Consider the following 128,272-nt stretch of genomic DNA (forward strand, 5'->3'; position numbering starts at 1 on the left):
CAGGTTTTTGATATATTAGATATCAAAATATTCTGTAAAGTTAGAGTAATTAAAACATTTTGGCATTGGCACACCAGAATAGACAAATAGGTGGAGGGGAAAGGAGAAGTCTTGGAACAGACTTATGATTTTTCAGGAAAATTAGTAATGATAGAAGACCATCACCAACAGAAACTAGAATGTTCAATAATGAAAGTAGGATGACTAACTACAATTAAAAAATAATATACTTAGTTTCCTCAAACACCACCTTATACAAAAATAAAATCCAACTACATTATAGAATCAAATTCAGAAAAATAAAATTTTAATAGTATTAGAAAAAAATATATAGGAACATATCTTCATATTTGATATGTGGAAAGTCTTTTTGAGCAGAATACCAAATCGAATGGCTATAACAAAAACACTTAGTATATTTATCTATAATTTTTAAAACTTCTATATATTCATACATCATTTGCAAGGTTTAACGACTAGGGAGACTTAGAGAGAAACTGTTTGTAGTATGCATACAAGATAAATGGTTGGTAAACCATGACATTCTGTGCACGAAAATGCAAATTCAAACAATGAGATGACATTTCAGAATCTATCCGATTGGCAGAAATTTAAAAAGATTGATCATATCCAGGTGGATTAGAATGTGGGAAAAAGGAACTCATCTCACACTGTTGGTAGAGGTGTGGCATGGGGACCACGTTGGGCAGGGCACTGAGTGGTGCCCATCAATTGATCACACTCTGACTCAACAATCTCACAGTTGAAAACATAACTGACCCAAATCCTTGCACCATGCATGAGGCCACATGCTTAGGACCATTCCCTACAGCATTAATGGCAATAGCTAAAATTGGAGAAATTTAAATGTCTGTTGGGATAAGACTGTAAAAAGAAACAATAGTGTATTTCTACTGTGAACAGTCATGCAGTCCTTTACAAGAATGATGTGGTTCTCTATGTGCAGAAGAAAGGGACCAAAGTTCTATTCTTAAAAGCAAACAATATAGCCTCAAAACATTATTATGACCCATCTGTGCATATATATATATATATATATATATATACCCATCTGTATATATATACACACATATATGTGTTTTGCATATATATATCTCTCAAAGAACTAGAACCATCCTCACCATTCTATTCCTCTGAAAAGAGAAATGAAATTGGGGGTGTGAGATGGGGAGATTGGCTTTACAATGAAAAACTTTTAACAATCGATGGTTCTGTTGAATTTGACTTTTTAAAAGATTATATTTGAAAAACTGAATAATAGTAAATCCAGGTTTATTCAATTTTAGCTGTTAAAAGGCAAATAATACCTAAACACATATACAGGAGTCCTCATTTTGCATGATAGTGTGGGACCATAAAAACGTGTGATCTGAAATCAGGCAAAGGAATCTTAAGATTCGATAGAGAAGACACACTCCAAACTTTCTCTGGGGACTGCGACTGGGTCCTGAGGAAGGACTTACACGTTTTTCTCAATATACTTCTGGGTTATTGAATACTTGAAAATGATCCTTGGAATTTTAAAAAGAAGAAAAACACATGCAGAAAAATAAAAAGCCATCTGACAAAAATACCATTGTTTTTCTAAAAAGATATGGAAAGTGCATATAAATAGAAAGATTTCATTAGATTGTTTTTAAATTGCCTTATTAGATTTTTTTAAATTATGAAGTAATACATATCTTTAATAAGTGAAGCAAGCCAAAGACAATAAGGGAAATGTTAATATTTCTGGACTTTATTTTCTTTCATTTGTTTCTGATTTATGTCATTTTTATGCCAACTCTTAAAGCAGTTTTGAAGTAGATTATAATAATCTGGTGAGGCAAAACACTTGCCTCACACCGTTTTTTCTTTAAATAAAATGTTCTGAAGTATTCTTACACTTTATTCTGTCATATTACTTGTAAAATGTATTTTTCTATTCCAAGATATATCATTGAAATTCCATTTAGAACTGCATTTTATTTTTGTTCCTATACAATTTTGTGTTTATATATAGAAGCATGGTGAGTATCTGCAATGTTGTAATACTTTTTAATTCTTTTAACAAAATCATAAAATTTTCTTCAATAGGCATTATATCATTTTTGCTAGATTTCTTCCTATGAACTGTTGAATTTTTCTTACTAACGTGAATATGATTTTTCCATTTTAATTTCTAAGTTTATTACAGAGAAAGGCTATGGCTTTTTATAGATTTACTTTGTACCCAGGAAGCTCATTTAATATTCTTATCAATATTAATTTTTAATTAGTCTCTTGGGTTTTCAAAATAGCCAATCCATTACAACTGCATATAAAGATAATTTTATCTTTATTTCTGATATTCATGTTTTAAAATCAATTTTTATTTTTTATCATAGTGATAAAAGCACATGATTTAAAAAGTCAAATAATACCCTAGAAGACTTATCATTAAAAACAGCAGTTCCTTGCCACGCTCACTTTTGATTCTGAATTCTCAGATGCAATTGATTTTATTTCTTTTGGTTATTTCTTCTAACATTTTCATAATATTTATACTTCCAAATTCCATGCTTATATTAGTATCTTTTTATTTTTATTTTTTGGTTTAGATACTATCTATTGACTTCCTATAAAGGAAAATAAGAATTTAGCTGTCTTATACAACCTCTCACCCACATTCTCCTAAAATATTTTTATCACAATAAACTATTTTTTATGCTCATATAGCCATATTATCTATGGTACATATTATCTATAATATCCCTATCTAATAGTAAATATTAGAGCTGAGCTACACACATAGTGGCTGTGACCATCTTTCCTTTACTGTAAGTTTTTTCTTTTCCCTGAAGTTATTAATGGCTTCTGTTTTTATTTGTTTCTTTGTTTTGCATGTGTGTAAATGTGTGCTGTTACTAAATTGTTTTGTTTAGTTATTCACTAGCATTGCTCTGGATACATTCTGTCAATACATTTGAATACATCCCATCATCTATTGATTTTTTTTCTTTTTAAGAGATCTCTTTTCTGTAGCCTCTGCCCTCCTGCTTTGAATGAGACCAGCTGCTTTGCTAGCCAGCAACACAGCTATAATTCCAGACTTCCGTTCACATTAGCCTTTCGCAACAGCCCTTTGCCTCTCCACTGTGTTTTCTGTGCTTCATTTATTTCAGGTTTTTCATTGTCTTTCTCTTTCCTGCTGTACTCCCTACAGTACTCCAGATAGAAGATAGATTTTGATAAAGAGGTCATTCCCACATGCTGGAGAAGTATTCCAGCGAAGAGAGAAACATGAACCATTAACCAAAAAAGGGAAGAAGAGAAGAAGTAACCTGAAAAAGAGAAAAATTGTGTCACTGAGAGGACATAATATGTGAGAGGAAGTTCCCAGAGAGTACACGTGGGTGAGCTGAGTTGAGAGAGGGAAGTCTTCCCACAGCCATCAGCAGGAAGAATCAAAAGATGGACACCGTTTCTGGGAATTTGGCAGACTACACTATTTGGGCCAACTCTCCTGCTGAGAAAAATTTAAAATGCTGGATAAAATAAAAGAAGCATTTTTTTAAGCACCAAAAGCCTGACTAAATATTAGATTTATTATATTTGTTTTTTGATAGTCAAAAGAGGTCAGCTAATAATAATTTCATATGTTTCAAACCTAATAGTAAAGAATTAACTGGACAAAAATCTAAAGGAAAGAGGAAATCCCAGAGAGGTAAGAGCAATACTGGAGTTGCTTTCACTTTGAGAGCATTTGTTGATCCAGGCAAACTTGAACTCTGATTATTCTCTTGGCAGTAAGGAAGCAAACATCAAAAGTGAGCAGTATAATAGAAGAATCTCCTCACATTAAGCTATGAACCTGAAAAGCTAAACTTTCACAATAAAGATGAAACCAGGAACTAAATGAGAGTTGCTAAGACACTGAGCAGAGTGTGGAGGGACTTCTCCAAGAAGTTGTAATCTTAGGTGGGCCATTGTGGAGATTTGCATCCCAGGTTCACATTTCTAGGGCAGTCTCGAAGTAATCTCAATTGTGAGTTTAGTTTGAAGTGGTCTTGTTCTCCTTCTCTGATTTCTTCCAGAGAGGGGGACAAACCATGAGAGACTCTGGACACTGGGAAACAAACTGAAGTTTACAGAAGGGGAGGAGGTGAGGGGATGGGGTTACTGGGCAATGAGTTCTAAGGAGTGCACATGTTGTGATGAGCTCTGGGTGTTATATGCAAATAATGAATCATTGAACACTACATCAAAAACTAATGATGTATTATATGTTGGCTAATTGAACATAATACTTTTTTAAAGGGCTAAAAAAGTAAAAAAGTAAATAAAGTGGTTTTGGCTGATAAATGACACCAGGCAACTTGCAAAACCAAATGCAAATCCTAAAGAAAAGTACTTTATCCCACAAATACTTTTTCAAGAACAATGAGCAGGATACAATTAAAAAAAAAAAAAAAGCAAGTATATAAGGAAAAAGGCACACAAGTGAGATCCATTAGAAACAATGGGTAGCAGAAGCAGACCAGGGGAAAAAAGGCAGATATTAGTTTACGAGACACAGGTTACAAAATAACGACACCTAGGATAGTAAAAGGTATTTAAAGCTTAAAACATATCTGCAGAGAATAGGAAACTATAAAAAGTGACTTTGAATATTTGAAAGGGAACCAAAGAGAACCTATAAGAATAATTTAAAAGAAATAATCAACATTCAAAACACAAGATTTTTTTTTACTTCTATTTTTTATTGTGGTAAAACTACATAACATAGTATTTAAAATTTTAACAAACTTTAAGTATATAATTCAGTGGCATTACTATACATTCGTATTAATGTGTAACTGTCACCACCATTCATTTTTAGAACTTTTTCATCTTCCCAAACTAAAATTCTGTACACTTTAAACATTAACTCCCCCTTCCCTCCTCCTCCAGCCCTGGCAGCTATCTTTCTGTTCTTGGTCTCTAGAAACTTGGCAACTCTACCCACCTCATATGGAGGAAATCATACAGCATTTTTCATTTTGTGTATGGGTTATTTCACTTAGCATAATGCTTTCAAGTTTCATCCATGTTATGGTGGGTATCAGCATTTCTTTTCTTTTTTAAAAAAATTACTTTGGTAGATAACACATAGCATAAAATTTACCATCTTAACAGTTTTTTAAGTGTTCAGTTTAGAGGTATTAAATAGATTCATGTTCTTGTGGAGCCAAAACCCCTATCCATCCCAATATCTCTTTCTATATTGAAGAACTAAGGCTCTGTACCTATTAAACAACTCCCCATTCTCCTGTAACCCTGTCACTTAGTAACCTCCGTCCTGCCTCTGTCTCCATCAATTTAATTAAGTACATCATACAAGTGGAATCATATGGTATTTGAGGTGACTGGCTTATTTCACTTATAATACTATCCTCAAGATTCATCCATGTTGTGACATATTGCAAAATGTCCTCCTTTTCTAAGGCTGGATGGCATGTTGTTGGATGTATATACCGCATCTTGCTTACTCATCTGTCTACAGACACCTGGATTGCTTCAACATTTTAGCTATTGTGAACAATGCTGGGAACATGGATGCACAAATAGCTCTTTGAGACCTGCTTTCAACTCTTACAGGTATGTACCCAGTCATGGAATTGCCGAATCATATGGTAGTGCCATTTTTATTTTTTAAGGAACTGCTATACTCTTTGCTACAGGAACCGTACCATTTTATGGTCCTACTAAGTGTGCAGGAGGGGTTCCAACTTCATCACTTCACCAACACGTGTTGATTTCTGTTCTTTTACTAGTATCCATCCTAATGGGTGATATCTCATAATAGTTTCGATTTCGATATCCCTAATGATTGGTGGTATTGAGCATATTTTCATATGCTTATTGGCCAGTTGTGTATTTGTTTAAATTTTTATTTAAATTCCAGTTAGTTAGCATACAGTGTAATATTAATGTCAGATGTACATATAGTATAATATAGTATGATTCCAACACTTCTGTGCAACACCTGTTGCTCATCACAACTATACTCCTTAATTCCTATCCTCATTTTTAATTATTTAAGTTTTCATTAAATTCCAGTTAGTTAATATAAAGTACAATATTAGTCATAAATGGGGGCGCCTGGGTGGCTCAGTGGGTTAAGCCGCTGCCTTCGGCTCAGGTCATGATCTCAGGGTCCTGGGATCGAGTCCCACATCGGGCTCTCTGCTCAGCAGGGAGCCTGCTTCCTCCTCTCTCTCTCTGCCTGCCTCTCTGCCTACTTGTAATCTCTCTCTGTCAAATAAATAAATAAAATCTTTAAAAAAAAATATTAGTCATAAATGGCTAAAGAGGAAGTGATAAATACACACACACACACACACACACACACAATGGAATATTACCAGATCATAAAAAAGAACGAAATCTTGCCATTTGCGAAGATGTGGTTGGAGCTAGCAAGTATTATGCTAAGTGAAATAAGTCAGTCAGAGAAGGACAAATATCATATAATTTCACTCATATGTGGAATTTAAGAAACAAAAAATGAGCAAAGAGGGAAAAAGAGAGAGCGAGAGAGAGAGAGGCAAACCAAGAAACAGACTCTTTACTACAGAGAACATCCTCATGGTTACCAGAGGGGAGGTGGGGAGGGAATAGGTCAAATAGGTGAAGGGATTAAGGAGGGCCCTTGTTGTGATGATCACAGAGTGTTGTATGGAAATGTTGAATCACTATATTGTATATATCAGTGTCTTTGGTATCAGTGTATCCTGGGTGAATTGTCTATTTAACTCTTCTACCCATTTTAGAATCAGGTTGTTCTCTGTTTTGACTTTTTTTTTTTAAATTGTTACAATATATTTTATTTAACTCAGTATTTCCAAATATTACCATTTCTTTTTTTTCCAATTTATTTATTTTCAGAAAAACAGTATTCATTATTTTTTCACCACACCCAGTGCTCCATGCAAGCCGTGCCCTCTATAATACCCACCACCTGGTACCCCAACCTCCCACCCCCCCGCCACTTCAAACCCCTCAGACTGTTTTTCAGAGTCCATAGTCTCTCATGGTTCACCTCCCCTTCCAATTTACCCAAATTCCCTACTCCTCTCTAATGCCCCTTGTCCTCCATGCTATTTGTTATGCTCCACAAATAAGTGAAACCATATGATAATTGACTCTCTCTGCTTGACTTATCTGTTTTGACTTTTTAAAGTTCTATATATGGGTATCAATCACTAGATACACAGTTTGTATCATTTCTCCCAGTTGTATCATTTTCTCCCAGTTGGTGGGTGCCTTTTTGCTGTTGATAGGGTCTTTTGATGCACAAAATTTTAAAATTTTCTCTAAGTCCCATTTATCCCATTTTTGGGTTAACTATAACTTTATTGTCATATACAAGAAGTCATTGACAAATTCAATGCCATGAACCTTTTGTCCTATATTTTTTTCTAAGAGTTTTGTTGCTTTAGACCCTATGGTTAGGTCCTTCATCCATTTTGAGTTAATATTTGTATATGGTGTTATACCTAGGTATAGCTGCATTATTTTACATGTGGATATCCAGTTTTGCCACCACCATTTGTTAAAAAGACTACCGTTTTACCATTGAATAAGCTTGACAACCTTGTCAAAAATCATATTATGACTATATCAGAAAGGATGAATACCCAACTTCTGTAGCAACATGGACAGGACTGGAGGAGATTATGCTGAGTGAAATAAGTCAAGCAGCAAGAGTCAATTATCATACAGCTTCACTTACTTGCAGAGCATAAGGAATGACATGGAGGACATTAGGAGAAAGAAAGGATAAGTGAATTGGGGGAAATTGGAGGAGGAGGCAAAGCATGAAAGATTGTGGACTCTGAGAAACTAACTGAGGGTTTTGGAGAGGAGGGGCATGGAGGGTTTGGTGAGCCTGGTGGTGGGTATTAAGGAGGGCACGTATTGCATGGAGCACTGGGTGTGATACATAACCAATGAATCCTTGGACACTGAAAAAATAAAATAAAATCATTTGATCATATGTGCAAGGGATTCTTTCTGGGTTATCTATTTCATTCTATCAGTCTATGTTTGTCTTTATATCAACACCACACTGCTTTGATTACTAGAGATTTATAGTAATTTTTTAAAATAGAAAATGTGAACCCTTTGGTTTTGTTCTTCTTTTCAAAAGTTGTTTTGGCTATTCAGGGTCCCTTGAGAATCTACATGAATTTTAGGATGAAGGTTTCTGTTTTTGCAAAAAAATCATTGGGATTTTGATAAGGGTAACAGTGAATCTGTAGACTGTAGTATTGACATTTTAACAATATTATTTCTTCTCGTCCATGATGTGTTTCCATTCACTTATGTACTTTTGATTTCTTTCAGCAATGTTTTGTAGTTTTTGTCATGCATGTTTTTTAACTCCTGGTAAGTTCCTGAGTATTTTATTCTCTTTGCACAATTGTAAATGGAATTGTTTTTTATAATTTCCCTTTCAGATTGTTCACTGTTCATGTGTGGAACTAATTTTCGTGTATTATTTTGTATCCTTCTATTTTGTTGAATTCATTTGTTATTTCTAACAGTTTTTGTGTTGGTGACATCTTTAGTGTTTTCTACATATAAGATCACATGCAAACAGAGATAATTTTACTTTTACTTTTTCAATTTGGATGACTTTTTTTCTTTTTTCTTGCCTAATTGCTCCTTAAAACTTCCCGTACAATGCTGAACTGAAATAGTGACAGCAGGCATCCTTGCTTTGTTTCTGGTCTTGGAAAGAAAGTTTGCAGTCTTTCACATTGAGTATGATGTTTGCTGTGGATTTTTCATAAATGGCTTTTATAATGTAGAGGTAGTTTCCTTCTATTCCTAGTTTTGCTGAGTGGTCTTATAATGAAAGCATAGTGAAGTCTATCAAATGTTTCCTCTACATCAATTGATATAATTACATGGGTTTTCTCCTTCATTTTGTTGATGTCACACATTACATTTATCAATTTTTGTATGTCTAAACATTCTTATATTCTAGAAATATATCCCACTTGGCCATGGTGTATAAGTCTTTTAATATGCTGCTGAATTCTGTTTACTAGTATTTTTTTAAGATTTTATTTATTTTTAACAGTGAGAGGGGGAACGCAAGCAGAGGGAGTGGGAAAAGGAGAAGAAGGCTTCCTGCTGAACAAGGAGTCCGATGCGGGGCTCGATCACAAGACCCATGGATCATGCCCTGAACCTAAGTCAGATACTTAACAACTGAGCCTCCCAGGGTCCCTTTGTTTACTAGTGTTTTTGTTGTGGATTTTTGCATCATTGTTCATAAGGGAAGTTGGTCTGTAGTTTTCTTGCAATATCTTTGTCTGTCTTTGGTATAGGTAATGCTGGCCTCATAGAACGATTATGGAAGTATTCTTTTCTCTTAAATTTTTTTGGAAAGGTTTGGAAGGATTGATATTGATTTTCTTTGACTGTTTGCTGGAATCCACCAGTGAGGTCACCAGGTCCATGGATTTTCTTTGTTGGGAGACTTTTGATCACTGATTCAACATCCTTAATAGTTCTAAATCTATTCAGATTTTCTAGTTCTTCCTGATTGATTCTTGGAATGTTTTGTGTTTCTAGGAATGTGTCCATTGCATTTAGGTTATCCAATTTGTAGGCATACAGTTATTCTTAGTACTTTCTTGCAATTCTTTTTATTTCTGTGGAATCACTAGTAATGTCCCCATGTTCATTTCTGATTTTAGTAATTTGAGTCTTATCTCTTTTCTTTTTTTTTTAGATTTTTAAATTTATTTATTTGACAGACAGAGATCACAAGTAGGCAGAGAGGCAAGCAGAAAGAGGGGGGGAAGCAGGCTCCCCACTGAGCAGAGAGCCCGACACAGGGCTTGATCCCAGGACCCCGGGACCACAACCCAAACCGAAGGCAGAGGCCCTAACCCACTGAGCCACCCAAGCACTTCTTATCTCTCTTTTTAATTAGACCATCTAGCTAAAGCTTTGTCAGTTGGTTTTGTTGATCTCTTTTTAAGAACCAACTTTTGGTTTCATTGATTTTTCTCTATTGTTCTATTCTCTATTTCATTTATTTCTTCTCTAATTTTTATCATTTCCTTCCTTCCACTAGCTTTATCTTTAGTATGTTCTTTTTCTAGCTCCTTAAATTGTAAAGTGAAGTTGTTGATTTGAGATCGTTCTTGTGTTTAATGTGTTTATAGCTATAAACTTACCTCTTAGCACCATTTTTACATCATCCCATCGGTTTTGATGTGTTGGATTTTCCTTTTAATTTATCTTCAATCCAGTAGTTGCTTAATAGTGTGCTGTTAAATTTCCAAAACTTTGTGAGTTTTCCAGTTGTCATTTTGTTATTAATTTCTCATTCTTAAAGGACATCTTTAAGATAGTTGTTTCATCTCATCGTGATCGAAGAAGATACATTGTATAGTTAAAATTAATCTTTAAAAATGTTATTGAGACTTAATTTTTGACCTAACATATGCTCTATCCTGGAAAATGTCCCCTGTACACTTGAGAAAAAGGTCTGTACTGCTGTTATTGGGTAGAGTGTTCTCTCTATATCTCTCTCTATAGAGATACATTTATCAGATATAGTTGGGTTAATGTGTTGTTTCAGTTCTCTATTTCTTTACTTATCTTCTGCCCAGGTTTTCTAGTCATTATTGTGAATGCAGTAGTGAGGTCTACAACTACTATGGTAGAACAATCTATTTCTCTCTTTTGTTCTGACAATTTTTGTTTTACCTATTTTGATGATCTGTCATTAGGTGCATTGAAGTTTATAGTTATTATATCTACTTCTGTATTGAGCTTTTACTAACATTTAGTGTCCTCCTTTGCATCTTATTAACTTTTTTATTTAAACTCTACTTTTCCTCTTAATGTAGTAAACCCTGCTCTTTTTTGTTTATTATTTGTATGGAATACCTTTTTCTATCTTTTACTTTCAATCTGCTTGTATCTTTGGATCTCAAATGAGTCTCTTATAAATAAATAGAATATATTTGGATCATGTGTTCTTATCCATTTTGCAATTTCTGTCTTTTAAATGGAGAGTTTAATCCATCTACATTTAAAGTAATTTCAGATAAGGAGGAACTTACTTTCATCATTGTGTTATTTGGTTCCTGTATGTATTGTAGATTTTTATTTCTCATTTCCTGCTTTATTTTCTTTTTTTGTGTTTAGATTTTTTGTTTTGTTTTGTTTTGGGTTTTTGTTTTGTTTGTTTTTTGTAGTGAAATGTATAAATTCCTTTCTCATTTCCTTTTGTGTATAATCTATAGCTATTTTCTTTGTGGTTACCAAGGAGATTGCATTTAACATTCTAAAGTTATAACACTCCAGTTTTTTTTAAGATTTTATTTATTTATCTGACAGAGAGAGAGAGAGAGAGAGAGAGATCTCAAGTGGGCAGAGAGGCAGGAAGAGAGAGAGGAGGAAGCAGACTCCTCGCTGAACAGAGAGCCCGATGCAGAGCTCGATCCCAGGACCCTGAGATCATGACCTGAGCCGAAGGCAGAGGCTTAACCCAATGAGCCACCCAGGTGCCCCATTACACTCTAGTTTGAATTTATATCAGCTTAACTTCAATAACATAAAAGAAAAAAAAACATTTCTGTTCCTTTACAGCTCTGTCTGCACTTCTTTTGGTTGTTGATGTCACAAAACTACATCTTTACACATGTGTGTCCTAAAACATAAACTAATAATTTTAAATGTATTAGTCTTTTAAATTATGTAGAAAGTAAGACTTGAAATTACAAACAAAGGTTACAATAGGTTACGGAGGTTACTAACTTTTACACTAATAATTTTTTTCTTTAAATACATTAGACTCTTCAATCATGTAGAAAACAAGTACAGTTACAAACCAATGCTACAATAATATTTGCTTTTATATTTCCCAATATATTTTCCTTTATTGAGATCTTTATTTCTCCATACTGCTTAAGTTACTATCTAGTGCCCTTCCATTTTGCCTTGCAAGAATTCCTTGAGCATTTCTCGCAACTCAGCTCTAGTGATCACAAATGCACTTGGCTTTTGTGTATGCAGGAATGTCTTAATTTCTCCCTCACTTTTGAAAGACAGTTTTTCTGGATATAATATTCTTGGTTGACTTTTTTTTCTTTTGGCACTTTGAATGTATTAGCATGATGTGTTCTGTCCTTCAGCACTTCTGATGAGGAATCTGCTGACAATATTATTGAGGATCCCTCATGTATGACAATTCACTTTCTCTCACTACTTCACTTTTAAGATTTTCTGTGTCTTTGACTTTTGAAATACTGATTATAATGTGTCTCTCAGTGTCAGCATTCATTTTATTTAGAGTTTATTAAGTTTCTTGGACGTTTATATTCATGGCTTTGATCAAATTTGGGGAGTTTTCAGTCATCAGTTTTAAAAATATTCTCTCTCTTCTCCTTTGGGACTCCTACAATGTATATGTTAGTCCATCTTATAGTGTCCCACAGGTCCCTTAAGCTCTGTTAACCTTTCTTTTTTTTAAGATTTTCTTTATTTGTTATATATAGAGAGAGATTGCGAGTGCACAAGTGGGGAAGAGAGGGAGAAGCAGGGTCCCTGCATGAAGCTCAATCCCAGGACCCTGGGATCATGACCTAAACTGAAGGCAGATGCTTAACTGACTAAGCCACCCAGGCATCCCTGTTCACTTTTCTTCAATCTCTTTTCTTCCTATTCCTCAGATTCAATAATTTCCGTTATTCTGTGGTCAAGTTTGCAGATTCTTTCTTCTGCCTATTTAAATTTGCCTGTGAATATCTCTAGTGAATTTTTCATTTCAGTTACTGTACTTTTCAGCTCCAGAATTTCTTTTTGTTTTTGTTTTATTTTGGTTTTCTATTTCTTGAGCATTTGTATCTCCTTATTGATATTTCCATTTTGTTCACACATTCATTTCTTTGACTTTTCCCCCTACATCTTTCTTTAGCTCTCTCAGAATCATTAAGACATGTTTGTTCTAAAGCCTTTGTCTGGAAGCACGTGGCTGGCTCAATCAGTAGAGCAAGTGACTTTAGATCTCAGGGTTGTAAGTTCAAGCCCCATGCTGGGTGTAGAGATTACTTAAAAGTAAAATAATTTTTTTAAAGGTAAAAAAAATCTTAAAAGAAATAAAGTCTTTGTCTAGTATATCTGTCTTTAAGCCTTTTTTCAGGGACAGAGTCTGTTGAATTACATTTTTCCTTGAATGGGCCATATTTCTTGTTTCTTTGTATGTCTTGTAATTTTTTGTTGAACACTAGACATTTGAATCTAATAATAGAGTAACTTTGGAAAGCAGATTCTCCTCCTTCTACAGGGTTTGCTGGGTTGTTGGTGTTTTGTTTTGTTTGATATTACTGTTTTTGTTTATTGTTTATATTTTTGTTTTAGTAGTCGGGTGTCTCTGTGTAGAGGATCAGACTGAGTTATAAATTCAAGATCTTCTCCAATCATTTCTGAGTCTCTCCCTGGCCAAGTATGTTCATTTTCTAATTTTCTTCATATACGCAGTTGTTTTTGAATGTCTGGCTCCCAAAAGGGGAAAAAGCAAAAACTGATCGGGAGAAAAGAACAGCAGCTCTTTAAGTCCCTGGATGTCACTTTAGCCAAATGGGGAGGAGCTTCCAATAATGGGGAAAGGTATAACAACAATAGCTGCTTGCCTCCTTGACTACATATCTGTGAACAGAAGCAACAGTCAGTGATCACATATGGAGAGCAGATTCCTGGTATTTGGAGGACAGGAGGACAGAGTCTTTTTTGCCCCACCTGGTTCCTATAAGCTGTGTGCAATCTGCTCTAGGAACACATGTACAGCTGCCTGCCACATGGCTACGAATGGGAGACGGGTAGTTGCTACTGTTCTAAGAGCTGAAATTGACCAAAATTAACCACATTTTATCATCCAAGTCTTCCCCTAGAAGTTATAAGCCTTCAATAGACTCCAAAGTTCCAAAATAGCTACATCAAACACAGCCAGTACAATGTTTGTCTAGGTAGGGAGACAGATTCTTGGTGCCTCCTACTCTGCCATCCTCCCAGGATCCTCCTCTAAACTCAGACCTTTCAATACACAGTTAGAAAAAAGCTAAAGAGAGAATACAGGAACTGGAAGTTAAGTTAGTAAAAATCATTTAGAATGAAGCACGGAGATACATAAAAAATGGGAAATATGAAAGAAAGGCTAAGAGACATGAAACAGTGTTAGAAGATAAACATGCATTTAATCAATCAGAGGAAATTGCAGGAAGAATGAGGCAGAGTCAACATTTGTAGAGATAATGGCCAAACACTTTCAGAACTGATGAAAGTTTGGAATGCATTTCTGGGTGGTGTTCCTTGATAAATACATAACAAAATTTGCTCTGCTGTAATATTATTGTGGGTGTTTGAAGGACTTGGAAAATTTTTAAATTTTATTAAACCAGAATCACATCACCCCACCTCCTGAGCTAAAATCCAGTTTCAGTGGGACAACGCACTGCAAAATCAACCTTCACTCTGAATGGGAATGATTTCCAGCCCCCCTAAAATGGAACAGAGGAAGTTCTTCATAACACTGATCTCAGGTTAGGATCCCTTTGAAACCCCTCCAAAGAGCCATGACATTTCATTTTTAAAAATCAGTATTATTGGCAAAAAAGCATAACTTCCTCAGAGGAATGAAAAAGAAAATCCCACAAGGTTCTGCATCAACAACCTACGCTAAGGCGCCAGAAAAAATTCACATGCTGTCTTGTCATGAATTACAATCATTGTTCTGGGAATTTTCTCAGGGCTTGGCGTTTTTCCTTATAAACAAAACTACATATCACTCTTGAAACTGTCTGATAACTGGAATGCAAGCAATTGCAGCATCTTTTTCAGGCCAAAGAATGATACCCAGTGGCTCCCATAAACCAGAAGTTTATATCTCATTCTTCGTTCCCCAGCAGAGCTGCTCCCATTTGGGACACATGTAGAGAAACGCACCCCCCAGATATCTTCAATCTGGCCCCAGGCATCTCACACATGGACCTCAGAGGTCCTTCCTCCTTTACCGAACAGAGCCCATGCTTTTCTCTGCCTGGAGATAAGGGTTAGGTTTTCCAAGGACCTATTCATGTGGACCTGAGTTCTTTAAGATCTCTGGATCAAGTACTCATGATTGGCATGGCATGTCCCTTGTTTGTAAATTAATTCTGGGATAGAGTTTGATGACTTCTTGGATAAAGGGATGTAGGCTCAGAGAGCGTTGAAATAAATCAGGGCAAAACAGAAAAGAAATCATCATTAGCAAGCCTCCTAGTCATCTTTTTTCTAGTTTCATTCACTTTTAATATCAGGATAGTGTATCTCTTTATTATGTAGTTTTGATCCCTACATTCCCTGAACATAGAGCTCCCTGATTCTTCTGGAACTGGATAAAGGAGCACCCTCTGCTTCTGTCTTGTTATCACCTCTCCCCGTTGTGATGCTGGACCCTCTCCCATGGGCACACTAGACTGACCACAGTAGGATAGGCAAAGGATGACTCACAGGTATTCTTAGCTACCTTGACATTCTTCTCTCCTTTGAGTCTGGGATCTCCCCTTCCCCAACTTCTCCACTCCAGCTCACTTTACTTCCCCACATACTCTTTGCTCATAAACCTTCAGCAATTTCCCAATGTCTTATGGATTAAGACCAAATTTGTTCCTTTGCTTTTCAAGGCCTTCCTCAGTCTGACCCCAAGTCCCACCCTGATCGCCAACTCCTGTTTGCTCTAGTGGTTCTCAATACGAGGTGCCCTGGAGGGTGTTTGGAAATGCATGGAAATATCAAGATTGCCACAAGGATAGGGATGGTGACTGGCATTTAGTAGGCAGAGTCCATGCATGCAAACTGCCCTCTAATGGAACTCCAACAGTCCCACACAGCAAACAATTATCCCAACCTTATGTGAGTTGTGCCCCTGTTGAGAAATGCTGCTTGATTCTGGCCAAACTTGTTCATTCTTCATCCTTCAAACCAGTTATGTGTGTCTGTCCCTGCTATTTCATCCCACCTGGAATTTCCCTCCTTTCTTCTTGGCTTATCTGAGTTCTATCTGTTTGTAAGGACTGTCTTGCTTGGATATCCTCCTGAAGCCATCACACCTTCTGAACCCTCAAATTGACCACCAAATACCACTCAGAGGCTGACCGGGTCATGTGAGGGATGTAAACTTTGGAGTCACACAGACCTGAGTTTGGTCTCATTCTGCCACTCCACGCATGTGTCCTGGGGAGGGTCATTGGCCCTTGCCAAGTCTAGTTTCCTCATGTTCAGGTGATAACAGCATCTACCTTAAAAGGTTTTATGGGGATAAGATGCTACATGATAGGGTTGCCCAGTGCCACCTGGGATGCAGTCATAAATCCATTGATGCTACATGATTTTTATTTTTTTTTCCAACACAATCTATGAATTTGATAAACACATGTGGAGTTGACATTTACCTCTAGGACTGTCTGGGAGTTAGAGCACTAGGTCCCATCATTCTAGACAGAGACTCTCTAGGCAGAGACTCATTTTTCATCAGCTACATAAAGTGACTTAGAACATGAGCCACTGAGAAGTGACAAAGGAAGAAGGACCCCGAGGAGGCAGCACCCCCTAAATTCTGACTTTTCACCAATGCTGAGTACAGAGCCAAAACACAAGAGGCTGACTGCCTGAGGTATGTGCACAGCCCAAAGGAGACCTAAGAGTAGAAATAGGGGCCTGTGCATCTCTACGAGAGCAGTTCCTACTCATAAGTCATGGGCACCAGAAAGGTGCTCTCTTTCTGACATGGAAGGCAACTGCCGAGCCACCTCCCAGCTTCTCCTGACTCCTTCCTCCTTGCTCTAGGCACTATGAATACCCACAGTTACTTTGGAGTTTTTCTAGCTTGGCTTTGCTCATGGCCTGAGAAATGTCATGTCTCCTAGTCAAGGAATGATAGACATGGTGTCAGAGAACAGCTTCACCTGGTTATCCAATGACATGGGCATTGCAGATATCCAGGGGTGTGTGTGAGGATGGAGGTCAGGCTGGCCCAGGCTCTCTGGCCTGATTAGAAGCCCAAGTCCCCACAAGTGGTGCACTGCCTCTTAGCAAGGGTTTGAGGGGTAGCTGATGAAAGCTGAGAGTATGACTCCCTCAGTAACCCTTAAGAAATTTGATGGAATTCCTGGTAAGAGATGACCAAGACAGATAATATAAAGTTGACGGAATTCTTGAGAAGAGATGACCAAGACAGATATTATAAATCGGGGGCTCCTATCCCATTTCTCCTTATGATTTCCTCTTTTTAAAGTTAGCAACACCCCAAAAGTCTAAGAAGACCCATCAATAGTATTCCAGCCCCCCGCCCAGAGAAATAGTTCAGGTACAAGGCACTGAATTTGTTGTGATTTGAAGACAAAGAAGGTCAATGGACTGATGGAGAACACTTCACTCGTGTGTGTGGGGAAGGGAGTGAGGAGGACTGGAACCAAGGCCTGGCTTTGCCACCAAGTGGCCAGAAGGTTCTAGGCACCTCACACAGCTTCTCTGGGGGTCTATCTCCAAATCTATTCCATCAGAACCTTGGCCTATGAAGATGACTTATATGATGATGATGATTTAGTTAAACTGACCTTTTCGCCCAAGGGGATGGTAAGGAGTTGGAATGATCACGATGGTGTTGTTTATCTGGCTGCTGACTCTTCTCATAGAAGACTTCCCACCCACCATCCATAAAGGCACCTTGAGGATTCATCTTGAGGGGTCACCCAGATGCACCCAAGGGGCCTCCGTCAGACCAGGTTATATGTTCCTGGCTTCGAGTCCTGACACCTGTCACCCATCATTTAACTCCCCAGGCTGCCCTTTCTTTGTGTGTTCACTGCTTCTGCCCCCAGGCCAGGGACAGGGAAAGCTCCATCGGGGCTCCAGGCTGCAGGGGAGGGATCAGAGGGCACCTGGAATCCAAAGGCCAGACTCAAGAAGATGCAGTGACTTCCACTATCCACCAACCTCCAGCAGTGGGTGGTGTTCAGCCAGAACACTCAGTTGAGAAGTGACAAGCACCAAGTCGGGGTCTGAATCTCAGAGGGATGGTGTGATGAGCAAAGCTGGAACCATGATCATCCAACACACGCTTATAGACACCCTTTTCAAAATAGGGTCCCAGCAGAAGTTATGAATGGAGAACCACGATCATTTGCATTCCTGGGGAAATCTTCCAAAAGGGCAAGGCTGAGGAGTCTTCCCTGGCCAAGGGCAAGTGCAGCCTCCCTCTCTGGGAGCTGGAGAAGCTTCAGCTTCAAACCCACTTCCAGCAAGCCCATGTCAGGGACCTCCTGCCAGCCTTCATGCTTCATGCTCTTTAACTCAGAGATTTTTCTAGAGGACAAAAACCTTTAGGAACAAGAGCATCATCAGCACAGAATTCATCAGATAATTTTTGTAAGATTTTCCTATACCAGAAAGAGAAATCACATGGTAGAGAAAGAGCATGTCTCTGGGATCTCTTCCTCTTCTTATGGGGACTGTAGTACCATCTTGAGGGCCTCACCGGGAAGACCTCATCTAAACCTAATTACCTCCCAAAGGCCTGCTTCCTAATGCCCTCCCAACCGGGGGTTAGGGCTTCAACATCTGAATTTGGGGGTGAGGTTACAAGTGTTCAGACTATAGCATACATCCAGGTCCTATGACATGTTTTTCTGCTGTCCCAAATCTGTCCTGGCCACAGGATGGTTCCTTGGGCAAGAGCCCGGGAAGCAAGTCATGTGTAACTCCATTTTCCCATGGTTTCCTGAGAGGAGTCAGAAGGGTAGAGAGGCCATGAGGGGGTTGGTGAAGGAAGGCTAGACTTGATTTTGAGATTTGGTGTTTTTGAGATAGACCTTGAGCATCCAACCCAACACTTTGATATGGCTGGGTGGGGAGGTGTGTGCGGTGAGGCCTGTCCTCCATCTTCATACTCTGGACCAAAGAATGGAGCAGAGACTATTCCTGGTACAGTGCCCCTGCAGGGACACGTAACATGGCAGCATTGGAGGCCTGTGGCAATGGCGGAGCTAGGGCCCTGAGTGGGAGTCCTGCTGAGAGGCGTTAGGGGCTGTGTGTCTGCCCAGGCATGGGGCTAGCTGGCTCCCCCTTCTACCTGGCTCAGGGCATCGCTTGATTCATTCTTTGGGGGCCCTAATCCTCACCCAACCAGGGACTCTTGTCTATTCCCCTGATAGTCTCTCTCCTGGGCTCCCTCCCTTGCTGTCACCTGACATGGGCCCCTGGGAACCTGGCTGGCAGTATCCATCATTCCCGCCAACCGGCTGGCCTGGGGGAGGAGCTGGAAGCTTCTGTCAGTAATAGGCTACTTCTTCCCTTGCAACAGCATTAAGAGGCTGCACAAGCCACTTTTCCTGTAATTTGCTCTTCTGCTCTTGTAATCCTGGGCTGAGTGATGTAATGGGTGCCTCTCTGTCCACCAGTTCCTGTAATGATTTCTTTTACAGGCCACGTTGAAGCTGGAGGCCCACCAGAAGTTTCCACTCGGTTCCTTGCCTTTCTCCCTTTAGATCACCCTTACAGTCCATCCGGAGGCTTTCTGAATAAAGCCAGAACAGCAAATTCTTGTTTTTGGCTCACACTTTTCTCCAGTTGAAAGCTCACTGTGTTTCCTTACAAACTGAGAAACTTCGTGTTGAGTTTCTCTGAGAAAACTCTTACTCAGTTGATTACAACATTGCTGAACTTTTGGCAGAACATATGTTTATCCATTTAATTATCATTATTAAGTTTCTCTCCCACTCAAATTTTTGGCTTTACATATTATATCATTTTTGGCTGAGTGTCTGTGACTCGGGGGAGGGGGTCTATGAAAGGGTAAAAAGATACAATTACTTTTATCGACGATCACGCTGTGTACTCAAACCTTCATTTTATCCCAAGGATAAATAATTAAGAGTTATCCATGCCACGAAGCAAATATTCCTTTCTTTACACTGATTTTTCTTTTCATTCCTGTTTCCCTTCTATTGTTTCTGCCCTCATCAAGGCTTACTCATGCCTCAATCACTTCCTACTTGGGTTAGAGATAGTTTTTGTTTCACTGCTGGTCTAAGATGATGTCTTTTGAATACTCCAGCAGCCAGACAGACAGCGGAACGATTGATTCTGGACTCTGGGAGATAAAATTTTAGTCATCTGCTTTACTCACTTATGAGACACCCCAAAGGACTGACATCCGAATCATTCATTCAGATTTCCAAAGTGTTCATTGTCCCAGTAATTACCATAATTCAAACTTCACCTGTTACGTATGCCTCCCTTTCTTTTTGGAGTATTTGTGGGCGACCATTTCCAAGTCACCAGCAGACAATGAAGGAACTGCGGATGACTCCATTGTGGGAGCCCCAGGCCTGCCTGCTTTCCCACCCGGATTCAGGGCTCACTTGCCCACGAACCCACCTGTTTCCAGGGTAGGATCTGTGCTGTGGTTGCAAGCACTCTGACCCCTTGGGGTGCCCTGGCCTGAAAGGACCCCACATTTGGCTCTGCTCTAACTCTCATTCCCGAAGAACGAACTCTCTCTTTTGCTCACCGCCGTTCCCCACCAAGGTTCCCTGCTCTAAGCCTGCTTCCTAGGCTGTAGACCCCAGCCTGGAAGGCTGGAGCCAGAAATAGTCCACATTTCTTGGGGGGGGGGCAAGCTCTCCCTAAGCCTGGGCCTATAGCCATTGATACGTCTCCCCGGGACTGGGACCCTGAGAGTCTCTTCCCTCTCTTTCTCCTCCAGTAAGTGGTCCTCAGAGAGCAGCCTTTTCCCACCATTACTCATGTCATCCTGGACCTTGTCCCTGCTGTGGCAGAAGTGACTACACACGCTCTAGACCCGGATGCCCCCTGCCCAAGTGTGGGATGCTCACTAGGAGACAGGCCCACCGGGACTACAGACCCTACATCCCTGGCATCCAGGAGAGGCCACATGTCCAGTTCTTGCCAACAGAATAGAACCAGCCATTCAAAGAGTCACTTCTGGGTTGGGATCCTAAGAAACCCAACCTCTTCTCTCCGCTTGCTGACTACAGAAAGAGCAAGTCAGGGGACTGGAGACAAGGTGGGACGGTCCCACCCGGTGACCAAGAACATCTGCCTTGGACCATTACGTGATCCAAGCGACATGAAGGTCCCTGATGCTGAACCACTGAGAAATGGGGAGCGTTTGTTACAGCTATGGTGTAAACTTGTCTTCTCCCATGGCTATCTTCGGTTCCTTCTCCTCTGGAGCTGCCACCCACTTTCCCCACAATAGCTGAGAGACCAGCACGCTGCGGTGTCAACCTTCCACCCCCCACCCCCCACCCCCCATTCCCCACAGAGGAGATTCAGGCACAAAACTTCGTGTGGCTAAAAATCACCCAGAGAAGGGAAAACCCCCTAAGAACCCAAGATGGCCAAGCCAGATAGGGCAGGTCACTTCGGGCTGCACACTTCCCGCTGGGGAGTGAGCTCAGCATGCCTTGTAGCATTCCAGGGAAGTGAGCTGTCAGGGCCAGGGGTCCCAAAGGCCTGTGACTTGTTAGGAAGGCCATCCCGGGCCCATTGCAACAACTGTTCATCGAACACCACCCCCCACCCTGCACCACACAGGAGGAGGGAGGTGGGAGGCTGCAGGTGCGGGCACGAGAGCCCACGGGACCCCTTGCCTTCCACCCAGCCCAGCCTCCTGCCAAGAAGGAAGCTATTCAGAGGTCTCTTTAAAACAGCCCCACCACGAAGAAGGAATTCTCGTGTGCTGTTGGGGGGAACGCAGACTGGTGCGGGCCCCTCCGGGAAACAGCAGGGAGATTTTGCAAAGGGTTAACAATAGAACCGCCTTAGGATCCATCCAGCAATCCAGCCTCTGGCGCTGCTGTTGGAAACCCACCTCCGTGCTCTGCATCGGAAATGTGAAAGTCAGAAATGGAGTTTGGGGATAAAGAGGGAAGATAGTTTATTACTTTGCCAGACAAAGGAGGCTACTGCAGGTTCCTGCCCCCCAGACGGCAAGACCGCCCAGGATAAAAGGCAGAGGGGGGTTAGAAGAAAACACAGGATCTGGGCGGTTTCCACAGGAATCTGCTATGTGCCTCTGTTAGGTCTTCAAGGTGGTCTTCTGACGAGAGCTGGGTTGGGATCTCAGTCTCGTCACTAAGTATCAACGATGATACCCAGTTCCTGGAACAAAGGATTGTATAGACAAACGAGTGAAGGAAAGGCAGAGGCTTCAGGAATGAGGAAGAAATGTATTCCGTCTGAAGTCAAGACTTGCTGCAGGATTCGTGTGTCCATCTTAATTTCCTTCCATTTTACATTTCTCTAGCAAGTTCAGGACTACTGGGTAATCACCCCCAAAATACAAAGATACCATTCAAAGGGGTATCTGCACCTTGATGTTTCTAGCAGCATTATCTACTATAGCCAAATTATGAAAGCAGCCCAAGTGTCCAACAGCAGATGAATGGACAGAGAAGAAAGGGTCTGTAATGGAATATTACTCACCCATAAAAAAGAATGAGATCTTGACATTTACAACAACATGGATAGAGCTAGACCGGTATCAGGCTAAGTGAGGTAAGTCAATCAGAAAAACACAAATACCACATGATTTCACTCATACATGGAATTTAAGAAACAAACAAACAAAAAAAGTGAGCAAAGAGAAAAAGAGAGAGAGATAAAGCAAGAAACAGACCCTTAACTATGAACACACTGGTGATTACCAGTTGGGAGGGGAGTGGGGGATGCGTAAAATGGGGGATGGGGATGAAGGAGGGCACTTGTGATGAGCACTGAGTGTTGAGTCTAAAACTAATATAACACTGTATGTAAAGTATGCTAGAATAAAATTAAAAAAAAAAAAAAAACTTAATAATAAAAAAGCCCATCCAGGCCATGCAGCTACCTCTTACTTTACCCCGGATGCAGAATCAGTCCTGATCTTCTGTTGTTGTGGATGCCGTCCATGCCCTTGCCCTGGAAACAGCACATCTATATTGCCACCAACTGATGAGGAAGGAACACACTGGCTCTTTTCCTGGGTGGGCTCCAGCTTTCTCCAGCCCCCAGGCTTAGCCCTCCCCTTGCCCTGCCTTGCCTCCCATATCTCTTGGAGCACCTGGCCAGCCCATCTGGGGTGCCCAAGGAAGGACACCTCATGCCTTTCGCTGGGTAAGAGTGTCCACCGGAGCCCAGGCACCCACGCCTGCTTGTCATCTGTCATCGTTTCAAGCCTGTGGCCTTTGCGGAAATCCTTCTGCCCTGCATGCTGCTTTCTGTAAGTCTGCCCACTCCTCCAGAAGGGTCAGCCGTCCATGAGACACAGTCAAGGAACCAAAATCCACCGGATGTTCCTAGTGATCTTGAAGAGTGATTCAGGATCTCTCATTGAAAACGAAATCAGATAGATACCATGCAGTCACGTGGGACCTCCACCCTCCGCCAGACCCCGACAGCCTTGGAATGTCAGCTAAGGGAAGCTGCATTCAGGGGAAAAGCTGATTAACATTTCAAAACCCTGGAGCTCACAAGTAGAGTCACCATTTCTTTATATGCAGGGCCATGTGGGGAACTCAGGATGGCCATCACCCCTCCCTTCCTGGCAGGGGGGCCGGCCGGGTCGAAGAGTGAGGGGAGATATAAGGACCTCCATTCTAGCTCTATGAGGATGCTTCATTTTCCCCAAAAGACTGGCTGGGACTCCCTCTGGGGCCACGCCCTGAGATATCCCTGAGGCCAGCTTCTAGAATAAAAAGGGAAAAGCTAACTTCTGATGCCTCCCTTCTGGAACGATGAGCCCAGATTCTCTTTCAGATCCTCATAGCAAAGTCACGAGTACCTGTTATATATGGCTAGAGGAAATCCTTCCTGTTTCTTCTTCTCTGCAGAGGTAGGCACCGTCACTTGAGCCCTAATACCTCCAAAGCGGCCCACATCCTCGTCAGCCCACCCACCCCCCCGCCGCCCCTATTAAAGGGGTAGGTTGTATTTTAAGCAGGGGAAAGGGAGAGGAGAGCACATGGGAATTCTGCAGGATAAGCGTGGGGACAAAAGCGGGCCCCAGGAATGGAACCAGGAGGCCTGCTCCCCTGGGACCCCTTAGTAAAACAACAACTATAGCAGGGTGCACAGGAATCTGACCTAGCTTGCTCAGCTGGCCCCCCAAGTGAATTGTACCTTTGCGAAAGACTCTTATTGTATCCACAATAAAAGATTCTCCAAAGAAATAAGATTTGGGGTTTGAAGCTAGTGCTGTTCCTAGTCTGAAAATGTCAATTGCTTCTAAACCCAATCCTTCAATCCAATATCCTACCCCGCCTGAAAATAAAATGCAAATGGAAAGCACTCTTGATTTGCCCATGCTGCTAAAGCCAACAGACTTCAGAGTTTTTTGACAAAGGCAAAATCCTCAGGTGGTCCCTAGCTAATTCAAGGACACCAATGGCTTCATTATCAAACAGCAGTGAAAGAGAAAGGACTAAACTTGAGGGAGTGGCTTCATTGCTGGGGATTCCCCCAAGTCTCTGGGCTGCTCTTTCCCTGCAGGAGGTACAAGTCCATCCTTGAAGGCAAGACCTTTGACTGGAAAATGCCTTCAGTTCTAGGTAGGAGCTTACACCGCAGACAGTTCTGCGTCCCTGTGTGCAATGTCTGGCCTCGTTCCCCAACTTCCTCAGTTTGCAACTGATAGAGAGCTGACGTTAGGAGAGGAAAGGCTGGCACACGCTGTGGGAAAGGCAGGGGAAGGATCCCGTGGGCATTCATGCTGTACGAAGCTCAGCAGTGGGAAGGGAAGTAGGCACGATCGTTTGCTCCCGTGACACCATCCTCACCCCGACTTCCTGCGCAGCATCTCTGTCCCCCCCTCACCCCCGTAATCTGATGATGGTGTGCCAGGGCTTAAAGAGAATGGATCGCCTTGCTGCCAGCTGCCTTTGCAACATTTTAATCATTACGTACTCAACAAGTGTTGCAACACAGTGGTCGTTATTCATCCATTCTCTTAAGGACTGCTAGAAAAAGAAATCAACAAGCCCCAAATGGAGTCATTTGCCTCTCTACAACAGCAAAGGAGACTTAATTACAATTCGACTGATCCCAGGAATGCCACCTTTTAATAGTCAATCCGTTAAATTTCCTGATCAGCACTAGTGGGTCAAATGCATGATTAAAAAAAAAACAAAAACAAACTCCTGCTGTTGCCTTCTCCCCCAGAAGAAGATGATCTGGCTTGAAACAATCCTTTCTTATCTGTTGCTAATAACTCCTTGCCTCCCATTTTGCACGACTCCTGGGAGCATCTCCTTGGTTGCTAGACGGGTTGCGGCTGGATTCACGAATTCCTTAATAAAGCCAATTAGATCTTCTGATTTACTTGGTCGAATTTCTTCTTCTTCTTCTTTTTTTTTTTTAACAGAACTTGGTGATGAGCACCAGATGCTAGATGAACAGGACACACAAGGCTCATGACCATGAAGTCCACAGTCTGCAGGTGGTAGTCCCGTGAGCAGGGGACAAAAAGCTCCCACCACATCTGTGGGTCAGAGGAGGCTTCAGGCAGGCTGGGAGGTCTTCTCGGAGGCCTGCAGAATGTCCAGCATTGGATGGGGGCAGAGAGTGTGAAGTGGAATGGGCACCCAGGCCACCCTGTGCTGTGGCCACATGGGGCGGGGGGCGGGCACAAGCCAACACAGAGTTGAACTTGACCCCGGGGACAACATCAGGACACAAAGCTGGCATGGGACTGCCAGGTACGTCAACTCTGGGCATCGTGGACTCTCAGATTCTATCAATTTTAAACGACAAGCCATTTCAGAAATGTTAGAATATGGGGCACCTGGGTGGCTCAGTGGATTCAGCATCTGCCTTTGGCTCAGGTCATGATCCCGGGGTTTTGGGATCGAGCCCCTCGTCAGGCTCCTTGCTCAGTGGGCAGCCTGCTTCTCTCTGCCTCTTCTTCTCCCTGCTTCTCCCTCTGCCTCTTGCTCCCTCTCCTCCCTCCCTTTGCTTGCGTGTGCTCTCTCACTTTCTCTGTCAAATAAATAAAAATCTTTTAAAAATATTAAATTATGAAAAAATGTACATATTAGAAATAGGAGAAAAGGAAGTTCAGTCCATTGCATGAAGCAAGAGTAATGTCAGTTCAAAGCAACGCAAGTACCTGGGGTGTGGACAGCCCCAGGAAGGGAGCCCGGGGCGGGGGCTGGGGAAAGAAGGGCACATGTAGCAACACTTGGGGGAGGCGACCTTGGCCCCTTCATTCCCTTTCCTCAACCTTTTGTTGAGGCCAAACCAGATCAAAGTAAACCTCAAGAGCAGATTTAAAGTGGAAAAAAAAAAAAAAAGAAAAAAAATCCAGAGAAGGTTCTCTGAACGAGGTGTGGAAAAAAAGGGAAGTGTGTTTTCTCTAAGAGGGATATTTATGCCTATGAGGCTTCCGGACTCCCACCATAGAGGAACCTTTCTAACCCGCAACTCAATAGCACCCCCAAACCATCCCTGCCCTGTACCCATCCCCCCTTGTCCCCACAGAAGACAGCAGCTGTCCTGCGATCCCCTGGGACACTGTGCCTTCGCACACCCTATTTCCCTGCTGGCATTTTACCCAAATGTTAATGTCTTCTGAAACCACGATGTCTCCTACAATGGATGTGTATATACATTGTAGGTGATGGTATTTTCCCCCCAGAAAAGTCATTAAACTGATGGGTGCATCTCATAATCCTTTACGATCTAGAACCTTGGACTCTAGACTGTCCAATGATCCACAGGCCCGCAGATCATGCCATAGCAACTGTGTGGTTTATTAAAAAAAATAGACCACTTGTGCTTTTTGTTTTTAAATAACTGCTGTCTTCAACGGTCTCCCCTTTTTGCTGCCGTGTACAATGAACCGCTAATAAACAAGCTCCAACCTCTATTGGGTAATTCCTCTTAAGAAGAAAAACAAAATTGAGGCGTTATCTGGATGGTTACGGGAATTAGAGACACAGATATTTTCGGGAGAGCCTTTGCACCCACACTTCATGCTGCGGTTTTTGCCGTGCGGAGAACTGACCGCACAAAGCAAAGTTGGCCATCTGGCTGGTTACGGTTTGCTCACCCGCCAGTGCCTTTGACACACAGCATCTTCATCGTCTTCGTGGTAGTCCTGTGACCGCTGTCCAGATGTGGAAACTTGAGTCTTGGGGATGGAGGGGGCTACCTGGGGCCACACAGCATGGAGGTGTGTGGTTGGGACTGGAACACAGCTGCCTTTACCTCCGAGCGAAGCCGCAGAGACCACCCCCATCCTGCAAAGGGGGCACAGCGCTGGGGGCTTTAACCCATGATGCAAATCAGCTTTCCTCAGCCCCACCCCAGGAGACAATGGGATGCAAGTGTAGGGGATAAAGAGACTTCCGCCTTCCCTAAAAAATCCTTCCAGCTAGTTTGGGACTTAAATTGACATGAGACAGATTAACAGGAGAAAAAAACCCAAAGTCTTATTATGGGCACATGGAGGTTCAATAATAAAATTGAGACCCAAAATAGAGAACCAGTGCAGGTAGGTTTTATACATTTTAGTCAAAGACAGTATGTTGGTGAGGAATTGATAGGATAAAGAAAACAGATGTTGGGAGCTTTAATTAGTAAAACAAAACAAAACAAAAACATTTTAAAAAAACATAAAAACCAACAACAACAAAAAAGAAGGTTTTTGGTTTTTTTTTCCTCCAGCTTTCTTGGTTTTGAAGTCCTTGTGTCTGGTTGTAAGGATGTCTTTTTACTTCTTAGTACAAGAAGGGTACTTTTTATATGGGGATTTCTTGCTTGCTTTCAGGGGGACAGAGGAGGGTCTGAGTGTCCTCGGGCCGGCTGTTTTCCAAGTAGTTCGATTCAAAAGAATCAATACACCATTGTGGCACAGTTGGGGGCAGTCAGCTCTGGGTCCCCAAACATGATTCACTTCCCGGCTGCAGGGCACTTCTGTGTTAAGAGGGTTCCCTGGGTGGGTGGGGGTCGCATCATGAGACTTTTCTTTCTTTCCATCTCTGCCCTGAACCGTGTGCTGGGAATGGCCCTTTGGCCGTGCTCATTCTACTTTCTGGTGCCTTCTGGATGCTAAAAGGGTTGAGGGCCAGGCTGAAACATCAGCCTCCTGCCTGGCTTGCCTCAGTCCAGCCGGATTCACGCTCCTTCCCTTGGGGGTGGAGAGGGCAGGAGCCTTCTTTCCCTCACTCTGCCATCTGTCCCCCATCTCCAGCCACAGAGGCTGGGACTGGGACGATGATCAGGGAAGTGTCAGGACCACACTCTGATTTTCTCTGCTTTTGTCCCATTCAAAGAGCTGGAATGGGACAGGGGTGGGGTCCACAATCCTGCAAGTCCGTACAAATCTCAGGCAGGAACAGGTTCCCATATCTGGGTCAGGTGTTCCCCCAGCTGCTTATCGTGCTGTGTGGGCTGGCGGTCCTATAGTACAGCAAGCAGCCAGGTGATCAGACAGGTGCAGGCCCCCTCTCTCGAGCACCCTGGGCTCCAGGAGGAATACCCAGTAGCCATCTCCCTTACTTGGCTGGGGTGGGTGAAAGCACAAATGCTAACCCTCCCCAAAGCTGCCAATACAACCGTGACCTTTCCCTCCTTCCCTCCGGTCCAATCTTCTTACAGACGGTGTGGGGGAGGATGGTCGTAGTTCCAAGGAGCTGATGGTTCCCTGTGGTTCTGTTTTTAGGAATATTTTAGGAAGCATTCAGGGGTCCCCCTTTCTGGTATCTTCCATTTGTGGGTGTGGCATTGAGCCAGACCCAGACAGAGCCTATGGAGAAAGGCTTCCGACATGCTGCTAAAAAGGAGGGGATTTGGGGCCTCTGGGTGGCTCAGTAGGTTAAGCAACTGCCTCTAGCTCAAGTCATAATGCCAGGGTCCCGGGATCGAGTCCCACATTGGACTCCTTGCTCAGCGGGGAGTCTCTTTCTCCCTCTGCCTCTGATCCTTCTCCCCACTGTGCTCTCTCTCTATCTCAGATACACATTAAAAAAAAAAAAATTAAAAAAAAAAAAGAAGGAGGGGACTCAGTTGCTAGGAAGCAGAGCTCTCTTTTCTCGTGCAATGGCTTACTCGTCCCAACCCCAAGCCATAGCTAAGGCCCACTGCCAGTACTTTCTCACAGCCTCCTCCTTTGATGAGCAAATTTTGGAAGGTGAGCCCTCACCTTTCCACCTAAACCCAGTGACCAGAGACATTGTGGAACTGGACCATACCAGGGAGGTCACAGACAGGTGAGGTTAATAGGTCACTACAGTGGGCTGAACTGTGGCCCCTGATTCCTATGTTGAAGGACTAACCCCCAGAACCCCAGAATGTGATCTTATTTGGAAATAAGGCCTTTGCAGGTTTAACCAAGTCAAGATGAGGTCATCTGAGTGAGCCCTCTTCCAATATGACTGGAGTCCTTATAGGACAGGGAAATTTGGAGGCACTAACACACACACACACACACACTCACACACACACACACACTCTCACACACACTCTCTCACACACACACTCACACACACACACTCTCACACACTCACACTCACACACACTCACACACACACACTCTCACACACACACTCACACACACACTCACACACACTCTCTCACACACACACACACTCTCTCTCACACACACACACACACACACACACACGGAGAACAGCATGGAAGATGAAGGCAGAGACCAGGGTGATGCTTCACCAAAATAAGGAATGCCCAAGATGGCCAGCACACCACCAGAAGCTGGGAGAAAGGCCTGGAAAAGTTCTCTCCCTTTTGGGCCCCAGGAGGAACCAACCCTGCTGACCCTTCCATCCCAGACATCCAGCCTCCAGAGCAGAGAGACAATATGCCAGCTGGTTTGTGGTACTTTGTTATGACAGCTCTAGCAAATGAATATAGTGACCAACAGCCCGGATTCTCCAGAAAAGTTACAATTCCAAACATTCTAAACCTCAGGGCTCAAAAGTTGTCAAAATGTGCCAGAAATCTAAATTTTCGTTAGAAAATATTCTTTCCCAAGCTGCTTCCCAGACTCCCACACAGCGTAAATACCCATTAAGGGACCATAAGTCTTGATTTAAGGTTCAGAAAATATTTCACCACATGTGTAGTTCCATCCCTCCGAAGCCTGACTCATCAGGTCTCACTTTTACTCCAGCAGGGAAGCCACCCTGCTTTCCCTTGCTTTCCAAACTCACGTGATCGTATTGGGCCTGGGCGCAACCTGTGGGAAGGCCAGGCAAATCCCCGTGGCACCCCGAGATTCGGTAATCTCTTCTGGGACAGAAAGTTTGAGGCCCTGCTGGAGTGAGCCAACATGCCCGTGTGATCCTCCTGGCTTGGGGGGGCAATTCCCACTCTCAAACCTTGTCGTCCCCACCAGTGCCTAAGTGCCCACAGGAGGTCAGCCCTGTGGGGAGCTCTGGCCTTCACAGGCCTTCAGACCTGTGGATGGGTTCCTCCTTATCGAATGTCACCGCCTGTCTGTGCGTGAACATGTCTCAGCCTTACCAGTTGCAATTCGACCCACCAGAGTGGCACGACTAGGAAGGTTCTAATAAAACCAACAACTAGTTTCCTTTGGGTCGGGGAACATGTCCAGAAAACTGAAATGCTGCTCTGAAGCACCATGAAGTTTCTCAAGCCAGAAGACCATGGGCTTTTGGTTGGGTGGTGCTGTTTGGTTAAGGTGTGGAAACAGGGATCTCCCACCTGTGCCCGCCCTTCGCTGGACAGGCTGATGAGAAATCCAATATCCCCACGACGTCAACAATGCCAAAGAGCCCACTGGAAGCTTTCGCGGCTCTGGTCTGAGGGGAGAGAATGACTCACAGTGAAATGTGCCAAGATGGCATCCATCAAAACCAAACCCACAGTGGCCTGGCCTTGGAGGCACATCACCTGCGCTCTGGGTGAACTGTTTCGAAACACCACAGAAACTGCCGTCAAGGGCTTGGTTAGACCAAACGCAGTGCTATTTGGCCCAGAGAGGAGACTCTGAGAGTGTCTAAGACAGACAGACATGGGCAACGATCCCACCTTCACCACTTCCTCACCGTGTGACTTCGGGCAAGTCACTTACCCCCTCCATGCCTCAGTTTCTTCATCTTTACCCTGTGGTATTAGAGTACCCATCCAGGAGAGTCATGATGAAGGGTTAAATGAAATAAAAAATATACAGAGACACACATGCATGCACCTATGCATGCACACGGCAAACAGCTTTTGAGAACCACAGCTTTCGGGCCATTGGCAGCCCCGGGGAGTCATCTAGTGCTGGGGAGGAGATGACAGTCCGAGGGGCAGGCTGTACTTCCAGAGCTCAGGGCAAAGCAGTTGCCAGCACTCAGGCCTCCTCCCCCTTACCCAGGAAGCTCTGTGCCCTCAGAAGGAGCCAGGAACAGTATACACACCTTCATGCTTTCTCATTAGTAGACCCCAATCATTCCCAGTGTGCGGAAAGATGGTTTTCTTTAATACACGAGCTTCTTATTTTACAGGAAGGAAACGATTTAAAAATAGCATCTAGAAATGACCACTTGGGTTAGGTGGGAGCAGAGGCACAGAATGGTCCTCCAACTTCCACTTTCCCAGCCATATTTCTGAGAGAGAGAATGTGTGGGTGGGTGCGTGCGCGCGTGTGTAAACGCAAAAAAAGTCTGAGTCACAGGATTGAAAACCTAAGGAAGGGGGAATTTTCAGGAAAGCCTTCTTAGCTCCAACTCTGTGGGACCAGCCAATTTGGGCCATCTATTTACTTTGTTATTCAGCTCTTGGCCTGAGAGATGAAATATGGGATTAGAAGCAGAGAGGAAAAAAAAAAGAAAGGAAGAAAGGAAGAACCACCATGTTGTCAACATAAAGAACAAAATTCTCCATGCAAAAGCCAACAAACAGGGCTGGCCAGGCCTTGCCTTCCTTCAGGCAGGAAGGTGGCCTCACCTCACTTCGACTGACATAAACAGACAGGCAAAAAATTGTCACGTCGGTTAGAATGCCCTGCCTCACCAAGCATGGGCTAGTTCCTGGAAGGGACGCCAGCGTTTCCCAGCCTCTGCCGAGTGGCCAGATGTTTTCCTCATTAAGGCTTTCCTAGGGCAGAAAGGATTCTTGCCTGTTTAATGCTCAAGTAGATTAGCAGTCTTTCTGCAAGGCCTGGGAACTGTCTACTTTCAACTGCCTTCGCAGATGAAACTTTTTGAATGGATGTTAGTACACAGCATTGTCGATGCAACACATTTCCCAAGAATGTTTACCCTGGTTCCGGCCTCGTCAGGCTGGCTTTCAGCTTACAGGAAATTCCAAAAGTAGATGAACGAGAGAAATGACACCAGCAATAAACAGTCCCGCAAATCCAGATTATGGGATGTTCTCCCCGAAAACTCCTTTAGATTCTTTCATGTCACGAGATTAAAAATAAGTCAATAAGAAGGTAGGGGGCATGGTTCTAGACCCAAAGAGCCCATAGGGACACAACCAAAGGCAATGCATAAATCTCGATTAGATCCTGATTAAAAATAATACCGAAAAAGTTCTAACATTCTTCTGGCGATTGGGAAAATTTGAATACAGACTGGATATTACATTAGATTATGGAATTACCATCGGTTTCTGGGGAATAATACTGGCAGCATGTTTGTATGGAAGAATGTCTGTAATCTTGGATACAGGGCCAAGTATTTAGGGGTGAAATGTCATGACGTCTTCAACTTATTCTTAAACGGCATGAAAAGATATGCATGTGGGTATGTCCACAGAGAGACAAAGCAGTGGTGTTCGAATCGTCACAAGTGTTGACTCTATATGTATGACTCTACCTCTATATGGAGGCTTTTCATTATATCATTTCTCACTCTTGTTTGAAAATTTTATATTTAAAGGACAGGGAAAGAAACAAAGTAAGCAAAAGAAACATAAAGAGAAAATGGAGAAAATAAAAATAAAGGAAAAGAGAACTATTTTAAAAACTAGAAAAAAAAATTCTTTTTAAGGTCGGGGAAAAAATTCATTGTCCTGAGAAGCCATGCATTCCACTGTTTCATCTTCCGAAAAGCACAGTGGAAGACCATTGCCGGCACATACAGATGCACAATACGACTCCCACCAGCGAAGCAAGGAAACGGGAGCATCATAAAATCTCCCTGCAGGCTGGTGGCACCTGCTCTGAGGGATGGGGGAGCTCAGACGCCAGTGAACGTTCATGTCGCTATTCCAGTTCCGAGCTGTGTGGAAGCTTGATGAGTAACATGCTATTAATAAATGAATCAGGAGCAGACCCTGTACAGACTGATGATGACAGCTCAGGCATCAAACGAAACAAAATACTGCCTATTGTGTGGGAACAGTAAGAAAATGTTCCCGTGGTGGAGTCTCCGGTCCTCCCAACACTGAAGCAAAATAATTATACTCATTAAGTCATATTTCCATTCACTCGCTGATATATCCAGGTATATGGTGTGTATATATATATATATGTGTGTGTGTGTGTGTGTGTACACACACACATACACATATATGTATGTGTATGTGTGTGCATATATATACATACACATATATGTATGTGTGTGTGTGTATATATATATATATATATATATATACCATATACCTGGATATATCAGTAAGTGAATGGAAATATAACTTAATGAGTATAATTATTTTGCTTCAGTGTTGGGAGGACCGGAGACTCCACCATGGGAACATTTTGTACATACATATATATGTATGTGTGTGGGGGGTGTGTGTGTGTATATATGGATAAATAAATATACATAGAGAGAAAAATATATACATAAATATATATATCTGTATACAGATATCTATGTGTGTGTAAATATATGCATTGTATATTGTGTGCGTATATACACACACAATAAGACACAATGAGGATCTGCTATATTCCAGGAATATAGTATTCTGACCCCATGAGAGCTCTCACTCCATAAATGTGTGCATTTGTGATATATAAAATATAAAAATATATTTTATGTATTTATAAATATAAAAGTATATATATTTATCATTTATATTATATATAAATACAGTACTGTATATTATATATTTATATATAATTTATTGAGGATTTATTATATTCTGGTATATACGATGTGTGTGTATTTATGATACATAAAATATTTTCATGTATTTATAAATATATGTCTATATATTTATTTATATATGTGTATAGATATTTGTCAAATCTAATTTATATATAAACATAGTATTGCATATTATATATTTGTACATAATTTATTGAGGGTCTCCTATATTCTAAGTATATAGTGTAGTATGTACAGATATGATATACACAAATATATGATATATACTTACCACAGGTCTCCTAGCTCAAGGCATATATATGTAGGTCAAATGCTATGAAGTAAAACACAAGACATATAAAGGTACTTGGAACAAGAAGCTTGACCTTTTTTGGCCAAAGGGCTGGGGGCGAGCTCTCTGAGAAAGTCCTTTGGCCAGGACTAGAATGACTGAACTAGTTGCCCTGTGTTCTCAGAGGAGGAGTAATCCAGGCAGAGGAACAGTTAGGCGCAAAGGAAGGTTCTTGGGTGGGAGTATGCTCTGTGTGTCAGGGAACACAAGAAGTCAGAGCAGCTCCAGTGAAGTGATATGGGTCAGAGAAGGTTTGGAAGCCATGATACACTGGAAGCAATCAGTGGGTTTTGAGCAGGGAAGTGATCTCTCTGATATGTGTTTTTAAAGGTGAAAGGTGAGTGATTCCCTTGAACAAGTGAACCAAAACAATATCATGTCCATGAAGTCAGGGGTGATACTCAAAACCCTGAGCCACTTGCAACTGTGCTGACCAATCAGAATAGATTCTGGTCCTGGCACAAAAGCCAAGTGTCTGAGAGCCACTGCAGGCCAGGGGGCTAGTCTTGGAGCTCTGGATCTGGGTGAGGTCTCTGAGGTTGTGGAGGAGGGGATTGGAGGACTGAGAGAGTGCCTGTCTGTTCATCTGTATGGAAGTAGTCAATATTTTAACAGAAAAATGGGTAAATACACACTTTATAAAGTGTGTGTACCTTTATAAAGGTTCAAGGAATAGCTAGAATTAAGCTGGAAGTTTAAGGAAACCCAATCAAGATCAGCAATGAGCAGATCTACTTCCCTTGGTGTAAGGTAAATATAAGAATCATCCATCCAGGGCACCTGGGTGGCTCAGTGGGTTAAGCCGCTGCCTTCGGCTCAGGTCATGATCTCAGGGTCCTGGGATCGAGTCCCGCATCGGGCTCTCTGCTCAGCAGGGGGCCTGCTTCCCTTCCCCTCTCTCTGTCTGCCTCTCTGCCTACTGTGATCTCTCTCTGTCAAATAAATAAATAAAATCTTAAAAAAAAAAAAGAATCATCCATCCATGCAACCATGCATCCATCCATCCGTCCATCCATCCATGCATCCATCTATCCATGCATCCATCCATCCATGCATCCATCCATCCATGCATCCATCCATCCATCCATCCATCCATCCATCCATGCATCCATCCATCCATCCATGCATCCATCCATCTATCCATGCATCCATCCATCCATCCATTTATCCATGCATGCATGCATGCATGTATGCATCCATCCATCCATGCATCCATGCATCCATGCATCCATCCATCTATCCATGCATCCATCCATCTATCCATGCATGCATGCATGTATGCATCCATCCATCCATCCATCCATCCATCCGCCCATCCATCCATGCATGCATCCATGCATCCATCCATCCATCCATCCATCCGCCCATCCATCTGCCCATCCAGCTAGGCACAGAATCTGTAGTTTTTAAAGTCCTGGTTTATGTCAGATACTGTTTTCATGCTGGGATCTATCAACAAATAAGACAGGCAATGCCAGCAATCTCATGAAGTCTATATTCTAATGTAGACAGACAATAAACAAATACATGTCAAGCAAATTTCAGCCTGAGAAATAAAAGCTCTTAATGATATAGCGGTTGGGAAGCAGGTGGGGTATTTTAGAGTCAAGAAAGAAGTGAATAAAAAGAGACAATGTAAAAGAATTAGTTCCTGCTATTTCCCCAACTCCTAGGGAAGTACTCCATATGCAGAGGTTGCTTGATATTCATCAGTTGGAAGAAAAAAAAGGAATGTGGAATTTATTTAGCCATTAACAAGAATTAGGCATAACTACACATGGTAACATGAAAGGGTCTCTATTGTAGAGATGAGGAAGCTGCAAAGAGGTTACTTTGTAAAACTAAATGCACACATAGATGCAGAAAGACTTGGAAGAATCCACACAACAGGATCCACATTGAGAGATAAGAGAAGGGACTTTCACTTTTTACTTAATATGTTGGTTTATTGTTTGCATTTTAAGAGTACTCATTTGGAAATAACAAAGGCTCTTCAAAGCATACACACAATGATTTTGCATATCAGAGAGGTAACCTGCAATGAGGCTTGGATACTGGTGAATACTTGATCCAACAATGAAACTTACATCAGACGTAGCCCCTTTGCAGGTGACGATCCTTCTAATGTGTGGGCAAAGCAGGTTCACTCACCACTCGGTGCCATCAGCAAGACTCCCTGGTACTCCCCAAGGCCAAACTATGTCCAAGGAAATACAGGCATAGACTATGTTACAGTTTCTAGCACACCTGTGTGCTACTGCAGAAACAAGAGGCAGAATGAGTAAGAGGAGAAAACAAAAAAGAAAAGGTTTTGCAAGTTTCAAAGGACAGCATCCTGGTGGCATTGCTGCAATGGACGTCAGGAGATTCCTGGCATTTAAGCGATCCAGACCTTCACCTCGGAGGAAGTTCAGCAATGCTGACCCCACGATTGCTCTCACTCCAGGTGGATTCTGTCGCTGGTTTACAATGAAAAGAAGAACAATGAAGTGGAGGCTGTCCTTGCTGCTCAGCCTGGAGATACCTGCTGCGTGTTGGGGATATCAAAACCTTAGAAACGGAGGCACCTCGTGCAGATTTTTGTGGAAGGATTAGAGGACAAACAAGCATGCCCTCCCTCAATTCTCCTGAGCAGCGCCAGCCAGAGAGCCCCACCGCGGACAGCTGCACACAAAACGTGGGGGGGCGGGATGCCGGCAGGAGAGCGTCCAGGGGTGAGGGCTCCCTGACCCTAGAGGCTGAGCAGGCAATTCACGTGGCTCCTAAAAGACCCTGTAATTTTCAGTTGACTAATGGGGGGGAGGGGGAGAATCAACATGTGAATCACCTTTCAAGTACTTAATTTAATTAGACAAGGAAAATGAGGCTTCTTTAAAATTCTTACTTGGCATTAACTTCTGTCACAAAGCAGCCTAGCATAATTGGTAAAAGTGAAAAAGTGATTACTGAGGCTTAAGCTTATTTATCACAGCTGCTGCACTTTCACAAAGTGAGTTTTATGGTGCTAAACCCCTCGGTCAGAGCGGTACAGACCCCGGAGCATGGATTCCAGTCTTTTTATAAAGTACCTCTAATAAGCCGCGGTAATAGGATGGGAGGGTGGGGAGGGGAGAATATTAAACAAACAACCCGGCTGGGGCTCACAGCTTGGTCTGCTGCCCTAGGTGCCCACTCTTTCCCCTCCTGTCTTCTCCGTCGCTTTAGAATCGTACACAATGGCAGGTGAGGGAAACCTTAGCTCATCTCCTCTCTTCCTTGGCAAATGACTTGCCCCGAGTCACACTGCCTATTACCAGCAAAGCCAGATCCACCCAGGCCATGTGAGTCCCAAGGGATCTTTCTGCCTTTAGGAAGCTAATCAGAAAGAAGGGGGAGCTGGATCTCAGGAGAGCTCAAGTTAAGGGTGTTCTGCAGCAGCGGCTTATCCGTTGTTTTTCTGGGTCCTTCCGATTTTCCATCGTGTTAGTAATTTCCGTGCACCATGTCTTCTCTCCAGGGGTTAACATTAGGAGGGCAGGCTCCTGAGCCCATTCCTCTTGGTTTTACTTACTGGAGGGCTGACTACAGGGCACCGTGTTTAGGAGGTGCTGGATGGAACTGTGGCAAAGAAAGAAACCTCTCCCTGTTTTTAACCATGCTAATGGATGGAGTATAGGAGTGTTTCCTCAACTCCATGCACTAAATCACCAGTGGATGTTTGCCATGTGTCAAGGTCTTATGTCGGAATCCAAGATCTGAGGAAAAAACGGAGCCAGCCCACAAAGAACTGGCAAGCTGGCAAGATGACAATTTTCTTTCTGTTTTTTTGGGGGGGAAATATTAACGTGAAGACTCAGAGAAAAATAGCACAAACACCCATACACCTGCGACTCTAAATTTTGTGCTTCTAAATCTTGTTTTATTCCCTTGGTCTTTCACCCAAACCAGACAAATAAAACTGCTAGAACAGCAGGCCAGTATTGTCTGTGTTCCTGGACCATAGGCTAGGGATTCAGCTGTACGTTCCTTTAGAAAAATAGTTAGGCAAGCAGGAGATAGAGGAGCTGGAGAATAGATTGTTGCAATCCTTCCAAGGGTTCGAAGACCCTGAATGTTTTATTAAGTATCTCTGGGGGCTTCCAGACCCCACACATCTTACATTTACATGGGCTGCACCATTGGCAGGAGGAGACTACATAGCTGATGGACGAGTCAGGTCACCTGCAGCCACTGTCCCAAGACCCACTGTGGCCAGGCTTTGGGGCAAGGGGTGGGCTGAGGCTCCCTCAAGAAGCTCCCTCAGAACACCACTATTGTCCTTGCCACCTGTGTCCCAGCCTAATCCTCCATCCCCAAGGACATCTGCCCCTTGAGATTGGTCCCTTGAGAGAGACATCCATTACTTGTCCCAAGTCCTGGGTTGTGGGTAGCAGCCTAGTGTACCGTGAAGACCAACTTTGGACACTGCTTTTCCTTCAAGTGGTTTTTCTACTTTCCAAGGGGAATCATCAAACATTACCTATGTGCAGCTTTTTGTATAACAATTACAAATTCAACTGAACTGTTCCAAAAACATGGTGGGAAGGGGTAAGGAACAGCACGGATTCTTCACTTTAGCAGGTAAATGCCATACAAAGAGGACTATTTTCGTGGCCCTCAGAATGGCTCCTGGACCAGCAACATCCCACACAGACCTACAATCATCTGAAGATTTTTATTTATTTATTTATTTGGTCTTAAAGCAAGTACCACCATCTTAGTCCCCAAGAAACCCACATTGTCTCCCAGGGCTAAGAAAGGATTTGTGGCTATGGTTTCCCTGGGCTACCCCAGGGAGCGCAGTCAACACCAAGCCTCGATGTGGTGTCTGCCAGCAGCTCTTAGGGCCACCCTGCCCATGCTTCTTTCTGTCTTCAGGACATGACACTGGCCGGCCCCTTGCGGGTACACATGCCACAGTGCATGGTGGGTAGTGGCAAGGTGCATGGTGGGTAGTGCCGTGGTGAGTGATGGGTAGTACCAAGGTGCATGGTGGGTAACGTCAAGGTGCATGGTGGGTAGCGCCATGGTGCATGATGGGTAGTGCCAAGGTGCATGGTGGGTAATATCAAGGTGCATGGTGGATAGTGCCATGGGGTGCCACGGTACATGGTGGGTAATGCCTAGGTATATGGTGGGTAGTGCCACGGTGCATGGTGGGTAGTGCCAAGGGGCATTCTGGCAGAAGCAGCGAGAGTCACTGTCTCCCCCACCCCAGAGCAGGCTAGGACTGCCATTATCAATGTTTGGCAGACATATTATTCACGGGCTGCTGAACTAAGTTGAAGAGCAATAAAAGCAGGACCCCAGGAACTCCCAGCTACTGGTTTCGTCTGCACCCAACTTAAATTAAGTAGTTGCAAAAGATCGTTGGAGACATAAAGGCCCAGACGCGGAGTCAGCTTGTAATGCCGTGGGGGTGGGGCGGAGTGGGGTGGAGGTGGGATTTGTATTCTTTGTTAGCACAACACACAGAGAACTATTCAGGCTGGCCCATAAAATAAGGTGATTTGGTGTACACGTGGTTTCTGAGAATCGCTACAAGTACATCATTCACAACTCATGGACAAATAGGTAGGTGGTTTCTGCAGCAGCTCATGGCAACTGTTGGAGTTTTCTCTCATCTCTCTCTTGCCATGCAGAAAGCCTGAGTAGCCATCTGCAGGGGATCGCAGTGAGGTCTCTCGACCAGCAGCATCGGCATCCCCTGGGCTCTTGCTGGAAATGGAGATTCTGGGGCAGAAACTCTGGTACTGGGGCTTAGCGGTCTCTTTGTGAGCCCTCCAAGGGATTCTGAGTCTCACTCAAGTCTGAGACCCACTTGGACGAAGGTATACATACAGTGGAGTTCCATAATTCCTCACTCTGGGAATGGTGTACCAAGCTTGAATATAAAATATGAAAGTGTTTGGCCCGGCAGAACCCTACCTGATTTCCACACAGTGTGGCCTCCCCACACCAGCCCTGCTTCTTCCTCCCCGCATCCCTGTACCCTGTTATCTCTCATCCATCACCTGGGCTCCAACACGGCTGGGTCCTGAACGCTTGCACGAGGCTGGCGCCCCTAGCCCAGGCCCTCCAAAAAATATGTACTCGATGAGCAAGGGGTCCTCAGTTGGATCATTTTGAAACTTTCCCAGGACTTTGTGAACAGGCTCAGTAAAGACCACGGGGGCGGAGTCTGAACACTACAGAAGGGATCTCCAATGCAGAACTCGACTGGGTTCCACTCTTGGGAACACCAAGGAAGTTGCTCCTTCCTTTTCAAGGAAGAGCTTTTTCGTATGTTTTCCAGGGGTACGGTCAGGCTACAGGAATATCTCAACTTAGGTATCGTGAGAAGATGAGCTTCTACTAAGCAGACATTTTATTATTACCCACTAAAACGCAAGGTGATTAAAGCACTTTTTAATTTTAAAAATTGTTAAATGGGGAAGGAAGTAAGAGTATCAGTTAATCTCAGGTCAGTTTCTTTATTTCCTTTTTTTTTTTTTTTAAACCCTCTAATAAGTTCCTAAACATCAAGCATTTCCATGAAGCTAGCCGGTTACTTAATTACAGACTTGGTGAGTAAGTGCTTCTCCAGAAATCTCAAAGGGATTGCCAGGATCGTTGTATAATATAGGGTTTAGATGTTCCACACCAGAGCCTATATACTAGCCCTTTTATCTTAAGGCACAAAGGTGCCCAGGAGAGGATGCAACTCGGGGTTACACACCTTGGGGAGTCAGCCTGGCTTAAGGGCAAGGCAAGCCACTGAAGGCGGTGAACCGAGGTACCAGCACGCCTGCCCTGCTCGCCACAGGCCACAGCAGGGCCCCTTCTGGCCTCGTGGCCCTCCCAGGGCTTCATAGGGCAGGGGACCCTCTTCAGGGCCATGACCGCATGGCTCATTCAGGACAGTTAGCGGTGCTATTGTTTCCCTCCCAGTTCTGAGTTTCTCTCTGGGGTAACAGGAGCCTGTAGATGTCTGGTAGAGGAGGGAAGCACAGTGGGCGGCTGGCGTGAAGGGCCCGGCACCTGGCTGGCAGCATCACCGACTGGGAGGCCATGGGCAAGCCTCCAGGCCCTTCTAGTGGGGGCGTCCTCTCCTCTCCCCAAATTGCAGTGCGGGGATCCCCCAGCTCCCTTCCCACTCCAAAACTCCCTGCTCCCTAAGACCTTCTCATTGAAGACAGAGGTTCAGGACCTCAGTGGCAATAGTTAAGTGAGGAAATGAGAAGAAAGGTGGGGGAGGAAGGGGGATCGAGGCAGCCGACTCAGACCCCAGCCCGGTAGGGGCCAGGTGGGGCCTCTGGGCCCAGGAGGCTGCTGGAGGAGGGCTCACCTGGCTCGGGGGGGCACTCAGGACTCAGGAGGACTGTACGTGGGTGCGGCCCTGGAGGGTGTCCAGGAGCTGCCCTTGGTACTGGGCTGGCAGCGAGACACATTGTTAGTGACCACAGACTCTGTCAATGTGCTGCTTCTTGACACTAGGGGATGACAAAGCCCTTGGACGATCTGACAGCACTCCAAACCTCTTCCCTGGCAAAGTCATATGTGCACCCATACGATATTTTGCACACCTAGAGGGATTTCGTAGGTTCTGCATGAAGAACAAGATAGCGGGTGATACGGAGGCATAAAGATGTCTGCGGGAGCCCAGGGAAGGGTAGGGAAGGCTCATGTAGGGTTTGGCAAGCATCCCTGGTGAGGAGGCACTGAAAGGAAGCGTGGGCAGGTGGGCCAGGGCCAGGCAGAGCCTGACGGGCAAACTGGAAGGTAGGGGAAAGACCCAACCTCAGCTTCGTCATCTGAAAATAATCAGAGTACTACCTTGCAGGCCACTGGTGAGAAGTGAATGACCATCTGTGGCAGCTTAGAACGGAGACATGCAACCCAATGGAACGCATTGTTTGCGTTCCCTTCCGGTTTTCTTACCTGGTACCAGAGCTTTTAAGAGACTGCTACACCCATTCCCTCACTCACCAAACATCTACAAGGCCCGTAACTACAGGCAGGCACTGTTGCAGCTGTCAGGCCACAACACCTGAGGCCAGATCCCTGCCTTCCAGTGGCTTCCAACATGGCGGATGGAGACAAAGCTACTGACCAGTTTCCCCCTCAAGAAGAGGGATGATAGGACGATCCCTCCAATTAGGCCTTCCCAAAGGACATGGACACAGCTGAGGGTTGGGAGTGGAGGCCAAGGGCAGCCTCATTCCTGGAACAGGAATGCCTTGGAGAAGCCATCCCAAGAGGTGGCCCCAACTACTGCCCTGGGTTCGGGCCTAGCGCCCAGCAGGTCACCTGTGCCCTGCTCCCTCCACCGCCAGACTCCCAGCTACACTCACGCCTGAGTGCCAGCCCCTCTGCCACCTCCTTGCCTCAGTTTCTCATCCCCTTTCAGACCCGGGGAACCTGTTCCTCTAAGTCCTCGAGCCCCTTACACAAAAGCCCTGTTCACGACTCCCAGTCACAGCTGATCTCCCCAAGGCCACAAAGGCCCGCCCTTCTGCCCAGGAGAGGACAGCGTTTCCTGTCCAAGCCAGTCCTAAGAGCAAAACCTCGTCCCTGTTCATCTAAGGTTTTAATACTAACACACACACAGGCATGCCTCACTTCTGTGCCTCACTTCTGTGCCTAACGTCACAGGACAGACACACCTGAGGGCAGACTGAATACGAATCAGGAGTAAAGTCAAGCGTGAGCGGGGGCGGCCAAGTTGCTGCCTCCCAGAGGCAGAGCCCTTGGCCCGTGGCTTCTGCGGCCCTCGTGAGGCCCTCTTTCACTCTTGAAGGGGCTCCAAGGTAAGGGAGCTTCTGCTACAGGCTCTGCCTCAGTTCAGGGCTCCTGGTGCACCTTGAAGCTTGTCATCAGACTGTGGCCGTATAGTCAGGCCCATCCCTCCCAGGGCCCGCTCTCCCCTTGAGGAGAGTCGTAAGGGGAGGGAGGACGTGCTTCTTTCCACCATCAGTGTTATCTCAGCGCGCAAGGAGGCCTTAATGGCCCAGCACCTGAGGCCTTAGAAACATCTGCCAGCGGGTGGGGAGGTCGTGGGCTTGACTTTCAAATCTACCCTAAACTGGGATTGACAGGAAGCTGGAAGACAATGACCGCCTTATTGACATGTCCACTGTGGTTTTAACCGCGGGACCTCCAGATGGTCTATGGATAGTACCGGAGTCATCAGTACTTTCTGGAACGAAGCATCAGTCTCAAGGGTATGAATCTGGGTAAACTAACATGACACATTCCATGTCAGCAGCGACGTCTGGCCCACCCCATGGAAATCTGCAAGCTTTATTTTTTAATTGCTAGAGGTGATGACCCAAAGCTCGAAAAAAATTTATCAGCATCTTACATAAAGACATTTTTTATTATTTTATTTATATTTTTTATTTAAAAAACATTTATTTTAAAGTGTATACAATGAGTTGCTTTCTGATACAAGGACATTTATTTCAATTCAACCTCGATTCTAAGACAAAATATCCACGTTCCTCCCTCTGCTCCTCGGCAGGGCTCCTTAACTCTCAGTGGAAATGTAGAGGATGAACGTGAGGGATCATACCATGGGATGGAAGAATAGTGGCACAGCGTTCTCTGAACTGCCTGTATGAAAGCTCAAAGTGGGAGAAAGACCGAAGTGTGAAGGCCACGGGCGTCTCCGTGCAGAGTCACATACCCAGTTACGGAGCCCGTCTTGTCAACCCGCAGTGCTCAACAAACACGGTGGGCCCAGAATTCCCATTTGCCACCCCTATAAGGCTGGCGATGCACCTCCTCAGGGTGTCCCCAGAACCTTCGCTGTTTCTCTTCAGTTCAGAGCATCCAAAAGTCGTGGTGGAGGCCAAGATGGAGCTCTCAGAGAGAGCTCTCTGCTTTCAATCTAGGAAGTAGTTGTAGAAGATCCTGAGCCCCGCCAAGTTCTGCCAAAATGTATCTCACCCCGTTACTGCTCTGGGTCAGTTTCTGTCCATGGGAAAGAGCTGGAGCCAGTGAGAGCAGGGCCGGCCGGGCCGGGGAGAGGCAGGGAATGTCGGGGCTGAACAGAGAAGCCGGGCTTCCGTGCCCTGCCCACCAGCCACTCCATGCGGGGCCACAGCCACCGAACTGCTTCCATTCTCACTGCCCAGCTTTCCCACCTGCAAAAGGGTCTGGACAAGATTAAGTCCTTGGAAAAATACTGGTGATGTTGGACAAGGTAAGGCCTTATGCCAGGGAGGCGCTCAGAAGGGGGTTAAAGAACGGGATGGGCCAACTATGCCGGTGTTTTCCCGCTACAGAGAAAGTGATTTGATTTGTGCTGTACGAGGAAAAGTGGAGAAGAGCATGTGGGTGGGGGGGGGGTGATGGGCCAGGGGCTCTGCCTTGGTCCCCATCTAGCTGCCCTGAGAACGGAGGAGAACTCTGTCCAAGAACAGCTCTAGCCCACGGAGACTCATAGGGGGTCAGGGCTCCCTGTCCGCCCACGTGCTCTGAACTGGACACGCATGGAGGGTCTGCTGCCCCAACAGGGGCTGCAATCCTTTTGCTCCACGCCAGATCACAGGTAGGCAGTCTCCCGATAGGCAGAATTCCCTACAGAGTCTGGTGGTCTCTCTTTGGAAGCTTGCCATCATAGGGCCACGTAAGGTGGATCGTGTGGGTCCACTGCCCAGTGCTCATGGTGGAGGGGAGGGCCGGAGGGAGGAGGAGGAGAGGGTTAAGAGGAAGGAACGGCAAAAGGCAATGGTCGCAGGAATCAAGACTGCACTTACCTGAGATTTGGTGCTGAGAAATGCTGATGCTCTCACCCACTTGGCCCTGGTTTCCTTAGAGGCTTCCGGGAACTATCTGAGATTCAGGCAAGTTAAGACCTAAGGTTTGTCCTCCAGGACTTCACCGTACAGTGGGCTTACAGCAAGTGATTTTTTAAAAAGATATTACTTATTTGTCAGAGAGAGAGAGAGAGGTAACAATGGGAGAGCAGCAGGCACAGGGAGAAGCAGGCTCCCCACTGAGCAAGAAGCCTGACTCAGGACTTGATCCCAGATTGTGACCTGAGCCAAAGGCAGATGCTTAACTAACTGAACCACCCAGGTGCCCCATAGCAAATGATTTCTTAAGAGCATCGGTAATAAACCAGGAGGAAATGCAACCTATTCCTTTCTGGTGCTACCAAGATGGTAGATGGATGTAGCTCTGACTAGTTTGCTAGAACATTCTTCCTAAATGATATTCAGCTATCATTCTGCCCAGGTAAGGCAGGAAAAAACCAGCGCTCTGGGATCTCTAAAAATCAGCAAACAAATGCAACTCAGTGAGGCCAAGGCCAAACCCAGTGAACATGTATGTATCTCCCTAAAGGGTTAAGTGTTCAGAACTAGGAGAGAAAACCCGGAAGGCCTCTAGAGGAATACAAAGCGGTCATGTACAGTAAGCCTGTGCCCTGCAAATGTTCTTCTTCTTTTTCTTTTTGTTGTTAAGAAAAAGAAAACTGAGCAGTGACCTGACCCAAAACTATCAGAGGAAGAAAAGCAACATTAGCTCAAGCCTGAGCAGCAAGAAAAATATGACTCCGTTTGCCAGATAAAATAGGAACTATCTGCAGCTGGATTACCTCCGCGTCAGTCACAAAGGGTCAGTCTACTAACCACGTGACCAAGTCTCTCCACTTCAACTAAGTCCCATTGTCCAAACGAAGCCAGCTCTTTTCTGATTCATAAAATCCCATTTCACAGAAAAGTGAATCACTTCATTACTACTTGGTGTAACGTAAAAGAAGTTCCACTTAACTAACCTAAGAGCAATTTCCTCATTAAAAGGAAACATAAAACAATGTACTAAGTGTGATTTTTAAAATGCTGGAACAACCCAAGATTCAGAATGTATTTATAATAACCACAAGCATGATGATACGAATTTTTCTTATCTGCAACTGAAGAGAATCACCCCCTTGGATCCGATCCTTTGCCCTTAATGGGTCTTCAGAATTGCTAAATCATTTCTTGTGGATATAAAACAGTAACTCAGCACAAGGCACCGATCAAGGAATGAATGAAATGAAAAAGGCACATCTCACTACCGAGTGTGGCATTCCTTCAGGACAACAGGACAGCACTGCAGCCAACAGCACTAACTCAGGGTTCCAGGCCCACATCGATGAGCTCTCATGGGGCCTTTTGCAAATCATCTCAGTCTTTTTCAATGGTTTTCAGAATGTTAACTGTCACTCGGGCATCACAGCGTTCTTCTGGAACATAAAGAGATAACTATAAAACGCATCATGATCTTCAAGAAATAGAGCACAGAAGTTTAACCCCTGCTCACCGGCAGCATACAAGAAAAAAGTCATGAGATCCCGCCTGACGCTCCCTTTGGGTTCTCAAAGACTTGGGACACCTCACCGGTAATGACAATTCATGACAGCATAAAGACAAAAATGACTTCTCTAGCTTAGGAGTCTGCAGCAGCTCGGGCCTGCAGACCAGTGTCTAGCAGTGGACATTTAAAATCTTTTTATTGGTACTGAAGCTCATATAAATTCTAACATCAAAATCTGTAAGACATTAAGAGAACACAGTTGCATGATGTGACATAAATCCAGGCAGATGATATAAATCCATTTTTTTCTTCCCTGAAACCCAGCTACAGAGGATGTGGAAATATATTTATTTATATATATATATGTGTGTGTGTGTGTGTGTGTGTGTATATATGTATATGTATATATATATTTTATATATATATGTATTTTATATATTATATATGTATATGTACATATATATACACACATATGTGTGTATATATTATATAACTTTTTTATCAAGGAGATAATCTGTTTTATCTATAGCTAGAAAGCCATTTTTGTAAACTGTCAGCTGAAAAAACAATACGCTACTTACATCATATTGGAAAAGGAATGACCTCAAGATTTCCAAGCAACACAGCTATTTTTCACATCTGAACTCCCCTGCTGATCGTTAAGAATCGTTTCAAATGTCCCATTCCTGGCCTTCAATTGTGCCAAACCCTGGACGAGTCCGCAACAAAGCTGAACTGCAAAATACTGACTTTTCTGCCTGAGGTGCTCCACCTCCGTCGTCTGGCCTCCCTTTTCCTTAGAACCCCGTCACTTGCCGTCGCCTGAAGTCTCTCCTGAACCAAGCTGTGTTGAGACTACGTAAAGGGAAGGTGGAATCCGAGTTGTCTTGCTTCTATCTCCTGCCGGCTAATAAACCACCTCTGATTCGTTGTTCTCCTGTTCTGTGCTTAGGATCCTAACTGTGCTCAGTCGAGGTGTGGCAGGCATGAGGCAGAGCGGCCATCGGCCCCAAAAGGCTCAGGGCTCACTCAGCCCCACTGGAGGATGCCACGGGCTTCTGTTGTGGGTCCATGCGGGACGCAGCGGAAACTGCGATCTGGGGCGGGGGCATGAACTGTCTTCTTTGATCTACGGCGGTGCTGTTTTCTCTCTCCTGCTCTCAACACTATTCCCGGGGATCTAAAACGCCGATGAAGGAAAAGAGAGCTCTTCGCTTCTTTTCACCGAACAGCCTTAAGTATTAAAGAGCTAAGGCAGACTAGAAATAAGACACAATTCCGATACCGTCTTTTTTTAAACCAGATTTAAGTTTTTTTTTTTTTAATTCAAATTGACCCAAAGCAAAACTTACATTACAAAGGAAGAACAAAATACATTATGATATAACACACTAGGAGTTACATGAAAGCTAAATTTGTGGGCAAAGGGCCTCATCCCAATCACATTCTGGGCTAATGAGCAACTCTGCGGGAAAAGTTAGAATCTCCGTTTGCATCTGGTCCACTCTGGTAATGAAACTATACGTTCTTGTCTCTGAGGGTACGCATCTGACAAATCACTCTAGATTCCTCATGCTCCAGATGTGTACTCTTGCTACTGCCAGAACACTGAATTCTCTAGCGGAAATGCTGTTCCAAGCATGACGGATAATGAATTAAAAAAACAAAACAGTCAAGTCCTCCAAACTAACAAGCGTGGATTATTTTGTAGTAAATAGTTTAGAAATATGGGCATTAAATAATCTAAAAAACACTCTTAACTCTGCTGTACATTTATAAACACAAATATTTACACACACGAAAAAAAATCTTCTGTTTTCAAAAGATGAGGTTTGCAGTTCATTAATGATCATAATCTTTTATGAGTTGGTTTCTTTGGTGTACTTGCCAAATATATTTTTATAAAGGTTTAGGAATAGGCTTAAACAATAAATTTCAAAAGGAACATGGGAGGGTCAGCGACAAATCTGATAATATTCGGAACATTTCAGTGAAGATTCTGGAAAAGCCAATCAGTCGGTTTTCTGAAAATAATTTGTTCTCCCTACTCATTACGTGACCACATGATGCATCTCTGCCAATTAAATTGAAATGCGGACCTGCACGTTCATCCCTACGTTCTGCCGGTTACTACTTTCGAGACTAAAATTTTAGTTATGGTTAAACAGGATATGTGACTGGGATTTTACTAACAAAAATAAAACATTCTTTTTAAGTTTCCAGGTAAATCAAACCTCCAACAATAAATAATGGAATTATACACTTTCTCATTAAATAGAAATTTCAATTCCAAGGAAGAGCTCTCATTTTTTTTTTTTTCTTCCTGAAGTTGCAGCAGCAATGCAGAACAAAGAATTTACCTTTATCTGATCTTTTCTACTTGGAATTCCCTGACTCAAACTCAGTGGCTATCTTAGTATGGAAACCCCTGAATGGCTGGGGGAGAGAAGGTCATTTTCATCTACCTGAATAAATGAATACACACGTTTGAGGAAACAAGCCCCGTGCAAAGATAGTGCTCCTACCGCTGCTCAAAGCGCAGGGTCCCGGGTGCCTGGCCTCCCCGCTCCTTGTCTCCCTGCGGTGGGGTCGGAGCGGGGAGAAACACTCAATTCATTTCTGGCCATGCGGTTTCTGACACTGTATGTCTCAGATCTGACTTGGGCACTGGTGGAAAGGATGAGCTCAGCTGCAGGAGGGACTTGCTCTTGGAAGAGGACATTCTAGAGACAGGAGACCACCCAATTCTATCCATCAGGCTCCCGTTAGTTTTGGAATGGGTTTACCAAATTGGCTGTACTCTGACTCGCTCCCTGCAAGAGAGTCTATGTACCCCATCAGCGATCCCCCCGAATCCTTCTTTGTCCGAAGCTGCCCGTTCTTTAGGAACCTGTGCTCTCTGCCCAGGCACGAGCAAATCACATACACCAATGTCAAAGCCACTCGGCATCCCAGGGAACAGACTCTGTGCTTGGGAGAGGCTCCCTAAAGAAAGGTGAAGCCTGGGTAGATGCTCCATTCTGCTTAGTGATGCTTTTCCAGGTGAAGTAGTTTTGGACTTTATGGCTCAAAACTAGAAATTCAGACAAGAGAAGCCCTTCATCTTGTAAACGTCTGATAACAAATATATTACTAGTGTGTAAATATTTTGAAATTGCCCAAAGCACGGAGAACAATACTGGGATATCTGGAAAGGTTCTTCAGAAACTAGTATGATGACAGACCAAGCACAGAACACATTTCCCAGGGCATCAGAGTAGATCCCTCACGTCTCTGGAACCTTTCCCACTGTTACTGACACTTTATCATAACCGTGTTTACACTGCAAACATATGCCCAATCAACCCAGAAAAGAAAATAACTGTCCCGAAGAGCTTCACTGTGCATAAACTTAAAAAATAGACAGGAAATGTTGAATTAGCGTATTAGGAATTAACCAGGCTTACAGATGTGCACCCATTAGAAACTGTACCCTTTAGAATTTTTTTTTTTTAAACTGGGAAGAATAAAAAAAGAAAGGAAAAAAAAAAAAAAAAACACCATGAAACCACCCCTAAGTTATTTAACCAGTAAAGCCTAATGGCTTAAACAATATTTGGGGCTATTTTTAGGGAAGACTCTATCACCAGGCTAGGAAATTTTCTGCTTAAAGTGAAGTAAAAGTCAACGCTTACAATGGAAATGGCAACTGATACCCTATGGTCCTACAATTGAAATTGAAGTGGTGGTTCCTGTTCTCACAGGCCTGTCAAAGCCGGTGGTGGAATGAGAAACAGCGAGTGAAATAATGGATAAAATACACCAGGAAGAGTATTGCACGGGAGGCACTGTTTTAAAAACAGAATGCACTGGCTTTATAAAGTTATTTTTGTGCCCATGAATTGTTTTAAAAGCACGATTTGACGAGAGACGGAAGCTGAGATCCAGTGTCTCTGGGCAGGTAGTGTACTACAGTTGTTAAAAAAATCAGTTAAAAACAAGAGCACACCAACAGGAAAGCAGAGGTACTAGACTGATGTCATCCGAGAGCTACGTTAATTAGGAAAAGGAACAGTTTGAAACGGCCAATTTGTACTCATTAAAAATGAATGAGGTGATGGAGTTACTTTAAAAATTTCTTGAGGCATTTTCCAGTAGGACCCAGGACCCCCCTGGGTGAAACCATGCCCCCAACCGGTTAACAAGCACTCTGCTGGTTGATAACGTCGTGCATGCCCAAGAAACCATACGTTTGAAAAGGGGGAAATTCTCCACTCCAATGCTACGTGTGTCGTTTTGGAAAAACGATTTTCGTAAATGCAGTATCGTATAGAAAGCTTGGACCTCTTAAACTTGGACCAAGAAACCAAATTAAGACCTTCAAGCATGTGCTGTGTGTGTGTGTGTGTGTGTGTGTTCATATATATAAAAAAATCCCTCCCCTGACCATGAAAACCAAACAAACGAACAAACAAAATACCTAAAAGTGTATACCTGCTTTCTGACTTCACAGCAAATCAGAAATTGCATAGGATATACTTTGTGCAAGGCAAAAAGCCTTTTAAGTATCTGGAATATAACTCCTAATCTTGCTCACAGTTCTGTGTACATCAGATATCATCAAATTTGTGTTTTAAGTAGTCTTTCATGACCTTGGCAATTGGTAGTTCATCAAGTAGCTTTAGGTTTTGAAGGCCTATACACTGTCGAATTTTAATTCGGCACAGGTCCTGCAAGTTTCTGGGCTGTCCTAAAAAGACAGAAAAAAGAAACTGTTACAAAGCTACACAGTACAATATGTAAGGTTTTTTCAGTTCTGAAAAGAACTGTTTGTTTCACCCGGACATGTCTCTCTACGGACTTCACCAAGACCAGTGCAAAGGACCAGATGGGTTCTTAGAGGATGTGCCCTGGGGGCCTTCCTGTGAGGTCTCATCTGATGCTTTTCACAACCCTGGGAGGATGGATATTTCCACCTCCGTGAAATTATCCTTACAATTAAGGACTCAAGAGATTTGAGCAACTGCTCAATGTCAGATGACCAATTACACCTTTTTGGACAGAGACTAAAACCAGTTTTTCTGCGTCTAAGGCTGGTATTCTTTTCAGTACAAATGAGAACGCCAGTTTTCATCCTGGAATGCCTCTAATAGGCTCAGTGAACCCAGGGGGTGCAAATCATCCCCTCTGCGCCAAAGTTTCTCCATCTAAAGAGGGGGAGGAACCGAATGAGATGATGTCTAATCTGGCCCCTCCTTTTTGCTCCCCATCAAGGACACTGGAGCCTAGACACGAGCGTGATCTCCAGGGAGCTTTCCCAAGCAACATTCGCCCACCTGTTCACCATGAATCTAGACATAGCAGACCCCTGGCTGTGGGCACGAGGGCATAGACAGGGGCAGGTACGAGGGCAGAGGGGGCGGGGAACCAGGTGGAAAAGACACCCCCAGCTATTCTGAATCCACGTGTCTTCAAACCTCACACCCTCACCATGTGCCGATAAAAACTACTGCTACAGCACAACTCAAAAGTTACAAAATTCAATTCCGTTCACTTCTGAATATTGTATTTTACCAAAATGACCAGAAACCCAAGCAAGAATTCTAAGCAACCGTGCCTCAGTTGTATGTGGGGTCACATAAATTTTGCCTTCATGTAAATGGTAACAAATAGCAAAAGCTAACATGCTGGAGGCTTATTCTGTGCCATGTATCCTTATAAGCTCTCAACATACACTAACTCGTTTCATCCTTTTATGAGGGAAGCACTTTGATCATCATCCCCATCTTACAGACTCCTGTGTCTCAGAGAGATTAAGTAACATGCTCAAAGTCAAGTAGAAAGCCATGCCTCAGCAAATCTCAAACTTCTTGGTCTCAAAACCTCTTTGCATTTTTTAAATATATCAAAGACCTGAAAGAACTCCCATTTATGTGGGTTTCTATCAGTAATGACCATATTAGAAGTTAAAGCAAATTTTAGAAATATTCAATTAAAAAAAAAAAAGAATAAACCCATTACATGGCCATAGACAACACTGGTACAAAAACAACCTTTTGAAAAAGAGTAAGAAGAATGACATTTTTTCACATTTTTACCAAGTTCTTAAAGGGCTGGCCTAAGAGAGGACAGCTGAGTTCTCATACATGTTTCTACATTCAATCTGTTGTGAGAAAATCATCTTGTCTCTAGACAAGTCCACTTACGCTCATGAAAGAAGGCACGTGAAAAGGGCAGATCATGTCTTAGTATTATGAAAACCGTTTTGACCTCAGGTAGGGGAAAGGGTCTTGTGGAGCTGAAGGAGTCCCCAAGTCATTCATGCAGAACCACTGCTATAATTAGTACTTTACCCCTTACTTACGCCTCAAAATTAAGTAATTCTTCACAAATTAAAAAAAGGCTCCTTAGACATCTCTGTCAGGGCCTGTGTGAACATGTGCTTTCCACGAGTTACTTAACTCAAGGTCTTCTCTGAACAGAACTGCAGAAGCTGTTGCTTTCCTAGAAACGCCTGTAAACCTAGGACACGTGTACCTACGGATACCTGCACGCCGGTCGGTCTGAGGCTCGTGTCTCTGGCCAAGTTATGTCTTCTCCATTTTCCAGATCTCTGCTCAAAAGCACTCCTTTAGGGTGACAAATCAGGTTCCCCATCAGATACTCTGGAGCTCCCTTCTGCTACAGCTCTTAATAAGGTTGTGATTTTACATTTATTTGGTGACCTACTAACGTCCACCTTCTTCACCATCTGACATGTTCCATGACAGCAAGACCACTTCTGGTTGCCAATGGAGCCCAATGCCTGATATCATACTGTGGTAAAAACTAGTTGAATGAATGAATCCTTAACAGGCTCGTCTATAAGGGACAAACCAGTCAACTCATTGCAAAATCCGCCCATGTCAACAGCAAATCATTTTCTAACCTGCTTTGAATTATTTTTCACCACCCTTCATGGGCTACCATTAGGAAGGGAATAAATTATATTTTGTTATTTTTCGCTAAGTGCTTACCGTATTTGATCTGCAAATGTAAACCACAATATGAATTTGATATGAACCTTCTTTTTTTTTTTTTTCGGAAGAAAGAATCTGATTTTCCTGATAGATGGCAGGTTCTTTTCAAATGTAATATTAATGAAAAGAACAAGCACAATGTATTCAGGCTACAAACAGGTGAGGATAAAGTTGACATGTAGAAGAATATAAGCACACTTAAATGGAGACATATCATCCAACAGAATAGAAAGCCTGTATGACTGGAATTTGCTTAGCTAAGGGGGAAAAAAAAGGACTGAGGCAAAGGGTTACATAAGGGGGATCTTCTAATAATCCTATTTTGCGCCAGGCTGTGCTCTCCAAAAAGAACCACAACATCACCTATGCCTCATGCTATGTGACTGTGACAACTACGTCATAGAGGGGGACATGCTTTCACCTGGCTCTTGGGACATTAACTCTGTGAACACAGCCACCAGCATGCCATGAAGAAGTCTGAGCAGTCTAGAAGAAGGAAGCGAGGTCCCTGCCCAGCAGTCCTGGCTGACCTCCCAACTGCCAGCACCCCACTGCCAGCCATCGAGTGTGCCATCTTGAATGTGGAGAGACCCCAGTCGAGAAAGTCCAGATGACACCATGTGGAGCAGAGAAGCAAAATAATCCACTATTACTGTGTTAAGCCACTAAAAATTTCCAGCATTAAATAACTGAGATTCTGTGACCCCGAAGTAGGGTGTTACCATTAAAAAGAAGAAAAAAAAATCTAAAATATGTGGCTTTATCACTAGGACCAGCTGGTGGGGAAGGGCTCTGAGGAGTCTGTTAGTCAGGGCTTAAAAGAGAGTTCTGAAATGTTACTAGAAGCTGAGAAAAAAGTTACTAGAAGCTGCAGGAGTGGGGGGAGGGGTTTATTAGTGGCAGAAAGTTTGGCAACACCATCCCCTGCTGTAACACAGAAAAGTAGAAAAAATACCCTAATGGTCTAGTTAAGAAGATTCTGTAGGCCAACTCTTAGAGGGACCACTGGATCTCCTCACTGTCTGTGATAAAATACAAGAAGGCAAAGACAAGCTAGCGCCTGGAATCCAAGGGACGTAGCTACAGAAATCCTATTGTCCTCAGAAGGTACTTCCACAGGGGCCTTTCCCAGGGAGAGATGAACTTTCTATGTCTAAACATCAGAGTTTTACTCAATTTGCTATTGATTTTTCTCCTCAAGCAGTATGTTGTGGCAATCTTTTACTATCTGGGGAGAATCTGAGCTTTTAAAGAATCTTGACCATGTATAATCCCGGTCTGCAAAATGACCTTTAATGGGATCTTAGTGGGTAGAAGCATCAAGTCTGGAGCAAGACAGTCCGGGTTGGATTCCTTGCCCCACCATTTACAATCGGTGTGGTCTTGGGCAAAGCCCCTTGGCCTCCTGCCTCAGATTCCTCACGTATGAACCAAGGATACCACCACCTCCATCACAGGCTTTACAAACATCAAAAAAGTTAATTTTGCTCAAGGGTTTATGGTATGTATCGTCCCAGACACGTAGGGCTATATGTAAGTATTTGGGGAATGAAGGTTAAAATAGTGGTTTTTCAATACTTGTAAGGGTAATATTTGCTTCTCCTTCCCAGAAAAGTAGAGGGTGCTTCTTGGAAGTTGGGGTCTCCATCTTCCTGGTGTTAAGAGAGGAAGAAAACCAGGTGGCAGCTTAACAGTAAAGGATCTACTGGTAATCTTATGGGGCAACGGTCCAGGGCAAACCACTGGGAATGACACTATGGAAATCACTGCATGATTTGGGGCAAGCAGAGATGTAAGAACCTTCACTCTACAAAAACCTGTGCGGTGATGAAGTGAGGGATGTCTTTAGGCTATGGTGCCACGCACAGAGATGAGGACTTAGCTTGCCATGTAGGAATGAGGGCCGCACAGCAGGCTTAAACAGGAAGGAGTGATAAGGACTACTCATTGCCATCACTGCTGTTTCTAAGACTGACTGAGGAGTTATTTTTATTTTCAGGAATGTCACTTTAGGAACAGAAAATTATGACTGAAAAAGATGTACTTACTTTCTAGTCAACGCATCACTCAAAAAGATTTACCATGCGCCTCCTAGGTACCCCCAAAATAAACTATGCTGTGGCTGAAGGGGTGAGGGGAGAAGGGGTGACAGAAGAAAAAAAGGCAGAGAAAGAGAATAAAGAGAATGAAACCAAAAGCACTCAACACACACGTGCACAAGGTTTACTAGGTGTCGCGGAAAATTATTCCTACCCTGTTAAATAACCACCACCTTGTCCAAGGGATTGTAACAGGAGAGACCGGGGGGGATATCTCACACAAGAGTATAATTTCAGGAATCATAAACACTTTGGGGGATGCAGGAACACTACAAGGTGTTCACACTAACAAACTACAATGGGATTGCATAACAGTTCAAAGGCCTATTAGCCTCTCCATTTGGTAAAGCAGCCCATCATTAGTAATAATTGGGCTGGTATAAAATAGGAAATCAGCTTTTGAAGGGTCTGGTCTAGGATAAATTAAAAAACCAGGGCAGTGGCATAATTTAGAAAATTAAATATCCTAAACCACCTCCTTTGGATACCACCATCACCACATTTATGATAGGCTAAACCTATTTATTTGGGTAAAATGTTTGTAAAGGTAGAGAGAGGGGCAAAACATTTTTGTAGAGCCAGGGGAAAGAAAATGAAAGCAAAACAACGTTCTGGGTCTTCTTCCAGAGACTGGAAGTAGAGGGGAAGATGTAAAGAAACGCAATGAATGATTTAGCCTCCTTTGCTGTCTACAATCTGAATTGTTCCTTTCAGCCACCTCTCCATCGTAGGTCAGCATCTGGAATAGTCTCCCAATACCTCTTTGTTTCATTTCGGCTTCCCAATTTAAAAATCCTACCATAAACACGTTTTATTCCTTTGCTCTTGTCCCTGAGCTTCCTTCACAGACACTCAGGATGAAATGTGTTCAACAAATCTTTATAGGACAACGGCAGTTTGTAGCTCACCTTAAAGTAAAAATAGTCATATTGTAAAATACCTTATCTCTTAGCTAGAATCCAAATATATGCAGTATCAACCTTGATGACATCTGTCCGTTGCTTCCATTTGTTCCCACAAGCCAATGAGCTTTGACCTATATCCTTCATTTGCACTAAAACTAAACAAAACCATATACTGCTTCCTAACAAATAACAAATCTTTAGAAGCCTATATTGAAAACAGAAAGCAATATAAATATGAAAAAAGTACACAATAAGGCAATGCTTTCTAGATCAAAGGACCTTAAAGTGTAGTCTAATGTGACTTAGAACTATGTACTATTTATTTATTTCTAAAAGTGATTTTAGTATTTGGGACCCAAAGGCCTAACAAGACTATAATGCAAATGTCTGGCAAATCCCTAATTTATTAGAAAAAAAACCAATCAAAAATCACCACAGGTAAAACATGTTACACAAATTACTTCTCCAAAGAGTTACACTTGGTAACACTGTTTTGATATATAATTCTACTAAAAATCAACAACAATAACAAATCAAAAAAGTGATTAAAGAGCATTTGAAAGAAATACAGAAATAAGGGCACCTGAGGTAGAGGCATTGTTTTATGTGACCATCTGCTCACATGCTTGTCATTGTACTAGATTTAACTGAGAAAGCCACAAGCTAAATTTTACCTTCTTAAAATTGAAAAAAAAAAAAAAAAAAAAAACACCAAAAAAAAAAAAAAGAAGTCGTGACTCGTATTCTTACTTTTTAGAGTTTAAAAGTTTTTTTTGAAGTTTAACCCCTGAAACCAAAACAGTGTGTTTGACTATTTTTAAATAAAAACACATTTCAGGTTACTGTGGTGTTTATAAAACAGTATTTTTAAACACCTGCCATGCTGTTCAAGAAAGCAACAAGCTTAAATACTTGACAGATTAAGTCTCCCCAGTTTACCCAATTCAATTCCCATCTACCTAATGTTTTTTCCTTAGAAATAGGGGCCATTTAATTTCTTAGGCTATACAAATCGAAATACAACCCAGTCTGACCTTTTATACACCCCTGACGCAAACTGACTGGTTGATTCAAGTCTGTAAGCAGCATCTATGAGAAACACAGATCACAACCTGGCCTCCTTATGGATAGTAAACACAAACCCAAATTGCATATTCTCTGCCTTAAGAGTAATCTAGACCAGAGCTTGCCACAGGAATAAAAGATGCCTGTGAAAGTCAACTAGTTGTTTAGTTAACAAAAATTAATGGTTAACTTACTCAAGGACTTCTTGGCACCTTGTATATACTATTCCCTGAAACTGAGATCTAGAATCCAGGGTAGCAGTCTTCCAAATTAATCTGAATAATGAACCTGTTTACCTCCAGAGCACCTCATAGAACCACAATTTTATAGACACACTTCAGGAATCACTGGTCTCTATAGATCCTAAGTTGTAAATATGTTGGCACAGGGGAGTAGTAATATAAAGCATTTCATTGTATCCAGACTGTAGCAACTGCAAATAGAAATATAGCAGAAATTCACCAAATTTGAAAACTCTAGGCTAACAAGATGTCCTAAAAAAAATGTGCATGTAGAAGCTATAAGGTCATTAGGGTCTCCATTTTTTAGTTTTATGACCTCTTTGCACTCTGAAAATTGGAGGACCTCAAAGAATTTTTGTTTATGGGTTTTCTCTATCTGTATTTGCCATACTTAGAGATTAAGGTTGGGAAATCTAAAACATATTCATTGACTCATTTAAAAATAACAGTAATATGGGGTGTCTGGCTGGCTTAGTCAGTAGAGCATGCGACTCTTAATCTCGGGGTTGTGAGTTCAAGCCCCATGTTGGGTGTAAAGACTACTAAAAAAAATAAAATCTTTAAAAAAAAAGAAGAGGCTGTTTTCTAAAACAAAAATGGTTTCATAAGAAGAGTAGCTCTGTTCTACATGTTTGCAGATTATCTCTTAAGAGATCTGGCTAGGATCCTACAAGACAGCTGGATTCACAGATCTGCTCCTGCATTCTGTTTGAATATGCTGTGATTAAAGTACTTCAAGAAAATCCAGCCTCCTGCACATAGTTGGAACGGAAAGGAATATTTTCATAGCCTTGTTAGATGATTATCATCTTCTCTGATACTTCACCAAAACTCGACAAGTGATATTTTTTTAAAGGTTAGTTGCAGTATGAAATCTGAAACCAAATCAATGAACCTCTTGTTCATTGCATTGTTCTTTCACATGCAAATCCATTGGTCTATTTTGCCCTTTGAATGGATCTTTTGCCCATGCATGTTTTTGTCAAATTATGCATTAGTCCTTTGGAAAACACTGGCTCCTTAGGTTATGGAGATCTTCCAAATGTTGACTGATTTCATTATGACAGTATCAAAAATCACTTTTGTTAGTATCACTGCTCATCTCAAAAGAATCTGCATATTGGGAACCCATCAATGTCACAGTAGCAAATCCAAGCTTTTCAAAATTCTAATTTTCACTTGAAAGCTCAAGGCTTATGACTGGTCATAAACACTGTCAACTGTTTTCCTTAACGTGACAACAAAGTCTGCCAGATATCCAAGACTAAACAGCTATCCTTTGGCTGTCTGTCAATCTTCCAGGTAAAAATGGGTGTTCCACAAAAAAAGCTGCTGGCTCAGCTCAAACAAATCAAAGAAGTGCTTTTTGTCAATTCAGTCCCAGCACTTTGGTATGCAGTAAGAATACCTTCAATTTCCATCCACAGAATATTAAACAAGCACGTGCTCAGGAATGAGATTTAATGGGATTACTTTTGCTGCTCTCTCCAAGATCTCTCTAAATGGAACTGGAATCTTCTTTGGCGAGACTGCCTGGTAGGGAAGAACTCAAGGACGAGGGGCACCCTTTGGGGCCACTGCCTCGATTAACACTGAGGAGCCAGAAGTTTGAGCCACCATTGCTCCTACACCGTACGTCAAATGACAGTGCAGCGAAAGGAGGCGAGTCATACCTCAGCACTACTATGAAGACCGTTCCGACCTCACGGGCCCCTCAGATGGTCTTGAGGGCCCTGTAAGAGGCCGCACTGTGAAAACCACTGTTTTACATAAATTGTAAAATAAAATCACAAGCTGCAGGAAATCATCCCTTTTAAGTGGTTACTGGCAAAGAATTTTAAAAAGTGGAGGGAGCCCCTGGGGACTGTGGTCTCATTCCCCCATGTTTCAGAGGGGGGAACTGAGCAACAGGGGGAGCCGGGAGACTAACAAGCTTGCCCAAGGTTTTTAGGCAAGTCAGACATGGGGTCAAGAGCCCACTAGCTTGCTCTCTCCGCCTCTGACACGGAGGCAGAGCTGAGAGGTCTTCAGGATCATGTATGGGACAGATATGCCCCTGAATTCCAGGGGGGCTTGGGGGGGGGAACCACTCAGCCCAAATGACGATGGATAGGCTATGTTTCACTTTTCATGTAAAAACAATAAAACTAATGAACAGGTTTCCAGTTTTAGCTTGTGAACATGTAAGGAGCTTGGAAAGTCATCACTCCTGCTCTTGTAAGAACAAAAAGCTGAACAAACACAAAATCAGTGACCTCTCTTGGACTCACCCACCAGTGAACAGACGTCACAGCGCAAACCGCCGCAACGTCAGGGGAGAGAAAGATCCAGAGAGTCCTGGCGCACAGCTGCGTACCTGCACCAGAAGCTGCGGGTGGCATCAAGTGGTAGGAGCACTTCCACGGTAATTGTGACGAGTTAACCTGAGGATGCGTGTGGACTGGCCTGACAGTGCGCGTCACCGTCTCAGGGAGCCCCCTGCCCCGCCTGCCCCCCCACATTCTCTCTGTTTTACTTTCAGGAACCCCACCAGGCTGCCACGGTGAATAGCTAATAAAAACCCCGCTCGTGGTTCTGGCAAGAGAGGAGGGTTGAGAACAACCATGTGACCTATACCCAGAACCTTCTCCATAACAAAGGCCTGTTCTGGAAGGGTGAAGACTTTGGCAGAGTTATGTCCCCTGGAAAAAGAACAGTTCTCTGATTTGGGCACGCAGAGTCTTCCTGGGTCACTGAGCTGTGTGAGCGGGGAGGCCACACGGGGAGGGTGGAGGAGCGGGCAAATGGTGAAACTTCCGAAGGACACAGCCCAAGGACGTAGGCCCCCGAAAGACAGACTTGTTTGGAAGACGCCAGACTGCTGGCCTCCCCCATCCCCTTAGCTGACAGTGACGGGGCCCCAGTGGGACAGCTGTGGTCTTGAGCTGAAAGAGCCACGAGACGCAGACACTTCAGAGGAGTACCGAGACAAGCCCAGAGTGGAGAGGGGGAGACAAAACCGAGGACGCAGGAGGGTCTGAAGCTCCTGGCTCCTACAGCTCCAGCAGACACGGCACGCGGCCCAGCTCCCGGCCCGGGTCACACAGGGCCTGACATTTAAAGGCCTATTTGCCTCCGTTCCGATGACCTGATCCATCCTGTCTGGCTTCCATAAAAAATTATAAGACATGCTAAACGGCAAGAAAAAAACCACACTGGAAGAGACAAAGCAAGCATCGAAGCAGACTCAGCCATGACACAGATGCCGGGATTATCAGACAGGCAATTTAACCGATGATTGCTCTGTTAAAACTGACGAAGACAGTAGATGGGAACATTAAAATCTTGCGTCTCTAATGCCTTGATGAAAGAGCAGCCCATCAGAGGTAGATTCCCAGTGAGTACAGACGTGCAGGGCCCTGGCAAAGGAAGGAGTGGGTGACACGCCGACCCCTCCAACAGCTTTTGACCCGGCTGCTTGCACAAATCTTGGATCCCACTTTGCCTTCTGAATGTTTCCGTCTCGTGCAGAAGAAGGGTGATAAGCCTTACAACTGAAGGATTCCCGAGGCAGGCAGCACAACACGGCACCCGTTTGTGGAAACAGGCGGGCCAATCCGACACGGAAACGGCCTCCTTCCCAGTGGCACTCTGCAGCAGGGAGCCACCTCGTTCTGCGCCCTCTCCACTCTGCCTGGACTGTGTTCTCCACCTCCTCTGACCTTCAGATGCTTGGACACAAGAAGTGCAATCAGCAAAGCTTCTCAGGCCCAAGGCCTTCTCCTGCAGAAGGGGCTGGCTGGGGGAGGTCCGTCCCTGCCACAGGCATAATTTGTGCCTGAGAATTCAGAAGCGGGCTCCCCCCCAAACTGAAATTCTTCGCTCCTTGTCTCTGGACAAAATTCCAGGCATGCAGGTCATTACAATCCCTTTTGTGCCCCCAGTAAGTTTAAAAGTTCCGGTTCGTCGGTGCCCGAGGTTCAGTTTTCTCGTGGAATTTCTCTCTTCAAAGATTTTCCGTTCTCAGTAACTCTCATCTGTACGGTGAGTAGAGGCGTTTGCATTATGGCACAGGGAGAGGATAAGGGGAACAACGGTCTACCAGCTGGAAAACAGGAGGCCGGGGGAGACTGAGAACCTACAGGGTTCACTCGACTGGTAGCAAGCCGGGCCCTGCTGTTCATCCACTCTCATTTAATTATTTTATTTTAAAAAACACATGTAGCACTTAAAATGTGCCAGGTGCCGTTTTAAGCACATTATAAACACTAACTCATTGAATCTACACAACAGGCCTACAGGATAGCTATCATTACCCTAATGCTTCCATAAGGACACTGGGGCCCAGAGCAGCTGGGTAAGCTGCCCAAGGTCACAGGTGACAGGTGGTGGAGCTGGGGCCTGAGCTTGGGCAGCCCAGTTCTAGTCGACGTCCTTAACTGCCGAGCAAAATACTTAACAAGAGGGGCAGTCCCATTAATTTAACCAGGAGTCTCTAGTGAGAGGTTGGAACAAAGACAATAGTAACAACAAAAAGATATTCAGAATGCAGAAAGAGTAAGAGACGCTTCACAGGCTTTTTCCGCGACAGAATCCTAACCTCAAGTTCAAGAGTGATCGTCTCTCTCACGGCACCAACACCCCTCCCAGCCTATGGATGGAAACTGCTAGAAAATCTGCTGAGAGAACCAGCACTTGGAATGTCACGGCAAACTTTTTGTTAGATGTGGCCTGGATCTGTAGAGTCAGAGTAAGCTGGCGAAGAAACACTACACATGACATCTCCCATCTCTGTCTGTCATGTGCCTCAGAAACTTTCAAGGGATCACCTACCAGTTGGCCCCAAACACTGCTCACAAGGCAGACAGATCTACGCTGTAGAACATGGGGGCCGCCGGGCACTTGCAACCATTTAAATTCCAATTAATACAGTTAAATTAGGAATTCAGTTCTTCAGGCGCCTGGGTGCCTCAGTTGGTTAAGCTACTGCCTTCGGCTTAGGTCATGATCCTGGAGTCCCGTGATCGAGTCCCGAATCGGGCTCCCAGATCCACGGGGAGTCTGCTTCTCCCTCTGATCTCCCCTCTCATGCTCTCTCTCACTCTCTCTCTCAAATAAATAAATAAATTTAAAACAAAAAGAATTCAGTTCCTCAGTGGCATTAAACACGTAACATGTTTAAAACAGCCACACGGGGCTAGAACTCGTAGCTACCATACTGGATAGAGCTAACCATTTCCATTGCCACAGGCAGGCCAACTGGACAGCATATGTTAGATTCTTATGATCTAACTTAGATCTAACTTAGAGTGTTATTTCTTTTGGGGCTTTGGTCTGCAGACACAAAGTGGTAACAATGTCATCTTTTCCTTTTCATAAACGCATAAAATCCAAATTACAATTCACCTGTTCATACGATTTCTACTCCCAAGTTCAGTTCCAAGCAGGAGAGCAGATCTTTTACAAGGTCAAGTGAACTCCTTAGTTGTACCTCAGGACAACTCTACCCACAGTGTCTCTGTTCCTCCATGATAATGACTCAAAGGGAAAGACCAGGTGAGGAAAAGGGAGTTTGTGAAGGAGTGCAGCAGAGGCAAAATCAAACATTTCGTTGATCGACTTGAGCCTCGGGTTGGATGTTGAGCTCTGAGACACATACATGACTAGCCGTGGCGGAACAGAGAGAGTGGCTATGTCCACACACAGACCCATATCCCTGCCAGAAAAACAAGGCAAACGTACACCACCACGCAAGGTGGGTCACATATTCCCAGGCTTTCCGAAGAAGTGCCCACACCAAAACTGGTCAGGAGTAGAAGCCATGTGGTCCCGGGACAGTGGCACCAAATCTCCCATTGATGACAGATCTTAAGAGCAACTTCCGGCATCCTCAACCCTGCATTACTTGGATCCCTCAGTAACACTGCTGTTCGTCTCATGTTGGGTCACACCAGGGAAGCCAGAAGAGCAACACTAAAACATGGAGCAACAGCTTCACGATAAAGCACCAATTCTAGGACACTTCCACAGCTATGGGACGTAAAGGCCAATGCTGTCCTAATTCTTCAATCAGAAGTCCATGAAAGCCTGAATGACTATGTGAGTGACTAGTAGGAACTGCCTTGTTCTAACAGAGATCTTTGAATTTAATAATTTCTCCTCTCTCTGTCCCTTCCTACATTTCCACTCTCAGCCTATCTACCCCTATTATTTTCAGTAATGGGCATGAAATCTTGTGATAAAGAGCTTTCTTTTTACTTCCGATGGATGAGGCATGAATCATGTTATTAATAACTTCGTAGTAAGCAGGGCTGACAGGAATTATTAGCATCTGCTCAGTAAGTTGTAAACCCATGAAACCCCCCCCCAAGAAGATGAAAATTTCTTAAAAATGCAGTAAGAGTAATAATTAAATTACATACTTGTGACTTCTTGTAAGAAATCCAAACACGGTCGACTACTTCCAGAAATACTTATTGAAACAGCCAGTGGGGTCTGTCCTTCATAGTTCCTTGTGTTTGTGTCTGCTCCATAGTTATATAACATCCGTGCACAGAGTACATCATCTCTAAGGGCAGACAAATGTAAAGGAGTCTGTCCATCTTCTAAGCGACCCAAGTTTGTGTCTGCTCCTCTCTGAAGGAACATTCGGCAGTAAGAGTGATTGCTTTTGATCACCGCGTATCGCAACAAGAAACCGTTCTGGATGTCGATGTTGGCATTGTGGTCCAGGAGGATCTTCACGCAGCTTGACCTCTCTCGGATGATGGCGAGCTGAAGGGGGGTGGTGCCTTTATCGCTGAGCGGGTCGACCTCAGCCTTGAACTCCAGCAGGAGTCGGACAAATGAGTCCCTACCATAGTGAGCAGCCACATGGAGGGGAGTCCAGCCATCATTGCTTTTGGCATTAATAATGTCGCTCCTGTATTCAGATTCTAACATCAGGCGTGCGATCCGGGCCCGGCCGTGCATGGCTGCGTAGTGAAGAGCAGTGAAGCCTCCGATCAAGTCCTTAACTGTTGGATCAGCTAGGACGAAAACCAAAATGAAAACATTAGTGGACTCGAAGACAAAACAATAAACTCTACACCATGGCACAGAGCACTCAAGACCATTCCCAGGAAAAAAATGTGAAATGATTGAAGATTATAATGAATGTTAAGTACTTCTTTCTCAGTTTAATTGAAGCATAGTTTTCACAGAAAATAAATTTTGGTAGAAAGTCATCAAACCTGGGTTAACAGAATGAAAATGACCTACAGAGTATTTAAAAGATAGGCAAAAAGAGAGAGTTCAGATTGCCACAGCCCCTCTCTGTCCTAATTTAACCAACTGCTTTTGGCTACTCGGCTCTCTCATTTCTGTATTGTTTCATGTTTCTCTTCGGTTTTGAACTTTTTGTTTTATTTTCTCTTGTGCTTCTTGGTCTTAAAGAGAAGCATGTGTAGCAACATCTGCTGCTCTAAAGGACGGATGTACTGTGGTCTGGCAGGCTGTGTTGTTTTAGGGTATATTAGGTAAAAAAAAAAAAAAAAAAATCTTCTGTGGTCTGCAGAAATTCCAAAGCATGTAAGATATATGTTAAGTGATCGTGATAAATCATTTTTTGTAAGATAAAAGGCTATTCTGTAGATTCTTAGTTTTATAAGAATTTTGGAATTTCTAAGAATTAAGCAGCACTTTTTTTGTGTGAAAAACTGGGAGAAACCTCAGCCCTGTAGAAATTTTTTCTATAACAGTTCCAAAATGCTCTCCTAAACGGACTGCTTTCTGGAAAGAGAGAGAGAGAAAGAAAGAAAGGGAAGCCACAATTGACAATCTGCTGTGTGACTCGAGTCACAGACTTTTGTCACCTGCCCCGATCTTCCCTGAAGCCAAGGGTCAGTTTTGTGTAGCTCTCATTCCACTGGCCTTCTCGGGCAGTGGGGAAAAAAGGGATAAAAAGTGTTCCCTCCTATTAGGTAGGTCACGTCCTAGGGACCAGTAATCTTAGGTGAAAATAAATTGGTCAGATCTAACCATCTAGGATTAAAATGCTCTCTTCTTATAAAAAAGTCACCCTTAATTTCTGGTTTGTTCAAGAGAAATTCGTGAGTGTTTTCCAAACACAAAAAGCCTCCACAGTTATAGGACTAAAACACTCCTGTGCTGTTTACTAAAATGTTATTTAGTTCTCAACTATATGATGACAGCTGGGTCCCTTAGAAAAATATATGAGGCAGAAAACTACATATATAATATTAATACTACTGAAAAGAATAAAAAATATCATTAAGAAGTAGTTGCTAACAAAACCTATAACAAGTTAACGTTTTTAGGAAAGCTGCATCAGTTGAATTTCTAAAACCATTTAGTATAAACTGACACTACCCAGTGATCATTACCATTTAAAGAAAATAAGAGTATTTTATCTGCCTTGGCCTTCTCTTAAAAAAAAACAAGCAAGCAAGCAAGCAAGCAAGCATGTTTAAACAAAGCATTTTGCTGCCACCTACTGGTAAGGCACAAACTTAAGTAACAAATATTTTCATTTTGGCAGCTTATGCTGAGCCCTCAAGTCTTGGACATCTACCTCCCTTAAAATATAGAGACTAAGACAGGCATGAAATCTAAAAAGACCCCTTCTATCCAAATGAAACAATGAATCTTGCCGAGACTTCCATTTCTAATCTATACCTGACCAATCAGGTGCTTCTTTCTTAATCTGTCAGATGGAAAAATACCTTCTTGCATTTCTCCCACCTTTAGGGGTGTCTTTAAAGGTGCCAGCAGTCTTACGCGCATCCTATACTCGCTCCATTGGACAGTAAGATTGAAATTATGTTACAAGAAATTGTGCCAGCATCTTTGGGTTTCCACTTTAGGTCTTTTTTAAGTACTACTTGCATTTTGGTGCTATACTGAGCTAGGAAAAACAAAGATTAACAGATACAAGGATCTGCTTAGTCTCAGTAAAAACCATGAAAATGCATTACAGCACATGCGGAAAACACAGCCGAGAAGAAAGAGCTAGAAATTAACAATGCATAAAATCTGTATACTTACTGTCCTCAAGGCATTAATAGGAGACAGAAGACAAATGAAGATGCAAACAGAGATTAATTTAAGGATTATTACAGCTAATGCAACAGATAAGGAAAAGATCTCATTTGTAATTAATAACAGGAACTGTACAACGCCTAGATAAAAATTGAGTAAGAGATGTGCAAGGCACATGTGAAGACACTTCTTTGATTGAGCTGAATTCCCTTCATCTGTATCTGCTCAACTGTCCCTTCATCAGAACAGCTTTCTCTGAACACTAACCGAAGCCCCAGCCACCTTATTACTTTGTCCCCTTAGCACGCTTCTGCCTTCTTGCAGGTGCAGAGATCAAATAAAATTTTATCACAGATGCAGAGATAAAATTTTTAAAAATGTTTATTTTAAACAGGCTTTAGTAGTTTCAAGAAATCCATTTAAGTCTACTGAAAAATTTTTAAAGTGTATATGAATAAAAAATATCTCCCACCAATATGACTTTTTCCCCCAACTACTGAGGTACAACTTTACTTAGGTACAATAAAATTCACCCACTCTGAGTGTAGAGGTTGATGAACTCTGTCAAACTGTAGACAGCCATGTAGCCATCACCACAAAATATTCCCACCATCTCAGAAAGTTCCTTCCTGACTCTTTACAGTCAATTCCTTGCACAGACTGTGGGTCTCAGGCAACCACCACAGGCTTGCCCTTCTAGAATGGTGTATAAGTGAAATCATACAGCATGTAGACTTTTGTGTTTGACTGATTCCACTTAGCATGACGTTTCTGAAATACACCCACGTTGTTGGTGTGTATGTATCAAAAGCTTATCCTTTGTATTGCTGAAGAGTATTATATAATATGGATATACATTTAGTGAGGGATTTGCCAGCAGATGGACAATTGCATTATTTCCAGTTTGAGGCTATTATGAATGAGGCTACTGTGAACATTCACATACCAGTCTGTTGTTTTTCATTTCCATTGGGTAAATACCTGGGAAAGAACTACTGGGCCACCTGTTAAAAGTACATTTAACCTCCCAAGAAATTGCCACAATTTTTCTAAGTGTAATATTACACTGTGTAATATCATAATTCTCTCAACAATACTGTATGAGAGTTATGGTTCTACATCTTCACTAATACTGGCATCATCAATAATTTTAATTTTATTCCTCCAGAGAGTATAAAATAGCAAACTGCTGAGGTTTTAATTTATATGACCCTGATGACTAGTGACACTGGGCTTATTCAGATATTTTCTTCTGTCAGCGTCTGTTGAAATTACTCATTTTTACTAAATTGTTTTTTTCATTACTGAGTTTACAATTCCATTGCATATATATTCTGATACAAGTCTTTGTCAGCTATGTTTTGCAAATGTTGTCTCCTAGTATCCTGATTGCTTTTTCATTTTCCTTTTTTTGAAGAGCAAAATGTTTCAATGTTGAGGAAGTCAACAGATTTGTCTTTTACGGCTTGTGCTTTTTGCATCCCGTTTAAGAAACCACATTGAGATACCACCTTGCACGAGTTAGATTGGCCAAAATTAACAAGACAGTAAACAAGTGTTGGAGAGGATGTGGAGAAAGGGGGACCCTCCTACACTGTTGGTGGGAATGCAAGTTGGTGAAGCCACTTTGGAGAACAGCGTGGAGATTCCTTAAGAAATTAAAAATAGAGCTTCCCTATGACCCTGCAATTACACTACTGGGTATTTACCCCAAAGATACAGATGTAGTGAAAAGAAGGTCCATCTGTACTCCAGTGTTCATAGCAGCAGTGGCCACGGTCGCCAAACTGTGGAAAGAACCGAGATGCCCTTCAGCGGACAAATGACTAAGGAAGATGTGGTCCATATATACAATGGAGTATTATGCCTCCATCAGAAAGGATGAATACCCAACTTTTGTATCAACATGGACGGGACTGGAAGAGATTATGCTGAGTGAAGTAAGTCAAGCAGAGAGAGTCAATTATCATATGGTTTCACTTATTTGTGGAGCATAAGAAATAACATGGAGGACATGAGGAGATGGAGAGGAGAAGGGAGTTGGGGGAAATTGGAGAGGGAGACAAACCATGAGAGACTGTGGACTCTGAGAAACAAACTGAGGGTTTTAGAGGGGAGGGGGCTTGGAGGGTTGGATGAGCCTGGTGGTGAGTATTAAGGAGGGCACGTATTACATGGAGCACTGGGTGTGATGGGTAAACAACGAATCATAGAACACTGAAAAAAATAAAATAAAATAAAATAAAATTACCAAAAAAAAAAAAAAGAAGAAAGAAAAAAAATCTTTGCCCAACACAGTGTCACCTAGAATTTGTGTCTTCTTCTAAAAGTTTTGCATTTTTAACTCTTACATTTAGGATAATGACTTACTGATAGCTGACTTCTGTGTAAAGTGAGATCAGATCAAGGTTTATTATTCCATACAGGTATCTAGTTGCCCAGGGCAATCTGTTATAAAGACCACCTTTTCCCCAGTGATTTATCCTTGTGCCACGGACAAAAACCAATTTACTATACAAAGTGTGGGTCTTTTCCTAAACTCTGTTCCGTTCTATTGACCGAAAAGTATATTCATACACCCATACTGGAGTGTCCTGATTACTATAGTTTTAACGGAACTTACGATAGTAGCAGGTAGTACATATCCCCAAGCCTTTTTAAAAACTGCTTTGCTCAATAAATATTTTTTATGTATTTTTTAAGGATTTTAATTTTTATTTATTTGACAGAGAGAGGCACAGCGAGAGAGGGGGAACACAAGCAGAAAGAGTGGGAGATGGAGAAGTAGGCTTCCCTCCAAGCAGGGAGCCGGATGTGGGGCTCAATCCCAAGACCCTGGGATCATGACCCAAGCCCAAGGCAGATGCTTAACTGACTGAGCCACCCAGGCACCCCTAGCCAATAAATTTTAGAATCAACTCATCAATTTCTTCAAACAAGCCTGTGAGATTTTGACTAGAACTCCACTGACTCAAAAAATGGAAACCATCCCCAAATACTTGAGGTAATATTGATTCTTCCAAACATGAAAAAACAGTATCTATTTATTTAGGTCTTCTTTAATTTCCCTCGGCCATGTTTTGTACTTTTTAGTGTATAGGTCTTGCACATCTTTCATTACGTTACTAAATACTTTAAGTTTGGTTGTTATAATAATGAATTTTTTTAAAATTTCATTTTCCAATTATTAACTGCTGATACAGAGAAATTTGATTACATACTGAGCTGTGTAAATTCACTAGTTAAATTCACATTTTAGTAGATTTCTTATGCTAGTCTACATACCCAATTATGTTCTCTGCAAACAAAGACAGCGTCACTTCTCCCTTTCCAATCCATAGGATTCTTATTTAAACAAGTGTTAAATACAAATGGTAAAAGCACACTCTTGTCTTGTTTCTGATCTCAGAGGGAAAGCATTCAGCAGTTCACCATATAGTATGATGCACATTGTAGTTTTTCCTAGGTGCCTTTCCTTAGGTTTTGGAAGTTATTTTCTGCTTCTGGATTGCTCAGTCTTTATGATGAATGGGTATTTTATAGGGTCATATGCCTTTTCTGCACCTATTGAAATGATCACTTGGTATCTGTACTTTTATTCCATTAATAATGTAAATTACCATGTTGAGTTTCAAATCTTAAACCCTGCATTCTTGGGGTAAACAGTACTTGGCCATGATATAATATTCTTTTTTTGTACACTGATGGCTTAGATTTGCTGGTGTTTTGTCAGGGATTTTTGTATCTATCATCACGAAGGATACTGGTATGTAGTTTTCATTTCTTTCAATGTCTATTTGGTCTTGTATCAGGGCACCACAGTTTGGAAGTGTTTCCTCAAAGAGTCTGGGAAGCAATGTTATTGTTTAGTCTTTCAACATTTTAAAATAATGCAACAGAGAAAGCAGCTGGGCCTAAAGTTTTCTTAGTGAAAAGTTTTATTTATGAACTAAGTTTCTTTGATATAGGACTGTTCAATTGTTTCATTCCTCCTTGGATCAGTTTTGGCAATTTATGTCTTTCCAGGAATTGGTCCATTTCTTCTAAATGGCAAAAAGGTGTTTGTTATATTCCTATCACCCTCTCAATTTCTGCAGGATCTATAAACAGTTTTCCCATGCTTAGTTCTGATTATGTGTTTTCTCTCTTGCTTCTTCATCAGTCTGGCTGGAGATTTATCAATTTCGTTGATCTCTTCAAAGAGCCAATTTTTGCTTTTTTTGTTTCACCAATTTTCTCCATCATTTGCCCCCTTTTTTTAAGATTTTATTTATTTATTTGACAGAAATCACAAGTAGGCAGAAAGGCACGCAGAGAAGGGAAGCAGGCTCCCTGCCCAGCAGAGAGACCAATGTGGGGCTCGATCCCAGGACCCTGAGACCATGACCCAAGCCAAAGGCAGAGGCCTAACCCCACTAAGCCACCCAGGTGCCCCCATATGCCCATTTTTAATCCCACTGATTTCTCATCATTCACTCCTATTCTTTCTTTGGGTTTAATTCCAACAGGACATAGAAGCTGTTCCAATATAGCCCTCTTTACTCTCCCCTTCTTTGTGCCACTGCTGTCATATATATTACATATTTATACAGATGGATTTTTTTAAGACTTTATTTTATTTATTTATTTATTTATTTATTTATTAAAAGAGAAAGAAAGAGAGGGAGAGAGAGAGAAGTGAGGTGAGGGACAGAGAGAAGCAGACTCCCCACTGAGCAGGGAGCCCGACATGGGGCTCAATTCCAGGACTCCGGGGTCACCACCTCAGCTGAAAGCATGTGCATAACCAACTGAGCCGCCCAGGTGCCCCCTAACGGCAGTCTAATGCTTGTCTTATGCTGTTGTCTTAAAGAGATGAAAATTGGGGAAAACACATTTATACTGTCTAGCATGATTCTAAGGTGGGCTCTCCCATAATCCCTGCCTTTTCAGGTCCATGCCTTTGTGTACCTCTCCCCTGGAGCTTTAAGCAGGACCTGTGACTTCCTTCTAACCCAAAAGAATTTGGCAAAGGTTATGAACTGTCACTACTGTGATTGTGCTATGTTATATGAGGTTCCATCTTGCGGGCAGACTTGCTACAGTGACTCTCACTGCTGACTTGATAAAGTAAGGACTGCTAGTGGGAAAGCCCATGGGACAGAAGCAGCAGGTAATCTCTAGAAAAAGGTCCACAAGAAGTTGTGGCCCCTAGTCCTACAAGCACAAGGAAACTAACCTGGTAACAACCTGAGTAAGCTTGGAAGCAAATTTTTCTCCAGCCTATAGATGAGAACATTCTGGATAACACCTTTAAAGTACAGGGTAATAAATGTGTGTTGTATTAAGCCATCTGTCAGTGTAATTTGTTACACGGCAACAAAAACAAAATACACTGTTTTTAGATATACCCGAGTAATTACTTTCACCAGTGATCGTTATTTTTTTCTATGAAACACAAAGGACAGTTTTGCTAGATGCAAACTTCTGGATTGATAGGTTGTTTTTGGCAGTCAGACTATGTCATCCAGTGGCCTTCTGCTGTTTCTTATGTGAAATTAGCTGTTAATCTTATCAGGGAATTCTTACACATAATGAGTTACTTCTCTGGGTGCTTTCAAGATTTTCTCTTTGTTTTTGGCTTTCCATAGTTAGACTATTTTGTGTACAGTTAGACTATTTTGTGTACAGGTGACTTTATCTTACTCAGAGTTCACTGAACTTTTCAGATGTACAGTTTAGCATTTATCATTAAATATTGAAGTTCTGGCCATGATTTCTTTAAATATTTTTTCTGCCTCTTTCTGTCCTTTCTTTTCTGGCTCTCTCATTAGGCTTCATGCATATGTCAGTATTCTTGATCCCACAGGTCTATGGGCTCCAATTTTTTTTTTTAAAACTTTTTTCTATATGTTCTTCAGACCGAATAATGTTTCTTGATCAATTTCCAAGGTCACCAATTTCTTCTGCCAGTTCAAATCTGCTGTTAATTGCTGTAATAAATTCTTGATTTTGGTTATTGTACTTTCAACTGGAGAATTTAAACTTAGGGACACAAACATTCAAAGATATGTAAATTCTATCTCTTTATTGCGAGGTTCTATGATAAGTCACTGTCATCGTGTTTTCCTTTAATTCTCTGGACATGGTATCTGTCCTTAGCTCTTTGAACACATAATGGATGCTTTGAAATTCTGTTAACTAAGTAAAGCATGTGGGCCCCTTCAGACACCTTCTATTAGCCAGTCTTATTTCCTGTGTCTGAGCTATCCATTCCTGTTTCTTAGGCATGTCTCACAATTTTTCTCAAAACTGAAGATTTTAGGTGATATTGCAGCAACCCTAGATTAATGAGGAACACCTTAAAAGTGAGGATGGGGTGGGATGCTGCTGCTGTTTGTTTTAATGAAATACTCAGACTATTATACAAAATCTGTGTTCTCAGGTGTATGCAGCCTCTTATGTCTCTGCTCAGTTGTTAATATTATTAAATTCTGGCTTCTAGGGGCCACTCCTAAGAATAATTTATGTTTGGTTAAGATAACTATTTCTGACCAATGACTGGTCAGAGGTTGTGCTTAAACATCTTATAGAGCAAGTTCCCCGCACTTGGGCAACGTGGTTTGTGGACAGGCTGAGGTGGACATTCAGTCATCAGGGAATTTAGGAGTGTGCCCCTGCTCTCGTTTCCTGGTCTCAGGTTCAGCAAGGGAGGAGCAGATAACCGGGGTCCTCTCTGGCCTTTCTTAAGCATGCATGTGGGGGCGCTTGGGTGGCTCAGTGGTTAAAGCCTCTGCCTTTGGCTCAGGTCATGATCTCAGGGTCCTGGGATCGAGCCCCACATCGGGCTCTCTACTCGGCAGGAAGCCTGCCCCCCCACCCCCACCCCCGCCACCGGGCTGCCTCTCGGCCTACTTGTGATCTCTGTCAAATAAATAAATAAAACCTTAAAAAAAAAAAAAAAAAAGCATGCATGTAGCCTTCCAAATTCCCAAGAAGCCCAAATGGCTGTCTCTTCCTCCAGGTCGCCTATTAAATGTGAGGGTCCTGAGTTGCTTGGCCCAACCAGTATCACAGCCTCAGGGAGCTGTGTCATTGGCCCTCCCAGATTGTTTGTCACCTAAACTGACACCACTGTTATTCTCAACGATGCTCCAAGCACAGGGCATTTTCACTGAGTGCTGAAAGCAGGTCAGCCCACTGGCAGCAAGGAGAGTGCTGGCTCTCGTGATAACTGCTGCAGAGATTGTTGGGGGAAAGGAAGGGCAGATGGGCGCAGCCACTTTGGGTTCAATTTTTTCTTATTCAAGTTTCTTATGGTGAAATTTAGATAACTGATTTAAGATCATTCTTCTTTTCTACCAGAAGCATTTGAAGTTATCAATTTCTCTCTAAACGCCACTCTAATACATCCCATAAACTTTGATATATTGTATTTTCATTATCATGCAGTTCAAAACATTGTTTTTAATTGCCAAACATCTGAGGCTGTCCTAGATATTCTGATAAACTTCCACTGTAGTCAGAGAACATATTCCTATAATTCTTCTATTTCTTATAATTCTTATAGAATTCTTACAGTTTCATAAAATTTGCTGAGACTTCAATGTGAGCATATCATTTATCTTTGTGTTCTATCATTCTGGTATTCACACATGAAAAAAATGTATATTCTGAAGGTGCTGGGTGCAGTTTTCAAAGATACCAATTAAGTCAATGAGCTTGATTATTTTTCAGATTTTCTCTAGTTGTTGATTTATTTATCTAGTTATTCTATTAATTGCTGAGAGATATAAAAATTTGCAATTATGACTGTCAAACTGTCCACTTTTTCCTTTATTTATCAAATTTTTGCCTCAAACTGGGCTCTTTTATGATGTACACATCTATGATCCACATACCTCCTGATGAATCTGTCCATTCTGTCACTGTCTTTCTTTAGTTCTGGTAACAGTTTATGTCTTAAAATAGATTTTATATGCTAGTAACATAGCCACACTGGCCTTCACTTAATTACCATTTGCAAAGTATATCTTTCTCCATTTATCTACTTTCAACCTAACTGTCTCGCTACAGTGAAAGCGAACCCCTCGTAGGCAGCATTTAAGTGAGTCTTGTCTACTCCTTTTAGACAATTTCTAGCTTTCAACTGGAGTGTTTTGTCCATTAATGTTTAATATAATTATTGCTATAGTTTAGGTTTACCATTTTATTATTTGTTTTCCATTTGTTTCCTCTATTGTTCCCCTTCTTTCCTTTACTGCCTGTTTTGTACTATTAGACCATTTTTTAACATTTCATTTTAATGTCTCTATTGACTTTTTGGCTATACATCTTTACTTTTTTTTTTTTTTTTTTTTTTTTTTAAACTGGTTGTTCTAAGGACTGGAATATATACCAACCTGACCAAAATCAGAACCAGGATTTATACAATGTTATGTATCCCATTTGCATTTAAAAGGAAAATCCTAGAATCAGGAAAATACACATATAACCATCATACCCTAGTTTACTATACCTGTGATTACCCTTGAAAAAGTTTTGGGAAGCACCAAATGCATTTAGCAAAGTTACATAGGAAAAGAATTGCTTGGAGCTCTAAAACATTGTTATGCATCGTGTTTTAAGTATTAACACAGGAAAGAGAGGCAAAAGTGATGGAGGAAAGCAATGTAGATGATCATCTAAAACTCTGCTAATAATTCACCACAGAATAAAAAGTTGGAAGGTCAGATAGTATAATGTCTTCAAACAGGATTTCACCTAGAAACTATTTTTTCACTAATGAAAAATGTTAATTTAGTAAAGCAGCAGTGGGAAAAATAAAACAAAACAAAGAAAAAAAACCCAGCATTCCATGATAACTACTCTCAACACTGATGTTAGACTTGCAGCTTTTCTTCTATACCTTTCAAAAAATTACATATAAGTGTAGTCATAGTCTAATAACTTAATCTTTGTTTGGGCTCGAGAATTTTAAAAATTTTGTGAAATGACGGGTGAAATTTTCAGACAGAAAAAAAAATCTCTTCACTTAGGATGGATTTCTTGAAATAAATTAATTAGAATAAAATTTACTGGACAAAAAGATCTCCCAATTCTAAGGATCTAATATATACTCCTAAACTGCTTTCTCCAAGTACTTTCATCCATTCCTACCATTAACTTTTCTGTTTTATCACACTTGAGATATCGTTTGCAAAATCTTTCATTTTTGAAAAGCTAAAAATAATTTCTTACCACACTGCTATGGATTTCTTTGGTTTATCCCTTATCTCCCCAACTTATTTGATGTATTTCACCATGAGGATTTTACCTACGATATCAAGAGGAGCCCTGAAATGCTTTCCTTAGGTTCCTATGCGGATCTGCTCTACAGATTTAACTTCTAGAGCTTCAACTGACTGTTCTTCAGGTCAGTGACATAAACACTGAATCTGAAGATATATAAACACACCTAAGATCAGGGTTTCTTAAGGTTATTTTCTTAAAACGTCCAACATGATCTTAGAATTTTTAGAAAGATTCCAAATGGGAAAACGAAGAGGAAAATAGTAATAATTGAGGGTTTCTTATAATTCCCACTATTATAGGACAGACTCCTCGGAATAACAGCATACTGAACTGGTCAGAAAGATTATCGGGATTTGTACTGATATACTATTATATGCATTCAGAAACTCTAATATGTCTGGGCATCATAAAACCCTAAGTATTCATTTTGAAGCATGATATCTGAAAGCACAGGTACACCTTGTTTGACTGTATTGTGCTTTATCACACTTTTTACAAAAGGAAGGAAACCTGCATCCTTGAGCAAGTCTTTGGGCACCATTTCACCAACAGTATTTGCTCACTTCATGCCTCTCTCTATACCATAAGTGGGTAACTCTCATGGTATTTCAAACCTTTTCATTATTGTTCTATTTGTTCTGGTGATCTGTTACCAGTGATGTTTGATGTGACTATTGTAATGGTTTGGGAGCTCAATACACTGTAACTGCATAAGAAGTGAAACTCAAGCAATAATGATCAGCCAAAATCCCATCTCTCCCCGTCTTCTCAAGCCTCCCGATTCCTTGAAACATAACAATATTGATAGTAAGCAAATTAATAACCCTAAATGGCCTCTAAGTCTTTAAGTGAAAGCAAGAGCCATGTGTCTCTCACTTTAAATCAAAAGCTAGAAATGATTAAGCTTAGTGAGGAAAGGTGAGTCAAAAGCCAAGATGGGCTAAAAACTAGGCCTCCGGTGCCAAACAGTTAGCCAAGCTGTGAATGCAAAGGAAAAGTTCTTGAAGGAAATGGAAAATGCCAGTCCAGTGAACCCACGCATGATAAGAAGGCAAAACAGCCTTACTGCAGATATGGAGAGCATTTCAGAGGTCTGGACAGAGACCAAAGCAGCTACAACATTGAACTGAAGATAGCTAACTCACTGTCTTCAGTTCTGTGAAGGCTGAGGGATGTGGGGAAGCTGCAGAAGCAAAGTCCAAAGCTAGCAGAGGTGGGCTCCTGAGGTTTAAGGAAACAGGCCGTCTCGTAACATCCAAGTACAAGGTGAAGTAGCAGGTGCTGATGGAGAAGCTGTGGCCAGTCATCCGGAAGACCCAGCTCAGAGAATTCATGAAGGGGAATACACTAAATGACAGATTGTCAACGTAAACAAAACTGGCTTCTATTGAAAGAAGGTGCCATCTAGGACTTACCATAGCTAGAGAGGAGAAGTCAACGCCTGGCTTCAAAGCTTGAAAAAGACAAGCCAACTCTTGCTACGGGCTAGTGCAGTTGGTGACTTAAAGTTGAAGCCAATACTCACCATTTAAAAAGTCCTAGGGCCCTTAAGAATCATGCTAAATCCACTCTGCCTGTGTTCAATAAAGAGAAGAACAAAGTCGGGTTGACAGCACAGCTGTTTACCACAGGGTTTACAGACTATTTTAAGCCCGCTGTTGACAGTAACCGCTCAGGAAGAGAGATTCCTTTCAAAATGTTACTGCTTGTTGACAATGTAACTGGTCACCCAAGAGCTCTGAAGGAGGTGGACAGTAAGGTTAACAGTGTTTTCATGCCTGCTGTCACAACATCCATTCTCCAGCCGATGGATCAAGAAGTAATTAAGATTTTTAGGTCTTATTATTTAAGAAATATCTTTGTAAGGCTACAGCTGCCATACACAGTGATTCCTCTGATGGACCTAAGCAAAGAAAACTAAAAACCTAGAAACAATTCACCCTTCTAATTGCCACTCCGCATTGTGATTCATAGGAAAAGTTGAAGTATCAACGTGAACAGGAGTTTAGAACAAGTTGATTCCCACCCTCATGGATGACTGCCAGGAGTTCGAGACCTCAGCAGAGTCAGTAACTACAGATGTGGTGGAAACAGCAGGAGAACGAGAATTAGAAGTGGAGCCCGAAGATGGGACGGAGCGGCTGCCACCTCATGACCAAACATGAATGAAGAGTTGCTTCTTGGGGATGAGCAAAGAAGGTGGTTTCTGGAGATGGGATCTACTCCTGGGGAAGATACTGTGAACGCTGCTGAGATGACAACCAAGGACTTAGAATGTGACATAAATTTTGTTGATAAGGCAGCCGCAGGGTGAGAGAGGACTGACTCTAATTTCGAAAGAAGCTGTTGGTAAGATGCTATCAGACACAAACAGAGAAATGGTTTGTGTAAGGAAGAGGCAATCGATGTGGCGAACTTCACAGCTGTCTTATTTTCAGAAATCACCACAGTCACACCAGCCTTTACAACCACAACCCTCATAAGTGGGCAGCCATCAACACAGAGGCAAGACCCTCCACCAGCAAAAGGACTAGGACTGGCTGAAAGCTCCAGTGATGGTTAGCATTGAGCAGCGAAGTCTTTTCTAATTAAGGCGCGCATGCGCACCCACACACACACATTTTATATATACATATACATATTTTTAGGGGCGCCTGGGTGGCTCAGTCAGTTAAGTGTCTGACTCTTGATTTTGGCTCAGGTCATGATCTCAGGGTCCTGAGATCGTGCTCTGCAGGAAGTCTGCTGGAGATTCTCTCTCTCTCTCTGCCCCTCCCCTGCCGGCACGCATTCTCTCTAAAATAAGTAAATAAAAGAAAGGTTTGTGTATACTTTTTAAACACAATGCTATTGCACCCTTCACAGTGTCCAGTACAGCGTAAACAGAATTCTTCTACGCACTGGGAAACCAAAACTTCACTGACTTGCTTCGCTGTGATACTCACGCCATTGCCGCCGTCTAGAACGGAATGGCTACACCTCCTGGGCACGCTGGCCAAGCCGCCAAATATAATTTACCTGCACAAACTGATGTTTCACCTCTGTAAGGTCTACCCTGGTAGCTACTGTTAACATGTAGCTACTGAGCCCTTGAAACATGGCCACTCGGACTGCAGAGCTTAATTTTTAAAGTTCATGGAAACGTAAATGGGCCAAGTTTCAACAAGAAAGCAAGCCGCCCCAATTTTATTTTTTACCCGCTCTGAAATATAGACAGTATCAGCTAACCACGTCAAACTCACTCCTTTTCTCACTGAAACTGGGTTCCTCCCACAGTGGTCACCAGTGTGGCTTCACATGGCCGCTCCCTGACCAGGCTTCCCCGGTGGTCATGTCGCGGGCACCAGGGCTCGGTCACCCACTGCCTGTTATCTCTGACTGTTGTTAGCGCCCTGTGATCACTCATTGGTGGTTTTACTGTGCAGATTTAACAGTGGTGAGTGGTCTTACTAAACCTCTATGTTCTCCTTTGTTGTTGGTCGTGGTGGTGGTTTTTTAATTGCATTTGGTTAACTTTCCCCTGTTCCCTCAACCAACAGCAACCTTTTTCTCCCTCAGGCCCCAAAAGTCTGTGATCTTGATTCCTTTTCCCTGCCTTGGCATGTCCAATCAATCTATCCGCAAAGACTGTTGCCTCCCCTTTCAAAACCTACCCAGAATCTGACCACTTCTCAACACAGGACTGCTACTGTCTACACTGAGCCGCTGGCAATTCTTGCCTGAATTATTCCAAAGCTTCCTGATGCGTCTTCCCGTTTATCCTTGGCTCCTCTACATGACAGCTTTCTCAAGCCAGATGAGCCCTTCAGGAAGTTCTCCTCATTCTTCAGTTGAGAGGCCTGCGATGGTTTTCCATTCTCAGTCGCAACAAAGTCCAAAGTCTTTTGAGCCTTCAAGGACCTGCAGACCACATCAGCTGATCAGACGGTCTCTCCGACCCAGTCGGCCCTCTCTCCCATTGCTCTCGCTGTCGTCCTCCTGGCTTTTTCTTCAAAGTGCTAAGTATGTTCCCATCCCTGAGTGTGTGCGGTACTTGCCTGTTTCCTTTACCTTTAACATTTTTCTCCCAGATATTCTCATGGTTAGGTCTTCTTTCCTGCAGAGCTCAACTCCAAGGGCACACGGGGAGCCTTCCCTACATACCTCATTTAAAACTAAATCCTGTGCTTCTTGATCCCTTCTCTGCTTCCTCTTTAATCACAGGGCTCATCGCCACCTGACACTGTACATGTCACTGTCAATTTCCTCCACTTAGAAATGTGCTGTGGCAGCAGGGACATTAGGCGTCGCTGTGTCCCCAGCACTCAGAAGGGTGTCTGACACATGGCAGGTGCTCAATAAATATGTATTTAGGGTCGGGTGTAGGCAAGTGAGACCACAGTCCCAATCAGGGAGCAGGGACCCACCTGCTCTTGCCTGAGATCTCAGGCTCTTTCCCTAAGATCACATACCATCACCAGTGAGCTTGCTAAAAATCTGTCTCCGCCACTCCTGTCAAATGGCCCACCACGGTCCCTGGCAATCAATTTTGGATATGCTTTCATCATAATGAACTCTTCTCGGTTCCTAAAACCAAACGTGCTCCCCTTCTCCTTCTACCCTTCACACTCAGTGTCCTGTGGGTTTCAAATAATCCCACATCTCTGTCCTTCTGGTGCCCCATGCTTGCCCCGCCTTTCAAGCCCTCAAGTCCAACCATGCTTTCTCTAGGACAACTCCTTCCTGGCTGCCCCCACCTCCACTCCTGTAACAGCGGGGCCCCTTTTATACGTGGCACTCAGGTGGCCCTGCTGGAACTGCACTGTGTCCCTATAGGAGACCAAACACAATCATGGCTAAGACCATGGGTCTCAATCCTAGCTCCAGTACTTACGGGGTGAATGGCCTGGGGCAAATTACTTCCCAACCTCTGGCTCAGTTTTCTCGATGGAAAGACTACTCCTGACCTTTATAGAATGGTTGTGAAGAATCAGGCTAGTGCTAAGTGCAAAGTAGTAAATGGTGGCTCTGAATCTACCCACCCAGCAGTCTATGAAGTGCCAGACGGCTAGCACAATGTTTGCTCACTCTGTATCTCAGTGCCTGGCCCGGAGCCTGGCATATGGTAGGTGCTCAAGAAATATTTGCTGAATCAATATGTGAATGTGTGATTTACAGTTTACCAACTGGCCACCTCATCTGTCTATATGAATCCTCTCTCCACTCTCATGGGAGGGGGGAGTAAGGAGGGGAAAGGAAGTGAACCTCTGTTTCCTATGGGTTATTCTGCTCACTCACTCTTTTGAATCTGACTTCATTTCCCCTTGCTATCCATCACGAAAGAAGCTTATTAGGAGGAGGGGGCCAATCTGACTGGAGGTGTTCAAGCTCTTGAAGAAACTGTGGTTTCAGGAAAAGAGCAGGTGTGATGAAGTCAAGCCCTTTTCTGATCCCACCACAAGGCTGGCCCATGTTCAACTGCTATTTTTCAAGAAAGCATCAGTCTGGTCTTCATAAGGCTGGGGAGCAATCCTTTTAGATAGCTGACACTTGTCTCCTCGCTCTCTCATAGAGAATGAATTGGATATGGGCTCTACCCTCAGAAGTTCCAAACTAACAGGAGTTACACTGAATACCACAGGAATTAACCACTGGGCTGGGGACAGGAGCTGCAGTAAAAAGGTACAGAGAATAACATCCCATAACAAGTCTGGATGGCAAGAGATTCCCGAGGAAGGGGTGTGACAGAGAAGTCGGAGTGAACGAGGGGAGTGTGGCAGCAGTGGGGTGAGCTGGGGGACTCAGCAGGTCCTGTGCAAAGGCCTCTGAGCTCAGTGAACGTGAATGAACACAGAGGGCCTGCGGCTCGGAGATGAAGCTGAGACCTTGCCAGGCCATGTAGATCACAGGAAGGGCTTTGACTAGTACCCTAAGAGAAGTGGAAAACTTTCAGGGATAGATTTGAAAAAGGAAATATGTGCATTTTCATTTTTTATCACGCATCACTCTGTTCGGAGACGGGCTGGGAGGGAGCCAAGACTGGAAGCAGAGATGGAGAAGAGCATCGCGGTCCTGGTTCCCTTCCCCCGAGGTGGAGCAGTGCCTCCGACGGCAAGAGAGGAGAAGATATGGCAACTGTTTAGGAGGAAGAAAGTCAAGGCTGATTTCTAAATTGCTGGCCTCACAGGCTGTGGTGTGAGCCATGAACATACAAGAGGCTTACCTGGCAGCTGGACACACGGGTTGCGAGGTCAGAAGGCAGGCCTAGGCCAAACACAGAGCACCCTGAAGCATTACACGTGGCCAAGGGGACAAGGGAGGAGGAAGTTCCTTCTTCTGTTAATGTTTCCAAGCTGATACATAACGTGCTAGGAAAAAAGTACACCCCAAACCTCCTAATTCTGCCACGGTAACAGGAGTGAGTAAAAAAAATGGTACTCTTCAAGAACTAAAGAGAAGCTTCTCCAAAATATTTAGTTCTGTTGTTTTAAAATGTTATGCGAAAACATAAAGGGCTAAAACTGGCTAAGATATCCTTAAAGAACAAGGAGAGGAGATCTGCCACCCTCCCCTACCTCCGTCCTCCAGAAATCAAATCTTATCACGGAGCGATATTAATTACAACAGCTATCATAGGGACTCAGGGTTCCACCAACAGACACTAGACTCAGTGGAACCACACACACATGAAAACTTTATATCTGAGCTGGAATGACATAGCAATGGGGACAGAAGGGATGATTTAGGCTACCTTTACGGGGAAAAAATATGAAATTCTACCTAACCATCTCATACCATACACCAAAACCAATTCTATGCATCCATCCAATTCATCTGTCCAATACGTCTACCTAATTCTGGACAGATTAAGGACCTAAACGCCATACAACTTTTTAGAAGAAAACATAGGCAAATAATGATCTTTGGGTATGACAAGATATAAAAAAGCACAAACCAGGGCCCCTGGGTGGCTCAGTTGGTTAAGCAACTGCCTTCGGCTCAGGACACAATCCTGGAGTCCAGGGATCGAGTCCCACATCGGGTTCCCTGCTCAGCAGCGAGTCTGCTTCTTCTTCTGACCCACCCCCCACCTACCTCATGCTCTTTCTCTTAAATAAACTCTTAAAAAAAAAAAAAGCACCAACTGTAAGGGGAAAGAAAAATAAAATTCACCTACGTTAAAATGTAGACTTCTGCCCAAAAACATATGAACATGACCTCAGAAATGTGAAAAAGCTAAAGACTGAGAGAAAATTGGTGCACTGTAGATCTAACAAAGAGTATGTGAACAATTCCTACAAATCAGTAAGAAAAGGCCCAGAAAAGGAGCCCAGTCTTGCAACGTTTTGTTCCTCAAATGTCATTCCTGGGGGCGAAAAAGAGAGAGAGAGGCCAGCAAATGACACAGAGAAAGGGCAAACCATCTGGTGACACATTCCTGACAAAGGCCAGGGAACAGGCACTATCCCACCTGGTCAGTAAGGACAAAGCCATTCTAACCTTCTTCGGAGAACAATTCGTCGAAAATCTATGAAAAAAAATATACTTCACATCCCTTTGATTTGGCCATTGCAGTTCTGGAATTATCCAAGAGATAAACTCTTTCACATATGTTAAAAAAAGAAAAAATGAGTCAAAGACATTCTCTGTAATAGATTCTAGTAGCAGAAAAATAAAAAATCAGAATGTCCAACAATGGAGGATAAGTTTAAAGAAAATTACATCCATGCAATGGAATTTGAACATGTTAATACAGGACAAGGAGCTATCACTTAGCTAAACTGCTCTGTGAAAAAAAATCAAGATGCAGCACAGACTATTAACAAAAAAGGAACAGGCTAGAAGGTGGAGGATGGATAATTACGTACACCTGTGATCTCTGCAGGGACGCGCAGAAACAAGGAAGACGGACCGCCCCTGGGAAGGAGACTAAGGGACAGGCTCTAAAGGCATTTTTCCCTCACCGAACAGTCCAAAATACCTTTCGTTCAGTTTTTAACCACATATATGGACATATCATGTTCTCAACAAATGAAATTTCCTGCCATTCTCAAAAAAAAGAGAATGGTTTAAATAAATGACAATATGCCCATACTAATAATACTAATAAAACATTGTATTTAGCAGCTAAAAAACAAACAAACAAAACAACAACAACAACAAAACCCACAGAATAAATCTACATGTATTACAAAACAGGCACAGGGTTTTTCCGGGGTAATGAAAATGTTCTAAAATAACTTATGATGATGGAGGGCCAACTCTATAAATATACTAAAAGCCACTGAACTGTATGCACATTTTAAATGGGTGAATTGTAAGGCATAGGAATTCTACCTCAATAAAAGCTACTAAAAAATACCTACACACACACGTGTGCACACCCTGCCCCCAGCCACACAGAGGGGAGGGTGGGTGAGGAAACTCGGTTCAGTAAACTAAGGCCCCCAGGCCTTAGAATTTGGGTTTTATAAAGTTTTATGGGGACACAGCTACACTCCTTCATTTCCAAACTATCTATGGCTGCTTTCATGTTATAAAAGGGCAGAGTTGAGTAATTATGACAGAAACAGCTGGGTTTGCAAAGCCTAAAATATTTACTATCTGGCCTTTTACAGAAAATGTTTGCCAACACCTGATACTAAAAACAAAGACCAAAACAAAACAAAACAAACAACCTAAGTTACATAGCTGAGTGAAAAACAACTGTAGGAAAACAGGGTCAGTATGATATCCTTTATGTTCTAAAATCACACACAACATGACATATTTTCAATGAGTACACGTAATAGTGTCAGGAAGCGATCCCCAACTCATACCTATGGTTACTTCTGAAAGGGGACAGGCAGAAAGAATTGGGAGTTGGGTGAAGGGGTCTTTGGCTTTATTTGTAATTTGTCTGAAAATTGTTTTATTTAAGGAGACAATATCACCTGAGTAACTTTTTTTTTTTTAGTTAATTTTTTAAAAGCAAGGCTGGTAGCCGCAGAAAGTAACAGGACTAGGTTGGATTAAGACAGCGAACTCTGATCTTGGTAAGCACTGTCAGAATTTTAAGTGTTCTGATCCTACACCTACCTTTCAGTTTTTTTCCAACCTTTCTCCTGTTCCCTTCCCTTTGGAAGTGAGCTTTCCAAGGTTCATGGTGAAACGAGGTAAGGGCAAGAGGAACAGGAGGGCTAGAGGGCAGCTACAAAGGAGGTGGACTGTGAATGGCTGGGCCCTGCCCACAGTCCACTGTTCTAGGGATCTAGTCCCTAGCAGGGGCCCCTGGCATGTGTGATGACTCAGTCTCGGGCCTAGCAGTGCCCTGTTAGGGCTCCCGCTCACAGCCCTCATATTCCCAGCTTGACATGATTCACAAGGCCCTCACCAGAGCCCTGGGGCTTCTAGAGATTTCTGTACTTCAAGGAGTTTCCAAGTTTGCCTAGTCTTGTAACACAGTACACCTTAAAAATGAAACTAACTGATTGTGTCAGGGGGCAATTCAGGCCCCAGAAGGGCACGTGTGGAACATGAGTCCCAATAACACTGCTCATGCTATCATTACAAAGATCAAATGGGTACAAATGATAAAAGACATAGAAGTCCATCTCTGGAAAAGAAAGTAAGCAGAAATTCCACTGGGAAAAAAAGTCAACTAGTTTAGGGCAGTTATTACAGTTACTATTAATTATGGAAATTGTTAACTATGGGAATGGACAGTTTTTTGAAGCAAAAGCATAAAATGCCAGAGGTGGTTTCCAACTCTGTGTATTTAAACAAAATGAGACCTCAGCTAACCTGTCTTCTAACCTAGACTATGTACAATTCTGGAAAAGATAAGAGCTCTAAAACAGCAATAAAAGAAAGCATCCAAAGGTTTTTTTTTAAAGGAAGTAAATTCAGAAGACAGGATACTACTAAGGCCATGATATTTAATTTAAAGGAACCTGTGGTAGGTGGTAGGTCTCTGCACAAGCAATTACCAAACGGGAAACTTGTGTAACTCTCCAATCGTGGGTCCCAGTGGGTCCCACGGCCACTTCTGCTTCTGAAACAGGGTAACCAGATAACACGAAGGGTTGCTGGGAATACCTGACTGCATTTAAACTACAGGGATGGGGGAAAGCACAATCACCAGGCTGCTCTCTCAAACAATCTGATTTTGAAAAGACTCCGCATAATTGCAACGAATCTTCACAAAGAAGAGGATAAGAAGTTGGGTGCTAATGAAAGAGAAGCAGTAAATGTTATTATATATATGGGCACGTATATTTTAAACTAAATAGAATTTAGGTTTCTCCTTTGCAAAAAAGGTTTGCCTCTGGTACACTCACCTCCATGTTCTAGAAAGACTCGAACACATCTTTCTTTCCCTCGCGCTGCAGAGAAATGAAGCAGGGTCCAGCCATTAGCATCCCGGCCATTGGGAGAATAGCCTTGTTCTAGCATCTTCCGGACTGTGTGAACATCCCCAGCGGCCACTGCAGCCTGAATCTGCAATTCTTCCTGGAGCTCAGGGTTCCTTCGACAGTGGTGGTGTAACATCCTAGCTGAGTCCGCTTTTTACAAAGGATTCATTAGGTCACAGGGAACAGCCTTTGAGGGGAAGCAGAATTCATGAACGTTAGAATATGTCCTCCTCATGCTGTGTCTGTTAAACAGCACAGGATTTTCCATTGTTAAATTACCTAAATCCTAGTAATGTCGTCTACCCTACTACAACTAATTAACATGCACCTATTATGACCAAATTTCCCTAAGAATATAAAAGATTTCAAACAAAAAGCCAGGCATAAAGGTCTGGATTGCTGAAACAGGACAAAGATCCCATGAGCGCAGCAGCATTATTTCAGGTAGAATGGAAGATGATGTTGGTCAGCCAGAAAATGGGAGACAACAGAGGAATTGGATTTGTTTGATTTCCCTAAGGCACAGAGTTATAAACCACTCAAGGATTCTATCACAGATCCGTGAGTGAATATGGGGTGTCAAGGGGACAATTCATAGACTAGGATGGCTACAGACCTTCAACTATGAGAAGCAGTTATAAAAAAATAAAAATAAAGTAAAAAACTCTAGGTGGGTCCCCTAAAGTATTTCAACAATATTTTATTTTTAGCCCCAAAGGGTGAAAGGTTTGGGGAGGGAGGGGAAAAGGCAGTGGGTGGGGCAAATTAAAGTAAAATGCAGAAACAACATGTATTTTTTCCTTTTACTTCTTTTTCTCTTTCTGTCCTCCCTACTCCGTTATTTGATGCACGATTAACCATCCCTCTTTTTCTGCCAGGTGTCTTTTCCACTTTCCTAATTTCAGGTTTCCAGAAGTTTGCCTCTGTAAGAGTGTAGGGTACCAACATTACACAAAATACTTAAAACAATGTAAGAACTGAAACAAGCTGTTGATTCACCAAGTGAAAAAAAAAATCATTTTAAATAAAAAGGAGTGTACTGAATTTCTGCACTCCCTAATAGGTCACAAAGGAGGTATGCACTCAGACTCAATATAAAATGAGATCTCCTTCCTGTGAAGAAGGAAAGTCCAAATAACTGGTGAAAAGTGGTATCTTACACATGTGTGTGCAAAAACTTTTGCAGTACACTTTTAAACTTTACAGAAGCTTAAACTAACTTGCTTCTAAGAAGCCATTCCATCTGGGCTAATTTTAAGGAATAGATTAGACTCATCTCCTAATTAGTAGGCTTTCATTTCTAAAAATAAAAAGTTATGTGATAAAGTCCTTTAAAGACATTTTGGTCTCCTATGTAGGTTAGACATCTTGGGATAATCTTGTTACCAATAATAATTTATCTTGTAAAATTCCTTGTTATAGATTGTACCAAGGTAAACTTAAGCCTGACCTAGGTCAAATCATCATAGCTTAAGAGTTGAATCAAATACCCTATGTTGTTTTACTCAATGAAAATGGTTATTTTAAACTCTTACATATTACTATTAAGTAACATAAAGGGAGAAATTTCCTGATAATTTGTTTTCTTAATAAACATGATTTCCCCCTTATCTCTTTACTTGACTACTTTTTCAATCAGCACTATAAAATTAAGTCTCTTAGAAATTTTAAAACTGAGAATCCTTTTGGAATAGGTTTCTGCTTATTTTTAGAGTTATAAGAGATGTCAAAGACCATTGGAAGAAATTAATGAAAATTACTACTACTGGGGTGCCTGGGTGGCTCAGTGGGTTAAAGCCTCTGCCTTCAGCTCAGGTCATGATCCCAGCATCCTGGGATCAAGCCCCGCATCGGGCTCTCTGCTCAGCAGGAAGCCTGCTTCCTCCTTTCTCTGCCTGCTTCTCTGCCTACTTGTGATCTCTGTCTGTCAAATAAATGAATAAAACTCTGTAAAAAATTTTTTTTTAAAAACTACTACTACTATGTGCTCAAAACAAGCAGCTTCAGATTATTATTTTTTTAATGAGACAATTATCTTGGCACTTAAATGAGGTCTATTATGCAAGAGCCAATCAGTATCAAAGCAAACCTGGGTTTTCTTTCAGCAAGTGTTGTGTTTATATGTTAGCTGATTTGAAGAAAAAGCAAGGACTGCACAGATGACCGATGACCCTCAGTCACTTACCTTATGGAAGAATGTCCCTTCTCCGGATACGTGGATTGCCTAATAACCATTGTGCACATACAGCATCGTGGGGAGGAGGCTCAGAGTGTGTCCAGCTTGCGGCGTGAATGAGCTTTCTTAACCTAAAGGCAAATACCAATTATGGAAGATTCCTAAAAATAATAAGAATCAGAGCTGCTGCACAATCTACCTTTGGACAAGCTTGAATTTTAGCATTTTATAACAAACTTTCAGAGCAGAGAAAGAACTCAGATAAGTTCTTAGAGAAAAATACCATGGTATCTATGTTAATCTCCAAATTGATGGAGAATATGGTTTATGTTCAGGAATTTTTTTTCCCCCTAAAAGGACAGTTTTTGAAAAAGAATAAAGATAAAAAAAAAAAATCCCACATTTGGAATATGGATACAAACGCAGGTTCTTTTTGTTGTTTGCTCTCTTCACAATATATTTTCAGACTTGCTTCATCTCAATTACTTTTTAACAGACACTACAGGCGCTTGCTCTTTCTAAACAGGACAGAAATGAAAGCCTGTGTTCATTCAATACAGTAGGTGGCCAGGCCCAAAATGGAATCTATGACAACTAAAAGGAGATTATGTCTTTCAATGCTAGTACTTCATACACCCAAAAAGCATTATGTTAACCATTTTGAAACTGTTACTCCTTTATGCATACATCAAACCAGGTAAAAGATCAACAGCATTTCTTGTCAGCTTCCCCACATGAATTTTGAGAAAATTCTCTCTTCACCTGTAAGAAAAAGGCTCCTTCTCCACATAAATTAAATCCTAGGTCTGTGAATACCACTGAGGTTAGGAGCACATGCTTTCACACACTATACTAGAATCACCCTAGAAATTACTCACTGGGAAAATGGCCACCCCTTTCCCATCAGGTGGGTGTGCTAAGCCCTGTGTCACTTCAGCAGGAAAGGTCGGGCCACCTGGCAACCTGACATGCTTTTGGGAAGATTGGCAATCACAGTGCTGCTGGGTGCACACCAGAATTTTCAACCCATCCAAATCAGGATAGTCTACTTGGACCCTTTCCTTTCTCCCCACCCTTTTTTCCCTTGTCAAACTTCTTCAAGAAAGGCCAAAGAGTTGGCCAAGATGCACTTGGAAATAATACCTGACTTAAAACTGCGTATCATTTCTAAAAAAATAAAAAATAAATAAAAAAAAAATGAATGAGACATGATCGGGACAACCCCTACAAGGCAAGCTGCAAAAAAATGCAGAACTACCCTTGCAGAAATGCCCAATTCCTGGGGGGTAGGGGGAGCGGCACAAGAAAAGAAATATACAAGACGGGCCTGGAGCATCTCACTGTGCCAAAAAGAAATCGATCAAAGAAAAACGGCAGTGATGGGGGTGTGTCACAGGAACACAGGAGCCAACAAATAGAGCTCTGGATAGCCAAGATGAACAATTTGAACGAGATAATTCAAGTACTACTGGATTCTAACCCAAAGTGTAGAATATCGTTATGCCCTTATTGCTATCACTGGTTGAATAAATAAAGGAGGGGAGGAGAAAAAATCTGTGCATAATTCCAAAGACCTATGTAGATTCTCCCTACTCAAGGAGGTAGTGCATAACTCCCCTCCCCTTTAGCATGGGCCATGCAGAGCGACTTCCTTCCAATGAGGATAGCACAGAGAGGGAGGCAAAAAGCAATCTGATGGTGCGAAACCTGAAAAACACTGCTTCGGCGCAGTGATCGAGGTTAACAGCAGCAGTGCCAAGTCATGTTATTAGTATGATATGATGAGAATGACCATTTACCTTGGTGGTCTTTCTTGCCAAAGCCCATAATCTCAGACTAATTATGAGAAAAACACCAGACAAATTCTAATGGAAGGACATTCTACAAAATACATGACCAGTACTCCTCAAAATGTCAAGGCCATCAAAAGCGAGAAGTCTGAGAAACTTGTCTTGGCCAAAAAGAGCTTAAGGAGACAAGATGCCTAAATGTAAGTGATGTCCTGGATGAGATCCTGGAACAGAAAAAAGGTATTAGGTAAAAGCTAAGGAAATGTGAATATGCTATGGATTTTAATTAATAATACTGCTCACTGTTGGTTCCTTAACTGTGACAAAAGCAGCTATTAATATAAATGTTAGCGGAAGGGGCGCCTGGGTGGCTCAGTCGTTAAGCGTCTGCCTTCGGCTCAGGTCGTGATCCCAGAATCCTGGGATCGAGCCCTGCACTGGGCTCCCTGCTCGGCGGGAAGCCTGCTTCTCCCTCTCCCACTTCCCCTGCTCGTGTTCTCTCACTGTGTCTCTCTCTGTCAAATAAATAAATAAAATAAGATAAAATAAAAAGATGTTAGTGGAAACAGGGTGTGGAGGAGTTTATGGGAATTCTGTTTTATCTGTGCACATTTCTCTAGATGTGCAAAACTATGCTAAAATAAAACATCTGTTTAAGATGTGCAAACTGAGGGTCTCCAATGACGAACTTCCAGCATTTTCCACAAATGAAAAGGGGATTATTTTCTACATGAGCTATATCTGCATTTCAAAAATCAACCCCACTGGGGGCGCCTGGGTGGCTCAGTGGGTTAAGCCGCTGCCTTCGGCTCAGGTCATGATCTCGGGGTCCTGGGATCGAGTCCCACAACGGGCTCCCTGCTTGGTGGGGAGCCTGCTTCCTCCTCTCTCTCTCTCTCTCTGCCTGCCTCTCTGCCTACTTGTGATCTCTGTCTGTCAAATAAATGAATGAAATCTTAAAAAAAATTAAAAAAAAAAATCAACCCCACTGGATGCCTTATTTCCAAGGGTGTTCTTGGTATCCCCTGCCTCCCAAGAGAAGTGGAGATGGCTCTCCATGGTTTCCAGCCTTTAAGAATCCTTGCTCTTACGGTGTCCCATCTACCCATGGCCACTTCCATGAAGGCAGGGGAGTATGTGTGAGGAGGAGATACAAGATAGGGGTGGAGAGAATATGAAATGGTATTAATTTATTAATAATATCAAGAAAAGGCTGTGCTAGAAGATGAAGTGACTATTTCTCTCAACAAGAAAGGTGCACACACCACAGTAACTTGTGATAATGCTGTACGGGCTCCTTCAGTCAGACAGGTGAAAGTTCACTGATAGCCTGAGTTTGGCACACTGTTGGGCCTTGGCCACCGATGTTACCTCTTGGTAGAACTTTAACAGAAAGTTATCGGGGCACCTGGGTGGCTCAGTTAGTTAAGCGTCTGCCTTCAGCTCAGGTCATGATTCCGGGGTCCTGGGATCGAGCCCCACGACAGGCTCCCTGCTCACTGGGGAGGCTGCATCGCACTCTCCCTCTGCCCCTCTTCCCGTTTGTGCTCACTCTTTAGCTTTTCCTCTCAAATAAATAAAATCTTATTAAAAAAAAAAATTCTGCATCCTTAACATAAATCAAATATACCCAGAAATGTTAAGATCACTTTTCTCTTTTCTGACAATGCTAAGTGCTATAAATAATAACTGTAAGTTTAAACCGAAAAAGCACACTTAACATGCATCAGTCTTTCCTGGAAAAAAACAGACACACGTACCATGCACACGTAATTCCTGTCAGCTTCATCCCTTAAGTTATGAAGGGCAATGACTTATTACCAAAATATCCATTATAACAGTCCAAGGCACCAGACAAGTAATAAATTTTATCATGGTGTTTTGCAAGTTTGCACTTAACAATTTAGCTATCCACATGTGAATAAAATTTTTTAAAAGACTATAGAACTGAAAAAGGAAATACACAATCCAGTGCTAAAGGTGTCTATTAAAAATCACAGAAGTCCAGAGGTGAGGAGATTGGAAAAAAGTCTATTTCCCCTCCAGGGGAAGATCAAAAATCTGAGAACTCCTGGAAGTCACCTATAAAGCAAAAGAATATGGCCATGGAGGCAACCTTCTCAAGAAATATATGTGAACGTGAGGTGTTTTAAAGTAAAGACTCAGAATGACTAAAATTTGGAAGGTGCAATCTTAGAAATTCCATTTTAGGTTTCAGCCCAAAAAGAGAAATAAACATACAAAGAAGGAAGACTTCAGAATTACATCCCCAAATGAGCCACCTCCTCAGTGTATATCATTTTGGGGAAAGTGTGTTGGTATTGTTTGGGAAATGTGTGTTGATAACAGGATAGTGTGTTGAATAGTGTGTGTAAATTTCACAAATCCATCTTTTTCAACTCTCCATGGTGTCAAAAGAAAATCACCCAGGCCTCTGAGCTTTTACACTGTTGACCATACTCGAAACTATAAATTTGGGGATTAGAATGTTACCACTAAATTCCATAAAGATGCCAAGTAACTGCATTAAGTTGAAACCAAATTTCTTGCTACACATAATTCAAAGAAGTTTATATTCATAGAACAGAGCGAAGCATAAGATAACCATAAAACAAAATATATTTAAGACCTGTCTGAAACTGTAGACAACTTTCACCAGATCTGCCACATGTCCCCAGTTTCCTTTGGCATACACGATTAGTCACTAATAGCTTTTTGCATATTATTTTCACTAAAAGTCCACACATTTTTGGATTAAGTGATACAAATTAGAACTGTGCTTTCAGATTTCACACCAACTAGAAACAAGATAACAGCTTGCTACTCAAAAAAGGAAATAAGCATTTCTTTGTAGAGCAAACAGAGATACAGGCTGGTAAGAAAATAAAATCAGCAACTTCAAGGATAGGGGCTCTGAGGGAAAAAACCCTCCATGGGCTCAGAGGTCCTGGATGGCTGCAGGAATACAAGGTCCAATGTGTGCAACACCACTGAGGTCCATGTTGACCAGAACTATTTGTATGATCAAGAGTCTGGACCCCCAAATAAAGGATAAGTGTTTTTTAGTATCACTCTGCATAGTTAGCATATGGTATTTATGCTCTAGAACAAGTAAGGGCATTCCTATTTCCTCCAAGTTGCTGGGCCTCCAGGTGATGCAAGGATGTATTATAATGCATGACTTATCTATAATTCTCATATGATTGTGCCTGCTTCAGCAGCGCATATACAATTCTCCTATGATCCAGAAGAGAAACCAACCATTTTCACGGAATGTGGAAGAGGCAAGAGAGGAAACTGTATAACTCACTTAATCCAGCCTCAACTCAAAGCTTAAATCACTTAAGTATTATAAAAGAGGAGGTCTTGTCAATATCATCTTAGTAACTCACGGTCTGGCATGATCATCTTAGCAGCCTCACGGTAATACTGAAGAAGTTTGCAAGAAAGAAGACAATCATTCTCTACTGAGGGAGTGTCTTCAGTTGGGAATGAAATGAAAGGCTGTAGGTCAGATATTAGGTACGCTTGTATAAACTTTATCTGACTGAAGACTTTCTAGGAATTGTATGAATTTCTACGTTATCCAAGCTAAATGTGAAGAAAATAGATATTATATGTAGCATAATTTTTTTTTAAAGATTTTATTTCCTTGATGGACAGAGATCACAAGTAGGCAGAGAGGCAGGCAGAGAGGGGTCGGGGGGAAGCAGGCTCCCCGCCAAGCAGAGGGCCCGATCAATGTGGGGCTCGATCCCAGGACTCTGGGATCATGACCTGAGCTGAAGGCAGAGGCCTTAACCCAGTGAGCCACCCAGGAGCCTCATATATGTAGCATAATATTAAGCAACTGTGAATGGTATCACTTCAGGTATAAAGACAAAACTATGGCGCCACAGCAACCTCAAAAGGCATCACTGAAGATCTTTAGTTAAAATCAGTTTTTCTCTCTATATGACTATAAATCTATATTTGGTTATCAAATAAATCAGGTTCTTTACCATTTTTTTTTCCCTGTAAATACCCATGTACCTGGCAAGAGAATTAACACAAAGTTAACTAGTGGGCTGAGAAATATAAACTATCTTAACTGTCCATATTGGCAAATAATTACCCAAATAAAACATTTTAAATGTTCAGCATAACCTAGACCAAACACTTTCAGTCATGCTGGTATCTGGAACTAATGCCAACAGTTTATCTATCTATTATCTATCTATCTATTCCCTAATCCTAGAAAAACTGTTAAAAGCTGAGGCAGAATCAATGAAATATTATTTAAGGAATGAGAATGATCTGGCTGGCAACCAGGAGAAAGCAGTGTCCTTTCTGTACCTTCCATGCTTGACTTGCCACAGACCTGTTCTCTTACCATCTCAGGTGATAACATCCCTTGCAAATGAAAACACACTAGAGTTATATCTAAAATAGAAAAAATGTTTAAGTGAGAAGGCCTGAATAGAAAATACGTAATTCACTTTTCCCTTAAAAACATACTTCATATATATGTTAACAAAAAAAAATTCCTAAAGTCATCACTAGGCATCTCTCTGGCAATTTGCATATTTAAATAAAGAAAATTGCCTTTAACTTTATAGACTCCTGGCTAGTTTCTACTGAAATGAAGTGGACCCTATTTCAGGCTGCCCTAAATGTTCACCATGGAAGTCACTGCCAGATACTGATTTTCAGTCTCATTCAGTAGCATACCCTCTCCCTTTGGTGTCTAGTTCCAGCTCTCAAGAAAACACAAACCCTCAAAGCACTTAAAAGTATCTTTAGCAATGTCTTCGCAAGTAAAGGAATCAGGAAAGGCATTAATTTATTTTTGTAGAAGGCAGAAAGTCCAGTGGAACAGAGTAAATCAAAAATTTCCTAATGTCTACTATTTTAAGTACTTCTTTGCACCTGAAATTCCCTAAACAATCTGAGATATTAAAATAACTCTGAGATTAATCAGTCACTTTATACCCCTGTTATTGGATGGCAGAGAAGTCATTCACTCCACTAATTTCTGAATTAACTCTTAGATAATTTCCCTGATCATATTCCCTCTTTAGGAATTACATGAATGTCCTAAACTTACCTTTAGTGCATTTTCAGAGGCAGCAACAAAATACAGCAGCAGAAATGGAATCACATGAATGAGATGATTAAATTTCAATCTAACAAATTATCTGTAAGGGTTTTGAAATGAAAAATCTTATCTATTAAGAGTGCAAAAATAAAGCCCTAGATTCTATACACACCAAAACATTCCTCGTTTGCAAAATCTTGGGTGTCAAATGATTAACCTAATAGTGTATAAAGTTTTGTAAGCTCTAGAAAATCAAAGGTGTAACAAATATTATATTTAAAAGTTTCCAAATCCATCCATATCTGTCACACAGAAACACGAAAAAGCCACAAGAGTTAATTATATTCAAGTGCTCCAGAGGCAAATACTGCTTTCAAACTATCCACGCTATCCAAGAACACAGATTCACTTTTCACTAGAAAAGCCACATTATTTTCCGAAACTCATAAATTTCAAGCTATTACTGTATCTTCTTCTACCAAACCCTTGTCAGTTAGTTAACTGAAATGATTTTTTGACAGACGTAGAGGAAAGGTGATAGGAAGACATAAGGGGAAAACAGAAAATTGTGGTTTAATTAAAAAGCAGAGTCATTGAGAATTAACAAGCAATTAACAAGGAATTGAGAATTCCTATGAGAGTAAGATGTGGGGGGGCTACAAAAAGGTCTCAAAGTCTCAGAGCAGGGTAAATGGTACAGTGTACCAAAAGATAATGCAGAAAACGGAAACAACATACAGAGAGAAAGGGGAAAATACATTCCTGAGATAAAGAAGTTATTAATTAAAATCTTAAAGATCAGGCACGGGCAGTGTTTTGTTTCTGTTGGGAAACTGAATGCCAGGAAAGAGTTACATTTCTAGGTAACTACGCTGAAAATAAAGCAATGCTTAATGAGGTAGGGGCCAGGAATAAACAATGGGGGAGGGGAGGTCTGGCTCATTACCTTTAAAGAGGATGCTGGTCAGAGGCTCTCTGCTGCTTCTCTGGTGGGTGGCTTGACCCCTTCCTGCTCTCTCGTCTCCTCTAGCCGGCTCAGACCTGGAAAGCAAAAACCAGTGAGTGGTGCAGTGACCCAGGGGCGAGAAGGAGGGGGCTTCTGAAGAAGGGGTAGCAGAGGAAGAGTGGTTAAGAGCAGACAGGAAGAAGCAGTGATTCTCCCTCTCAGCCAGCCCCCTTCCCTTCGGGGGAGGTAACTGACTTTACCTGTCTCTTCAGCTGCTGCTTCTCTTCCTCCTTTCAGCCTTCTCCACACTCACCAACTTCTCCATTGAACAAACACTCCAGGCAGGGCCGGACACGGGTGTTCCTGATCCTTCTCGGTGCCTCACGGCCCCAACCCGGCGAGCATCCGGACGGTCGAGCAGAACTGGGGCGACGATCCTGACCGCCGGGCAGCCTCGGAGCAGGGGTGCAGGGAGGAAGTCCCGGCTCGAGTGGGGGGGCAGCCCGGGTCTGAGAGCCCGGAGCAGGGGCTGCCGCGCTCGGGGCCGAAGGCTCCCAACTACGGGGGCACACGGGAGGTCTCGGGGCAGCGAGGTCCCGGGTCATACAGGGTCCTAAGTGCCAGCCGCGGGGGCTACAGGCAGGGGGCTTTCGGGTGCACTTTGCACTGGGCCACCCCCGCCCCCTCCCTCCAGCACTTTGGGGTCACTGGGATGGGACCAAGCCTTCAGCAGCCAATCAGCGGCCGCATCGGAGCCTGAGCTCGGAGCCGTAAACCAGGTCCGGGGTGGGTGGGGGCGGGGGGGGTGGGGGCGACTTGGTTGGTTGGTTGCTTCCTTCTCTCCTCCTTACCCCCGGCAGCCCCCACCCCTTGCCTGCCGTAAAGCCGTCTGCGCATTCGCGACAGTTAGAGGAGGCGTGCCGATCGAGGTTGGGACTCGTCTCCGATTGGTTTCACTCACTTCCCCCTCGGCTTCCCCCACGGTGGCTTCCGATGCTCCGCCCCTGGCGGGGGGGACTCGCTGCGGTTGCTAAGAGACACTACACGCCAAGCGGGATCTCTGCGCATGCGAAGGAAGAGATCGGCCTGTGCGTTCCCCGAACTACGGTGGCCCGGAGGGGGGTGCTGTTCGTTCGAATGGCGGTGTGAAGGCTGGGTCTCCCAACCCAGATCTCCGACAGGTAACTGGGAGTGGCAGCGGAGCTCCGCGGAGGGGAAAGCGGTGTGTGCGGCTGACTGAGAGCCTGATCCAGGGGTCTAAGGCTGGGGAGGCGGCAGTTCCCAGGAAGCGAGGAGAGGGACGCCTGGTGCCGCAGCACCCCCTCAGCGCTCTTCAAAGGAGAGTGCCGGGTCCGTGGCTCATCTTCCCGTCCCTGAGGCCCCATTAGCTACCAGGCTGGACTTGCCTCGCCTGAGGAAAAGAGGACTCTTTTTTTGGAATGGCGGTGACGCTTCAAGAGCTTTTCTTCAGGGACAGCGACCCTCACGGATTTCTGACAATGAAGGGGAGAGGAGAATGGAAAATACGCGAGATGGACATGTTTATTGAGTGCCTGTATTCATTTAGCAAGTGTTTATTGGCCAGGCACTCTTCTAGCGGTCAGGGAGACGACAGTGAACGGGGTAGATACAATCAATGGTTCTCGTGGAACTTTCGCTTTGACAGGGGAGATAGATAAACAAAATAATTACATAGGGTTAGGTTACAGGAAGAAAGTCAAGGAGAATAAGAGGATCGAGTTTGGCTAGGACATGTCGACTGTTTTAGATAGGTGGTCAGGAAAGGTCTCTGAGGAAGTGACATTTGAGCGGCGATCTGAATGGGGAGGAACAACCGTGGCAAGATCTGGGGTATGGAGCTGGGCGGAGGGAAGAGTTTTGCAGGCAGGTAGAATCAACAATGCAAAGCCTCTGATCCTGGAATAACCTTTGATGTTTAACAGAAACTGCAAGAAAGAAGACCAGCGTGCGTGATCAAGCAGAGTGGGTAAGAGAGAGAATGGTAATAAAAAATGGGGGATGTGGGACAGATGGCAGACCCTTTGTGGGACCATGTAAGCCGTGGTAGAGAAGTTACAGTATCGTATTTATGTTTTGAAAAGATCACTGGTGGCTGCTCAGTGGAAAAGACTAGCGGGAGCAGGGTTACTGCAAATGCGGAAGGCAATTAGAGTAATCTGGACAAGCGCTTATATTATTTTAAACTAAGTCATCCAATACACCAGGCATTTGGCTACCACCAACGTCCAGACAGAATGGCTTCCTTAATTATATAAAGGAAGTAATTTAATGTATCAGTTGCTTTTATGTAATGAGGTATAGTAAGATTGTTGTGTGGCAGATGGTGGTCACTGCAGACCCTTTCAGTTTGTCCCCTGATGTCTTCTTTTACACTATCATTCATTCAAGAATACATGTTTTGGTGCTTTCCTCATGAGCTACCTATTGGCCTATAAAGCGAGAAGCTCAGTCCTGCCCAGGGAGGCTCATAGTCAAAGTGTGGGGAAACCAAACCAGAAAATAATTATAGACAATGCAGTGAGATAAATACTTTAGTATAGGCTGGAGGAGCTCTTGGCAGGGCCCCCTAATCCTGAGTTGGATATGTAAAAGGCTTCCCTGGGACTGTAGGGTTTCAAATTAAGGGTTGAGAGCTGGTGGGAGAAGGTTGAATGTGGCTTAGTCAGAAAGAATGTGCCAAGCAAAGCTTGGGAACCCTTAAAGTGCACAGTTTCCGAGAACTTCAGAGAAAGCCTGTGTCTTAGTTTGTGGGGCAGATTGGTGAGAGGGCTGCAAGAGGCAGATCTTGAAGGACTTGCTGTGTCCAGGAGTTTGGATTTTATCCTAAGGAGAATGGAGAAGTTTTTCAGAAGAAAGTGGGTGTAGGTTAGGCTAAGAAACAACCATTTAGCGAGAAATCGGTTCGTTGTCTGGGGTGTAAGCAGTGTACTACAGTAATGGCAGGGAGGGTGGAGAGAAGTGGGCTGAGGAGGGGTTCAGAAAAATGTCAGATTTCTACCTGGTATACCTAAGAGATCTAGTCACCATAAACTGAGAGGCTGAGGAAGACAAGTCTGAGAGGCCATAGAAGTTGAGTTGAATTTGTGCTGAAGGTGCCTGTGGGCCCTCCAAGTGGAACTCTCTGATGGCGTTTACTACTTGAGTGCAGAGCCCAGAAGACAGCTAGACTCTAACTGGATTCTGAAGTTGTCAGCATGGAGATAGTAATTGAAGATATTGACAGAGTCCGTGAAATTGCTCTAAGAAGGGAAAGGACATGGAGGACTGAACACTGAAAGATCCCAACTCCCCCCCCGCCATTTTATTGAGAAATAATTGATAAACATTACTGTATCAGTTTAAGGCAAACAGCATGATGGTTTGATTTACGTATATTGTGAAATGATTGCCACAGTAGGTTCAGCTAATATTTGTCTTCTCCTTAGATACAATAAAAAGAAATAAAAGAAAAAAAGGGAATTTTTTTTCTTGTGGTGAACACTCAGGATTTACTCTCTTAGCAGCCTTCCTGTGTAATCTACAGCTGTGTCAACAATAGTCACCTTCCATCCCTAGTATTTCTGTAACTTATAGTTGGATGTTCGTACCTCTTGGCCACCTTCCTCCAATTCCCCTTCCACCCCCCCTCTGCCTTTGATAACCACAAGTTTGATCTCTTTTGCTGTGAGTTTGAGTTCTGTTTTTTATTTGTTTACATTCCACATATAAGTGAGATCATACAGTATTTGTCTTGTTCTGACTAATTTAACTTAGCACAATGCCTTCAAGGGCCATCCATGTAGTTACAAATGGAATGAGTTCCTCGTTTTTTTTTATGGCTGAATAACATTCCATTGCAGATAAAACCACAACCTTTTCATCCACTAGGGCACTTCCACTTCCATCATAAATAATGCTGTTAGGAACATGGGGGTGCAGATATGTTTTCAAGTTAGTGTTTTTAATTCTTTTGGGAATATGCTCAGAAGTGGAATTGTCATATCATAAGGTAGTTCTATTATTAATTTTTTAAGGGTCCTCCATACTGGTTTCTATAGTGGTTGCACGAATTTACATTGCCAGCAGCAGTGCACAAGGGTTCCCTATTCTCCACATCTTACTAGCATTTGGTATCTCTTTTTGATGATGGTAACTTAACAGGTGTGGGGTGATATCTCATTGTAGTTTTAATTTGCATTTCCCTAGTGAGTCGTGATGGTGAGCATCCTTTCATGTACCTTGTTGCGCTCATCACTCCCCTGAGCCCGCCCTCAGCATCCCCTCATCCCCTCTCACTCCCAGGTCTGCTGATGTTTGCTGTGACCCACGTGCTCTACCCCTCGGCCTTTGGCATGCGGCCATTGGCTCTTCGGACAGGCCTGGTGATGGCAGTGCTGTCGGGAAAAGGTCTATTTATATAGTTCTTTGGGAAAAGGTCTATTTAGTTCCTTTGCCAATTTTTTAAATCGGATTGTTTGGTTTTTTTGGTTACTGAGTTGTATGAGTTCTTTATATATTTTGGGTATTAATTAATCCGTTATCAGATGTATGGTTTGCGAACATTTTTTTTTCTATTCCGTAGGTTTTCTTCATTATTTTGTTGACGAGTTATTCAGCTATGCAGAAGCTTTTTAGTTGGGTATAGTTCTACTTGCTTATTTATTTTGTTGCTTATGCTTTAGGTGTCATCCAAAAAAAAAAAATTACCAACACCCATGTCAAGGGACTTTATTCTTGTTTTCTTCCTAGAGCTTTAGTTCTTACATCTAAGACTTTGATCTATTTTGAGTTAATTTTTTGAGTCTAAGATATGGGTTCAATTTCATTCTTTTACGTGTGAATATCCAATTATCTCAGCACCATTAATTGAAAAGACTGGCTTTTCCATTGAATATTCTTGACTCCCATGTCAGATATTAGTTGGCTATATATGTGGGGAATGACTTTTGGGCTCTCGGTTCTCTTTCATTGGTCTGTTTGTTTTTATGCCAGTACCATACTATTTTGGTGACTACCTTTATAGTATAGTTTGTATAGCTTGAAATCAGCAACTGGGATGCCTTCTGCTTTGTTCTTTCTCACGATTTTTGGGGGGGAAGGGTTATTTGGGGTCTTTTGTGTTTCCATATAAATATTTGGAGTATTTTTTCTGTTTCTGTAAAAAGTACCATTGGAATGTAAATAGGGATGACTTTGAATCAATAGATGGCTTTTGGTAGTCTTGACATTTTAACAATATTGATTATCCCAGGCCAAGAACACAGGTTACCTTTCATCTATTTGTGTCTTAGAATTCTTTCATCAGTGTCTTATGGTTTTCAGAGATCTTTTACTTCCTTAGTTTCACTTACTTCTAAATGTTTTATTATTTTTGATGCTATTATAAATAGAATCAATTTCTTTATTTCTTTTTCAGAAAATTTGTTTTTAGTGTATAGAAATGCTACTGATTTTCATATTTAATTTTGTGTCCTGAAACTTCAACTGAATTTATTGATTAGATCTAACATTTTTTAGTTGAGTCTTGAGGATTTTCTTTATATAAAATCATATCATCCACAAACAGAGACAGTTTTACTTCTTCCTTTCCAGTTCTGATACCATTTTATTTCTTTTTCTTGCCTTATTGCTGTACTTGGGACTTCCAACACTGGAGCATCCTGAGGCATGGAGAAAGGTAGAGAGTGAGACTAGGAGGTCAAAGGGAAGTTGCCCAGCATGTGACATGCTCTTGGAAGATATCCTTTCCCCCTCCATCTTTTATAGGAGGGGGAGGTCCTCTTGCAGTCATAGTGGACCAGCTTTAATGACTCTCGTACTAGACAGAGATATTGGGAGCCTCTGTCCTTTTGTCTTCCAGACCTTCTCAGTGCCTTAGCCACCCTCATTAGCCTCTCTAACTTTGGCACCACTCTCGAACTTTCTGTAGACTCTAAACACTCATTTATTTATTTGGACAAAATGATTGCTGTCTTAGTTGGGACAGGAACCAGAATCCTGAAAGATTCTGTTTGAGAACAAAGACTTTTGTTTAGAGTGCCTCAATTTCTGCCTCTAGAATCACAGCATTTTCATGAACAGGGCAATATACAGTAAGTGTCCTGTTGGGCTGTGATCAGATTTGAACCTATTGTTCATTAAGCCAAAGCCCAATTCTGAGTTTCCCAGTTGATTGCTAAACTGTAGTAACCTTTCACATAAAGAGAAGCATTTTTTCATTGTAACATTGACTATGAAAGTTATTTTTCTGAATTTAACTATATGGGTCGTTTAAAGAAAATCTACTAAAGAAGATAGTAGCATCTTTTTTATTGTTGTTGCTTTCTGTATACAAAGAAGGATTAAATTACTAGCAACTTGGTTTGTTGTTGTTGTTGTTGTTTTTTATAAACATATAATATATTTTTAATCCCCGGGGTACAGGTATGTGAATCGCCAGGTTTACACACTTCACAGCACTCACCATAGCACATACCCTCCCCAATGTCCATAACCCCACCCCCCTTCTCCCAACTCCCCTCCCCCCAGCAACCCTCAGTTTGTTTTGTGAGATTAAGAGTCACTTATGGTTTGTCTCCCTCCCAATCCCATCTTGTTTCATTTATTCTTCTCCTGCCCCCTTAACCCCCCCATGTTGTATCTCTACTTCCTCATGTCAGAGAGATCATATGATAGTTGTCTTTCTCCGCTTGACTTATTTTGCTAAGCATGATACCCTCTAGTTCCATCCATGTCGTCGCAAATGGCAATATTTCATTTCTTTTGATGGCTGCATAGTATTCCATTGTGTATATATACCACATCTTCTTTATCCATTCATCTGTTGATGGACATCTAGGTTCTTTCCATAGTTTGGCTATTGTGGACATTGCTGCTGTAATCATTCGGGTTCACGTGCCCCTTCGGATCACTACGTTTGTATCTTTAGGGTAAATACCCAGTAGTGCAATTGCTGGGTCATAGGGTAGTTCTATTTTCAACATTTTGAGGAACCTCCATGCTGTCTTAGCAACTTGGTTTTTAATAATTTTGAAACTGGGTGATGGCAGAATGTCTTCTAATGAGTAGACTACGCACTTAAAATTTCCACCTAGTTTTTACTTAGGAATGTTTTTTAGGAAAATATTTTAACATTTTAAAATATGATGCTGCTCAGTTTTCCATCTGTGAATTTTTTAAATTCAAAGTTCTAATACATTTACATATATATTTATTTGATATTCATGAAATCCTATGCACATTAACACTTAGGATCAGAAGGCTGATATCTGTAGCTGCAATTATTGTATATTTTTTAAAAGATTTTTTTTTTTAATTTTAGAGATAGAGATAGGGAGAGGAACAGAGAGAGAGGGACAAGCAGACTCCCTGCTGAACATGGAGCCCACTGCACGGCTCGATCCCACAACTCTGAGGTCATGACCTGAGCCGAAATCAAGAGTCAGATGCTTAATTGACTGAGCCACCCAGGCGCCCCTGAAACTACTATATTTTTAATTGAATTGTTAATTTTGAGAAATTGTAGATTCACATGCAGTTGTAAGAAATAATACAGAGAGATCTTGTGTACCCTTTGACTAGTTTCCTCCAATGGTAGTGTTTTTCACAACTATCACACAATATCACAACCAGGATATTAGCATTAGTATAATCCACTGATCCTGTTCAGATATCCTGTCTTACCTCTGTTTATTTATCTGTGTATATATTTAGTTCTGTGCAATTTTTATCACATCTGTAAGTTAGTGTTGCCTTCACCAGTTCCATGATCGCAAGGATCCCTTGTGTTGGCCTTTATAACCCTGCCCACCAAGTGGGAGGGGACTTCCCCAACCTCTGGCAATCACTAATTTCTTCATCTCTCTAACTTTGTCATTTCAAGAATGGAAGCACTCAGTATGCAAACTTATGAGACTGGCTTTTTTCTCTTGGCATAATTCCCTAAGAACTATCCAAATCATTACATGTATCAATAGTTCTTTTCTTATTTCTATGCAGTATTCCTGTATGGTGTGAACGTACCACGGTATAACCATTCATATACTGAAGAGACATCTGGGTTATCTTCAGTTTCTTGCTATTATAAATGAACCTGCTGTGAACGTTAATGTACAGCTTTTTGTGTGAATCTAAGTCTTCATTTTACTGGAGTAACTGCCCAGGTGTGTATTTACTAGGTCATACAGTAGTAGCATATTTAGTTTCTTATTTTGCTTTAAAAATTTTATCTTTTTTTAGAGCAGTTTTAGGTCATGGCAAAATTGATCAGAAAGTACAGAAATTTTCTGTGTATATTCCTCCTGCCCCTTGCACATGCATAGCCTTCCCCTGTGTTATCAACATGCCCCCTCCCCGCAGTGGTAATATTTGTTACAATTGATGAACCTAACGGTGACACATCATAATTGCTCAAAGTCCGTAGTTCACGCTGGGGTGCACTCTTGGCTGTACACATTCTCTGAATTTGGACAAACATAAAATGATACATATCCACTTCTATAGGGTCATACAGAATCCTTTCACTGCCCTAAAAATCTGTGCTTCACCTATCCACCCCTTTCCTGCACCCCAACCCCTGGCAACCACTGATCTTTTTACTGTCTCTGTAGTTTTACCTTTTCCAGAATGTCATGTAGTTGGAATCATACAGTATATAGCCTTTTCAGATGGGCTTTTTTTTAACTTAGTACTATGCATTTAAGGTTCCTTCATGTCTTTTCATGGCTCAATAGCTCTTCCTTTTTAGTACTGAATAATATTCCATTGTCTGAATATACCACAGTTTATTACCCACAGAAGGACGTCGTCACTGCTTCCGAATTTTGGAAACTATGAATAAAGTTGCTCTGTGTATCTGTGTTCAGGTTTTTGTGTTGAAATAAGTTTTCAGCTCCTTCAAGTAAATACCAAGGAGTGCGATTGCTGGAACATATGGTTAAGAGTATGTTTAGTTTTTTAAAGAAACTACCAGACTGTTTTCCAGAGTAACTGTACCATTTTATAATCTCACCAGCAATATATAAGTAGTTTGGTTCTCCATATCCTCTTCAGAAGTTGGCATCACAAATTTTTATTTCATCTGTAGCGAAGGTGGTATTTCCTGTGATTTTATATGTTTACCAGTGGCTAATGTGGTTGAACATCTTTTTGTGCACTTTTTTGCCATCTGTATATCCTCTTCAGAGGAGGATCTGTTTATGTCTCTTGCCCATTTTCTGATTATTACTATCTTTTGAAATACTGAGTTTTGAGAATCCTTTATATATTGTAGATACTAGCCCTTTGATTATGTGAGTAGCAAATATATTCTTTCAGTCTATAACTTATCTTTTCCTGCTCTTAAAAGGGTCCTTCACAGAGCAAAAGTTTTTAATTTTGTTGAGATCTAGTTTATCAGTTTTTACTTTTTAGAGACTTCTTTGGGGGCCAAGTTTAAGAACTTTTTGCCTAGCCTTGAATCCTAAAGATTTTTCTCCTGCTTTTTTCTTTTTTCCTAAAATCTTAAGTTTTAAGCCCTTGATGCATTTTGAGTTAATTTTTTGTAAAAAGTTGAAATCATTTTAAGTGAAGTCAAGTCAAGGTTTTAGTCACTCATATTAAATGGCCTTTAAACTATTGATGGCTGATAATCAAAGTATAATCTGTGGATAGTTTGGCTTTTCATCCTGGGTTTGATGTAGCTTCTAAAAGTAATTTAATATACAAATTCAATCAAATGGATGTCCTGATTAATGTTTTAACCTTTGGTTGCTGAGTATCTTTTGAAAAAATTGTACTTGGTTTGCATTAGAAAGTTGTATAGTAATTGACCTTGAGTTTTCTAAGGATGGGTATTCTGATTTACAGTACTGTAGGAGAAAATCTAGAAAGTGTTAAAAATTAGACTGTGTGAGTTACTTTTTTACTTGGGAAGGTTATTAGAAGTCCTCTATTCCTCTATATTCTTTTTTTTTTCCCAATTTATTTATTTTCAGAAAAACAGTATTCATTATTTTTTCACCACACCCAGTGCTCCATGCAAGCTGTGCCCTCTATAATACCCACCACCTGGTACCCCAACCTCCCACCCCCCCGCCACTTCAAACCCCTCAGACTGTTTTTCAGAGTCCATAGTCTCTCATGGTTCACCTCCCCTTCCAATTTACCCAAATTCCCTACTCCTCTGTAACGCCCCTTGTCCTCCATGCTATTGGTTATGCTCCACAAATGAGTGAAACCATATGATAATTGACTCTCTCTGCTTGACTGATTTCACTCAGCATAATCTCTTCCAGTCCCATCCATGTTGCTACAAAAGTTGGATATTCGTCCTTTCTGATGGAGGCATAATACTCCATAGTATATATGGACCACATCTTCCTTATCCATTCATCCGTTGAAGGGCATCTTGGTTCTTTCCATAGTTTGGCAACTGTGGCCATTGCTGCTATAAACATTGGGGTACAGATGGCCCTTCTTTTCACGACATCTGTATCTTTGGGGTAAATACCCAGGAGTGCAATTGCAGGGTCGTAGGGAAGCTCTATTTTTAATTTCACAGGGTTGCAGATTGGATAAAACGACAGGACCCATCCATATGCTGTCTACAAGAGACCCATTTTGAACCTAAAGATACACGCAGACTGAAAGTGAAGGGGTGGAGAAGCATCTTTCATGCCAATGGGACTCAAAAGAAGGCTGGGGTAGCGATTCTCATATCAGATAAATTAGACTTCAAACTAAAGACTGTAGTCAGAGATACAGAAGGACACTACATAATCCTTAAAGGGACTATCCACCAAGATGATCTAACAATTGTAAATATCTATGCTCCCAATATGGGAGCAGCCAATTACTTAAGAAAACTGTTAATCAAGATAAAGAGTCATATTGATATGAATACACTAATCGTAGGAGATCTTAACACGCCTCTTTCAGAACTAGACAGATCATCGAAGCAGAAAATCAATAAAGAAACAAGAGCATTGAATGACACATATTCCTCTATATTCTTGAGACTTGTAGCATCAGAGCAAATTTGGGGAGGACGAGAAGCTTTGATATTAGACTGTGTAGGTTCAAATCCTGGCTCTGCCATTTAACTAGCTCTGTAACTTAATCTCTCCTTGCCTTAATTACCTTATTTGTAAAATAGGTATGATAATTATTCACCTCATAAAGCTGTTGTGAACTTTATACTCGCTTAAAACCATGTTTGGAACATAGTAGGCACTCAATAAATTTTAGCAATTCTTTTTCTTTTTACTTTTTTTTTTAATTTTTATTTATTTATTTTGACAGAGAGATAGAGAGATACCACAAGTAGGCAGAGAAGCAGGCAGAGGGAGAGAGAGAGAAGCAGGCTCTCTTTTGAGCAGGGAGCCGGATGGGGGGCTCGATCCCGTGACCCCAGAACTATGACCAGAGCCAAAGGCAGCTGCTTAACCAACTGAGCCACCCAAGCACCCCATCTTTTTCTTTTTCTTTAGATTTTTTTTATTTGAAAGAGAGTGTGTGTACCTAGCACACACGAGTTGGGGGAGGGGCAGAGGGAGAACCAGCCTCCTTGCTGAGCAGGGAGCCTAATGAGGGGCTTATCCCAGGACCCCAAAATTATGACCTGAGCTGAAGGGAGACTCTTATGCAACTGAGCCACGCAGGCACCCCTAGACTTTGACAGCTCTTATTCCTGAATCATCAGTTTTGTGTGAAGATGCATGGGAATACAGTACTTTTGTATTAAGACCTGTGTGCTTCTATTAGGAATAGAATATACAATTCAAATCATTTATAGTACTTAAGCACTAAAAGAGAGTCCTGAGGCAAATTTTATGCTTGCTTTGGGTACCCACTTTGGCCACCTGGTAGTCATTCTCTGCCAAGAGGAATTTTCAAAAAAAACACCTCTTTAAGAACACTATCCATTTCTTGCCCTAATTAGACCTTTCCTATATTTGTTTCCTTTTCAGGCTAGACAGATCTCTCCCATATATCCAGTACAACTAGTTTAAAAACTTGTCTGAGAGGTGTACCTTCCTCCAGACTATCATGGAAAAGAGCTTGAGATATACTTCCCTTGTAACAGACACTTCAGGGAAAAGGTGTGGTTGGTCAAATACCCTAGTTCACTTTTTCAGTATTTGTCTCTTCATTTAATAGCATAATTCCTAAAAAAAAAAGGGGGGGGGGCTACAGTTCTCAATAGGCTACCCATAGACATTTGTTTCATTGAAGATTTCTTTGGCCAGCATCAAAGACATTGTAGTGAGGAAAGAGTGATGCTTAGTCACAGTTGAACCAGCCTAGCATCCATCTTCTTCATTCATTTGGTACCTGCGAAGGGAGGGAAAATTCTTTCTCTGTCCTTCACAGTCTTCCAGCTGAACTAAGACTCAAATTTAGATGAGACAGATTAACAGGAAAAAAAAAAAAGTTTTATTACATGTGCACAAAGGCCCAGTAATGACATTGACACCTAAAGAAATGACCAAGACAGGCAGTTTTTATACATTTTTAGACAAAGAGACAATAAATCTGTGACAAATTGACGGGACAGAGAAAACCTAACTTTGGACACTTTAATTAGTAAGGAATTCTTAAGAGAATTTGGGTTGTGCTAGTAAATTAGTAAAAGGATTATTTATACAGCCTTCCTGGCTCTCAATTTCTTATCAGTGGAGATCAGGATGTCTCTAACTTCTGATACTGGGAGGTTACCTCTTGCATGGCAGATTTATCTCCTGTTTTCAGGGGGTAGGGGAGGGTCTGAGCGTCCTTCCTGCACAGGCTGTCTCTGAAGTAATTTTTACTTAAAATAATCGGTGTGCCAGAATGGCACATTTGGGGGCAGCCTGTCTTTGGCATCCCTACACCTGCCTGGTGTTTGTGGGCCCCCCACTAATGCTTTTCAACTGATTACTCATAACTACTCTTAGCAAAGAACCTAGGTCCCACGATGATAGAAAATATCCCATTCTTCCCCTGAAATGCTTGCTTCCTTGCATGTCTATGTATCTATTTATTTACTGGTATTCACTTTAGTTTTGCGTGCTGAAATGTTTGAACCATTTGAAATGGTCCTTTTTTAGGTCAAAAATGGTTGAATAGAGGGCACGGATTACATGGAGCACTAGGTGTGGTGCAAAAATAATGAATACTGTTATGCTGAAAATAAAAAATAAATTTTAAAAAAATGGTTGAATACCCACAATTTTATTTTCATTCGTTGTAAAATTTAAGGACTTAAGATTTATAGAAGTACTATTGAAAAGTTTTCTTTTTTAATATTTATTTATTTATTTGACAAAGAGAGCACAGGGAGAGGGACAGAGGAGAGAATCCCAAGCAAACTCCATGCAAAGCTTGGAGCCCAGTGGGGACTCGATCCCACAGCCTTGAGGTCATGACCTGAGCAAATACCAAGAGTCGAATGCCTAACCGTGTGAGCCACCCAGGTGCCTCTTTATGGAAGTATTGTTGCTACTATAGCATTGAAATAAAAAGAATTTCATTTGTGGCTAAAAACTACAATAGGTTTGGGGCACCTGGGTGGCTCAGTCAGTTAAAGCCTCTGCCTTTGGCTCAGGTTATGATCCCAGGGTCCTGGGATCGAGTCCCGCATGGGGCTCTCTGCTCAGCAGGGAGCCTGCTTCCTCCTCTCTCTCTGCCTGCCTTTCTGCCTACTTGTGATCTCTGTCAAATAAATAAATAAATAAAATCTTTTTAAAAAATTACAGTAGGTTTGCACATATGCTATTAGTTAAAACCTAAAATAGCCTATTGTCACAGAATATTTGACATATAAAAATGTAATAGTTTATGTCAACTTCAATAAAAGATGTCAGTAGTTTTGTTGGGAAGAAATGTTACTGTCATGACTAAAATATAAAGTGAAATAAGTACAATGGAAATGGACTCTGATGTAGAATGTGAAAGCTAGTTTCTGTTTGTGGCAGATAAAACTCACCAGACAATTAAGAAGATAATTTTATTCAGGCCTTTACAACAGGGAGAATGTTCATTAATGGGACACCTCTCAAATAAGAAGGAGGAAATGTGGGGGTTTAGGAAACAAGGGCAGTCAGTGTGAAAGCGTAAAGGTGAGGTCTGTCTGGAAATATGGTGAGCCCTTTCCTGGAACATTAATCATTCTTGCTTTCCGGAAGCACCGTGTTCAGATAACACATAACAGATAACATTGAACGCTATCAGATGGAACAAGGTTCCCGATTATTAGTTATGTTTCCAAATCGTGTGGGATGTTCACCACAGTTTCAAAAGAGGATGCAGAGAAACTTTACCAGAGGAAATTTCATTCATAGCTTTAAGTTACCATCTATAGGGCTCTTCATACCCATTTCTACACTACAGGACAAAAACAAGGCAGTTTTGTCCTGTCGGGGTGATCCGGAATTGAAATTCCTTAGAAGCTAATAAGCAAGGGAGAAGAAACCAGTGGAGAGGGAGGTGTAAAGATCAGGGGCAGGCCAGTGGCCATACTGGAGAAGTGAGACCCACTGTAAGTGACAACCCTCCTATGACTCCTCCAGGCAGGACCAAAGATAAAGATGGACTGGGCATTTATAAATGGGCCGGAGTAGATGGAAGCAATCCTTGGACTTTATTAAAGGATAAATTGGAAGAGGACCAAGTCATGACCCATACAAAATGAACTTAGTATATCAGCGATTTTATTTAACTCATTAACTAATGAAAGAACTAGGGAGATGTCACAACTGTTTTAAAGGAAAAGTTAAAGAACCATGAATTTATATGGAGTAAAGGAATGTAGAGCTGAGTTTACACATAGGAGCAAAACTGGCTTTCCCCTGCTGAGAGGAAGGTTGCCCCTCCACTAGACAATTATGTGCATGTCTATAGACAGGAATTATTTGCATTGCCATCAGCAATCAACAAATCTACAAAGGTATGAAATAGCTCAAAGGCAATGAAAGGACTAAGCCCCAAAGGATCGTATTCCCAGAGGCTCAGCATTCCATTGGAAGGATATTCTGTAATCTCTAACTTTTGCCAAAGTCTTAAGTTTTCCCAGCTATGCTTGCTCTGTAGTAACTACATTAATAATCGTATTACCCATAACATATCCTCTAATACTCATCTGTCAGTGATCGTCCATGTTCCTTGCTTTATAAGCCATTCCCGACCCTAAATGCCCTTTCCCTTCTCCTCACTCTTGCTGGTGTCTATCATTTCAGAGTCCAGGACAGCGGGAGTGTCTCAAGTTGTATCCCGCTACAAGTACAGTGTGCTCACGTTTGGACGACTTTTGCTAAACATCTTGTCTTTTTCTTGGCATGGCATTTTTCATTTTTTTGTTTAAGGTTGAAAGTGCTGGCCAAGGATCTTCCTATTATTTAATTTTAAGTGGTGAATTTAATCAGTCACCGCATTTGACCACACCGCATTTGACCACACAGCAATCTAACTAGGTTTTTCATCTGTTAGTTGAAGGTGAAAGTTAATTAATTGGGGGTTTCCCCGGGGGTGTCAGCCTGCATGGTTATGCCCCCCAGCCCCCAAGGGAGGTACTACTGGCATCTAGTGGGTAGAGGCCAGGCCAGGAATGCTGCTAAACTTCCTACAATGCCCAGGCCAGCTCCCCCACAACAAAATTATCCAGCCCCTAAAGTCAGTAGTGCCAAGATTAAGAGGCCCTCATGGCCCATTGAAAACTGTTAGAGAAAAGAAGTTTCTACTCTGATAAAATTAAAAATAATTTTATGGTCTTAAATCTGTATGGAAAGCATACATTTCCTTTTTACAGTCTTAAAGTAATATTGGTATTACCAGTTTTCCGTTTTAGAAATTAAGCAATCGGTATTACCTTTTACTTGAGAGGCTAAATGATTAAATGGGAACAGATGCCTTTCCCCTGTAATATGATATATTTGATGCTTATAATTTTACAATTATTGTTCCTATTTTAGGTTTTACTGAAGAAACGTCTTAACAGATTTGTCGCATTTCTGAGACTGATAGTTACGGTTTGGAATTGTCAGCTTTCTCATGAGATACATTTTGGCAATCCCAATGAAAGCTTTCCTTGACGTTTTAGAACAATTATACAAGAAGGTCCTTCTGGGAGTCACACTTGACAATGAGAACCATGATTACATCTTTTATCTCGACCCAGCATCTTTGGATCAAGACTGCTCTACAATGACGTCTTTGGAATGCCCAAACCCCCATGGTGTCCAGGACAAGCATCAGCCATCCTCTGCCAATTTGGCTACCATTTCTGTATTGCCTATGTGTTTGAAGAAACACTCACCAATAGGCAGTGCCCGAGAAATAGTGCTCCTTCAGTTAACAGTAATCAAGGTGATGGTAACCAGAATATTGTCTGTTGAAACTGACTTCCGTGCGAAGGAGAAATACAGAGATGTAATTAAAATTCTCTTTAAATCATCTGACATCGATTCTAAATTAGTAAGCCATTTTTTTCTGTGGGTTTTTGTTTTGTTTTGTTTTGTTTTGGGGGTTTTTCTTTAGATCTAGATGTTTAAAACAAAAGTTTTAAAAACATTCAGTAATAATGGGTAAGTTTATTTGTTTTCCCATAGACCTGTATGTTCCAAGACTCGGATAAATTGTTATCTCACATGGCTGCAAAGTGCCTTGCATTACTTCTGTATTTCCAGTTGAGAGAAAAGGTAAGATAAGTAATCAAATTATGCTCTTTTCTTTCATGTTTTCTTTAAAATTGTTCTTGGACATTCGATTTACCCTTCAAATGTTTGTATCAATAAAATGTTTGCTCTCTCAATAACACAGAAATCCATAAAAGTATAAGAATGTAGTAATATAATAGTGACTTTATCAAAGATTAGAGTCGTGAATATGTCATAAGTCATGATAAATCAGATTCTTCACCTGAAGGATGGGTTTCAAGTCACTCTATAACTTCTTCAGTTTCTCAAAAGAGCAAGCAGGCCTGCTTCCTTTTCTCCAAAAAAAGATTTAGGAACCTCTGCTGGAGACCACGACCGTTTTTACAGGTTCACGATAAATAAATTCTAAGAATGGTCCTCAGCATGATGAAAAAAACACAAACAAATTGAGCATCAGATTTTTCTGTCTCTGAATTAGTTAATAAATGTAAGCATCTCCTGATTTATTTAAGCTTTAAGTACTTGTTCCTTTCTCAAAGTAACATTTTTTTCTAAATACAAAACGTGGCATTTTACTAGTAGAAAATTTGGGAAATGAGAGAAATATAAAGAACAGAATAAAAACCACACATCATTCCACCACCTAGAAATAATCATTGCTAATATTTTCGTGTTCCCTGCTGAGCCTTTATTTCTATGGCACATTGAATTTTTTCACTTAGAGAATATTAGGATATTTGTGTCTTTCTTGTTTTACCAAATACTAGACTCTTTTTGGGGGGGTGGGTCTATAAAACAATGTTTTATAGAGCTGTGTGTAATAGGTAATTTGCAATTGTAAAGAAAATTTTCTAATATCACTTGCTATTTTTTGTTTTCTTACTTATAGATAACATTTAGCAATTCCTGGATTGCTTTTTGCCAAAAAAATCTTTCTGAATACCCTGAAAATGAGAAGGCAGTATACTGCCTCTGGACCCTGACTTTTATAATAAAAGAAATCTTTAAAGATACATGTTCACAGAAAACAGGTACAAATTCTGGATCCCCATAAATGTCATTCTTTTGCTCCCAAGGACAATTATGTTTATAATGAAGATTTAAACTTACTTTATAGCATCTGATCTGTCCTGAAGTATAAAAAACTAAAGAATCTTATTCCAGATTTTTTGACTGAAGATATCTTTTTAAAATGAAACATTATAAGGAAAAAATTAAAGCTATTATTATATGCCCCTTTTGATATTGTAAAACGGATAATTAACTGTAGTTATTAGCTTTGTTCTTTTGTTTGTTTCAAGTTTTTATTTAAATTCTAGGTAACATATAATGTAATAGTGATTTCAGGAGTAGAAGTTAGTGATTCATCACTTACAAACAACCCCCAGTGCTCATCACAAGTGTCCTACTTAATCCCCATCACCCGTTTAACCCATCCTTCCCAACCACCTCCCCTCCAGCACGCTCACTTTGTTCTCTGTAGTTAAAAATCTGTTTTCTGGGAGCATCTGGGTGGCTCAGTCAGTTTAGTGTCTGCCTTTGGCACAGGTCATGATCCCAGGATCCTGGGATCAGGCCACACATGTGGCTCTCTGCTCAGCAGGGGCCTGCCTCTTTCTCCATGTTCATCTGTTTTGTGTCCTAAATTCCACATATGAGTGAAATCATATGGCATTTGTCTTTCTCTGACTGACTCATGTCACTTGAGCTCTGTCCACGTCATTGCAAATGGCAAGATTTCATTCTTTTTCATGGCTGAGTAATACTCTATTGTCGAATATATATACCATGTCTTATTACCTGTTATTCTCTGTCTTTGTTTGTTCACATTAAACCATCCAAATCCATTTTTTCATCTTGTAAAGTAATACTATTTATAAAAATTGGATTGTAAATTCTTTTATGAAGCCTTCACTTTTCCTCTTGTTTATAACTACTATTTTTCTCATTGCAGAAATTTTAAAGCAGTTCCTGACTCCTTTTGACACTATTTTCGAAGTTTTTTACAGTTTGTTATTTTCTCATCATTTTGAAAGCTGCCAAGATACCTCTAAAATAATAAACAGCTTGATATGTTCCCTGGAATTACTTGAACTTCTTATAGCTTCCAGAATCCACCTGAAGCTACATTTCACTTGCCAGAGGATTTTATTTTTGAAACCTTCTTGTGTGCTGGACGTCATTACCTGGCCCGTTCAGGCTTTTGTCAAAAGGAAATTCATCATTTTCATCAAAAAGTGCCTTCTCTGGAAAGTGGGTGAAGACCTGTGTCGGGGAGCTAGCCCTGTCCTAATGCCGCCAGATCAGCATTTAGATGTGGACATGTTGGCTTTAGCGGATGCTGTCTTGCGAGCTGTGGATTTGGGCTTATTGAGGACGTTGTCTGTCCATGGAAAGCCTCCCCGCTTTGGTGGAGAGGAAGTTCAGCCGACATGTGAACGTGCCCCTGGTCCAGATCATGTTATTCTCAGAGCAGCAAGCCTGCTTATCATCAAATCCTTAGAAATCAAGTTTCAAAGTTGTACTTCAGCAAACGAAATGAAAGGTAATTCTCTGAACTCCTTTTGTGTGCAAAGTCATGAGCAGTTGTTTACGGATACAAAGTAATTCATAATTTTCAAATCTCAGGACCGTAACTCCACTAATTAAATGTACATGTTATCATAATTATAATTTATTAAATTTTCTTTAAAAAATTAGAATTACACTAAGAACATGTCAACACTTTGTGGGCTACACTGAATTTGTACAGCATAATCTAAGTTAAAAACAAAGAGATGCTATTGAATCATCTCAAAGCACGTGATAGAAGTCAGTTCAGATATTTGTAGTATTTCATTCCTATTTTCCTTCATAAAATTGAGTAACTGCTAATGTAGATTATCAATAACTAGAAAGTGAATTAAAACTAACATGTGGGAAGTTACATTGATTAAGAAATCGTTGTACATAATGTCCAGGATCTTAACTGTCTTAACTTAAGACAACTGTTTAAAGTAGGATATTCAACTTAGGTGTGGGGGGAAGATATGTCTTCCATTTCACCTGCTAAAAAAGAATAGTTGATGTCTCTAAACAAACAGCATATAGTTTTAGTGAAAGGTTTGAATTGTAAGTAGTGCCTTGCCTGAATTGCTGTGGATGTCGTAATTAGAAGGTACTGCATACTAGGTATCATTCTGTGTGGTTATAATTTACAACACTAGGTGGCATATGTTCTATAATTCAGAGTTTTAAATTACAGCTAAAACTCCCCAAAACCTTTTTTGGTTTTTGTGCATAATAGTAGTACTTTCTTTTAATACTTCAAACAAACAAAAAAAAAATTCCTGCTATTTTAAAGGCAAAATGATTTTTGCTGGGTTGTTCTGTTGCCTCTAGTAACAGACAGCTGCGGCATCCTGTGAAGTGATGTCGTTCGTCTACTATTCATTTATTTATATGCTTTTAGCAAGAATTCGTGTAACTCTAGTTTCTCTGAAATAATTAGTTATCTGGTCCTTGCGGTGAGTAGATGATCTGGTTGTACATTTTAGTGGTAGCCTCTTGAGTGAGTCACTTTTTTTTCTCTGACATTCAGTTTCCTAATTTGCAAAGTGGAGATAATCCCTAACTGACAGGCTTTCTGAAAGTGGGAATCACGACAATCCACGTTGGAGTGCTTGAGATGCCTATATATAAAATTATTGTAAGATAATTAATGCATCCAGAATCAGTCGGCTGCTCTTTGAAATGTGCATTTGTTGAAGTTGATTTACAGAGTTTCATGTCTGAGTTACTGACCTTCTTAAAGCCCCACCTTCAGCCCTCTCTTCAGTCACATAATCCGTGTGAGTGGATCTCCAAGGTCTTCATAGAACAGGACGATGACATGTTGGAGGCTGCCAAGGCATCATTGGGCATCTACCTAAAGTTGACCAGGCCAGTATATTTTAAAGTAATTTTACTAACTGTGTGCCAGAAAAGCAGAAAACATTTTTAATAATGTGCTGGACATACTATTTACTTTCCATCATTAAGGGGAAAAGAAAAATCCCTAACAATCTTGTGGTTTCCTTATAAGTTCCAATTCCTGCTTTAACCCTGCCCTACATGGAAATGAGATTACATCTGAGTTCTCATTATGAAAACTTGGCAGGGTAGGCAGATCTGGGGGAGTGGAACTAGACTGGGGGGCTACAAAGCACGGGTTCTGGTTCCGCTTCCTCTGTTTTACCTGTGCCGTCAGTAGTAAGCTCGTACCATTATCGAAACTTTCATTTAATCGATGTTTAAAAATGCTGTTCACCCCCAACACTAACTTTTCCATCATAAGCTTCAATGTGGTGATTTTGGCCTTTTTAAAGGTAACCTTTGCCTTGGAACTAACCAAAGTAGCAGCTCAAAGTTTTCATTTTATCGTACACCTGAATGGGGGCTGATAGCGACTTGAGGCGGGTCCCCGAGTTTGTTGTGGCTGTGTTACTGATGACACAGCATTGCTGAGCCTGTTCATGCTTTATTAAAGCGGCTGTCCGTGGGGTCCTATCATCCTGTGGCAAAGATCTGTAATTGACTATGAAGCTCATAACCGGTGACCTTCTACACTGTTCCTGCTTGGCTTTATTAAAACCCTACAGTATTTGCTTGATTTCCATTTCTTTCTTGGCTTCAGAGAAAGGGCTTTCTTACTAATGCCCGACGGTGCAGTGCTGTCCTGCCAGTTTGTACTTGTGTTATGGCCGCACTGGCAGCGGCTGCTTTCAGACTATGAGTGTTTGGGGCCAATTTTCAAAAGGTTCTAATCAAGAACACAAAATACCGGCATGTGATTTGAATTAGGCTCCCAAACGGTGCTGAAAAGGCACATGCCGATGAGCCCCTTAGACTAAATCTTAGTTGTATTCCCAGCCGACTCCTTCCTGCTCAGGGAAGAGGAAGCCTCTGTATGAAATCTCTAACTTTCTTCACCTCAGTGTGTCCAGAGAGGCATGTGCTCATGCTGTTTTTATTTATTTTTTTTATGTAACTTTTTCAGTTAAGATCGTTTGGTTATTAGTTGAGATTTTTGCTCAGACTAGTCTAAGCAAAAAAAAAAAAGGGGGGGGGTATTTATTAGCTTACTATTAGAAATTCATTCCAAGGGGCTTGTTGGCAGCAGATATCACTGTATATAATAGAGATTCAATCATGTCGTTGGTCATTGCTCTTTGTCTGTATCTTACAAACCTGAATTCATTCTCAGGCGGGGCTACCAGCAGTGCCTGGCTTTTGGTTACCATCTTTAATAGCTCCAGCATGAGTCCCAGGGTGGGGGGGTCTCAGATTCGTGTTGGCCCTCTGGGGTCACAGATTCTTGTTGGATGCAATCACTGTAGCCAGGAGCGTGAGGTGCTCTGAGTGGTCAGTCTAGGTCCCGTGCCCTCCCTTATCGAGAAGAGCGTGGAAGGAAAGGAAGGAGCTCATCCTCCAGCCCCATATTACCCTCTGTAATCAGTTACCTGTAGGAATGAGGAACTCTGATATCAAGAGACAGGAAGACAGAGGACTTTTGTTCAGCAGACAAGAACTACCAAAGTCCATGAATTTTATTTATTGAGTTAGATTTATATGGAGTTTTTAGAGGAAGAGATTGTTTTGAATTGTTTTTCTCTTAAAACAATACATAGATTAAAAAGTAATCTGATAGGTGAATTTGTGGTATGTGAATTATGTCTGTTAAAACTGTTATTTTTGTAAAAAGTCATTAATCTGGGGTCTCCGTTACTTTGATTTTCAGACAACGTAAAGCCACTGAAAGCTCAACCCAAGAAAAAGAAATGTGGACTCATCACACACATGAATATGGCTATAATCCACACTGTATTTTCTTATTCTTACTGAAAAATATAGGATTTGATTCTTCAGTTCTTCTTGACTTTCTCATTTCATCGGAAACTTGTTTCCTTGAATATTTTGTTAGATACTTAAAATTACTGCAAAAAGACTGGGCTATTTTTTTCACGATTTGTAAGGATTTTGACCTAACAGCATCTAAAGATAGTATAAATATTTGCGGTTGTAGCTCCTCACTTGTCCAGGACAGAAGCAGCAACCAAACAGAACTTAGCCCTTCAGCTGCTTTTGGTCGTCCCAGAAGTGTTCATGCTTCAGTGTCCTGGGCTTCTGATTTTTCTTCTGGATCTCTGAGCCAGCTCGTGATGTCCAAGGAGACCCACACCACACTCCAGGCTGATAGTCTGTCTCCCCGACGAGCCTCCCACAGTCTCGTGGATTATGACAGCTCTGATGATTCTGAAGCAGAAGGCACAGACCAGCACTCAGCAAACAGTAAACAAATATCTTTACACCAAGAAGAGATGAAGAAACCTCAGGACACAGTTGGAACAGGTATGGATAAAAAACAGCTCAGCCTGGAGCATCAATCAAGGCCTCTGGTTCCAAAACAGTCTAATATTCCCTTCTCTGTCGATTGTGATAATGTCCCAAAGAACGTCTCTGAAGTGGGAGTATCCTACAGGACGCTGAAGTGCTTTGAAGAGCTACAAAGTGCCATTTACCGTTTGCAGAAGAAAAATCTTTTCCCATATAATGCCATACCACTTTTGAAGTTGTTGAAACATATTGAGGCGATATATAATGAGAGTATGAACACTTTGTGAAACAGCAGCATTTTATTTCCAGGAACTGTTTTTCCCTGCTATAAATTGTGCCGTAATGAGATCATCGTAAAAATAAATAAATAAATAAGTATCCTCAAAAGCGTTTTCTAAATCAAGTCTTTCCTTTTGCCCTTTCAGAGTAGCCTCGTGACTGACAGATACCTCAAATGACAAGTCACCTGCTACGGTTTTATGTCACTTGAAATTTACGCTGGTTCAAACTTCACACAAAACTTGGGATGGATATTGTATTAGTTTGCTAGGGCTGCTGTTAACAAATTTGCCACAAACTCGGCAGCTTAAAAGCAACAGAAATTTATTCTCTCGTAGTTCTGGAGACTAGAAGTCCGCAATCAAGGTGTCAGCCAAGGCCATGCTCTCTCTCAAGGTGCTAGGGAAGAATCCTTCCCCGCCTCTTCATATCTTCTGGCGATTGCTGGCAATCCTTGGTGTTCTATAGCTTGGAGCTGTGTCAGGCCAGCCTCTTCCTCTGTTGTCATGTGAGGTTTTCCCTATATAGGTCTGTTTCCCTATATATGTCCGATCTCCCCCTGTACACACCAGTCATTAGGTTAACAGCCACTCTCATCCAGTGTGACCTTATCCTAACTTGATAACATCAGCAGAGACCCTACCTCCAAATAAAATCACATTCATGGGTTTTGGGTAGATAGGAATTTTGGGAGGGATATTCTTTAATCCAGTACATTTATTATTTCCCTCTGAGGTATTTATCTGTAATGGGATAGCTAAAAAACTTAAACTCTTAGCAGGTTTTTGTTTTTTTCTTAGGAGAGATCAGCTCACTGTATATGTAGATGGATGATCTATTCTATGAACATGAGTCTATACCTTAAAGCAAATTTTTAATCACTAGATAGTTTTTCTACTAAAAACTGTTGTGGGGGCGCCTGGGTGCCTCAGTCAGTTAAGTGTCCGACTTTTGATCTTAGCGCAGGTCTTGAGCTCAGAGTCATGAGTTCAAGCCTCACATTGGGCTCCACTGTGGAGCCTACGTAAAAATAAGTTGTTTTGAAATAAATAATTATATTCTGTATTCTGGGTTTTTGAGGGGAAGCAGTAAGGCTGTTGGTAATCAAAACAAGTCAGTACTCATTCAAGTAGAAATAGAAAGATCAGTGGAACTAAATAGAGAATTTCTAATTAAGATAGCGATGAGTTGCTAACGTTAACCGAATAGAAATGCAGAGGTCAAAAAGTCTGGTAACAATTGGTATACATTGGGGCAGTTTCTACATAATTTAAGAAACACATTAAAGAGGGTATATACAGGACGCCTGGGTGGCTCAGTTGGTTGGACAACTGCCTTCAGCTCAGGTCATGATCCTGGAGTCCCGGGATCGAGTCCCACATTAGGCTCCCAGCTCCATGGGGAGTCTGTTTCTCCCTCTAACCTTCTCCTCACTCATGCTCTCTCTCACTGTCTCTCTCTCAAATAAATAAATAAAATCTTCAAAAAAAAATAAATAGGGTATATACATTCAGGGGTATTTGTTTTTTTTTTTTTTTTCCAATTTATTTATTTTCAGAAAAACAGTATTCATTATTTTTTCACCACACCCAGTGCTCCATGCAAGCTGTGCCCACTATAATACCCATCACCTGGTACCCCAACCTCCCACCCCCCCCCTCGCCACTTCAAACCCCTCAGATTGTTTTTCAGAGTCCATAGTCTCTCATGGTTCATCTCCCCTTCCAATTTACCCAAAAGCACATGCCCTCCCCAATGTCCATAACCCTACCCCCCTTCTTCCAACCTCCCTCCCCCCAGCAACCCACAGTTTGTTTCGTGAGATTAAGAGTCACTTATGGTTTGTCTCCCTCCCTCATTCAGGAGTATTTGATGAAATACCTGGTTAAATGAGATACTATATAATACTCAATAGAATACTATATACTTGTGGAAAGAATGAGCTGTATCCATGTTTACATCAGGAGTCAAGAACAAAAGTTAATATACGGGGCTCCCATTTTTCTTTTAAGAAAAGAAGGGGGCAGGTGTAATACACATTTATATATGCTTTCCTGTGTTTGTTAAATATTTTTGTAAGACTGTATGAGAGTCCTAACAGTGTTTACCTTGGGAAACAAATCTGAAGTAGAAGATTTGACTTTTCATTACATATCTTCTTTTACTTTTTTATTTATTTGTTTTTAACTGGGTGCATATTTTTTTCCAAAAAAATTTTTTTCATGTGAAAATAAGTTCTTTCAAGAAATGCAAAACAAAACAAAACAAAAGAACAAACATGATTCTTTTTGCTCCTAAGGGAATATACACGTTGAATGCCTTAAAAGTTATGCTTGTACAGATGTGGTTTTGAGCTGTGTTTCTCTAGAAGGTTAATAAAAAGCCATCAGCCCCTGGTTGTACCTAAAATGAGGGGAGGGGCCATCTTCTGCAACGCTGAGGGCCGGTATTTCAGTCTCTGACCCTCACGTATGAGTCAATTTGTCACACACTCAGGAAGCCCCAGGAGTGGTGAAGGTGACTGACGTTGGCTAACCTCGGCCCATTCAGAATATCCGAGAGCTCTTCTGAGTTAGTCCGGGAAGGAGCACCAAACCAATGATACTTGCCCAGCCTGTACCTCCACCTCTTCTTTGAGTGAACACACCTGTGTATCCAAGTGAGTGCAAAGGAACATGAATCTAATTTATCATTTTAACTAAAAGTCGATTTGGCAAAGAACACATGTAAGTATACGACTTGATGGATTTTCATCAACAACATACCTGTGGAACCAGCATGCACACCAAGAAACTACTGGCACCCCAGCCTGGGTCCTGCCTGGATCCGCTTCTGGTCACTATCCGCTTGGAAAAGCAACTATCCCGAATTGGGACAATAATAGATTAATTTTGCCCAGTTTTGTCTTTATATAAATGGAATCATAGGGTATGTGCTCTTTTACGTCTGACTTCTTGAACCTTTTGGAGGAATGGTTTTGACTTTATTTTTTTTAATAATTGCCAGATAGCTGCCTTGTAGCTATTGTTAGTGACAAAATAACATGTAACAGCCCCGAACTGTCTTTGGGACTCCCAGCCTGTGAGGATGGTGAAATTGACAAACTGGTTGAAACAAAATACAGACTCAAACAGGTTATGCAGGGTCTTGTGCAATTGGCCCCAACCTGCTTCTCCAGCCTTGCCTGTCATTCTCCCCCCCACCCACTTTCTTAGCAGCACAACCTTTTGTCTTACAGATTTGTTCCTCAAGCCCCATCTTAAATGTTGGCTCTCCGAAGCCTTCCCCCACTGTTTTTGAACCATTGGATCTTACCTGCTTTCTGTTCTCCTCACTGTGCTCTTTCTGTATTGTAGCATTTGTCACCTTCTATTTTAATCATTAGTCAGTCTTCATGGGCCGAGCTCTTTTTACTTAGTCCCTAGTGGATAGCATCATGTCTGTCCCATTATAAGCATCCCACAGATGTTGACTCAATGGGATAGAGCCCTCTCCAAGGACTTGATAATCTCCTGGAGGAGACAGGTGTGCAGAGGCTTTAAGGCTCCCATGGTACTTCCTGTGTGCCAGCTGCTCTAATAATCCTCACCATAATGTTGGAAGGCGGGTATTCTAATCCCTGTTTTGCAGAGGAGATTAAGTAACGAGGCCAAGATCACCCAGCTGATAAAACGGCAGAGCCCAGAGAATGGATCCAGGCAGTCTGGTTCCAACGTCCTCTCAAACTCTTCTCCATGTAAGTCATGCCAGAAAGGGATAATGGGGTCAGCTCATCCAGGACCTTTGGGGCTTTGATAAGGAGTTTGGACTATTTTCTAGGTAATCGAGAGCCAGTGAGGTTTTTGAGTAAATAACGGGTTTACTTTTTGGAAAAAAGTGACTTTGGTAGCAATATAGTGGTTAGATGGACAAGTAGCAAGATCCGGAAAAAATCCTGCAGAAGCCCCACTGGAGTCAAGGGCAGTGGAAATGGAACAGGGGCAACAAGGCCTGGCTGAGTACCTGCCTCCCCCTCCCTCCCTGCAGAGACACACTAGGACAAGAGTAAAGGAGACAAAATCAGGAGCGATGAGACACAAGGACTGGCACAGAAGACCTAAGAAAATCAAATCATTAGCTGCAATGGAGAAAGCTGAGAGGCGTCCTGCTTACCAGGTGAATTCCCCTGAAGACTTAGGGGTATCGAGTACTACACTATGAACCAAGGAATGGTAGATTGAGAGCCTATTTGAGAATTACTTCTAGATGCTCTGCCTGATTTCCATGTAGTTAAACCACTGTGCACTGTCTAACTCGGGTACATGAGAGGCTTATTTCCCAAAGAACGTAAAACAAGGTCTCGGGAATGGGGAACACCAGGCACATCTGAGGACAGGCCTATCACACTGAAAATGGAATTAATTTTTAGACAGTGAATGTTGCGAACCACTGGTGTCCCTAGCCTTCTTCCCTGACTGACTACATGTCACTTTTCTGAGGAATCTGACCAACCCAAAGAAAAGAGCTAAAGATACATACTCTTTACAAGAGTAAAGATACAGGGTTCCCCAAAGAAATTTCTCCACCAAGTCACCCTACTCTGAAGCCTGTAGTCACAAACCGCACCTATGTGCATAGACCTTCTGATGGGCATTTAAACGCTCAACTTTTTTAAGTATAAGTGAACAGTCAAGGATCATCAAGCATTTGGGGAAAGTCTCTAAACATGGAAGAGAAGCCAAAACAAACTAGACAGATTAAGTGGGGAGGAAGTTAATCTACGAATATCCTCAGAGATAAGTGATTGTCAAAGACAATATAATAAACTTGTATAAATGAATAATATAGGAGAAATGAAAAACAACAGAAATGTAGTCTAAATTGAGGAAATCTAGAAAGTACAGCAACACAACAAAGAAATTGGCAAACAGGAGAGTGAAATTATAAGAAAATTTGAGGACCGGTCCCCGAGTTTCAGTAACTGAACAATGGAAGTTCCAGAAAGAGCAAAAAAAAAAAAAAAAAGAAAAAAAAAGAGGCCATGGAAAGAAAACAGTACTAAAGACATTCAAGAAAATTTTCCAGAACTAAAAGACTTTGCATCTTGAAACAAGGTATGCATGTATAACTGAAAAGAAAAAAAAAATCTAAATTTTCAAAACGGTAGAGAGGATCAACCCTAATGAGATAGGCGTCATTTTTTCACTTGTGCGGCTGAAGCTGCGGCTGTTCACGGAAATAAGGAAGTAGAGAATCTTGTGAAGAAGAACATGAATTCGGTCCTCCTGAGTCATTTCAGGCTCCGTCACCAGCACATTGCTGATGTCCAGCAGACAGACAGAAGTCCGGTGTTGAAAGAAGGACGGTCCTCGAGCAAACACAGGAGGCAGTTGCAGAGAGGTCTGAAGAGAATGACGGGAAAGGCATGATCACCCTGAGACTAGACAAAGAAGGGAGAAAAGGCCTGATAGAAGAAGGAGGAAAGTGAAAGGACAAGGACAGAAGAGCAAGAAATACTCTGAGGAAACTGAGGGATTAAGTAGGGCTTTGAGAAAGAAAATTCATATGGAGTTCAGTATCTCTGAGAAGAAGCCACCACCAGGTGCTTTGACCACTAGGTAGCTAGTTGTTGGTGCAGTTTGAGAGACCAGCTCTGCATGGGAGAGGAGAGAGGGGAAACCACAGGGACAGTGGTTGTCAACATCTTTGTGTTCTCTATACCACCTGAATAGTGGGATTTTGGGGTGGCATCTTTGAAGTGATAGAAAGGCTAGAAAGCACACCATCCCGAGTCAACAGCCATGTGGACACCATCCTCAAAGGTACTATTCTTCTAGTCACCACGCACCTCCTCAGCCTCTGGTCTGACCTGAGGCTCGCTACTCCTACCACCTCTTCTCGGGCTGTATTCAGCAGACTTGGACGGCCCAGGTGTTGAGAAACTTGACCTAAATACTGAACTTAAATTGGTCTTGTCATTTAGGACAGTGTCTAAAGTTGTCTTGCTCTATTAAAATGCCTATTTGAGGGGCGCCTGGGTGGCTCAGTGGGTTGGGCCACTGCCTTCGGCTCAGGTCATGATCCCGGGGTCCTGGGATCGAGTCCCGCATCGGGCTCTCTGCTGAGCGGAGAGCCTGCTTTCCTCTCTCTCTCTCTCTCTCTGCCTGCCTCTCTGCCTACTTGTGATCTCTCTCTGTCAAATAAATAAATAAAATCTTTAAAAAAAAATGCCTATTTGAAAACGGTGGTTGATAAAATGCCTTTCCTGACTCTATTATCATAGCCCAGACCAGCAAGCCAATTCTAAGTCGGTCTGATTATTCTAAGGATGAGGGAGCTGAAAAATGCCAATCAAAGCCTTTAGATGTGGATCTGCTCCTAATGACAAAACCCACCAGGTTATTTTTTAAGCACTGGGGAAAAGAGCGATCCCTTTCGAAATTTCCCATTGACCTTGAGCTATATACCAAGTAGTCAGACCCAACTCTAGCACAGTTACTTGGCACTGAGTAAAATACATTATTTGTGTATGGACAGTTATTGCTTGCATCTTTCCTTTTTGGAACTTTTGTTTTGTTTTCTTTGCTATTAAGAAGAGCTAAGAAGGGCATGTGAGCAGGGTACGATTTCCTTCCCAGAGAGAAAGGTTCAGGTATTTTTAGTCTGGTTTAAGACAAGAGTCTACCTGGGGCGCCTGGGTGGCTCAGTGGGTTAAGCCGCTGCCTTCGGCTCGGGTCATGATCCCAGTGGTCCTGGGATCGAGTCCGCATCGGGCTCTCGGCTAAGCGGGGAGCCTGCTTCCCCCTCTCTCTCTCTGCCTGCCTCTCTGCCTGCTTGTGATCTCTCTCTCTGTCAAATAAATAAATAAAAATATTTAAAAAAAAAAAAAGACAAGAGTCTACCTAATCACTGAAAGCCACAGAGGTTCAGACACAAGTTTACAATAAAGATAGCTTCTAGGACGGGTGCTTGGGGTTGTCTGTGGCATCCTGACAACACTTGGGTTTTTTAAGTGCTTCCCGCTTACTGTCGGGCACATTTCTCCCTTGAGTCCCATAAAATGAACACACCGGCAGCACATTTAAGATTGCCTATGCCTTTGTTTTTTTTTAAGGTCTTCAATAAATTGTAATAAGGACTGGCAGGTTTCCCGGAAGCTAAACTATTTTTATTTGCTAACAAGAGAAAACTATATTTTCTATCGCTAAATTGCTGGGTGTTTTTGTTTGTTTCTTTCTGCAAATGAAACAAAAGAGTATTACAGCTTTCTCATGTAAAATAGAATTGGAATTTTGACTGTCACTTTTCTTGTAAATTGTCTTCCAGAATTCCTTCTGATTTTGCTCTTTTTTTGTACAATAAAGATATTTCCCTTACTCACTAGATGGTTGGCAAGTAAATCATTTTTGATGTCATGTGGAATCTTTTGCTTGAATATGGCATTTGCGCTTTTAATTGTGTGTCACTTTTGATATTAATAAGGAAATGATCTGATGATTACATGGAAGGAAAGGGAAGTGGTAACTGGAAAATAAAATTATTGGCAACAGCTTTTCTACCATATGCTCGAGTTTTATTACCAACTAATAGCAGAATCAAAGTCACACTTGAGAGTCATCACGAGTAGCCCAACTCTCTCAGAGGTCCGTATGGGCAAAAAAAAAAAAAAAAAAGTCAACACACCTTCAGAAGGAGATTTGGAATTGGATCTTGAACAGTACTCTGCACTTCCTAGATTGCCATGGAGAGAGAAGAAGCCATTGTGATTCCATCAACAGCATTTCTTTTAATAGCATTGCACAAAGTAAGTTAATAGCACTGTTTATTTTGTTCTTGAATAGTCTTGTGGGGGGAAGGCAAAGGCCCATCTCCAGGGAAGACGCATCACTGCAATTGTCATAGGTCAGTGGTGACAAATCCACTGTGGAGGCCGGACTCACAAACACAGTGGCATGCCATATGGCATAGTGGTATGTGGGACAGATGATGCTTGAACTCTTGTGCAGTCTATCTTGTCTACCCTGACTCTGCGACTTGGGCTGTGAACCAAGCCAGTGAGAAAAATCCCTGTAGTGTCTAAAGAAAAGTGCGTTGGGACCATTCAAGACCAGGTTCCCACCTCTCTTATGTGACTTCTAAAGTAAACCCTTTGGAATGATTTCTTTGGTCTGATCATGTACAGTTGACCCTTGAACAATACAGATTTTCAACTGTACAGGTCAAGGCTACTTATATTTGGATTTTTTTTTATAAATACAATACAGTACTGTGACTGTCTTTTCTCAGCTGTATAATTTTCTTAATAACCTTTTCCTTTCTCATTATTATAAGTA

General features: G+C 42.0%; 2 protein-coding genes across 2 annotated transcripts; one reads left to right on the forward strand and one right to left on the reverse strand.

Annotated features, from left to right (window-relative positions):
• Positions 1 to 48,042: 48,042 nt before the first annotated feature.
• On the reverse strand, positions 48,043 to 97,427 carry ASB7 (ankyrin repeat and SOCS box containing 7). The gene is made up of 6 exons (XM_044230327.1): positions 96,978 to 97,427; positions 96,718 to 96,812; positions 88,914 to 89,035; positions 86,654 to 86,915; positions 64,466 to 65,071; positions 48,043 to 51,484 (listed from the first exon to the last, which is right to left on the reverse strand). The coding sequence occupies exons 4-6, from the start codon at positions 86,862 to 86,864 to the stop codon at positions 51,345 to 51,347; spliced, it is 957 nt and encodes a 318-aa protein (XP_044086262.1). The 5' UTR covers positions 86,865 to 86,915; positions 88,914 to 89,035; positions 96,718 to 96,812; positions 96,978 to 97,427; the 3' UTR covers positions 48,043 to 51,344.
• Positions 97,428 to 97,825: 398 nt separating this feature from the next.
• LINS1 (lines homolog 1) lies at positions 97,826 to 120,056 on the forward strand. The gene is made up of 8 exons (XM_044230720.1): positions 97,826 to 97,898; positions 98,661 to 98,704; positions 112,644 to 113,145; positions 113,280 to 113,369; positions 114,217 to 114,358; positions 115,282 to 115,872; positions 117,077 to 117,248; positions 119,086 to 120,056. Exons 3-8 carry the CDS (start codon positions 112,723 to 112,725, stop codon positions 119,966 to 119,968), a joined length of 2,301 nt encoding a protein of 766 aa, XP_044086655.1. The 5' UTR covers positions 97,826 to 97,898; positions 98,661 to 98,704; positions 112,644 to 112,722; the 3' UTR covers positions 119,969 to 120,056.
• The last annotated feature ends 8,216 nt before the right edge of the window (positions 120,057 to 128,272 follow it).

The sequence above is a fragment of the Neovison vison genome, chromosome 13 (assembly GCF_020171115.1).
Source record: "Neovison vison isolate M4711 chromosome 13, ASM_NN_V1, whole genome shotgun sequence".
Classification (NCBI taxonomy): domain Eukaryota; kingdom Metazoa; phylum Chordata; class Mammalia; order Carnivora; family Mustelidae; genus Neogale; species Neogale vison.

Bases quoted from the DNA above. Each gene is read 5' to 3' on its own strand.
- LINS1 (XM_044230720.1), top strand. From the start codon at position 112,723: ATGAGATACATTTTGGCAATCCCAATGAAAGCTTTCCTTGACGTTTTA. The intron at 113,370-114,216 runs GTAAGATAAGTA...TCTTACTTATAG, and splicing joins ATTTCCAGTTGAGAGAAAAG to ATAACATTTAGCAATTCCTG. The intron at 114,359-115,281 runs GTACAAATTCTG...TTCTCATTGCAG, and splicing joins TACATGTTCACAGAAAACAG to AAATTTTAAAGCAGTTCCTG.
- ASB7 (XM_044230327.1), bottom strand. From the start codon at position 86,864: ATGTTACACCACCACTGTCGAAGGAACCCTGAGCTCCAGGAAGAATTG. The intron at 65,072-86,653 runs GTGAGTGTACCA...TTTTCGTCCTAG, and splicing joins AGTCTTTCTAGAACATGGAG to CTGATCCAACAGTTAAGGAC. The intron at 51,485-64,465 runs GTATGTAATTTA...CTGTCTTTTTAG, and splicing joins TTTCTTACAAGAAGTCACAA to GACAGCCCAGAAACTTGCAG.